Source organism: Spea bombifrons, chromosome 10 (genome assembly GCF_027358695.1).
Source record: "Spea bombifrons isolate aSpeBom1 chromosome 10, aSpeBom1.2.pri, whole genome shotgun sequence".
NCBI classification, from domain to species: domain Eukaryota; kingdom Metazoa; phylum Chordata; class Amphibia; order Anura; family Pelobatidae; genus Spea; species Spea bombifrons.
The window spans coordinates 25,754,120-25,872,415 of record NC_071096.1 but is presented as its reverse complement, the minus strand read 5'-3'; the positions used below and the strand labels follow the sequence as shown (position 1 = coordinate 25,872,415).

The window sequence follows — 118,296 nt, the reverse complement described above, 5'->3', positions numbered from 1 at the left end:
AGCTAAAGTTCTGCGTACTTCGTTCTGATCTCCTGTGTATGACCTTGGCAACGTTCACGATCCAGCTTTGTGTACCAGACTCACCTACCTGTCCAGCCATTTCCCAAGTCGTGTGCCCTGCCTGATGGCTTCCAAGCCGTGTGCCCTGCCTGATGGCTTCCAAGCCGTGTGCCCTGCCTGATGGCTTCCAAGCTGTGTGCCCTGCCTGAGGGCTTCCAAGCCGTGTGCCCTGCCTGATGGCTTCCAAGCTGTGTGCCCTGCCTGAGGGCTTCAGACATGTGATGTCTGAAGCCACAGTTTAGTGCCACTAACCCTTTTTGAATAAAATATGCAGATTGAAACAGAGTAAATAACAGAAAACCTTTACTTTTCCTCCCACTGGTTACTGGGCTTAGGAAGTTCTAGCCCCATGGTTCCTCTTAAAGCCGTTTGTATTTAGGTCGAAAGGCAAATCTGACTCATCTATTTGAATAGGAAGTACTTTGTTTTCGATTATTTGACCCATTGCTTTAACAGAGACTATACAAAACTTCCCTGTACATGTTAAAAAGTTTGTCATTGTTGCAGACTTTCCCGTAAGGTTGGTCACCACGTATGTTGGCATCACCAGGATGAAAAAATTTACTAAAATATCACATTAACTGAGGTTGCAATTACGTTGTCCTTTAAAATATGTGTAATGGAGAAACACATTATCGCTTTTCACTGAGCGTGTAGTTTGGCATCCTTTTCATGGACAGCGTAAAACGGGAAGGAATTTGTTTTGTCTCCTTTTTTTCGTGCATGGCAGCGCCACAAAGATGGCAAGGCTCCGTATCCGTCGGCTCTTCCAGGAGATTATGGTGTTGGATAAATGTAACTGCAGTCTCTTTGTTTAGTATTATCTTGCAATAGAAATCTTTGGTCAACATTGTTTTGGGGGTCACTCGCCACACAATAACTGATAGCTGCTGCCTTATATTCAGGGTCGTCTTATAATCAGACCTCAAATGAACTTCTGGTGCTCCATCATAGAAGCCCCAGCAGAATTGTTCCTTTCACATACAAGGTTCTGGTTTTAAAAAGGCAACATAACAACCATTAAACCTGACTCGCTACTTGGACATCAGGGAGGTACTAGCTTTTTTCAATTTGTAGACCCTGCCAACCATAACAGTTTACTCAGTCTAATCAGTAGTACTAATTCTTCACTAGGATGGTTAAGAGGCGGCATGATAGTATGCAATGATAAATATCAATACCACGCACACAATGGAGTAGATGGCAGGACTCCAATTGGGCTTGTTAGCTCATGTGCAGGGAAAGAAGTCCAGTGCACACAAATGCGAGCCTCATCACCCTAGATGGAAAGCCTACAGTCAGTAGAAATTAAAAAAAAACATATATATTTTTTTTAAAAATAAATAAATTTATACTGTTTAACTGCAAGACGTCACAAAAAATGGGAGAACAGAATGATTAGCTGCTGGCACATTTACCTACTAGACAGCCCAATATGCCGTGTCAGCTCCATAGAGTCAGGGCATTCTTTACAAATATAACTTTTACGAATAAGTAAGTTAATTGAACCTTGACATGACTTTTCAGTTGATATGAAATTAAAAACCCTCTCTTCACAAGATAGCACAACAGTATATACATTCCCTATTTTTTCCTTCATGCTTTGAACTCATTACAATTATTAGCGCAAGCAGCAAAGTGTCAAGTTAACCTATTAGTCATTAAAAAAATAATATATATATATATATATATATATATATACATACATACACTCCTTAAATTGTATTTCACTTTTATTACTAGTGCTAACATTACAAACTAGTTAAACAAATAACAATGTGTTGTTTTCTGTTTTAAAACCACTCTATTTCTTATTCTATCATAGTGCCTTGTTATGAACAATGTAATAGCAACATATAGCTCTGCAAATTAAATACATCTGCAATGTTAAAGTACAATATTGTATTATAGTTCCAGTTAGTCTTGTATTCTATATGGGACTTCCTCTATACATTTAGCAATGCTAAAATATTTAAAGATTCCAATTCAGCATGGGCAGTGTTTACAGAGATGTACGCTTATTTAACCATATATAGAATTTGGTTTGTAGCAGCTGCCATTTAACCGGGGATTACTTGTTTATAGGACAATTATATAAAAATAACGAGTTACGTTATCTACATAGATTAGAAATCTAGGACCCATCCTTCACGGTTCGGGTAGCTGCGCACAAAGACAACAATTTTATAGCACGTATACGCAGCAAAAACAAGACAATAACATCATTTCCGCTTTTCACCGGAAGTTGAATGGAAGGCGGTCTCGCGTGATTTACGCAATTAAGAATGCGACAGTGGCAGTGTGACGTCGGAAGTGCGACTCCTGTGGCCGACATCTTGAGTAACGAAGCTATCACGGTGATTTAAGTAAGTGATTCTTTTAGACATAAAAATGTACTTTGAGTATATTAATTTAGCGGTTCCGCTTCGTGTAGTTGGGCTTCAACGTTCGGTAATGATATGTTAGCATGATATCAATTTTCTTTCATCCAATGGTCTTCCCGAGACGCTCTACGTTACATATTATGGTTCAGGGAATGCAAACGCAGGGGTCCACACTTTAATAAACAGAGCTGCTCTGGGTCGGGGTGACTGTTTAATCCTTACCATTGTTTTACAGCTTAGCTTATCCTTATAATTGTACATCGCTACGGAATATGACGGCGCTGTGTGAAACAATAAATAAAAATGGGGGGTTCGGCATTGTTTGTGGGTGCAAGACACATGTGTAATAAATATATACACACTGTATGACAAGACACCTTTCCTCTGACTTGCATGACTTTATAATTAATCTGTAAACAGGAGGGATCTTCTACTAGCCACTGAGGTAGGACTTGTTAGCAGTGTTTATCACAGCCAGATCTGGAAAATTGCCATTGTCCCATCAGCTGGCTGCGGAAAGTGGATTTGTCTCATTTCTAAATAAATATATGCCACGAAAAGTGTCTGTTTAATGTGAGGCTGTTGATAAGGATGTAGGCATGCTAAGCACAGGTGCCTCCTTGCCATTATACCCGCTAGCTTAGCGATAATAAAGGGATGCTCCAGTCATCGTAAGCACTTTAATGCACATGATGGCTTTGTGGTTCAGTTACGTTTTTGTGTTGTCTATTTTGCTAATGAATGGGAGAATTCTGCAGTACCCCCCCATATTCCTTTGCCCCTTTCCTCACCCCTCTCTACTAAATGGTGCGCAGAGCATGCGTTCGGATGAACATATAAATAATATATAAATCTCAGTTGCAAAGTCATACCTTGTCGTTTAATGCCTGGTGCGGTATATTTCAATTCACATAAAGTGGGTTTATTAAATATATTTTAGTTTGACGTTATTTGAATATTCCCGGTGCCATCTTGCTCACAGGGCAGTGCTTGGGAACCATCACAAAAATCTTGTGAGATTGTATGTACAGTGCGCTACCAGAAAGATATGGGAATTCAATACATACAATGTTTCCAAACTCAGGGCACTTCTATTTATATTCTGGGGTGTTTTGGTCAACTTAAGTGATGACAATTCTCATAGCGTGTGGGTAGGTTTGTTTTTTTAATATAGTCTTCACTCTTCATGCTAAAGGTTGGACTGTACGCCTACACGTGGTACTAAAAGAAAGCCCTATCTGTCCTTGTGGCCACATCAGAGGGTAATGGTCAAAGGGGAAATGTATTGTGAAAGTATAGCAGTGTTGTCGGATTTTTGATTATAAAATATCCTTAGTAAAAAAAGAAGTTAAAAATGCAGATTGAAGGGACATTACACTATCCATTTAAATAACTTGATAGTTTTAATATTCATCCTTTGGTGAGGAGCCTGCCTAGGACTCTAGAGTGTCCATTTTCAAACATGCTATCAAGAGCACTCTTGGGATGAAAAATATTGAGAAATGATTTTCTAAATCAAATTATTTTGTATTTTTGTAGCTATGGGCTCTTCTAAGAAACACAAGGAGAAGGATCGTGACCGAGATGTTAAAACATCAAGTGGAGGAGATGACCGTCACCGTGAACACAAGAAGCATAAGCACAAAGAGCGTGAGAGAGAGAGGCGAAAGCGTTCTAGAGACCGAGGCAGAGACAGATCACGTGATAGAGAAGGCAAGGCTAGGTCAAGCAAAGATGGAGAATCTCGCAGGATTAAGAAGGAGAAGTTGGATCCTGCTTACGAGCAAGGTGAGTGCCTGTCGTTGACCTCCAGATCTAGAGATCTTTTAAGAAATGTAGTATGTGATTTTTAAAAAATTGTGTCCCACAAACCGACTTTGATACATTCAGATCTATCAGAATTCTTGATGGGAATGCCATTGACATTGTTGATTTTTTTGCTTAGGTGCTGCTCCCAAATCAGCTTCTGGGGATTCTTCTTTGACTATTGAAGAGACCAAGTAAGTATGGGGCCTTCATTGGCTGTTCCTTGGCCTGGGATCCATGAAATTCCTCCCATAGCATGGGCTAAGATGATCTTTTGTTTTTTTTTCTCTCCAGTAAACTTCGTGCAAAACTTGGCTTGAAACCACTGGAGATGAATGAAACTAAAACTGGTTAGTCCTATTTTTTGTATTTCCAAATTTGGTTAAATTTTAAATGTTAGTCGTCCATATGCTCTGCACTGTCTTTGCGGAGCTGCTTGGCTCATTCTGCTTCCGTGAACATACATGCTATATTATTCAGCAGGTTATTGGGGCATTTTCTGATAGCAGCAGGATTTATTCCTGTGCTCAAACTTAAACGAAGGCAAAGTCGTGATCTATATGTGAGTCGCTGGGGGTGCCCTATGGCATTTTCATGGCTTAATGTTTCTGGTATTTTATTATTCACCCTCGCTCCAATATTTCTCTTGTGGTAACAATTTGTGATGAACTACTATATAATTACTTTTATCATTTTTGTTCATTGTGCAGAATGTGGCAGTAAAGAAGATCCTGTAGCTGCTGCAGTCATTAATCCACTCGCTCTCCGACATCAGCAGGAACTTAGAGAGAAATTAGCTGCCGCAAAAGAGAAGAGGCTTCTAAACCAGAAATTGGGGTAAGACTTTTTTTTTTTTTTCCCCTCCATGTCTCATCTCAGTTGCTGGAACTTTTGGATATTATTTGGTTTAATTCATCAAAAGCATTATTTTCACCTTTACATCATTTTTCTGTGTCGTTCTTTCCAACCAACAGCAAAATCAAGTCTCTGGGAGATGACGAGCTATGGTTAGATGATACAGCCGCATGGATTGAGAAAAGTCGAAAAATTCAAATAGAAAAGGAAAAGGCTGAGAAAAGGGTGAGTGGTGCAGAGTGCAATTCTCAATGTTCTAATCTCTTGTTGGGGAAAATGTGTGTGTATATCTATATCTATATCTCTTTATCCAAAATCACAGTTTTGTACCTTTCAACATGCCTAAAATGTATTAGTAGCCAAGATTTTATTTATATTGTGAGAAGTCAACTTCTAAACATTTATACTATTTAACATGTTGCATGATTATTTCTCCCCTTTCCTAGAGTTTGGTTTCCCAAATTAACAGTCTGTTTAATCTTATGCTGAATACCTCCAGATCATTTACTCACACCTTTAATGCGTTTATGCTAAAAGAGGTGTAGCGGACAGGTTTAAAAATGTCTATAACCATATATAAATTGATACAATTATCTTTTTCCCAAAATATATTGCCTTGCCATGGTTATTAATTTTAATGTATGGTTATTAACTGTTTAAGCATGAGCTGAGGTTTTGTTGGACTGGTGCTTGTTTCGACTTTGCCGTTATTAATGGGGTGCTAATGTCAGATGAAAATGTTTTCAAAAGTATCGTGCTGTTTTTAGACAGTTGCATATTAGCCGTTTTATGTCCTAGCTGTGTTATCTTTTTCTGCTATACTAGACAGACAGTCTTAATCACTCAATCTGCCGCTTGTAGCATTGTCATAAAAATCAGCCTAGTATAATGTTGGAATATCCTTGAAAATACCCCAGCTGACAGAAAGGAAGTCTGTTGGATCAAAGTGTTATAAAGCTCAAAGAGGAGTACATATTTTTCTATTCGACTTAACTGTTTGCTGTGTGGTCTGTTGTTGGGTTTATGGTAAACAACTGTTCAATTTCTACAGGCAAAACTTCTTGCAGAAATGGATGAAGAATTTGGAGTGTCTAATCTTGTGGAGGAAGAATTTGGGCAAAATAAGGTTTGTTGGGGTTTATTAAAAAGATGCATGAATTGATCTTTCTTCCTTATTTTGACACGTCCTGTTTGTTTTTGTTGCCCGGTAATCTGTTATGCTGTCCAGTTAATGTCTCTCTCTTCTTCCCTACAGCATTACACCTCCCAGGATCTGCAGGGGCTTACTGTAGAGCATAAGATTGAGTCGTTTAAAGAGGGGCAGACTGTTATCCTTACGCTAAAAGACAAAGGTAGGATTTACTGTCACTTGGAACCTGAGAAAATATTAATTGGCTTAGGGTTGGAAAACCAACGTGGAAAATATCCCGGGTGAGCATTTTATTTATAAAGCTTGAGCCTTTTTTCTATTCCAGCTATTCTGGATGAAGATGAATCTGATGTCTTAGTAAATGTCAACATGATAGACAAAGAGAAAGCAGATAAAAATGTTGAACTCAAGAAGAAGAAACCCGATTATAAACCATATGAAGAAGAGGAAAGTGTGGAAGATATGGCTATAGTAAGTGTACCATCCTATGAGTCTGACCAGTTGCTCGCCTCGGCTAGAGGATTTGCTTAGATTTTTTGCTCTAACCTTGAAATCTGTCTGTTTAGTTAAAGAGCAAATCTGTACTGTCCAAATATGACGAGGAGATAGATGGGGAAAAAAAGAAATCCTTTCGCTTGGAATCAGGGGGAGTTGCCGATGGATCCTGGGAAAAGGAACTGCAGAATATTCGGGAGACTCTACATAACCAGGCGCAAACCCTAGACCTGCCAAGGCTCAAAATTGCATCTGAATACTACACACCCGAGGAGATGGTATGATTGTGTGCTATATATATACATCAATTGGAAAATGGATAGAAATATTAGAAAAAATTAGAATAAAATTAGAAATATGGGTTGCACAATGGATAAGTGAGGTTGATGCTATATGTAACTGAGCTCTGTTCATGTGAAATACTCCGTGTGTCTAATTTGTGGCTGGCACTTCTACATTGTTTAATGGATGATGACCTTCCTTTTCTTACCAGGTCTCCTTTAAGAAAACAAAATGCCGGGTAAAAAAGATTCGAAAAAAAGAAAAGGCGGTTCGGGCTGATGAAATTCTTGCCATAGCTCCTAGTACCAAGGAAAGTGACTTTGGGTCCAGGTAAAAATTCAGAGCTAGTTCATGTACTCACTAAAACATGAATAGGTTTTTGGCCCTCTGATAAAAGCTTTGTTTTGTTCTGCTCACTGGTGCAATGTTCGTTGTATTTCATGATGTTTCATATTGGGGAAGTTTACTTGAGCAGTTTGAATTGCTAATACTTGTGGAGGCCGTTGAAACCCTTTGAATGTATGTGCTGCAGTCTTTTTCGGTTATGGTTTCAGTTCTTGATCTCTTTTCCAAAAGGTAGCCATGCTTAAGGAGAAATGCCATGATGCCAAAGTATCAGGAAAATTCTCAATTTTAAACACAATTTTGCAATAACTGCCTTAGAAAGCAGATTTATTTTTTTATGACAGAGTTGGCTGCTTTCAGACGATGGATATCATTCATAAATGACCAGTTCTTTTCTTGGTTAGGACCCGTGGTCGTGGACGTAGGCGCGTAGAACATTCTGATGAAGAACCAGAAGTGGAGCTACCTGCACCAGTACAACAGTCTGATGACGTTCGTGTTGACAATATGGATATCAGCGATCAAGGTGAGAACGATTTAAGACCCACACAGATGGTATTGTGCTAACATCTTGCTGTGTATAGAGTAAAGGCAAGTTACAAGCAGAATGTTAAAATGTTTCCTGTCCAGATCACACCCCTAGACCTTTTTCCTCCGTAATACTTGTGTACTGTGGCTCTTGCCTCATCAACACTCACTGATGGCTCTGTTTTTTCAAATTGCAGAAGAAATAGGAGACTCTCCTGTTTTGGAAGAAGATGAATTGGAGACAGAGTTACAGAAACAGCTAGAAAAAAGCAGGCGATTAAAACAAATCCAGCAACAGAAGGCCAGCAGTGAAAAGGTTGGCTATATTATAGCAACGCACCAAAATTTGTTTTTGTTTAGTTTCTTTTCTTTATTTAATAGGGCTCTTTAGTAGTCTGTTGGTCCCTCTAAAGAAGATCTGTATAGCCATATTGGACCACAAATGTGCTTTCAGTTCAAGCCAGTACCTTTCATTGTGCCACTATAGGAAAGGATGTTGAGTCACATAAGATCCATGTTTTTGTGTTGGTCCAATAAAATGTATTGCCTTCAACTAAAGACTCTTAACATTCCACTGAAATTGTAAATATTCTATATCTTCTTAGACAGACTGAATATATTGCCTTTCTTGCTGCTTTTGATTTACAGGTTGTGTCCTTGGTGAAAAGGTTAGAGTCTCAGAGTCAAGATGAAGATGAGGATGATGACGATAAGAGAGGCTCCATTGTGTTCAATGCAACTTCAGAATTCTGTAGGACCCTTGGAGAAATACCAACATATGGCCTTGCAGGCAATAGAGAGGACCAAGAAGATTTGATGGTTGGTATTTATTGATTGAGAGGCTATTGTCTCATGCCTCAAAATACCAGTGCCGCCATGAATATGTGGTTTGGTTATTTAAAATGTGTTTTTTTTTTTTTTTTCATTCTTTCCAGGATTTTGAGAAGGAAGAGGAGGAGTCTGGTAATGAGGGTGGAGAGTCTGATGGGGATGAGAACATTGGCTGGAGCATGGTGAATCTTGATGATGAAAAGAACCAGCAAGATGTAAGCTAGATGTTTGTTTCTGTGATGTAATTTACTTTGCCATTGTGTTCCCATTTTATACTTTGTGTGTATATTTACAAATATACACAAATGATATATAAATGTGTCACTGGTGCCTTATAGAAACTGTTTTGTAGCTTTAATAGGCAAGAAAATACTATGTGGGCTCCATCCCACTCATCCATAATACGTGGCTGGGTGTGATTCAGATTAGTAGTTTGTCACAGAGAACAACAGGTTAAATACTGTGTCCTTGTCTCCAATACTGTATCAAGAGGTGATTGTTTCACAGTATCAACAATACTTTTACCTTGGTATTGGGGTAACAACATTGTTATTTTTTGAGTGAGAACTACTACTGCTTTTAATCTTGTAATCTTCTTAAATGTTTCCTTTTTGTGTGTACGATACAATTTTTATTTGCTATCATTCCCTCTTTGTAGTATGTTTGCTTTGCTTGTTTTTCCCTCTTTAACTGAAATCTCAACTCCCCTGTCTTTCTTGCAGTTTTCTACCTCTTCCACTACCATTTTAGATGAAGAACCTATTGTAAACCGAGGTTTAGCTGCTGCTCTACACTTGTGCCAGAATAAAGGTGAGTTCTCCCTCTTCAAAATAAAAACAATTGGTAAAATTAAACAGTAGCCTTTAGTGTAAAAACACTTAAAAAAAAAAAAATATGCCCAAAAACCCTTGCTTGCCCCCAAACCAAAGTTTAAAAATCAGAAAATAGTGTAACATATAATGTAGCATTCAACTCCCTTATAGAATTAAAAACCCATGAATGTGGGGTATTCTTCTCAGGGGATGTTAAACATAAAAAAGGTTCTTTTTATTTTATTTTTTTATTAGTTGGACCTAATTTGTGGAAGAAAATGTATTGTAAAAAAATCCTATGAATAATGCAGTATGATGGTTTCTCCATTAAACAGGTCTATTAGAAACAACCATGCAAAAAGTAGCCCGCGTTAAGGGTCCTGTTAAGTCTCTTCCATCTGCTGTATACTGCATAGAGGACAAAATGTAAGTAATGGATCAACTTTAACACGTCCCGAAATCCTCTTTAAATGTGATTTTGCTGTAAAAGCAGCCATACTTAAGCTGATTATTTCTGCAGGGCCATTGATGATAAGTATAGCAGGCGAGAAGAGTACAGAGGGTTCACTCAAGAATTCAAGGAGAAGGATGGATATCGTCCTGATGTGAAGATAGAATATGTGGATGAAACAGGGCGGAAACTCTGTCCTAAGGAGGTGAATGTTTACCTGCTTATCCCTGTATTCATATTTCTTGATATTTTAGCTTAACGTTTCTATTGTTTCCCTGTTCTTGCAGGCCTTTAGGCAGTTGTCTCATCGGTTCCACGGTAAGGGATCTGGTAAAATGAAAACGGAGCGGCGGATGAAGAAGCTAGATGAGGAAGCGGTAAGTCCAGTAGTCTTTGAAGTGATGGCCTAGGCAATATATAATTGGAACACAACGTGTACAGCCTGTTCATTAAACATTTTTTTAAAAGCATTTTTTTTTAGACTTCCCTTGGCAGTGTCTGTGGCCTTCTGGAGATGGTTTTGTAGGCATTAATATGAAGCTGGTCTTTTGTTCTGGTTGATATGAAATATTTGTTCATTTTTCTGATCACCTCAACAGCTCCTAAAGAAAATGAGCTCCGGAGACACACCATTGGGTACTGTGGCTTTACTTCAGGAGAAGCAGAAGGCACAGAAAACTCCATATATCGTGCTCAGCGGTAGTGGGAAGAGTATGACTGCGTAAGTACAGTGTTTTAATTATTATGGGATTGATAGACCTATGTCACGTTCTGGAATACTTTGCTGCTGAAGTTTGTGTGTGGAGGGGTGAGCATTACCAGGTCATCCAAGTTTAGCCCATTTATTGTGGCATTGCTTTAATTTTTCTGCACATGTATCCAGCGCTGGGTTTCAGGAAATCAGTATAATAGACTATAACTGAAACCCCTTTTCACAGATCTCTGCTAAAATAGCCAGGTTGTCGATATTGCCGTAGCCAAATCATCTTTGCATCCTAAAGTTAAGCTTTTCACACGACATGTGCAACATCAGGGCCAGTGTCAAGATTTAAGTGAATTATACAGCATTGTTTTAAACATTTAGTGATGCCGTTGGAAACGTTTCTGCACCCTTGCCACACAGTAATGCTGTACAAGGCTACCTTATTGTAAAAACAATTCTTGATGTAATGTCTTACTTTATTTCTCCCAGGAACACGCTCATTAAGTAAAAGAAACTGCAAGAAGTGTACGTTCTACTGAAGAAAAAAGATCAGAGTAAACATTTTTAAGCTTCTGTCTTGAGTACGGAGCGAGCCCTGTCTGCTGATTTATGTACATATTCATGTGCTGTCCCCAACACCTCTCTGGATACAAGACTTATGTTAACTTGGTTGTATTGTCCCCATAAACTTTGGGGCTACATCATGGACCGCAGAAATATGGGATGAAATGCATTGATTGGTTTTTATAATAAAGGGAGATTTATAATTTCTGTACATTTGGGGTATGCTGGGATCCAGAAATACTCCATTTTTTTTTCTTTAATTACTTTCACAATACCTTTTTTAAATGCATAATAAAGTTGTATTGTGAAATGAAATCTCTGGGTGTAATCATTTGTCTAGCATCCTATGTTGAAGGGTTTTTGTTTTTTTGGTTTTTTTTTTGCGCTTTGGCAGCAAATAAAAATCTTCCTACCGTTCTTTACCTGCATTTAGATGTAAAGGTAAACTGTTGCCAGCTTAAGTAAATTAATTTATTGAAAATTTATCTGACGTTTTGCATTTTTCTTATATACACCTCTACTCTCCCCCACCCCTGCCAAACACCAACCTTTTCAGGGCTTACCATACACGCTTACTATTCCGCAACTTGCATTGTTACATGGAGGTGGCCCAATAACTTCTTATTAGAATAAACCTTACCCAAGCAGTACCTTCTCAGTAACCTCCAACTATCGAGGTTCCTGACTGGAATATTGTACAGATTTAGATGAGAGGTGGCTGCTTATTGTAGATTTCTATATGATAAACTTTTTTTAAAAATATATATACATGATGATAGGCCAGTCATAAAGCTGATGAACCTCTATCTTTTGGGTGCCTCTCTCCCCTTTTCTCTGTTCGTTCCCTCTCGCCCTGTTTCTTTCCCCCCAATAAAGATATACAGACAACTATGTACAGCTCCTTGCGTCTATTATTTAAGTTCAATTTAGTTTGTCAGCTGTAATGAGTCTTGGTTTGCTTATGTGGTGTTTGGTGAATCAAGGCATTAAAGCTCCGTTATGCTGGAAAGGTAGCTGCTCAATAGTTCTGTGTACACAAGTTTTTTTGGGTTGTTTTGTTTGGTTTTTTTTTTGCAATAGTGGGGATTTTTTATTCATACATGAGGGTAGCTATTTTCACTTTCCCCACAGCAATAGTGGCAGCCTCTATCTGTGAATATAGGAAAGTGTCTGCTCTGTTCTATGGGCATGCTTATATTAAATTTATCAGATTTCAGAAGCTCCTGAAATTAAATATTTGCTTCTGTAGATACTGGCAATTTTTCTCTAACGTGCACTATTGAAAACTTTTAAAAGGATCCTTGCAGTCAACGTTATCAGTCTCGAGTATCCAAAAGTGAAAACTTATTTGTGATAACCCATTACTGGCAACAGAGGAACTAAAACTGCAAAAGAAATGTCCGATTACTGCTTGTGTGATGGATTATACTAATTAAGCACCCATGCTGAACCAACCTCATTCTTTTGGTTGCTGGTGGATAAGTATTATGTTAGCCTTTTTTATGTAAAATAGTCAAATTTCTGGACTCAAATTACTAAGGATCATTGATAGCATGAGTGTTTTAACCAGCAGATTTGAAATGAGAAGGAAAAGTTACTGCTAGCACAGAAACCACTCTGATCTTGGGGTGCATAACTACAGTCCTCAATGGTGATATATGTATATATTTTAATATATCCCATCTGCTCTCTGGACTCAAGATTAAAAAAAAAACTTTAAATTACTTGTTTTGAGGCAGCGATAGACAATTCCTGGTCTGTCTGCAACACATCTTATCAGATCTCTCCAAAAGGAAACACGAGAAGATGTCCACCAAACTTGTAGAAGAATATTGACTCAAACCAAATATGTAATTTATACTTTAATCAAAAGGTGAGATGCAAAATATGATAATCTTAAGTATTCCATTGAACATGTTTCTGCAGGAGAAAAAAAAAAAGCTATTCACCTACTATGCTAATAGCGGAATATAAAAGTCAAACTGACTTCTCTATATTAATAAAAGTACCAGCAATAATTTATTATACTGTTCTATGAGGACAAATGTTATTTTAGATATAGTCTCCCTTTCATACAACATGGCTCTGTCTAATAACTGACGAGATTCTCTGAGTAGAAATAAAACATCCAAAAGGAGATTCTTCAGACTTAAGTGAGATTTCCAACATAGGAGCGATAGAGTCCAGATAAAACCTCTGTGATCCTGAACTTTGTATGTTGGACTGTCCTCCAGCGATGGTCCATCTATTGGAATGTTCTTTGAGGCTTAAGACAAGTTCAGTCTTTGCGACTTTGTCTTGATGCTCATGGCTTTTATTCAGTTTTCCCCTCCCTCTTCGTCGCTTTCTGAATCCTCGTCACTCTCGTCCTCTTCGCTTTCTTCATATTGCACTCGATTTGTGTTAACGAAGAGGTCACTGTCATCCTCCGAATCTGTTTCACTCTCGTTGGTGTGGGTCTTTTCCTCAGCAGGTACCCGTGCCTCTGCCCCCTGGTTACTGTGGTGGAAAATGGGTTAAAACAGCGGTTTCAATTTATAGCTACATATTATAATTAATGTCTTCTACACAAACAAACAACCTTTTGATTTTGTATTTATAACCATATATTTTAAATGTTGAGATGTGGGTACTTCTTTTATGGCCACTAAAGTCAGTTTGATTTGGTAATGTAGTTCATTTCATACTTGTGTGGAGGTTTTGAACTTGCCCATTTTCTTATTTTCCACATAATCTAAACAAATTAAACTTTGTTCATACCTCTCTTTAGTCTTGTTTAAAAGTTCTTTGTTCGCTTCGCTGAAACCAGATGGCCTAGGACAGACATGTGAGATAGTTATGTGGACCATACACAAACCGCACATGACCATAATAAACATGGAATTTAACAGCACATAACCATTTAGCCCATCTAATCCGCCCATTTTTTTATGTAAAGACTCAAATTATAATCAGCCCTTGGTCTTGTCTTAGACTGAAGATATGCATATCCTAGGCAAGTTTAAATTACCTAACTGTATTAGCCTCTGACTGCTGCTGGGTGGCGGTTCCACATATTTACACACATATCAAGGATTGAAAGTCTGTTTCCAACCCCTGTAACTGTAGAGACATGAGAGAGGTTTCAGTGTACTATCCCCAGTACTGTGATTTAAAGAACACCTCAACCTATTCCTTTCAGTCAAAAGAGCCACGGAGAAAACCCATCGTCTCTAGCTCACTCCACAAATTCAGACATCGCAAAATTACCGTCAAAACATGACAAGCAGCTCAACCATCTCACCAGAGTCCCTCCTTCTGTAGAAGGCGTTGATGATCCTTATAGAGGATGAAAGCTATTTCTGCTTTCACTTTCTCTCCTTCAGCTATAGGGTCAACAATTAGGAAATCACCTGAAGACAGAAACATTTACGATTTCATGTTATTGCCACTTGCAGGTGCCTGATAATCTTTGAGAAAACGGAGCACTAGTCATATGTAGAATAAGCCATGGTTGGAAAGAAGAAACTCACGCTAGACGAGACATAACCATCGATCTTTAATATACAGAAATGGATTTCTAACTATTATTGAGTGCCCAAACAATGGCAGCTATTCCAAGCATCTCCTAGGGATTTAACATAAGTGGCGTAACCAATTTTTTTAGAATGAAAGCTGTCACCTCGTTTGATCCAAATGTTCTTCCTGAATTTTGTTGGCATACTTGCAAGAAATTTTTCACCTTCAGCTGTCTCGACCTCATGGAGATTATTACCAGGGCTTCCCAAAACCTATCAATACAAAAAAAAAACAGTTTCAATGGAAGTGGAGATCTCATTTTACACAACTGCTAATCATACAAAACCGTAAAACGGAACCCCCTATGGAAGAAAGGCTTGAAGTTACAATATTAAGTGTATTAAGTGTTTATTCCCTTTAAGTGCTTATTCCCTTTAAGCTTTATTTAGAATTCAGATTTAGTATCAGCTCACAATCAACATGAGATTGTGAGACGTGGTGAAGCACCACGTTAGTACAGCCCCGGTGGGTCACTTAACACTGAAATTCTGATGTTTCTTACTCGCTTCTCATGTTAATCAATTTTACAATCACAGTTAAAGCTACGTATACGACAGATGCCTCAAATCCACAGCCATCATGTCCTACTCTACATACAACATCAACATTCTACATTTTTGTAGAGGGACAGGTCCATGATGTTACCTTCACTATCGTCATTATCGACAACGCAGAAGGTTAACCGGTAAGCCTTTTTCAAGGAGCACAAGGGCATCTACATGTAGTAGCAGCATAAATAGCATACAGTTTTGCTTATGACAAATCTTTATCTATGTTTGCTATGTAATAATTGTTTTTGCATCACTTAGCCATGGCTGTTATTTGTTATATACAATAGGTAAGTAGTTTGGTTTACAGAAACAAAAAGTGATGAGTGCCCTATTGAAATGTGAGGACCACAAACAATTTGCTTACACCCCACGCACAATGGCAGGAAGCATGGCCGTGTGGGATTATTAAACAATACTGTCTTGTCTCATGTGGATACAGATGTTCATACCTGGGATCTAAATGAGCTGACCCCAAGACGCTTGATATATTAACCCTTTAATAGCCCATCGTGAAGATTATATGCAGTGACGCACAAACTTGGAAATCTTCACTTATTATTATTCAAAGATACCCTTAATTGCATAACCTGCATTCAAGCAGGGTTATCAACCATACCATACTGGTAGCAAAAGCGTCAACTGGCAGTGTAGAATAGGAAGGAGTCAGCGTCAGATCGTGTTACCCTGAGATTGGGGCAAAACCCCTAAAACTCAGGGTCAAAGTTCCCAGATAAGCCGATGTTCTAGGCTGTAGACAATGTACGAATTTACAATCTTACCCTCACTATTTGCTGATTCTCAGTAGGCTGCACATAATCACCCAGAACCTCTTTCACCACGTGCTTTCTCTTGGTGGCTTTTGACATGTTTACCGTTAATTACACTGTTACACACATGAACACGATCGGTGTAACCACAGAAAGCGTAGAAAGAGCTTCATAGAATGGCTCTGGAATCACAAACCAATTGGGTCGCTGTGGGTTCAGGTCTGGTCAGCAAGTACAAAGGTCTTTCTAATCTATGATCAAGACAAAACAAAAATGATTTGCAACATCTCCAAATTAATCCAAACCTTTTGATTAAACACAGCCTTTACTCAGCATTTTAAACAGCATGGAATACAATTACTGACCTTAGAATAAAGAACTTTAAGTTTGTGTGTATGCGTATATGTATGTGTATATGTATGTATTTATATATATATAGTGAACTTAATTGTGATATTTCAGATGACGACTATAAAGTGATTACATATGAGGCAGAGGAGATCGGGTGTGTTGCCTTGCAGCGTATTTCACATGCCTACAGCATGGACAACTCACACTTCCGGCTTCCTTCCTGGTCCGATTCTCCTTAGCGCCAGCTCACAAGCAGAACACAAATATAGGAACACGGTGGTTTACCGCGAGTTCAAACATTAAATTAAGCAAAAGCTCAATGTCCCAGAAATAAAAACGTCATAATAACTTCGACATAGTTTAGTAGGTAGGGGAGTACAAACATGGCCGCCTAATCCGGCATTGGAGTAGTGTCATGGACGACTTGAACTTCCGGTATCCTGGAGCGTCGGAGAAAGAATCACTTCCTGTGTTTAGGGTTCCGGTGTGATTTTCGAAAGTAGGTAATACTTTCTGCTTGTGAGGCTTGTTGGCGGGAAGGCGACGAACCTTAAAGGGGTGAGAAGTTATTTATTTATTAATTATTATCACTAATAATGACTTATCTGCGTTCAGATTGTATCTGTCTGCTTGAAGGTTTCTATTGGGCGTCGAAACGCTTAGAAACCAAGTAAACAAACAATGAAGTACTGAACCCTGCAAGGGAAGCGAGGCTTTGCGATGCATCAGCGCCTTTATTATACGCCCCAGCATTCACGTATGCATTGTTGGCGCCGATCTCTTTTAATGCATTGGTAATAAGTGTCATTTTAAGTCCCCTTTTAATTTTAAGATCATTAAGGTTCCTAAATTACACCGATTACTAAGTAACTCCCATCACGATGGGATATAAGCAGAGGAATACATTCTCGTATGTCCCAAGTGTCCCTTTTTAGAAGGCACAGTCCCTCCTTTTTTTTGTTCTTTTTTTTTTGGAGCCCAAAATGCTAGCTGGGTACAATCTATCCTGCACATATAAAGCAAAACATCTTTCTACCACACCCTCTTCTAAGAAGTAGTTTGCTGATATCTCAAAACATTACAGAGAGCTGTTAGTGTGACAAAAAATAAGCTGTAAAGTAGGACTCTATTAATAAAAATGTCTATTAACATTTAGCGTTAAGTATTGGGATTGGGTTTGCTAAAAATGGGTCTAAAGCCATGCACTGTATAAAGCACGGCAAGAAAAATAAAATTATATAATACTGACATAAGCAAAAAAAAAAACAAAACACTTATTAATAATCCCTAATAGTGTCCTAATAATAGGACCAGAACTATGCTAATGCCTGAATGGCAGTGAATAGGTTAAAAACGCACCTATGTTTCCTAAGGTTGTTAATCTTCTCTAGATAGCTGTTACATTCTAGTAGTAGTTACATTGACTCAACTCTAGGTTTCATTCATAAGATCTGGCCTGAGAAAAGACCTAGTAAAGGGGTCTTCCCTTTAAGCAGAGGGGAGGCTGAAAAAGGTAGATTAAACTTCCATTCAAATCCACTACAAAACAAAAAGCCCCACGTGCGTTTCGCTAACCGACCGATGGAGTCTTTTCATTCATGGACTTACTATTCCGTTCATGCATTAAACAAGCGACCGATTCATTCGTAAGTTGATGCAAAGTATCATTCATGAGCTCCGATAGATCTGTTGCTAAAGATGTTACAGGATCATTTGTCTGTTATGTTCCCACCTGAATGAATTGGCTTTGTCAACCTATAAGTGTTTTTTTATTGTTATTATAGCCTCGATCCCTGTGAATTTCAAACACTCTGGATGATTAATGTGAAAAGTCTTGCATGTCTGGTTTGTTAGCTATGGAAGTTCTATGTTCTCATAGTCTCCTCTGTAAAAGTCTTATGGATTTCAACGTGCGTAATATTGCTTTTACAAGCTTTAAAGGGTTGTAGGTGTTAACGTTGGTGGGAGATGCCTAGTCTGTGGCGTTAAATATGCCCTGGCCTTTTTTTTACCATCATTGAATGTCTAAGCACCTCTAGAAGGTTTTTTAATATTTATTTTTTAACCTGTTTTCCCTCTATTTACAATGTCATTGAATAATATCAAAGTTAACAGAACTCGCACAAAACCTAGTTTATTGAAACTTTGTCATTTGTAGGAAATTGAAACACCGCAAAGATGTCGTCCACGTCACAGAAACACAGAGATTTTGTTGCTGAGCCCATGGGAGAAAAGTCTGTGCGGTGTCTAGCCGGTATTGGTGAAGCACTTGGACAAAGGCTCGAGGATAGTGGATTTGACAAGGTATTTTCTTGATATGTACACAGAATGCACCACTAATTCTGGGATTGAGGCCACAATTAAATTAAATTCTTTTTAATCTAAAAAAAACGTTTTATTTTTGCCGATTGTATAGAGATCCACAAATGTATTTTTATTTTAAAAGAAAAAAATACCTATTAGTGCACTCATTTTGTGGATTTCTATATAATCGGCAGTAGTAGAACCTGGGCATTTATAGAATTTATTTGGCACCTGTCGGATTTTGCAGGTCTTCTAGGCCACCTTAAGCTGAGATGTTCCTCCTTTTTATTTTTCAGGCATATGTGGTCCTGGGTCAATTTCTGGTGTTAAAGAAGGATGAAGAGCTCTTCAAGGAATGGCTGAAGGACACCTGCTCTGCAAATGCGAAGCAGTCCCGCGATTGTTATGGTTGTTTAAAAGAATGGTGCGATGCCTTCTTGTAAGGCGGGAGTTTTTCCAGTTCTAATGCCTCCCAAACCCTGCCTTTAGAAAAAAAAAAACTGTTCCATTATACAGTTTCTGACCATGTGATTGGCTTAACCTTGTTTGCTCTCAATTGGAAGGCATTGGGACAAAGTCTAAAAGTGTTTTTTTTTTTCTTTGATTGAAAAAGTTTCAGTTGATCAAAAAAATAGTTATAACTAGACAAATGAATCTAAACCCCACTAGAAATGATGAATTTTGAGAAGACTGCCCAAATGAATACCTTACTCCTGTTCAACCAATGTTTATATTCCTAAACACTGACTTTATCTTCTAAGTCTCCCCACCTTGGTCAGTGATTCCAATTTGATTTGTTCACCCCATCCGATTACAGAAATTTGTATTTAACTAGTTTTCAGTTTTAACGTATTATTCTGTCATCGTTGCCATTAACCCCCATCAGGATTAATGTAAAAACACCAGCAGCAATGATTTTAATTCATTTTAACTTTTAACATTTCTGTGGCTTGCAAGTTTAGTTCTAAAGTATGTAGAGTGTATGCACTACTTGCAGCCTCATGTAAGCTTAAAGCAAACTGATTGGATCTCCCATCCATTGTAATAAATCATTTTAACCAAGTCTCCTTTCCGATCTTGTCGTGTTTAAGAACGCGTCTGACGTTTTCCACTAACTGTGTAAAAGAAAAGGTGGGACAGAAATAGTCCGAGCCTTTGTGTTTTTAGTAGCTCTAACACTATAAGCCTTTCACATTAAGTAACATTTGCATGTGTTCTGAGTGTGGGTTCTCTCCCCCTTTTGGTTTTAAAATAAAAAATGATATGTATACCTCGTGTTCACTTGTCTATACTGCTAAGCACAATGATTAAACACATCGTTATTATATGCATTATATGTAGCATATAATCTCAAGATGTCTTCCTTCCTTTGCGACAATGACTACAGTTTTGTGTAATGAACAATCAAATTATTATCAGTTATGCATTACGGAGGACCAGCTCAGCCCTTCTTGCTAGAAAAACCAACCACCGTTGGCTCTTCATCATAATTAGTGAAGGTAGAGACTAACTTTAGTGAATAGAATAAAAATATATACACGTATTTGCAACTGTATATTCAACAGGTTTACACAGAAATCAGCACTGCAAGCCCAATAGAATAATAATGTTTATGTGATGTATTATCCCCTCCCGTGGTCATTGCAGTCCAGACAAACATAAAACGTGATTGAAATGCTTCTCACTATGATGAACTCAAAGCCAAGTATACTTTTAGAAACATCGATTAGAAGGTATGCAAAATCAAAAAGACAGAATCTGAAAACGAAGTGCAATACGTGAAATTAAGCATGCAGTATGAAAAGAATGCCATGTAATGCGTAGTACTGAACAGAATATGAATCAATTCCTGGCTGAAACACACTTTTGGTACAGTACAGCTGGCTTTATCTCTTCCATTAGCTCTACGATGTAAAACAGACATTTCACCACCTGGATTAAAATGAGAAGGAAAATGTCAGAACCCAGTAGAGAAAAAAATCCAAAAATATATATCAGGCATAAAAAATGTATGTATCAGGCATTACCAGGCGTGTGTGAGAAATGGAATAGATATCTCTATACTGTATATATAGTATACCGGACTTAATTCAAAATGTAGATTAGGAACACACGTATATGCACGAGAACTGCTTTTAATAAAGTATTTATTAAAACCTTTACAGTGCCTTTAAAAGGAATTGTACCTTCTGTTTGTTTCCATCGGGGACTGTACAGTCCTCATTTTCAATGTGTTCTTCTTTCAGACATCCGGTTGGTTCCAGAATCATACTCAACTTATAATTGAACCCATTAACAACCTTTAAAGAAACCAGACAATATGTACGTTTAAATAGCATATTCAACAATCAACTAAACGGCTCCTGCTAACTACAGAGCGTATATCGCTTGGGACCAATACGGCAGTACATGGAATCCATTAATGAAATATCTTCAGTTTGAAGGTTATTTTTGTATTGTTTTAGGCTTGCAAAAAGATATAAGTAGTAGCTTCATTGTTTATTTCTATTTTATATTATATAATACTATTTTATATTTCTATGCTGTTCTTAGCAGTGATCCTCTGCTATTTGAGAAACTAGTTTCGGCAATGTGGAAGCCTCTTGGAGATCAGCACATGGCATATTGCATCACATGTAACGTTAATGGTGCCAAATATCCTTAAAAAAGCTGCGTGTTATGTGTCTGTGTGTGCGACAATATTCTGGCTTCACGTGTGCTGCTTCTGACGTCAGCTAAGGTTAGTGTCCAAAGTGTCTAGGAAAGGCGACACACAACTGTAGCGATGTACTGTCTGTAAATCACGCTGGGAAAAAGAGGAACTAAGAGACACCCGTGCAAAGATTTGCAAAGAGAAAGCTAAAAGTCAATACGGGGCTACTAAATGAGAAGAAGAGCTTAAAAATATTAATGTGAAAAGAAACAAAAGAAAGAAAGAATAAGGATACGGGGTCAGAAACAGAATAGAACACATAGGCAGAGATAAGTTTGCCTTGGACTTGGTGGGGCTTTGGTTAAAACCTCCTAAGATTTTTACTGTATGGGTCAATAATGCAATATTTTTATAAAGATTTTCTTTCATTTTGTTTAAGCAGATTGTTTAAGGTGAAATCCAATAACGTTATGAACTTTTCCAAGTGACTGCAGGAACGAAATGAGTTCTTAAAGCTTCACAGCCCTTTCGTTTCCATAAATCGAACACTGTGCAGGTTTTCAATTCTGTTGCAATGCCACTACTTTGGGGTGGATGAAGGGCATTCATTACTCTGCAGTCATCTCAGCGCAATAAACCCTGACACCATGCCCAGCCGTGAAAGGAGCAATTTTTCCTATTTGTGTTGTAACTAGGTTGGAGCCGACAGGTCACACTAACATAGCGGTGTAACCCCGCTAGACTCCACTGTTTGTTACCTGCTTTAATGCAACACCCAGCAGCCGTCTAACGGGTTCATTGGAACATAGAATTTGACAGCAGATGAAAACCTGCCCAATTTACTACAGGTCAAAACTGCTGACCCTCTTTGGACATTGGACCAGTTAGAGACTTATGCCTCTAACTATACAACTCGCCACCCTGTTTGTATTCACTGTTGCTTCATCACATTGCCTACCTACTTTTATGATGTATGAAAGGAAATACATAAACACATGAATGAGTACTCAAAGAACAAAACATAAATGAGGCATGACACAATAATAGAGAGAATTCATGTAACCAGTAGCCCACCATACCTGCCACATGCCATTTACCAGTTCCTTTGTTCTGTAGAGATATGGACTGGGACTCTTCTCGTTATACCAAAGCCTTGAAAAGTCAGCCAGCATAACTGCCTTCTTTGAGTCCAGCGGCAGTGGATTCCATCCTCCAAGTACCGGCGCTACATCGGCTTTCACTACTTCTTCTACCACCTGGGGTGTGCAAGAACTGAAGGCCAGGAACAGACATATGAGTGCAGAGCAAATCATTTTGCTACCCTGTTTCTGCGCAGGAATATGAACACTGGATCCTTGAATTCCTGAAATATAAGTACCTGCACCTCATGCATAAGCAAACACATCTAATCCCTTTCTAGCGCATGTATTAGTCTGTGGGAGATGCAAGAATATGATATTGTTCAGAGCAAATATTGTACAAGAGAGGCAAACATTTGAAGTGTGCTTTTTGCTTCTCTTCTAGAATGTAAGCTCTTAATGCTAGAACAATGTCTTATTATCTGGACAAATATGTTTGAAGACCAAAATGCTGTTCACAGGACCCTTCTTCCCATATTCCTGTTTATATTTACTCAGGTTTGATCCTTGCTTTTGATCCTTGAGAAGTTACGCCTCTGCCTTTCCAATACAGTGTCTCTTCAGTACAGGATACCTTAAGTTCATTTGTACATACTATAATACATTTATTATAACACAAGCAGTAGTAGACCACCAGCCTCCATGGCCAGTGTCCCCTTGCCAGATGTGCCCCATCAAGTAGTAGACCACATTGTGATGCACTGACACAATGGTGCATCGTCACCTGTATTTAAGAATGGATTTCAGCATTATACAAGTAAACTTTACACACGAAATTAAAGTTAAATGTGAAGGAGTTAACTTTGGACCGAGAGATTTGTGGTCAGATCCCGAGAGTCCCCAGATAAAACAATGCTATGTCCATAATCACACATGGTCAGTGTAAACATTTGGACACCCTAGGCAAACATACATTTTCAGTAACCCTACCAAGGCCCATCCTTGGCATGAAATATAACTTGCAATTAATCTTTTACACAGTATTGTATTAAGCACCTAAATCTATACTGTTTGGCCAAAAGTATGAAGACACCTGAACATCAAAGCAGTGTGAAAAATGTATTTTTGTATTGTTGTATCTTTGTCCATCCATATGTGGGTGTTAGTGTAGCAGAGCCTGTCCTGGTGTGTGTGTGTTTGGGTGTCGGTAGGGCAGAGCCTTTCCTACCGTGTCCTTTGGCATCATTGTGGCAGAGCCCGTCCTAGTGTGTGCTTGGGTCTGCCACCCCCTGTACATGACACCCTAGGCCTGGGCCTAGTCAGGACACTCCGTATGCATTTTTAGGGGTCTCCCTGGGACACTGAAGTATACTTTTAAGCAAACCAAATTAAGAAAATTGAGCAGGAACTTCTGAGGTCATCAAGCATATCAACTCCATATCTAACTCTATATCGATCCGCTATAAAGCTTGCAAATTATTAAAAATGAAATGCATTACCATTTCTGAGTTTTATATATTTCTATAAACTGGTAGATGTCATGTTTTTGTTATGTTTCTGCTATAAACATAATGTTTAAACCAATAATATTTCACAACAAACGGTTGGTAACCTAGTGACTGAAGGAGACTTCTGGTGAAACCATATAAGAAGCACGAAAGGAGTAGCGTGGCATAACAGTTACTATGGCAACACCCATCAACTAAAACGGCAGGAAGCGTAGTAGTTTCAGCCTGTGTAGTTATTTGCATAGCTGAGAAGATGGGCGGATCATCACAATTCGGAGTGAGCCTGTACTTCCTCCTCCTCCTATGGCCTCGGAGTGGGCGTGGCCACGGCGATTCTTCCTTATTGTAGGGGGTACCGGAGTGGTGTCTGTATTTCCTGCTTTATTGGTAAGCTCAGATATATATATATATATATATAAACTGGTCATGTTGATGCAAATAGGATTTAAGCCAATGAAGTTAGCGATGAAAATCACCATACAGGAACCATTTAAGGTTCGGTGGCTCCATAGTGCAGGGCTATGGTCACTGCTGGTTTCACTTTCACTTAGTAAATCTAGTTTGATGTTTTATTTTACCTCAGGGGAATTAAAAGAGCGCGCCATACAATATCAGGGGGAACACAGTAGCAGTGTATTTGTCCCAGTGCTTTGGGTTTGTACTGACCCGGCGCTGACAGGTGCATGCGGTTTTAATGGCTTTGCTATGCGGGTAACTGGGGTGAGTGCCCAGTGCTGATGTGCCTAATGATGTCTGCTTATTTGTTTGGCAGGTGTAATAACATGAATAAGAAGATGCGAGACCCCGCTGTTGTGCTTCCCTTGTGTGTAACATGCATGATCGTGTGCTCCATTACATTGGAAGTTCTTTATCTCATTGTACGGGGCCCGGGAAATGGACACTGGGCCCTTTTAATGCTGACCTCATACCTGTTATTTAATGTTGTGGGAAACATGTTGAAGTTTGTTCGGAGTAACCCCACCATTCGAGGAGTCTTCCTGGAGCGTGACAGTGTGGGGCAAGGCTGGTTGTGAGTATGGCTGTCTTACTATTTAACACTTTCCATTCTTTACATGCACTTCTTCACCCTGTCTCTGCTGGCACCTTTCAGCACACGCTATGCCAATTGCCCCATTCATGCGCTATCCATAGTAGTCTCCAGTACAAGCCTCCAATGGGGTTAGCTTCGTAATTCTTTCTGGCGTCCCCATTTGCAAATGCAAATCAAGGAATATGTAATCTAAATGTGAGCCTTACCGCCTCTATAGGTTTAAAGGAGAAAAGTTACATTGCTGGCACCTTGTTGGAAACAATCATATAACGGCAAGAATACACTGATTGTTAACTTTTTTTTATGGCCCAACACTTTGCGTGTCATAGATAATCATAACTTTCTGGATGTGGCTACTCGGAGCCCCTTCTTGCAGGGAGGTGGTCCGGCTGACGCACGCTTTTGTTGAGGAGTCCATTTTTTTTTTCTGGTGGTGACACGGAGAAGCGAAACCCAGAGACTTTCCCAGATATGTGGTTAATACAGAGAGTGTAAGGCATTCCTTTTACGCACAATCTACAAAGCTAAGCTTATCAAATGGATTTTTGTGTACAAGTAGTATGTTGATATAAATTATGAAATGTACCAATATGCCTTACATAAAAATGATCTATGTTTGGACAGTATGTTGTTTTCGTTCACAGAATATGTGGTTCTTCTTTTTCCCAGGTACTGCTACAGCTGCCAAACACACGTTCCTCCAAGGTGTCACCACTGCTACAACTGCAATGTGTGTGTTCTTCGACGTGACCACCATTGCACCTTGTTAGGACAGTGTGTAGGACATTCTAACTACCGCTATTTCATTTGTTCTTTGTTCCATGGCTGGTTAGCGCTGCTTCTTGCAACAATTCTCAATGCTGAGATCTTCATTGAACTGTTACACGAAGGTGTTAGCTTCCATAGTCTATTCCTGCTTCTCATGCCGTGGATGATGCTGGTAACAGGTAATTGCCATTCGTTCACCACCTTTCTTTGAGTGTAACCTCTTTGCTGATTTTAGCCATTTCTAGAATTTAGCAGTGTCTGGAAATATGTTATTGAGACCTCATCCCCTATAACCTAGGCTTTTCCCATTGACTATTTTAAAATCTTTTAAAATAACTCCCAGGTCCCTTTCTTCTCAAAGTTGTTGTAAGCAAAATGCCATTAAGTCATTGTACCTTTTGACTTTTGTTTCCTAAATGTGTTACTTTACATGTAAAGTATTCAACTTAAAACTCTCAAACCTTAGTCCACACTACCCTATTATAAATATACCTTGCAGACCCCCTGTAATGTCATTAATAAATATGTCTAACTGAGCAGACCCCAAGACTGACCTCTGAGGAACCCCATGGTAACCTTTCTTTTATTTTAATCAGTTCACTTTGACATTCTGTAGCCTATAATTTAGTCAACATTGAATCTCCCCAAATTACATTTAAAGCCAATTGTTTCTGTTTTCTCAAAGTCATGGAATAGCCTTTCTTTTCGGTCTAAATAATACTCCTAGAAATAGAAACCTAGTGGCCCCACTGATGGTCATGGAAAGGTCTGACAAGTAGAGGGAATGGCATGTTATTTTATCTTACTGAGCTCTAATTGAACACATTTGCTATTCATTAAGTATTTGGGGCAGTCAGTAATTCAATAAAACCATTATGCCCAATTTACCTGTAATTTTAATCTAAAAACAGTGATCTTTTGATCATTTTAGCCACTAGATTTCCCAGATAACACTGTTTTTTAGATGTCCCAAAACATTTCTCTTGCTAGAGGTGTCCTCTTTTCCTTAATTTAGATCTCTGTGTTAGTTTATTCACCCTGAGACATAATTAGAAATTAAAATCTCCCAATAAGACCGTCTGGTACAGCCTTTGCTAATTTAATGACAACATTTGGTAAGTTATTGTGGTTCTGGAGTCCAAATGCAGGAAAAGATATTCTTTAAAAACTTCTAGTCATTGGGAGGACCTGAGTGGAACTAACTACACAGGGCAGAGTGTGGATTTAACCAGAAAGGCATGATGAGAGCCATGCTGAAGGTGTCTAGGTCATAAAAGAACTAGGTAATGAGTGCCTGCTCAAGCAGGATTAAATAGTATGATTGTTAAGAACCAGAAGAGCAACAATGTTTCAGATAATAACCAACATGCTTAATTCACCATGACTACAGTCTGGAGAAACTGTAGCTTAGCAGTCCTTGAAGTAGACCACAGAGTTCCTCTAGTAAGAGGTTTATAAGGAGTCTGCCCGCAGGACAGCAATCTGAATGCACACAGATGTGGGTCTATATTCATGGACCTGATAGTTACAATAAAAAGGAGCACAAATAATAAAATGTTTTTAAAGCATGGCAGCAGCAGGAATACATAATTCACAATTAAGTTTTATACTTTTAAGCATCTTCTCCCATCCCTGCAATTTTTTATGGATCATCTATTCTATCTTCTTCGTCCTATGACCTAGGGCACCTCCAAATTAAACGTCAGCCTTTTAACTTTTCCATTGTGCCATTTATTCTTCAACCTCCCGCAAAGAGGCTTCATGGATTTATGGACTGTTATTCCTCAACCCCTTTCAAAGACCAGTTTGTGTGAAGAAAATGATAAAAAAAAAGAGAAATTTTACAAAACATGTTTACATCAGTTTCAGTTTCCCATTTGTTATGTAGTTTTCTGTAACAATTAAAAATGTATCACACATGAGGCATTTAGTGAACATTCGTGCTGTATATAAAAGATCATGTCTTAACAATGTACCTGTTATTTAATTGTTTTAACAACTTAGGTCAAGTGGCACCATCAACCTTTATATTTGCTTTTGTGGCTGACACTTGTGTAGTGGGGCTTCTCTTCTGCTTTGCCTTCCTCGCCCTGCACTGTTCTCTTCTTTATCATGGAGCTACCACTAAGGAGTGGTTTGGTGGCCATGCTTGCACTTTTGACCTTGGCTGGAAAAGGAATCTCAAGAGCTTCTTGGGGGAGAGATGGTACCTGGTCTGGATCTCTCCTTGGATAGAATCAAGATTAATTGGCGATGGACTTAACTTTGAAACTAGGGAAATCACAGAGACTATCTCATCCAAGGTGTCTGATTATTAATATCTCCTCATGGGATATTCCAATACCCCACTTAATAAGGTACGTAGCTCAATTACTGTGTCAGGTGTTTCATATAAAGGAGTAAATGTATGATTGGGACAGTAGGAAGCTCTACTCATGACACAATTTCTACACTGATATTGACGCTAGAGAATGTTCAGAGGAGGGCTACTAAAATAATGAATGATTTGCAGGATGCACATTATCAAGGAAGAGGAAATGCGATTGAAATAAACATCCCTCCTGTACTTTATCATTTCATGTGTTTGTTCCTAAGGAGGAGAAGTGATGGAACAAGAAGTCATAATCTCAAACTAGAGGGTCAGAGACTTGTATGTAAATGTATGGAAGTTTTAGTTAACTGGTAGATAAGGTAAAAATTTTCCAGCAGACATAGCATAGGCTAATACAATGAGGAAATCATTGTATTAATCAACAGGAATATGGCTATCTTGGCCAAGATGAGACCAAGGACTGATTAGAAAACAACAGACAGACTAGATGAGCCGAATGTTTGTTTGTTTTTTTATGTTCTTCTATAAAAGACACTCCTGCCGTTTAATGGATATGACAGCTGAGCAGTTCCTTTAAATTGTAGTGGTGCCCTCCTTGCAAATGTATAGAAGGGATTCTGCAAAATCCTCCTTTTCCAGCTATTTGCCGTGTAGATGTGTTCAGCCAAACATATCTAATGCATCAGCTGCATCTCTGAAGACCCCCCCAACATACATGCTCAGAAAGCGATCCCGTTGATTTCAAGCCGCCAATCAGTGGTGGGAAATGTCACTGCTTCTTCCCATTCATAGCATAGTTATTTAGTCAGTAGAGTACTTGGTAATGTATGCTTTGTAGATATTGGATGACACTTGCAGCAATTCTATTTTCACCGTATCAAAAGCTATCCTGCGTTCAATGTAATTGCTGCAAGTGCTCCAATCTTCAGAAGGCTTCCAGAAAGCAAGGGCAAGCTTGGGTAGCATGCCAGTGGATTACAGGTAGGTGATAACTTGTGTAAAATTCACAAATATGATGTTTTAAGCTAATGGATTACATATGAATTACTTAATGCTTTACTAAAAATATTTGTCAGGATAGTCGCTCTTTAAGCACCATGCCAGTGTATAAGAGTATCATATTAAAAGCTAGCGAGATTCAAGGCATCTTCTTCTGACTCCTCCACTATCTTACACAACAAACTTTCTTTTTCAGGTACTGCTTCCAATTCCATGGGAGATTACTATGGGAGATCACTATGGCTGTGTCAATCTAACTATGGGTTTGTGCATGTGTAAAGGAAGCTGTGATATATATATATATATATATAATATATATGTGTGTGATTGTATACATACACTCCTTAGATACAAATTATAATGAATAAATATGATTTTTTTAAAGAAAAACCTTGCAAAGTGAATGTTAACATATGAAGCCATTAAGGGGTATTAAGGCATCAGAGTGGCACAGTATATTTCTCAGAAACGCTGTGCTGTTTATTTTCAAAGAGTTCTAGTATATGTATAATAGGATAGAACTGCATACAACAGTAATTTGTATATCTTTTATCTTAGACCAATCTATTATACAAACACTTTCACTACATATCATACTACATTGTGGTTAACAATGGAATGAGTCAGTTTTAACCACTTAAGGTCAACGGGTTGTCCTTAAACCCATTAATGACAATGCATTGTGGGCCCATACATGTACTGGCTTTGTCGTGAAGGGGTTAATCGCGTCAGGCACATTTTGGGATGGATGCTGCATGCTGGGCTACCTGAAACAAGGAAGGAAACAGAACAGGATAATCTCCCTGAGCAAATAGATAGATGTCACATTACACGATCACAAGAAACTCATGAGAATACAAAGAGGTTTCAACCTTTTTTTTATAGTGGAACCAAGAAGGAGCACCTCTTGCTTTGGCAGGGTAAAACCTAAACATCAATATATAGCCCATAAACGATATATTCCCCAAAGGGGAATGTGTTCAGACATGGGGGACTTCAAGGCAGATAGCTGATGCTACATCTAGAGTGTGTTTTTAGAAGCCTCTACTAGAGGTACCAAATTATGCTAGATTCCAAAGAGGAATCAAATCAAAAGCAATCAATGAAGCTCAGAATGTCACTGGGTCTTTCAGCTGGCCATCCCTTCAGACTTAGATGCCCACTGAAACCCTAATATGTTTCTGCTATGGATATCAAATGCAGGTTTTTAATTTATGTTTTTGCATGTTGAGCACAGCTGCTTGCGTGGCTTTTCGTTGGCTGTTTTTTGTAGGTTTTTTTGGGTGCTTAGAAAGAAGAATTTTTAAGAGCAAAAATGGGCCTGCATTGTACTCAGTGGCCATCAGGGGGTAGTAATACATTTAAGATGTGTTGTGCATTTCCTTGCCATTTTAAAAGAAGCTTCAAACACCTGTACTATAATTTTTACAGTTAGGGATCTTGTTTTATTAAGTTCACCTCTCTTTCTCTTAGTAATGTTTGTGAAATGGAATAGGAAGGAACAGAAAGCATCAAGGTTGGGGTTGAAAAGGACATGATGAGAGAATAGAAATATTAGGCCTGAAATGAACAGAGAGAAAGTGGGCCATGGGATCACTTTCCAGATATCAACAGTGATTCCCAGAGTATCCGGGAGCCAAGGCATCCAGACCTTCCGGGTTTTTGTTCACGTACAGAGAAAAAAGATTGACCTCCGCATCACCCCATTTCTGCCACTGCACGGTAAAGACTTCACACTGCAGACTCCATCATCCTGGCTGCACTGGATGCTGACCCAAGTACTTTAAGGCAATGTTTAGAGTACTTTGAATGTTGAATGTAGTCTGCATAGAAATAACAAAACCTATCTAAAGATGGGAGTCACCACGGTGCAGAATTCTTGTACTACACACAAAAAAAAAAGTTATTTGCAATGGTGTCTTCTGGCCACCATCCTTGAAGGGAGTTGATTCCAAAATGTGCTTCACAGCCCAACAAACTGACATTGTTTATTGAGAGATTCTATGTGTTGGGTAGTTTCTGATGCTACAGAACTTGTCATATGATGCTCTTCTTGTCCTTGAAACCAACAAAAATACAACTTCCTGGGGTAAATGGTCTTAGAAATAGACTTCCTATTCGGAAGCCAGGAACTATCCTTTGTAGTTCTTTCCAGAAAGGATTCCAATTAAGGACCAACAAGCTCTTTCTGCGTGAATGACATGGCTCAAAGCTTTCCTTTTGAAGTGCTGTCTGCCACCAAGACCCTCAGCTAAAGGGGCCTGCAGGCTGCCACCGACAGTGGCCCCACAAACCCCCCTTTCTGCCCATTCATAAACAACCCTGGGACAGGTCCCCCATCAAAAGAACAATAAATATGTACTGTGCCCCATGGGTTGTAAGAAATGTAAACATTTTTATAAACATTTGATGCTAATAAAAATGGCACAAACATTCATTATATTCTTGATAATTTTATTTGGGAAATTATTTATGAAATGGTTGACCAATTAACAGCCAAGAAACCATTTTCACTAATGGACAAGCCAGTTCCCCAATCAGGTGAACCAGCAAGAGAAGCATGGGACTGGTTGCCCAATCCCTAGTTGGGTTGGTTGAGATCTTGGTATTTAAAGAATAGTGACCCACATATCTGTTGTACATTGTAATGGAATCCACCTCTGTTATTTTTACACTGAACCAATCCTACTTTTCTAGTGTAACAGGTCTGGCTACTTCCAGGTATAGATACAACCGATAGTTAGGGACTTTTTTTGTACGATATACCAACTTCAAGGTTTCCCATACAGATTTGCGAACGAAAAGGGCTGTTGTCCAAGATAGCAATTAGATCAGACATAATTCCCCGCAGTTTTACGTTACACTGTCCTTGGTGGAGCCCGGATAATAACTTATAACACTTGGATTTGTGAAAATTCTCTTAACATAAGCATGATATAGATGAACTATACACAGTTTATAATTTCCTTTCCTATCTTGTGTCAATCTGCTATTTCTCAATTGTCCATTTTGTAGAGCAACAGACACTCACTCCCTGGGAACCAAATCCGTCTGTAATTTTCCTCCCTGATTTCCCTATTTTCTGGTGTGCTTGATGGGTAATAGTGTATCACAGTGTTAGAAAACCTGAAATGTCACAATAAGGCACACGTAAAAAGTAGACAATGGGTTTATGAATTAAACTGTGTAAATAAAGCACAATATTCTTATTATAAACACTTTTGAAGTCATTCTACAAACAATACAATACGCCCCTGACCCAAATGTGTCCTTCATTTGAAATGCTTAAAGGTAAACGTATGCCATTAGATCATTGTTCACTAAAACACCAATTGTGCAGAAGATTTGCATAGATCACACGGATAATGTACGACTACCTCGGCTCATACAAAAATAACAGTGCAGATCGCTGGTCAAAGATAACTAGATTCAAAGACTGTAAAAAGGGCCAATACAGACAGCACTGGTTAGAGGTCCAGAATACCAGTCCAAAATCGCTACATAGCCGATCACAGAAAACAAAAACACATTGCTCGACACCGACACAGAGTCATCAACTACAGCCAACTGTAACATCTTGGCGTGAAACCCATTTTGCTGTTTTAGTGTATACAATGTTATATTGTACGAATATATTACAGATGAAACAGCTATCCATGAGTTCTGGAGTTTTGTTATTAAATGCTCTCATCTGACACTGAAATAGTTAAAGCATTTATTTCCCAGTTATAGACATGTTTCCCATGGTCTCTTAATATTGTGGTTACCTTATTTTGAATACAGAAGGGTGGCCTATTTCCCCGTTATCAGCATGTACGTGTGCTCTGCATGGGTCGACAGGTTATTTAGTAATGTAGGAAACATATTACCAGTGCCAAGTCATGGAAGCTGCCTTTAATGCGGTGTTTTTGTTTGTAGCATGAGCTTTGCCAAGAAACATAACCGCTTGCTGAACTCTCGTTCTTAAAGGCTGCATGCACACAGGCTTTCCAGGATAACGATTCTCAGCTCTGAGTGTCAAAATAGCGAAGTAAAGAAGAGTGAAGTGAAGAAAAAATGTGCCTTGCTATAACTATCTTTTAAGAAAATCTGATCTGGAAAAAAATCTTGCTGCCATCCCTGCAACACAAGTTACTTTTCACAAACAGTCCTGTCCTCCTTATAATAGCCGCACTACCTACATCATTAGGTGAATTTAACCAACAATGTTGTGAAGCCAGAAGAACAGAAGCAAGAAGACAAAAATTCAGGGAACTTCAGGAATTCCATGTATGTAACAAAGTCCTCAGATGCTTAGGCAGTACCACAGATGCAAATTTCCTCAAGCTAGATTATTGTTATTTATTGTTTTGTATAGCACCATCATATTCTGTAGCGCTGTACGATGGGTGAACAGGACATAACAAGTAGTATATAACAAAACAATTTGACTTGCATAAAGAACAGGTCAGGAGGGCCCTGCTCAAAACAAGATTTGTGTTCCACCCTTTTTCATCTTAGCCTTCAAACTAATTAAGATTCCCTAATAGATTCTTCTCTTCCTTGACCAGCTGTCCAAAATATGTCCCCCAACTTCAGTCCTCAAGGGTAACTACCAACATTTCCAATACTTCTCTAGTTAAGAGCTGATTAACCATGGCGCAGGATGTAGCACCACTTTGTAGGGTAGTTATTCAGTACATTGAATAATGGAAGGTTGTTTTGTTTATGAAAATGTAAAACAGGTTTGTGTTGCTACCATGAATTAAATCACTGCTATTTAATATATATGTAGAGTTGCCTGATCTGTTTTGTTGGGATGTTTAATTCGTAACAGTTACAGCATCTCCAAAAAAACTGGTACTTTTCAGAAGATACAGACAGATCTTCTTTATATGATCTTGTTTTACTATTTAAACAAAATCCTTCATTTTCAAAAGTAAAACTAGTAAATAGTATACTGTCAACAGAAAGCAGTATAGCTACTAGCAAATCCATTATTCGTCATTATGCATGGGTCATTACAAGTAACGTTTACATAAATATGCAAAATGTTATCAATTCCATAAATTAAGGGAAACAGGCAAAACCCTTTTAAAAACAAACATTAGATAGCACTTCATTAAATAGAAGATCTTGCTCAAATTTTCAGGTCTTAAAGAGGTAAAGCAATGTTTGCCTCACTGACCTGATTGTCAGGGGTTTTGCTCCAATCTCGGGGTCTTGGGGGCAAAATCTCAGGGTCTGCAGATGACTCCTTAATACTCTACAATGTTTGGTGATAGCTAAGACACGCGGTCCTTCTTTTTACTACCAGTGTGTCATGGTTGATATCCCTGCATGTATCTTTAAATAATGACAAGTAAAAGTCTCCATAAGGACAGATATTAGAGGCTTTTCGTTAGCAGATTTGAGGACCAGCTACCTAGAAAGTACACGACGGGCTATTAAAAGGGTAATATTTTAAGAGTCCCAAAAGTCCCCAAGTATGATGATATTGTGCATACATGGAAGGGAAGGGGGGTGAATCACAAATGGTGGCATTTCTTGAAAAAAAAAAAAAAAAAAGGATTTTTGCCAACAATTCTTCAAATAAAGTGGTCATTGGACATGTTGAAATGATTAAAATGTGTTAAAATATTCACTATTCATAGTATGTTATATACTATGTATATATGTTATCTGAGCACCATGAATCAATTGAAATAACCATACATTACATTCAGGTGAGTTTCTTGAGGTACAAGAACATTAAAATGTGTCGTGCTTACAAAAAGATTTTTTTTTGGCCATTGACAAGAAACAGGGTTGGTGTTCAAGTCATCCATAAACAATTTACATTGTTCATGTGTGTCTTTTTTAAAATCCCTTCCTGTTTTTGGGGGCAGTGGCTTCCTTTTCTGTGTGGGGGGTTCTATTTATAGAACAAAGAGAGACTCTTGTTACCAAACTATGTCAAATAATGAAAGAATAGGTTATTCTCGTATATACGCCCTTAAGTTGACACTGGCAACAAAACTGATGCCAGGCAATATTTCATGTGGCTTTCTCTGCTCGGACACCACACTGGCAATGCTAACAAAGTCAAGTTTGTCCAATAATAATATTTTCCTTTGTAGACTTTCATTAGCCAGATGGCCTAGGTGATTAGGACTGTGCCATTCTATTATCTATTACAAAATGTATGATAAGGGTGTTTGTCTGAATGACCAATTTGCAGCTTCCTTAACAACAATATGTTGTGTAAAACAAGAATTGTATTAAAATAGATAACAGCAACATTTGAAAACATATCTGAATCTGATACTAGTAATACAAATGGTGGTAAGAGTTCCCTTTGAATTAACAGCCTATATAACCCGATCTTCTAGAAGTGGCCAGCAGGACCATATCTTCCATGTGGCAAGAGAAGCAGCTGCCCCAAAAACCCAGTGGCTTTGTGAAGGGACAGGGCTAGTCATTCATAAGGGTGTGGTTAGCTGCTCAGGGCTAGCCATGGATGGAGGCATTGCTAGCCCCAGATAGCATTAGATGGAATGGGGCAAAAGGGGGATAGTGCAGGGAGTTGGTGTGGAGAACCACCACTCCCCTGTCTGGAGAAAGAGGAGAGTGACCCGGAGAGGCCCCACTTCACCAGGAGACTCTGGGGGAAACCCCAAGGTTCTGAGGTATGCAAATGGAAAGCCCAGAGGCCTAGTAAATAGCAGGGATACCTGACCAGAACATTTGCTAATGTCACAAACATGTCCAGGTACGGCTGCTTGGCTATCTGTGGAAGGCTTGCACCGTCATAACTTCCTTATTAACTCATGACCATTACCATTATTAACAAGGTTAAAATAACCCACCACTGACACCAACGTAATTCATGTTTCTAATTAGACTAAAAGGTCTATAATTAGATCAACATATTTTCAACAGTTAAATACATGTTAAGTACGCAAACAAGTCAGAACAGAGGGGACAATGGCACAGTTAACTAGGAACATGTTTAGGAGCCTGGCAGGCCCAGTGATGCCAACGTGTAATTTGTACATCAGGGAATACGAAATAAGTGTAGTGACATAGTTAAGGTGGGTGGTATAAATATACACACATGTATAAAATTAGATCATGGATGAAAGCTGTAAATACAGGCAGAGAAATGCTGACAAGTCAAGCAAAATGTCCCACTATTAAAGCAAAAATACCACTCTGGGGAAGGACCTGGTGCTGCATTCAAGGAGAAAATCTAGATATGACATCATATCCTGATGCACAGCTTCAGTACATCATGAGGAAGCTATGTGGCATGTGTGATTGAGTTCTGGGCTGCAAAACACAGACCTTAATCGATTTCACAACTTGCAAGTCTGTCAAGGGAGATCCTCTTATCTCCTTAACTGGCCCACAATCCCACTTCCTGATAAACAGAACATTGTCTGAAAAAAAACAAGACTATTCTGCTTAACTCGGGGAGGTTGGTAGGTATGAAACATTTCAAATGGTCAGAGAGGAACACTCATTTTAGGTGGTCTGGTTATTAAGCTTTATCAAGACTTTTTAGGTCATTGTGACCTATTAATAGCAGCTTATAAGGCGTTTCTAATAAGAATAATGTATTTTACTTAAACTATCCAATAGTCTGTAGTTAACATACATATATGAGGTTTATGGCTGTAGAATACTGAGAAGCGCAATTACCAAACCTTTTAAGATTCAAGAAAAGAGCGACATATCGTCAAGAGAAAGCTACAAAGGGATTTGAATCCAAAAAACGTAAGCTTAGGAGGTGTGATTCTTGAATAATACTAAATAAAATGGGCATACGTAGGAATTAACTATGGCCGGTCCCTCTTCTTAATGCTTGTGTGATGTAGGTGGGCTGCTGGACCAAACCATGCATGGAAAGCCATCAAAAAGGAAAGGAGTAGGCAAGACAAACACCTCCCCCTGGTTATCAAAGGCTACCACAGAGACTCAGTAATCAGCTTTGATTCCTGGAGCCTCCAGGGTAAAACCCTGAATGTTCCCAAGTATGAAAATGTACTGCTTAAAAATCTCATATAGTAAACCGAAGACGGTATGCAGCAAAGGAATCATTAATTTGTGTACCTGGTTATATATTCTACCACATGGCCTCATGCCATCGTACCAGCACTGCTCTGAATGCAGGAATTATAATTCCCAGCTAGGTGGAAAGAAATGCTGCTTGCCAAAAATAACAAGGACGCAAGGTAAGAATAAAATCCAGTTTTATTTATATGATTCCAACAAGGTTACAGGGAAAGGTGCACCCAATATACAATGTAATGGAAAATAAATGTATAAATAATAAAATAATTTTATGACATTTAATATCATGAAACTTCATTTAACTTTGGAGTCAAGTGTGGAGAATCGTGACTACAAAAGCCTCAAACAAGGGAACAGGGGAACTGTAACCTTGAAATCTGGTTACCCTATTCTACAGGGGATCTGAAATTCCACTGGTGTCATTTTTACTAAAGGGAAGCTATTATGTTATTTTTGGAATACAAATTGTAGTTACACATCCAAAAACAATTATATATCAGCTTTGCTAAGAAACATGCTGGGTTGCAGGAGTGGGGTCTCTTGACATGCCCTGCTTTCCTCTTTTAAATAGGGGTGTTTCCCGCAATGTCAATGGGAACACCCAGCGGGACCGCCCACCAATGGCACGGGACCACCCAACGACATCAGTGGGCAGTCCTGGCCGCGTCCCACAAGGGAAGGCTCCGGTAAGCCAGAGCTCAGAATTTCCCAGGTATGCTGATATTATGCAGCACAGACCTCCATTGCAGCTCCCACTTGGCCATGTTGCAACACTCTGCAGCTGAGTGTCTCAAGGTGGCTCTTGGGTGGCCACACCTCTGGCCCTGCTCACTTCTGCCTCTTAGCTCCGACCCCAACACCGGTGTCCCAATTTGGACACCTGAAATGTTGGGTGGTCTTTTAAGACTATATAACACTATGATACATCCCCACGCAAATACTGAACGCTCCTAAACACCAAGATACGCAATCTGATACTTACAAACCTACAGTGCACCGACTGTCAACCCACAATGCACTACAGTGGGAGATGGGACAAGCAGTCAGGTGTATTCACTGATTTTACTATGCATCTCAGTGAGATTAAACATTAACTGGAAGGGCTCCATGACTAGGCCCAGATCAAGGGGCATCTGTAGCAGAAGGTGTAAGGGGTATATTATGGGATGGCCAGTCCTACGTGACAGGCTAGTAGCTGGTTTGTCAGTTGCTTTGGTGGTGGCAGCTTTAGGGAATGTTACTTAAAGAGGGTCCCCACATGGAATGCCATCATTCTAATTTATCTTAACTTGGTTGTTTCCCCTCCCTCTCTCTTATTTGTCTAGGTGATATCTCGTTCCAGGTTGGCGTATGGCCCATTGGGAATTTTTGGTGTTAAAGAAGGAGGTAGGCCTCACAGGGGCTATAGTGCACAGTTTTTCCTCATGGGGTGTTGCCCCCGAGGAGTTATGTGTGTTAACACACCACTGTGCTAGGAGTATTGTGGCCGGTAGTTTACGTAACATCGGTAAACACTGTTACTGTATGCTTAGGCCAATTCTCCTGGGATCCTGCTGTGGGTAGGTGTTTCTTTTGTTTACATGATCACTTATGAAGTTTTTGTTAATATTACAGTGTGTTTTAAAAATAAAAGCTGTGGCCTCTTCCAACTCCAAAAACGGTGTGGTGTCTTTACTGGGGTTATGGGGTTCTTGGGTTTAGGTCGACCCAGGTAGAGGGTGCCTGAGTCATGGACTGAGCTGGCCCTGAACAAGCCATAGTTAAATCAGTGAGATGACACAAGATACCTCCCTGTATTAGGTATGTATTCTATGTGGCAGAATGTCCTCCTTGTAGGAGAAGCTCAATGTCCATTGAAATGCATAGCATTGAATAAAATGCTCAACTCTAATAGAACCTTTCTGGAGAGTGATTACACCCCATGGGGCTGGAGGCAGCAGAGAACCACCTGTCTGTTTGGATCAGTTACCGCCAATGCATTCCGTTCCAGCAGTGAATCATAGATGTGTTTTCACGCTTCACATTACTTTTCAGATGTTACAGATAGAGACAGAATACTGCAAGATCACCGCCATACTGTATACACTTTTTTTATTTCCAAGAGGAAAGGAAGCAACATTTAGTTTTCAGAAAAGTTTAACTAGATTCAGAACATTCCTCTGCCTGAATCCACTGAGCCACCTGAAACAAATATTTAAAGGAAAGCTGCCCAGAAATGTATTTACCAGTGGCCCTAAGCCTGATGTCATATCCAGCCCCATTTGTTTTAAAGGCACACAATAGCTTTGGAAGCAGTTTATGGAGACCTGTGAAAGCTCAGGACAGCCCTCCATAGAGTAAATGGAGAGATCAGAGTCTTCTCATGTAAGAGGCCCATTGGGCAGCATACACTGTGGAGCCTGTTTGCCCAAGAGGGTGGTCTGCTTCCCAGTTTTGTGTCAGGAGGATTCCTGCCACCAGGACCTGACACCCTAGACCCAGTCCTAGTCAACCTAGGGCAGAATACATCACTGCATAATAGAACTGTTCACATTTTTGTCTATGTATGTATAGATAATCTTCTCCATGGCAGAAACAATGACCTTCACCCTTCCTTAAATGGTTGTCTGGGAAAAGTGCTCTTTTTAAATGGAATGCCACTAAAGTAGTAGAAAGACATGGCACCTGCAGAGGTAGTCTAATGGCAGAAATGCTTGCTATGCATTAACTTTACATCTTATTTATAATAGTTGCAGTAGATTGCGTGGTGTTGTTACAAAAGGGGAGAATACAAAATTACCAATAACTACCAATATACAAAAAGATAATAACATAAATAGATGTTAAGGCATACTGGTACAGAAGGAGAGAAAATCCCTGCTCCTATGAGGTTACCGTCTTTATTTGATGGATATTGTTTCTAGGGAATGGTTATTTTATAGTTATTGTGATCCTGCACCCACACAGGGTACCAAACAGCACGGTCCTCTAGGGTATTAACGCCACATCTCAGTTAGGTAATCAACCACGATTTATTTGTAGTCCACGTATGCAGATATATACAGAATTACATAGCACACAAATTCCCTACAAACTAAATCCTAGCTCGTCTGAGCGCTTACTAACATATAACTCCCTCACCACTCAGGGTCTAAAACCAAACAAAACGTAATCCTAACTTTTTGATGGTCTCTTTTGTGCATAGCAAGCCCTGCTGCTTCCAAACAAACCCTCTCTCTGTCCAACAGGTCAGGTTATATTGCAGTCAGTGCAGCTAATTACCTGCAGCTGACCAGTCCATTGGAGTCATCTTAAACTCCTGGCCTGGATCCTGGGTCAGTCCAGGTGCATGTAAACTGCGGGGTGGAGCAGCAGCCTGCCCTATATGTCATATAAAACCCTGCAAAATCGAGGGGGAATGTATACCCCTTCCACAACAACACCCCACACCTTGTTACATTATGTATAGAAATATATTATGGCATAAAACTGAAAATGATGCATAATCTAGATTAGACAGAGTATGGGTAGTATTTGGTACATTCTTCCTTTTTCTTTCTAAAAGTTCTCCTTAAAAGTGCCTTTCTAGGCATATCCATAGACTTCGCTATGTAATATATCACTATAAGGTCAGCACTGGACAACGGGGTGCACAGTGCATATGGCTTATAGGCAGGTAAGCCAATGTTTATTTTTCATTTGAATATCATCCTCCATCACATGACCTGTGCGTTGGTGCATATCTGCCTCCGCTATTATTATGCTGGCATGAGAGAGAAAACTCAATTCGATTATGGCAAGGGGCAGGTCAAAACATGGGGATTTGTTTTGTCTAAATCATATAGAAGTATATATTTTTTTAAAACTCCTCTCAATGGTATTTAACGTCATGGTAAAATATTTGCAGATTGTATTCTGCCATTACTTAGTTCCTTGTGTTCTTAACACCGTGTATCAAGATAGCAAAACCTTACTTATAAACTTTTAGTTTTACCCAGAGTCTACAAGTGAAGTACTAATTCCATGAGATGCCAAGTCACTTTGGGTGCAACCAAATGCATGAATAGTTTACGTGATTATGATGACGGAACGAAGGCAAGAGACTGTACGAGATACTGCATGCCTGAAACATCCTTAAGGAAATTGTAAGCAGTTGTGTATAGCATGTAAAAGAAAAACAGAATGTTTGCTAAAAAGTCCATTTTAATTTTTGTTTTAATTAGCCTAGACAAATTTTAGATGTGTGTTATTGTTTAATAATTTACAGTAGGTCTAATGTAGCCTGTGGAGCAGTGCATCTAAGTGGCCTTGTCTGAGCGAGCAGGTAGGATTAGGATAATGGGGTTAAGGGGGTATTGGTCAGTTGGACTTAGGGAGGTCCTATATACTGTATATTTTGGGTGCTCCATTTTATCATTTCACAATTCATTTGCTCTCTTATTTGGAAGCTTTAGAACTTTAGTTAGTCGGAATGTGTGAAAGGTTTCAATCTACTATACTATACTTTGTACTATTATCTGGATCTTAACCAACCAGCCTCCCTATGTTGGTAGTTTAGTTCTTACCATCAGTGTCACAATGGTGGGGCAGGTAGAGTAAGGTGGAGGGTGGAATCATGGTTTCTAAGTTTAAGTTGGAGGTTGGTTTGCTTATGTTTTGGTGTTGGTAGTTTGGAGCTGGTTGGTGTCTCAGAACCTGGTATGGGACAGGGGCATCTCAGTGTGGTCCTGTCTTGGTGGTTACGTTATAGTTGATATTGGGTTGCTATGTATGGGAAAGGGTGTCTGTGGGTAACATGTTTAAATTCTTTATCATATTAAACTGTAGCCAAGTTTTATCCATCAGCCTGGTGTCAGTGTGTTTTATTTCGGTTGGGGTTGGGGGGCGACGGGTAGATCATTAGACCTGGGTCCATGAATTGCTGATACCCCAGTCATGTGCCTGCTTGTTTTAGGAAACACTGGATCCTGTGCTCTTTTTTTTCTTTAACAAAAACACAAGTGAATAGAAGAACAGATGGCATTAGTTTGTAGAAGATAAAACCGAAAACATACACTTGGTATATTCTGATTAAATGTATTTTAATATTGTTAAAAAGTAATTATTAACAGAGCATGACAAACAGTATTAATGATTAATAACATGCATGCTAAACAGCACAGTAGGGGTTTGAACAACCATTAGGTTTTACAATTACAATCCCCTATAACTCACCGAGCATGTCCCTATTGAATAATATTCTGACTGTTGAGCTATCACATTAGAAAAGAAAAATACTTCTAATCTAAAATTAAAGATCACATTTCTATTTTTTTAAATCCCAACCATGTGGTCTCAATGGTCTTCATTCAATAACCTGCCTAAAACAGAACTCCACTCTTCGAGGACCCCGGAAACAGGCCACAATTTGTGGATATGCCAGCTTGAGCACAGGCATCTCATTTAAATATTCATCAAACTACCTGTTTTCAATCAAGCACTGAATCAAGGACTGACGAATGGGCATTCTGCGTTAATTGGTTTTTCAAAGTGTTTGAAAATGCATGGTTTGAGGTTCAGCACTCTAATACACAAGAGCAATAGGCAGGTCCGAAATGGCCATCTGGTATTTGCCCGGTTTGCCAGATGGCCATTGTGGCCTAACTTACTGCTCTTTGGGTATTAGACTGGTGAACCACAAACCATGCATTTTTAAACCCTTTTAAAACCAATTAAGGCCATTACTTCGTAGGACGTCAGTTCCAACTATTTGTAACAAGGAGTCAGGAAAAGTACAGACTACTTTCCCATGTAAGACATTTTAAAGACAACAAAAATAATTTTAAAAGAGGACACTTATTTTTTTTACAAAAGGAGGTTTACCCGAAAAAATTAATATATGTTGAACATAAACATGAAATAAATATCGAATATAGAATTACTATGATACCTCATGTTTAACCATTGTCACAATCACTTAAACTATGCATTTATAGCATTTAACAAATATTTATATACGTAGTAAGACTAAGGTACTTTGAATAGTGCAAGTCAATTAAAATGGTAAGTAAATGTTCAGAGTAAATGAATTATAAAGAATAATGTCTGTAGTTCTGTGCCTAAAACTCTCTCTTGTTTATTTGGAGAAGTCGAAGGAAATGCGTAGGAAGGAAAAGAGAGAAAGGTTACAGGAAAATCCAATTATCACTCATCTAGAAATCCCCCTGTCTGAGGAAAAATACCTCTTGTTTGGATAAAAAGTGTTTTATTATTTTGCTAATAATGTGCATAACTGGTGTTTTAGTTTATATTACTGGTATTTTTTGTGGTTTTTAAATTGCAATTCAAGGGTGGATAGTGTCCTAGGTTAGCAATTTGACACTGAAGATCCCTGTCGTTGGTCCACAGGATGGTTACAATAGACAGTAGAGGAAATTGCTTAAAAGTTATGACCACACCTTTGCCTGTGGGGTTGTTTAGGATCTTTCTGAAGCTATACAGTCAAGTCTTAGGTTTTAAAGTACTTTCACTTATTGACTTAACAGATTTTTCTGCCTAATCAAGTATTTTGAGGTATGCATGCCCACTCTGAAGTTTGTAATCCAGAAAATAAAATGGCAAAATTGCTCTGGGACGTGAGGTACCAAAAACCCGTGGGATTGAAGGGGTTAGAGGTCGATGGACACCAATAATACCTGCATACCTGGTTAATTTGGCCTGTGTTCACACACATAAAACATCCATACTATATGACCAACCTAAACGAGCAAGAACACCAAGTGGCAGAACTCACTAGACAAGTATTTGTGTTCTTAATGGAGATGATGGGCTGCTCTTGCAGTTTTGTTTTCATACCAGAAGAAGATAGTTCCTAAACTTTGTTGAACTCACCCAAGAAGATTTGTTGACGTGACAGTCGAGCTCCTTACTATTGTTCTCTCTTTTTGTAACATGTTGTTCAACAGCAACATAACTTGACCCATGTCTCCAACATATCAGGATAATTTGCTTTGTTTTACTCACAAAAAAAACTAAAATTGCAAACAGAATGGGCTGTAAGGAATAAGTATGCCCAACTATATAGGGCAGATATAACCAAACTTGGAACTAGACCTACAAAAGCTGGGCTTGCATCAAGGAATTAAATGTATTGGGGATTATAAAGGGTTAGGCAATAGATTTTAGTCTTTCAATAAGAGGTATTGAAAAATAAAAGTTTGCGTAAATGTTCTATGTTGTGGCCGGGCATTCCACTGATGTCGTGGGACCCCCCCATTTAAAGGGAAAATTGGCAAGTATTAGGGAGTATGAGCCAGAGGAGTCAGGTGTCGACAGAGAGAACTGGAGAAGCGGTGCTTCCTACAGGACTGGTAACAATCAGCATAGGGGAAAAGCCCAGCCAAACAGCCCATGGGAATCCCCAGCGGAGGGAAGAATTCTTATAATACGAGCCATGGGCTTGGACACTTTGCTCACACATTTACAGGGACATTTTTTGTTGTTTTAGTGCATGTGTGTTTTTGATATGGTATTCGTGTGTTTTCTTTTCCACTGAAAATGTCACAGTGGAGCCAGGTCCATGTGAACCCTCTGGCTGCGACTCCTCTTCAAAGATTTTAGTGGGCCCCTGGCCTTCCATTGGTTTGGATGGGAAATTTGGGATCCACTGTGGCCTTTCACATTTGGAGCACATATTCACCTTTCTTCACACGACAGGCGGATATAAAAGTTACCTTTTATCTAAGAAGTTAGCTTCTAGGGTTAAAAAAAATCAGTGGTGAGAAAAGTTAGCCTAGGAAGGAGGAGGGGAGCCGCAGCACCTCCCTAAGGTAAGAAGGACCTTATTTTAAAGAATTTAGTGTGGCTTGGTGAGGCTTTCCCTTTAACTACATCGGGCAAACTGTAGATCGGACTTTCCATCTGTGTTATATACAAGGAATAGATACTGCATATAATGATTTAAGAATAAAAAAACGTGTTAAATTAAATAAAACAAAACAAACAAATATGTTAAGTACAGGAAACAACGTATCTGTTCGATATAGACACATTTATATACACACACCTATATCTTTCCTTGAATGAGCTAAGCTATGTATCTACTATTGGCAAGACAAGCGTTGTTGCAAATGAGGCTTAAAGAAAAATGCAGAAATAGGGGAGGGACAGAGGAGTTTGTGAATTTCCTGTCTCACTGAAAACAGACGAGCTCTGCTGAAAGAGGAAACGGGGAGAGATTTGAGCTGAGACGCTCGCAGGAGTCGGAGGATTTTCACTTGTATAGATGTTTCACATTTGGTAAAAGGTGAGGTGGTTTTCATTTGTGAATTGACTTCTTGCTGTCTCAGATCTATCATTTTCATGATGCTGTTAGTTTCTTTAGACTTTTGCACGCTACACATCATTCTTTTCTTCACTCTCTTTATCTATCTCCTTTATCTCACTCGCCCCAACCGTCTGAAAATACCTTAAAGTCTTCTCTGGATCTACTCTCCCACTCATCCCTAGGTGTCTTCGTCTCTTCCCCAAAGCCGCACCGATCCCAAGCTGTCTCAGATTATTGCGTGAATCACTTTCTCATTCGTAGTATGCTTTTGCTTCTTCCAAATCTCCCATTTCCAAGGTGTCTCAAACTTGCGCCATACCATCTTAAATCGTTCCCTATGCCTGGTTTACATTTGTATCAAACATCTGTATAGCTATGGTGGGTCGAAATGACAAAAACTTTCCACTGTGCAGAGCACAGCAAGCAAAATAACATAGACTTACGCCAATACGGACATGTCTAAGACTCCGAGACACACAAAGAAACCAGATATGCTGTTTTTTCATTGCTTACATGGGCCCCTTCATTTGTATATGCCTGCTATTTAACACAGAGCCAACTGTAACAAACCGTGTCCATCTTTACAAACCAGTTCAAAATGTCCCATTACGCAGCGTCCCCTTCCCACAACCTTCTTTCCATTGAGTTTCTACTTTTTGTAGTAACAATTTTCAAAGTAATTTGCCAGTTTTAATACTATTTACTTTTTCATTTCACTATCTATGCCTAAATAGTTTCTCCTACATTAATCCTCAATATAGTTTCCTTTGATAAATACTTTCTCCTTCATTTTGTCCTTTCTCCTGTATGATTTCTCTTTTTCTAGCGCCTTCTTTTCCTCTATCTCCAACACTTCCAAACACACTCAATAACTGTATTTCATGATCATAAGCGCCTTCTGTGCAATGATTGACACGTTATAACAAGATGAAAGTTACATTTCCCTTATTCACTATTTTGAACATATTGACCCATTTCATTCATTTGTGTTCTATGTTTTATCTTCTTTGTTCCTATCCTATTTCGGCCATTCATAAACAATATTTTTTTTTGGTATAAAATGTAAGCTTCTGAAATAGTGAATCCATTTACTAGGTTAAAATAAGGGATACAACTAATTTGGTGTTAATCTTCAGTATAGATTAAAGGTCTAAAATACTCTTGATGTGCAACATTAAAATGTCACCATCATTGTTTTGTTGGCCATTTTTAATTCTAACATTTTGGGTTTTTTTCCAGATTGAAAAATATAACGGAGCAAATGATTCTTGATCATAACCAATACAAAGTGGAGACCCCGTTCATATACCGCCGCCTACTGGAACAGTCACAGTTTTACAATGTTATGGACCTTAGCTGCGTTTTGGTTTCGAAACACATTTTTCACAGAAATTTAGTTGAATCATCACAGTTTTAAAAGGCCAGTTTGATGGTTAACAAATCCTTCCTAGGATCAACACAAGTTAACTGACCGGTTAAATATTGCATTGTTACCAGTTAGGGATTTTTTTCATTGTTTTAACAACCAAGAAGTTTTTGAAAATCATTATATTAAGGACTTTCATTCTGTTTAATGACCAGCAACAAGAAATAATGTCAATTTATTGATCTTTTTTTGTCGACGTGGACCGTCATGAAAATTAGAAACTAGGAAATTTGACAATTTTATGTTTAGCCAAGTCAAGATTACATTTGTTTACAATTCAGAATTTTGGATGCAAATGTAATGATTTATGGGAGGAATTCACGCATCAAAGTCCACTGAGCACTGACTACAGGTTATACAGTATACAGTACCGTAAAGACGCTTTACTCTTCCCTGTCCACCGTGAAGCTTTGTAGACCGCTGATGCTACCATAAATTGGATCATTGTTTTTAACAATGACTTTGGGAAAGGAAACCCAGGCCAAGATGGTGACCATCAGACTTCAGATAGGCCTTTCCCGTGAGGTCTACAATATCAACCCAAGTGATGCCATTTATGGGACTGTGAAGAAGCTGGCTGTAGACCTTGTAGAGAAGAAGGTGAGTCGTGTTTATACTAAATGCTGTGTATAACATGTAGTGTATAAAATGAATACAGAATGGTGTAATAAATTAGTAAATAGGGGGCCTACGCACCTAACCAGTCTGTAAATGATTCTGCTATGCTCACGCTGGCTACAGTGTAGTTTTCATTTGGGATGCCATGGGGACAAGGGCTGTTGATGGTTCTCAATAATGAATATATCTTAATTCGAACAAAAATAGCTTCATAAGGAGTCAGTTGCCAACAAACAATATAACCCAATACAATTTAATAATAATGTTTTTAAAAATGCAGAACGTTTTGTCCTTTTCTGGGACATTTAGTTATAATGCTAGGTTTTCTAGGTTTGCTCTGTGTCTATGTTTTCCTTTCTCCTTAAGTATTCAATTGGGAAAGTATAATGCTACAAGTTATACCCAGTTTATGAAAGTGGCAGCGTTCTGTTCCGGTATCTCCAACTAACATACTGTCAAAACTCCATAGCCCTCACAGATGACGATAACTTGCTTTGTGAAATAGTGTGAAAAGTTTCAGTTTCTATGTTAAGAAATAATGACATATAGCAGCTCTTTCAATATGTTTCTTCAATATACATAACACGCATGGGTCAATACTCCTCAAGTTGAAATCTTGACAACCAGTCAAGTGGCACCAATCCAGAGGGTAATTAATCCTCGTGATTAAAAATAGAAGTCGGCATAATTCTGAGCCTTCCCTACGTGTCGTTGGGTGAATACAATATGTAATACAAGGATCAACACGCTGAAATGTTGTATCATCACAAAAAGCTTATGTTTTGAAATACTTATACAGAACTCATTCTAAAAACTCAGGCTAGTCCCTAAATAGGTCTGTCTAGCTTCTCAACAAATATTCACCAAGTCACCTTCAATCATTTGAAAAAGCGTGTTAATATCGACACAAATAACCCAAGCTTGCACCGGCTACATTTGAAAATAGTTCTAATAAGCTGCTTAATGATACATACAGGCAACTTCGGTCCACTTTCGACTGAAAGGAACACTCCAGCCATCATAACTACATCAATGCACATATCATCTAAGAGGTTCCTTTCCAAATACAATGGGGATGCATCACTGAGTAAATGAATAATAATAAAAATAATAATAAAGTTCTTACTTTAGGTAGAAGCTGCAGCCCCCTCCTCCTTTTTGTGATTTATTTAAATGGCTCTCGTATTTTAATTACCTGTCAGGAACTCTTTTAACTCAAGGAAACGGAGATCTGTGTCAAAAACGATCTATTTCCTATTCCTGTCCTTGTTAACCTTGTTTACGCTCTCTTACAAAAGCTATCGATGTGTACACTAAAGGTTTTTACCTATAACTAAGCATTAAATATCATGTTTGCAACGGTGTTGGAGGTCTGGTCAGTAGAGGAACATACTGTATGACACTAGCAGCAGGTATCATGCGCCATTTAAGATTAAGTTGTCTTGTAGCGTACATTTTTCAAAAGGTCATTTAAAAATGCACATTGAAATATTGTCACGAAAAGGAGTTTTGTACATACAATTGTACATATTCTTGTTCACTTCCTTTACGCTTTTCCTTTTTATTGCTCTCTTCTAATTCGAAACCACAGAGAATCATTGTGGTTTTTTTCACCTTAGTCAAAAGTTGAACGACTAACCTCTACATCTAAAGAAAGTACATTGCTGCTATGTTCTCAGGAAATCCCTTTTATTTGCAAAACAATAAGAAGGAAGCTCCGATTTCCAAAGGAACTTAGTAAAAGAAGAGGCAACATTTTCATAATAACCCAATTTTATGTTCAAATGATGTGCTGTATTGATCTCACTAATGCTCTCCAGATAAATCCCCGCATCCTTCAAATGGATGCATTTTAAAGCAAATATATTGGATTTCGAAGTTCCATTCCTATCATCCTTAAGGATGATGGTGTAGGACTGTTGTAATGGTGGCAACTGGAATGGATGCGTCAATGAGTTGAGCTTGTTGTACACCTGGGTTGACATGCAGTGTATAGGACTAGGACCAAACTACAGAATATTCTCTTGAATGTTGAATTAACTTGATGGATATCTTGTGTGTATGAGGGGGTTAATATAATTATTAATATAGATCTGTGAAAAACTGGATATAAATCTATTCACATATCTACAGAAGAATGTAAAATTATATCTATAATATATATTTTCAGTTTAAACCCCCTTGTATATAGTGTCACATTAATAACATATCATTTTTGGCACCTATATGTAGTACAGAATTCAGCATTCTTTGTAACATAATTAATTCTATCTTATGATGTAATGAACTGATGGGTTTTATTTTTAGAAGTAAGGGAAATAAATCATAATTTACATATTGAGGAAGAATTTTATTAGAAATAAAGCTAAATCACTTGCTTTGTGGCTTTAGTGAAATTGCTTGGTTAGTGGGGAGAACTTGGTATGCAAAATAATGGGGATACTAAATTGGCCAAACGGTTCCGATCTTCCGTCAAATTCTATGTTTTAATGTTGGTCTAAAACAGCAATGGAGGAAATATACTGATATCCTGTTGATTTGATATGTTTTTAGGCCTATCAGGCACCCTTTACCACAACCACAACCTTAGGTAACCTTCTTCCTCTTCATTTTGAGCCATAGACGTTCTCCATGGATCGTACTCTTTTTATTTGAGACATTTTTATTTAAACTAGTTGATGCTGTATTATCCTGGTCAGGGTTTACTTATTGATATTTGTGGGTTTTGCAAGAAAATTGGCTTATTTCTATTTAAGTCAAACTTTAGGGATATGTGTGGTCATTTGGCATTTTCTGATATTTTTAGGCTTCCGATTTGTTTACCTATTCAAAACAAAATGTATAAATTAAAAGAAAAAATAAGATTTGTATAATAAACACCCTTTTTTATGCTGTTATTCCTACCCCTGTCCCCTTCTCCTTCCTGTTTCCTGTTTCCTGTTCAGTTAAACATCATCTTGGTGTACTCATGTTCAGCTACCCTTGCCACTAATCTAAAAATGTTTGGCCTTGAAATGCAGACACTGGCAATTTAATATGCAAGCTAATATATTAGAGACAATATAAAGGTATCTATTGTACATTGTATCTATCAAAAATAAATGTACAGAATAACATTAAACTATGGCTGGTTAATACTATACAAATGATGTGGAATGGAGGGTCTCGATTCAGGCGGTCATCGAAAATCCAGACTTCTCCAGAAAAAGCAGTTTTAAGTTCTGAAAGCTGTGCTCTATGGCAGAAACTGGCAAAACTCCCATATAAATTGACTAATTTCCTGATTGTATTTCCCCTTCTCCTATGCCCAACCATTACAGTACTGCCACCAAAGAAGCGCATCTTGGAGAGAACAACAACACCCAAGTCGTGTGAACAGAAAGCTAAGATGGCAGCTTTATATGTTTTAGGAAAATAGAATTTATCGTTCACTACCTGTGGAATGCAAATACGGCATTCCAGAAAACAGGTCACAGTCGTTTTAGCTTTAAGGAGATAGAAAATAGCTAATCTCCGTTCCACTAGTGCATGCTTTACATGCCTGAGTATAAAATTTAAATATAAATAAAATATATAATAAAATGTAATAAAAAAGATCATTAATTTTATTGACACAGTGGTGGGTTAAAACTTCTTTACATCCAGTATTTTAATAATAATTGAATTATTCAAGGGAGTGCAAGAAGGGCTGTCAGAGACAGGGTTTACCCCAGGGCAGAATCAATCATCACATGGGCAAGCCTTCTACATCAACCGAGTTGTCATTCTTAACGTATGCAAGAAAAGTATTAACCCCTAATACTACTAGTTCAGATCACCAAGATCCATTTATTTGTTCACGACAAAGAAGAAACACTGTGCTCAGATAAGGAACTCATGTATATTGGTGCACCTGTCTGGCCGGACTATTATGATATTTGAAGTGACATTCATTTATTTGCGGTTGGTATGAAGCCGGTGATGTGTGAAAGCAAACCCAGGAGGAATAGCTGGCATATTCTATGTATAAATCACCTTACTCCCTCCCTTCTATTGGTGTGCATCAGAGCGCAGTGGCTAGACTGTACCTGCAGAACCAGCTGTACTGCATAAGAGTGTGTTTTTAATATAATGAGTAGCAATGATATATATAGTACTGGTTGGGCACGCTGTAATGAAGAAAGCTGCCAGAGTAGATCAGCATGCTTAAGATTGTGTTTAACCTTTTGAGTTGCCATCAATGTATTGCACTTCGACATGCTGCATGCCAATTGCCGATTTTCAGTAAGTTCATGACGAACAAGTAACAGGTTTCAAGGGGTTAACATTGTAAGACAACTTTCTTTCTATAAATGCTCTGTGTATCCACAGGCTTATGGCAATAATGATGTCATACATGGGGTTTTCTTTAGCATCTCTGTGATACAAAAAACACACGACACCCTAGTTTGAGCTTGTGTGCCATACTACCATATAACTCTTTTTCTAGCCATCTGAGTGAGGAGAACCTTCTAATGCTGTCCTGAAGAAATGACTGCAATGAAAAGAAAGACAGCACTTAAACAGTTAACTTTTTGAGTGCAAAACATGCCCAATACAACACATACTTTCGCCACTCAAAAAGTAGTAATTGCTAGGGCAATTTCATGTAAATAACTCCCTATAATTGCGATCATGTTTCCAAATACAGCTGCGTCTTGTAACACTTATAAGAGCAACTTTCAAATTAAAGTCATTAAGAGGTATGGGTTTTAAGATTTCTGCATTTACTAGGTTGGTGGGAGAAGGGAAATGACTAGAATTAGTTTTATGCTTGTACGTGGGTGTGTGGTGTATAGAGGAGAAGGACGTAGAGCGTAGACATGATAAGGCGGTTGTCATTGTGCTAGATCTATTACATTTTGACCTCATAACTATTCTCTAATAGTGCATCCATCCCAATAATTTCATTTGTCACATAGCTTTGTATGCGTCGTCTATTGCAGTTTGGCTTCTAATTACTTAAACAAATGTTTAAATAGATCCTAAATGTAAGAACTTCTCCACTTTGTTTATAGTACCCAGAATACGGATTCCTTGGTGTTTCTGAAAAAATCCAGCTCTTTCGTCACAATTTACACTCAGAAAATATCCTAGAGCTCCTTGCTGCAAACAATGTTGTCTTTGAAGGAGACCTCATTGAAGTGGTATTGCCAGGTAAAACATGGATTTATAGTGTAACAATGTTATAATTACTGATAATATATAACTATGAAAATAGCAAAATGACAAAAAGCATCTTCACGTGATCTGAATTATTGGTACATAAAAATTCCAGAATATGTTATGTATCTAGTAGTCTCATCACATATCTTTATTTTTGCATGATTGTAATGTCATCTTGCCCATGGAAAAACATGGGAAAAAAACAATAACAGCCTTAATTAAATAATCTGAAATAATCTTATTAATCGTAATGGAAATTCATCTTGGTACTTCTTGAAATTGTAATCCCAGATTTGTTTTCTAGTCACTATATGAATAACTTATTTGTTTATTGGAAGCAAAGGTAAGCAGGATACTTCATATAATAATTTATGGACACAAACTTTGTCATATTCCCAATTTGAAACAATTTCTATGCTTGCTTTCAACAGCGTCTGTCTCCCTTGACTTCTCAATTCGTCCTCACATTTTACTGGTTCATTCCTACAAGTCCCCAGCTTTTTGTGACTACTGTGGAGAAATGTTGTGGGGCATTGTGAGGCAAGGGCTGAAATGCCAAGGTAGGTGATACGACACAGCAATGATTATTTAATAAAATGATACTGCTAAAATTCCCATACGAAGACAGAATTCCCAAATCACAATATCGTAGATACAGAGAGGTAGGTGAACTTTGGAAGGTTTCTGAGAAATGTAGATGGTGCTCAAATATAGGCAAATTAAGAAATCCAAGAGGCAACAGAGGAGACCTATCCAAGGGTGATATACATTGAATAAGATATAATGTGTGTGTGTTTTTAATATTGGATCATTTTTAATTGTGTTTACCTCAAGAAATTCAAGAAATCCTGAGAATCTTTTGAGGTCATCATTACACAAAATATGATTAAAGATATTAGTAGCCTTGGCCTAAAATAAAAGAAAGCATGAAGGTAGAATGGATAGGCCACATTATACCTGTTACCGGTAATTAATACAATTAAATATTTTACTTTTTCTTTTCCAGGTTGTGGTCTTAATTACCATAAGCGGTGTGCATTTAATATACCCAATAACTGCAGGGGTGTAAAGAGGGGGCACCTTTCCAGTCGTTCTTTCACAGGACAAAGCTCTATAACTAGACCAAGTTCATCATCGCAACAAGGCGGGGGCAGCTTAGAAGACCTGGGAGCAAAAAGCTCAGATTGGAGAGAACCTCTGGTGAGCTTTTTGGAATAATTTTATTATATTTAATGTCTTCTTCCTAAATTAGTTTTTAACTTATCTATAACACTGTTTTCTCTTGACATAGATCACAAAAAAGCCTCGCGTTCCCTCCTTTAGTGGACGTCCTCTATGGAAGGACTGGCAGGAAATGAACAGAGTCAAAGTTCCCCACACCTTCCAGGTCCATTCGTACACGCGCCCAACCATCTGCCAGCACTGCAGACGCCTATTGAAGGGGCTTTTTAGACAGGGCATGCAATGTAAAGGTATGTGGGAGTCACGCAACACCACATGTAGAAGTGACGAAGAATGCCAACATCTCTTATCACACCCTTTTATCCGGATTTAATTGCTATTTCTGCCCATTTTATAGAGGAAACACTTTTATATTTTCATGGTTAATTAGGTTAAAAGCATTGGGTTCAGTTCAGTAAGTATGCAAATTCACCATTTGTCCGGCAACTCTCGGCTTCTAAAAGCCCCCGTTGTTTTTTAGTGTGGACGGATCTGAGGACCAAAACCTGGAGTACTGGTTTCCATGACATCGCTAGGGTTTCATAGAACATAGAAAAGCAAAACATTTTTTTCAGCTCTTCAAGAGCTCTTCTTTTAAACGTAGGACTCTACTGTGATGTTAAATATTTTGGTCATTTAAAAAAATAATGAAAAGTAAATTAGTAGCAATGATATATTTTGTTAATTTAAAATAATAATAAAATAGTAAAAATAGTAAAAGGTTATCCTTGTCCACTCGTTAAATGTACTTCTTTTTTACTGTAATACGTAGATCCAAGTATACCACAAAACGTGTTTTTCAGTGCAAATATAAATGGAGAATTTTTTTCTTGTTGTTCCGACTGCTCCCTTTTCCTTCTGAGATGTTACTTCCTCTCTTTCTATTTTGTTAATTTCTTAGGAGCATTTAGAGCATTTCCTTCCTGGAAACTTCCTTCAAAACAAAGTGAGGGAATCTACCAGACCCACCCTCAAGGATATTCATTTAAAGGAGTTAGAGTCATATAGGATTATAACAGCCTCACTGTATTAATTTGATGGGACACATGGGCTACAAATACATCTAGAAGGGCAAATTACACATACTTACTCATACTCACTAACACACACTCCATCTCACCCCACTTGCACATCCTTGCTCACATACACAATTACACATCCGTGCTCACACATGCACAATTACACATCCATGCTCACACACGCACAGTTACACATCCGTGCTCACACACGCACAATTACACATATCATGGAAACCAATAGAATGTTCTTGCTGCTACACATCTACCACTTTCCCCGAAACCTGTTTTTTTCTAAATATAGCCCAGAGTGCCTAAGGCATTTGATTTACTTATTGGAAGCCAATCAAAGAATCATGTCTTTGACAATTGTGTCTATCCAGATTGCCGGTTCAACTGTCACAGACGATGTATGTCAGATGTACCAGACGAGTGCCGGGGCGAGGTAGCCAATAGCATTGATGGAGAAGGTAAACGTCCAGGCGGCATTTCATAAAGTGACACATTTTTTGTTCAGACATAGAAATAGTTTTGTTTGAGTGGGGGTAGGTAAAATAAGAGAGATAGAGAAATGAACAATTGCACATTGATAAAAGGTCTGCAGCCTTGAAATGGCTGCACATTTGTTATATTCCTTCTGCATTGAAGGACATTGTACCATTTGTTTTGCTTTACGGTACCGGACAATGAACTAGCAGCATTGTTTTACAGCCCAAAGAAGGTGCTTGCAGAGTGTAAGTCTTCCATTCTTCTTACTATTGAAAAAGGCAAGGGTAGGGGGAGACAAGAAATCAAGAAAGAGAAGCAGACAGAGAAGAAAGAAAGAGAAGGGGAGAGAGAAGAAAGAAAATGAGACAAGAAAGAGTAGAATGCCTAAGAGGCAAGAGAGATGGGCACATGTGATATTGTGTGTGTGTGTGCGTGTGTGTGCATCTGACATTAAGAACCAAACACAGTGTCATTTTTCAAAAGTGTCATGGTTATTCTTTGCGTGCTTATGCTGCCTGCTTTTGTCTCTTTATTCCAGTGCAGAAATCGTACATCGACCAACCGGTTTTGAAAAAGGCAGATAATGTTTCATTAATTTTCACATATTGTTACCGCAGATGGAGAAAACTTTGTTCAGGAAGGGGATGACGATGCAGACAGTGAAAGAAGAATTAGCATCGGTGGAAGTGCCCAGGAGGAAGAGGAAAACTTATCTAAAGAGACCGAAACCACACTTTGTCCCACTGAGAATCCAATGTTTGACAGGTAATTGTGTAAACCCCAACCCCCATTTATCCTACTCTAATGGGATTCATTAATACTTCGGTAACTTTTATTGCTAGTAAAATTGGTTTCTGTCCTGTATCAAAATTGATATCCAGTAGGTGTTGATTATATCAACTAATTCTTATGAATACTAGAAAAAAACAAAACAGATGCTAACATACCTATAAATATTCTTAAAAAGATTTGAGGGCATCCTAGTATATGAACTTGACTTAAATCACTTTTTTCTTCTCTCTGCTCAGTAACTTCATCCCTCTTATGAGAGTGGTACAATCTGTTCGCTATAACAAGAAGAAGAACAGTTGTGTCTTACTGGAAGGATGGCTGGTTCACTTTACCAGTAAAGACACCATGGTAAGTTAGCAGCCTGTGGGAACGACTTGTGCTAATTATACCCATTACATACCCAGGAAAAGAACACCCCAGTTTAAACTCCTGTGCTATTCTATGAAGCATCATTCTGAAACTGGAGAATGTAACATATCAATGTATAACTTCCCCCCCACTCTTCCGCTTTCATTAAAGTTGTTCTGTAGAGTACAATGGGCCTCCTGAGACTTTCCCATTACTTCTCTTCCAACTCTGTACTTTCTACCCGCCCTGTAACTCCACCTTTAACTCTATATTAAAACTGTTAATTATCTGCTATAACCATATCTTATAACCTCTTTTTAACAAGTATAATAATAATTTCCTGTAAGTCTTCCTGTACCTACAGTACACGTACCTTCAACTTTCATGATCATATATCAACTTCTGGTAAATCCTAAAAAAACTCATTGCATGTCACTATTAAAGTGAATATATTAACTTTTTATTAATTGAACTTGAAGCACAGTTTAAATTCTGACACAAATGTTATATTTCAGTTCCATTGACCACAGTTTAAGTTCTGTGTGAACAAATCCATTGATAACAACCTGGATTTTCTTTAAAGATTATTTTAACCACAGAAGTATAGTTTCAACGCATTACATACAAAACTTCAAAGTGCACTATATGACCAGAAGCATGTGGGCATCTGATTGTCACACCAATATAAACTTGTTGTGCATCCCATTCCAAAACCATGGGCTTCAAAATGTTTTCCCCCCATCCCTTTTGTGGCTATAAAAGCCTCCACTCTTCTAAGAAACCTTTCCACAAGATTTAGGAGTATCTGTGGAAATTTGTGTCCATTCACTCAAAAGAGCATTTATGAGGTCAGGCACTGAGGTTGAGCGGGCCTGGCTCACAACTGATGTTCCAGTCAGGGGTAGACACCGACATTTCTCATGGTGGACATTTACTGGGGTCTGTGGTGGACAATTTAATGATGTTCTATTGACCTTCACAGACCTGGTGTCCTTGTTAAGACACTTTTAAATGCTGTTACCTTACTGTAACTAAGTAGCCTAGACCAAACAGCCACATACCATTATGCTTCCTCCACCAAACTTGACAGTAGGTACTATGCATTCCGGTAGACATCATTCCCCTGGTATCTGCCAAACTCAAATTCATCCAACAGACTTGTAGAAAGTGAAGCGTGATCAATCACTCCGGAGAAGATGTTTCCACTGTTCCAGAGTGCAGTAGCTTTACACCACTTTAGCTATGTTTTATATTGCTCATAGTAATCTTGGACTTATGTGCAGTTGCTCGGCCATGGAAACCCAACTCTTGATGATATTGAAACTCCTTAGTGAGTGATGCTCCAGAGGATAGGTGATTTGTACATGCTATATGCTTCAGGAGTTGGTGGCCCCGCTCTGTGAGTGTGTGTGGTCTACTGAGCTGTTATTACCCCTAGACTTTTCCATGTCACAATAATAACGTACAGTGGACCAGGCCAGATATAGCAAGGCAGAAACTTCACAAACTGATTTGTGGCAATGGTGCCACATTTAAAGTCACTCAGCTCTTCAGTACGACTCATTCTACTGCTAAGGTTTGTTGGCAATGGATGTGGCTGAAACGCCTAAAGTTGATAATTAAGAGGGGTGTCCAATACTTTTGGTCATATTGTGTATTTGCTGTTAGGATATTTTTTAAGAAAACAGTGAGACATCGTTATAAAATCTGTTGGTAACTATTATACAAGTTTAAAATGTTGCCCTCTCATGGCCCACGAAACATCCTTGTTGTGTCACAAGCGCTACTAGTAGATTTCATGTTTTACTGTAGTATTAAATATTTGTAATGTTAAATTTGTATAAATGCAGATTGTCTTTCTGTTTATATTATGTTTTTGTTTTCACAGCGAAAAAGGCATTATTGGCAGCTCGACAGTAAATGCATCACTTTATTCCATAATGAGACCGGTGGCAAGTTTTATAAGGTTAGACTTTTTATAATAATCTGTACTTCATTTGTCTTTTCCTTTTTTAAACTCTTACTTATAGTTATCACTGAATAAATACATTATAATCTTGTTTATATTAAGCATCCTGTTTATTGCCTTCTGTAGAGCATAGAGGGCCTGTGTACATTAATGCAAAATGGCCCTTTTTATTTTACTAAGAATTGAAAAAGACTCCAAGGCTCATCCCTCTTCATTAGATATCTTCTAATCTTTTTAGATCAGATTTTTTAGGATCATTATCTATGGCACATCTTTGGCAGATGCACATTTTGTTAAAAAGTTGGCTCTGCTTTTCTAAAGAGTTAAACCCTTCTCGCAAATTATGCACCACATCCCTGTGTATTCTAATTTTTTTTAATCTAACTTTTAAATGTCCCATTATAAAAAAAGTAGTTTTATCTGTTGTGTAAAATGGCAAGTTGTTGACCTTTAACCAATATATAGCCTGGGGCTTATAATTAATTAAGACGGGAACTACAGTCAACACAAAGTTATAAAATAGACAACTATTGGCCAAGATACTTGGAAATCAGTGATGTTAATGTCTACTTCTCAATGGTGGAAATAACAATCTCCAAATATTAAGAACTTCACATGTTTTCTATTTTTCATGGAAAATAGTCAAACATTAAAATTAAATTGAAGGGCATACTGATGGTTATTTTCTTAAAGCATCCATATTAGCTCTCTATTTACACCTGCTTTATTTAAGGCCTCAAATCTCAACATCCAATATCCATCCAATCACCATATTTGGTGATCTGGTTTAGAAGTCTAGTTGTTGTTTTTTTACCTTCCTCATGATAGCTAAAACAAGGGTCAAATGTTAAATTGGTTGTTCGATTTACTGGATGTGGATGCACATAGGTAAGTGGGGAGGCAAGGTCAATGTTAGACCTAAGAATTGATGGTCACATTTTGAACTATACAGATGCTATTGAATGGTGTGAATACGATTTTAATGGATGGTTCTTACTATTTATGTGTACAAAGAAGTTAATACACGCTCATGGAGGGTACCGATGTTCTTTTATCATGCATGGATGCAGCTTGGAGATTATGTTTGCTGTGTATAACGGGAGACACTGACTACATTAACAACCAAGTATCCTAAACCAAATGGTTGTTTATTGCTGGGGATTAAATGATATATTATGTTCAGTGTTTGTTTTTGGCCTCTGTTAGTTAAAGGGTTATGGAAGCCCAAATGCTTGTTCTTGGCACACTGCATTATGCTTTTTGGTTACTGACTTTTATGTTTTTCGTAGTTATCCTGTGTTTGTCCAAATGTTTCATAATGCTCAACCATCAAGGCCTTTTGTGGTCGTGCTCATACAGTAAGCAAAATGACAGCAGGTCTCACTGCTGGGCAGCAGGGCAAAGGTCATGCTGGTGGGACAGTTGGCAGCTATGTCTTTCATCACCACATTGATGACTGCTTCGGCCAGTAAAAATTGTTCTACGCGAAAAAAGGTTGACAGCTGCACATTACTGTGTCTCTGCTATTCAAGCTTTTGCATTATAAAATCAACACTCCTTATATTTACTAAATATTATTACAGGAGTTACCTCTTTCAGACATTCTCCATATCGAAGCATTTGACCTGAAAGCCAGTGGAGTCCGAACAAGTAATGAGACCCCTCATTGCTTTGAGCTGCTGACTGACACACTAGTGTATTATGTGGGAGAGAGGCGTTCTACTCCAGAGGCCGGACAAAATGGTGATATGTGGTACAAAATGATCCGTCAAGCACTGTGGCTCGGAATGAATGAGAACCCAACAACCAAGGCGTCTACACAGTCAAGCATTCCAGGTTAGACAAATTCAATTTTCTGCGTTTTCTTTGCAGGATAGATGCTAATATAGCATAGTCTCATATGATATATATCCCATCACATTTAAAGTGTTCATTTGTTACATCCTCCATCCCAGAAGATGCATTCCAAGAATAATTTTCCAAAAACAGAACTTAGGACTCCCTGTGGCCAAACACAACTTTAAAACAACTCCATATATAAGTATACTTAAAGAGAAATCAAAAGACATCAAAGTATCAATCCTACAAAATAGTAAATGAACCAAATATAATGGTGTGAGTACAACAAATTACAGATCAGTGTCCCCAAGCAGGCCAACGAGAAAGATGCCCACAGCTACCACATTTTGAAAAGAACATGATCCTGTGAGACAAAAATACACAAGGCTCCTGTGCATATATAGACATATTTCTCATGGGACACATGGGATGGAACACACATGAACAGATATATGGAGCATATACACATAAAAGCATTTTACCCTGCATTTGCTAAAATGTTGGAAGGTTCTTCAGATAGTACTTTAAGGATAAGAATACATTTGTATCTTTTCTGTGTTCTGATGGGCCAAATTGGTACTTCTGCAAGAAAAGCTGAGCATTGAGAGTCTTTCCAACTCATACTTTAGTGCGTATATAGATGGCCAGACATAGCCAGATGAATTACACCAAGCCTGTTACCGCCATTAATTGCCTTTCACTGGGCCTGGAAAATCCAGTGATATACCCTGTAAATACCCTGTAAATACACGTTTTCAGAATATTTATTGATGTCACGGCATCAGTTAAACCTGTTGCATTATTTTCTTTCTCTTTAGGAGTAAGTCTTGAACCACAGCGGAATTTGGTATGTTTTGCATGTCGTCTATCGCTCAATATTAAAAATAAAATATTTAGTCATGTTTTAACTTTTTTTTATTTATTAAATCATATTTTTTTCACTTGACTTTCATAACAACATATTTGGGGACCTCCATTAGCTCATCCCCTGGAGCTTCCACTTTTTGTTTTTTCAACTGTTTGTCCTCCTGATGTCTAAAATAATTGACATTATTGGTGCATTTTTAAATGTAAACAACTTAAAAACATAATATTAATGAAATGCTTTTGAGTGGTTATTATTACTAGCAGTTTTTTCATTGGATGGGTCAGGAATAATGGGAGGATGCTACTCCTGTGCCTCTTAAAGCGACACACTGAGAGTGTTTCTGAGCCTGATAGTAGGGTTCTCTTCATTGCCTGGTCCCAGTTAGCTCTGAGCCTGAATCATCAATGGGCTGAGATTTCAAAACTGGTACCCAATGCCCGATGTCACAAAAGAACATGTATGGAGATCTGTCCCGACTGATACTTCCCTTGCAGCTGGCAGTTGATAGAATATGTGGTGGAGCAGATGGTTCTTTTGATCCTTTGTGCTCGTGGTAGCCTATGGCCCCCTATAGTGTATGATATTACTTGCAGGACTCCGTCATCACTCCAGAGCTCCGTCATCTATCTAATGTGCCTAGTGAGCTGGTACCATATCAGATACCATTCCAGACATTCCATATTGATGTAGCAATCATCAGACCTTCTTGCACTGACACAGACAGGATATAAATATACAGTATTGAACAGAAATACAATACTGTAAGATAATATTGAGACAGAAAACTATCTTTTTGCATAAATCTTAACTCTAACATTGCGTTGTATTGTTGCAGGACATCAGTCACATGTATCAGATTTTCCCAGATGATGTATTAGGATCAGGACAATTTGGAACTGTTTATGGAGGTATGCCATTTCCTGTTATCCAATTGGTAATAGATGTATAGTATAGTGGTTTTGATGCTAATCAGAAAGACTACAAAGACTACCATCAGGCTTGATCATCTATAGAAACACATTGTAACGCCGTGGATTGGTGCATATAGATATGAAAATAAACATTTGTCTATTGTAGGAAAACACAGAAAAACTGGGAGAGATGTTGCCATAAAAGTTATCGACAAACTCAGATTTCAATCAATTCAAGAAAGTCAACTAAGGAATGAAGTGGCCATTCTACAGGTAATAACAAAATAAAACTGAGAACGTGTAAAACAGCTGCATGGACAGGTAACAGACAGCCAACATCACTGCTGGTTGCGTGTTTTTTTACAACAGGGTAACAAACTACTCAGTTAATACAATTTGGCTATGCTGTGTTGTTTATTGAGCAGTAGACCTCTTCTGGATCTGGGAGTGCTAAAACCTTTAAAACTACCCTATGAAAGGCATGGACCCCATCCCATTCCTGGTGTGAGTGGGGGTTACAATTGAAAACATTGGGTATCTATGCCCCCATTCCCATTGGGATAAGGGGTTTTAAAAAGCCGTTAAAGAGGCACAGACCACATCCTATGCCTTTCCTAATTCCTAAATCCTGCACAGTGGGATGGAGGTGATAGGGTCAATTTAAACAAATAACACCGTGAGGAAAAACCCAAAAATACGTGCTACTTAGGTGAAGTGTAATAAATAGTAAATAAATTATATGTAATAATACTTCCCTAGTATGGACCGCAGCTGCCCAAACGACACTCTTCCTCAAAGTTTCAATTTAAACAAATAAATAATAAAAGTCCCTACCCACCCCTTCAACTTTGGCTACCAGAAGGGTGGACAGTGAAAAAAAGTAATCTGATCTAAGTTCAGGTCCATTGACCCCTTATAAGTCAATTAAGCCTACTCGATGATGATTGCAAGGAGGCAATTCTTGTGAAATTAAATGGTCCCCTTTTCCATCAGAATCTGCGCTTCCCTTGTGTGGTTGTCCTTGAAGCCATGTGTGAAACTCCCGAACGTATCTTTGTGGTAATGGAGAAGTTACATGGCGATATGCTAGAGATGATCCTTTCTAGTGAAAAGGGAAGACTTCCAGAAAGGATCACCAGATTTCTCGTCACCCAGGTAGGCATTATTGTATGATCAGGCTCATGCGGGGCTCTTGTCAGCATAGCAACCAATGGGATTCTTCTGTTGATTAGACCGTTCATTTGGTTGTTATGGTGATAATACCACTTTTCACTTACTAAAAACTCCCCGTAATCATTTGATATACATGACACCACGTCATCAAGGCAATCTTTTTCTGTTTTCAAGGACCATGTTCCTAGGCATTGTTTGTAGATAGTATGTAATAAAAATGATCTGCCTAATGACTGCCCTTAGGAGTCAGGCTGGGGTATGCATGTAAATGTAAAGTATTTTTGCAGTAACGATCTACTGGCAATTGCTAGCACAACTGAGTCTATTCACAAAAGGAAGAGCAGGTAGAAGAGTTATGGAGTTCTCCATTCCAGTATGAAGGTCCATCCCCAGGTCTACTGCAGAAAGAACGCATTGTATAATCCTGTATAATGCATAGTTTAATCACTTAGATTCCTTTAAAGCTTCTTCCCCCAATGGATTATGTACTATACAGGGCTACTTCAGCCCTTCTTGTTGTAGAAATTAACCAGTATTGTTGTTCATAATGAATTGTGAAGTGAGGCAGTTAAAACCAATATGTCCAGTTTTATGAGAGTAAGTGTACTTTGTTCAACAGATACTAATTGCCCTGCGGCATCTCCACTCGAAAAATATTGTTCACTGTGACCTCAAACCAGAAAATGTCCTTTTGGCCAGTGAGGATCCATTCCCACAAGTGAGAACAAAAAAATGATCGTATGTTCGTGACCTTTACTGCTCCTAGTTACATTTGTGTTTTTCTTCTTAAGCTAACTTTTCTTTCTGTTTATCCTTGTTATAATGTTTGTTTACTCAGTTATTTATCAAAATGTAGCCGCACCTGGTTTGTATATTACTAAAAGGCTAGCCATTCCCAATTTTTATTTCGGGGATCAGTGGAACAAATATTGTTTGTGCTATTGTTTCTCAGAGACAAGAGCCAGGAATTTTACTTAATTACAGTACTTGCTTTGAAATTTCTCCTGTGCAGAAGAAATATAGACACTCTGTCCATAATGGATGGATCTAGTAGTCCTGTGTAGTAACGTTGTACGTGGCACAAAGAAGTTGTTTACCCTTGAAGGCCTAAACATTTCTTTCCTATTACCCATATTTTTTACAATTTAGCTATTCCTGTGGGTTATTTTATGATAATCTCTGTTATTTTCTTCAGTCTATATTAGTCAACACTTTTATACAAACTTTCTTTCATTTAATTATATTTATTGCTCTTCGTTATTCTTTTAAATTTTGGTTCCTCATTTTCTCTGTCTTTATACATCATGTTCCTTTGGTTCCTCAATATTTTTTATACCCTCATTAGCAAACTGTTTCCTTACTAAAATTTTTGCTTTATCTTAATCTTTTTCAAGATTAAGCTCTGTGACTTTGGCTTTGCTCGTATTATTGGTGAGAAGTCTTTCCGACGGTCAGTTGTTGGAACCCCTGCTTACTTGGCCCCTGAAGTTCTGAGGCACAGTGGCTACAACCGTTCTCTTGATATGTGGTCTGTTGGAGTAATCATCTATGTGAGCCTCAGTGGTACATTTCCATTTAACGAGGATGAAGATATCAATGATCAGATCCAGAATGCATCTTTCATGTATCCAAAAAACCCATGGAATGAGATTTCAGATGATGGTGAGTAAATGTGGGAGATAATAAGGAAAGCTTTGCCTTCTTTGTAAATCGTATGGGAGCAGTGACTAGTGCAAAATCATGGGATGTCACAGCACACACAATGTTTTCGCAAATGTCTCATGTATAAATGATGGTGGTGCTTTACCCTCGTAAACATGCTCATTTCACCTTTAATGGTGGAGGAACGCATACAGCACTTTTATCTGCGTCATTGTATGAAGAAATGCACAAAAAGAAATGGGCAAAACTATTTGACATTAAAGGTGTCCTCATATGGGAAGCATCAACATTCAATTGGTTTATATGTGGTAGTTTATATAACTTTCAGTAAATCTCACTGATCTATATAATATGCATTATATTGTACCAATTAAGTCCTTTTACAGGAGACACATAATTCTTAGTTAGGTCAATAAGTTTGAATATCAACTTTTCCACAAACTCCTGCAAACTCCCACAATTAAATGAATAAACTCGATTTTAGTTTCCTAGAGGAGCAGAGATGTAGCTAGCTCTTTTTGTACTCGAGGCAAGAATGAAAAATTGTGCCCCCCCAGCTATTTTTACAGAGGCTATTTTATTTATACTGCCCTTACGCACACCTGCCCATAAACACACACACACGCTGCCCTTACACACGACTGCCCATAAACACACATATACACATACACTGCCCTTATACACAACTGCCCACACAAACTGCCTTTACACACACCTGCCTATAAACACACAAATACACTTACATTGCCCTTACACATGACTGCCCACACACACCTGCCCATAAACACACACTGCCCTTACACACACCTGCCCATAAACACACACACACGCTGCCCTTACACACGACTGCCCATAAACACACATATACACATACACTGCCCTTATACACAACTGCCCACACAAACTGCCTTTACACACACCTGCCTATAAACACACAAATACACTTACATTGCCCTTACACATGACTGCCCACACACACCTGCCCATAAACACACACTGCCCTTACACACACCTGCCCATAAACACACATATACACATACACTGCCCTTACACACGACTGCCCATAAACACACATATACACATACACTGCGTGTGGCAATTTAAACATACATAGCATAGGCATAAGGCTATCCCGAATCAAGGATCAATAAAAATGAGCAGACTTAGACAGGCCTAAATCTGCTCATTTTTATTGTGTTTCTATGTTTCTATCTATATTTGTCTTTGTACGGAAGTATTCAGACTCCCCCTCATTACATCCAGTGTGATTCACCAATGTCAACAAGGTTTTGAAATGTTATATTTAGATGTCACTCTGTCAATATTTGTGTTTTTTGCCACCTTAAGATAATATCAGCATCTGGGAGCTTTCTGCAGCAAAATAATGCATCATGAATTATTAGAAACGCTGCTCACTGAAACTGTTTTCGAGCAATGTAGCAGTCCATAAAAGGTTTGCCAAAGCAATGAAAGAGGGCTAACTACGGTGCAACATAGTGGTGGATTTAATTATGCCAGTAATCTTGATTTTGTTTTGCTTTTTTTACGTTCTTTTCAGCAATTGCACTTATTAACAGTTTGCTGCAAGTGAAAATCAGAAAACGGTTCAGTGTCAGCAAAGCTCTCAGTCATCCCTGGATGCAGGCATGTATTTTACATTTGTTCTTTCTCAGTATTTGATAGATCTGTCAGATGGCCAGGGTTCCCCTTCATAATTCAAGTGTTTTTTGGGAACATTAAAAATGTTTACACTTACAAAGTGATAGTGTAGGCTTAATACATATACTCTAAGAGCTTGGATCTAAAAGTTACTTTCCAGGGATTTAATCTTCTGTAATTCAATAATAAACTCTACCTATGGTAATTTCTGGTTAATAGTAACATCACTCCCTACATACAGGTAGTATGGATTGTATACATTAGATGTGCTTATAACTGGTTCCATAGAATCTTCACCTCCAAAGACTAGTTACTCCATACAATACCGTTACATGAATGTGGGCACACAAATATTATTATTAAACCTCCAGGGCTAAATGAACCTCCAGATTCTACACAATGCATAGTGGTATCAAGAGGTTAATAATGCAAATATCCTGCAAACTCGCAATAAGTCACAATACACGTAATGATGTTAAGTTAATACTAGTCATTTTCAGTTTTTTACTTACTAAACTGGTATGTTTCTCTTACTTAAGGACTTCCAGACCTGGCTGGATCTTCGTGAGTTAGAGACAAGGGTAGGCCACAGATACATCACCCATGAGAGTGACGATGCCCGTTGGCAGAAGTTTGCGGAAGAATGTGGTTTTGTATACCCACAGCACTTTGTCGTGGGCCCACAATTTGATGAAACCGAAGAGGAAGACGAAGGTCAGGGGTGAATTATTCAATTCCCCTTCTCTTTTTTTGTTGAAGAATTATTCACAGCAAAGACAATCTACTCAAGGACCCAAATTTTTGGGAACGTCTCAAAACACAAAGTGACTAGAAAATACTGATACACTATTTAAATCTGAGTCGTTTTATCTTGTTGGCTAATAATATTAATTACAATTAATTGTTTATATTAAAATAAGAGAGGTAGCCTCCCATACAATGCAAAGAACTTTGGTCTCTGATGGCATTGCGTTTGTTTATATGCAGTCATATACATTTACAGTGTAAAAAAGTTTTTCTTTCTCCTCTCCCAGTTGTTGTTCTTTCCTTTCATAATTATTGAATTTATTATCATACTACTTATTTTATAATGTAATAATAGAACGTCATCGTGTATAATAGACTGTCTTCATATACATATATTGTGAAGTATGATCATGAAAGATAATGATTTTGGTCCATGTACAAATATGGTTAGTTCTATCTAGCTTTCACACTTTATCTTCTTAAGAAATATATATTTTGTGGTTATATTGATGAAATAAAATTATTTATCTCAGCCATGGAATGTTTCATATTAAATAGAGTGATACATTATTGTGATATATTACAATTACCTATTATGGTTTATAATGAAATAAACACCTAGAAAAGAATGCAGCAGTTATTAAGGTGGAAAACTGCATCGGTACTATTAGAATACTGCTTCATACAGCACACAGATCGGCACATACTGGCGCCAGAAAGAAAATGCATGAACAAGCAATTTGGTGCCCCTGTAAGGGCCGGCTCTGCTCCATATTAACATAAAGTGTAATGTTGTTTAACAAGATGCCCCAAAGTTGGAATAAATATGCTCCCGGCAGTGCATGCGACGTATGGAAGATCAAGATGGGCTAGTCTATATTGTAGTCATTTAATGACCATTAGTGGTCACAAAAGTTTTACAGAAATATATGTAATTTTATTTTTCTACTGCCGAATTAAATACTTGCCTAATCCTTCTTTTGTAACGTTACCTTTATATTGAGTGTGGGCCATAATGACAGTTGCCTTGGTTAATTGTCTTATTTATTTATTGTAAATAAAAGTTTATTGAGAATGTTTGCTGAGAATTATTATAAAGTTTAACAAGATAAGGGGGGGAGCACAGAGGGGAAAACAAAATAAATGCGTATACACAAAGAGTATCAGAACAATCAAAGCAGGATCTAGATGACAATCCATGTAGCAAAGGACTTGAGCCGTGAACCTCAATATGCCTATGCATATGCCAACCCTTAGGTATGGACAAGAGAAATAAAAAAAGAAGGGTGGGAAGAAGCATGACACCGCTTAAGGAAACCGTGAGGATTTTGAATGCTTTGAAGCATGTAAACTCTAGCCACCCAAGCCAAGTTGCCATGTAAGCTATATACTGGTCCAAGGCTTCCTTAACTGGTTTGTCAACCTTTGTGGTCTCTTCCGCCCTATGCACCCAATCCCTAAATAAGGGAGTCTTATCTGTTTTCCAGAACTGGGATATCATGCATTTTTCTGCATTAAGGAGAAATATGGTAAAGGAACGTACACCGACACAGCCAACAGAATATGGTGAAGGAGTGTTGCATTTCGTATGGAATCTAAAAAATATCTGGGCAATGTCTAAAGTGAGAACATTTGGACTATATATAATACACTGCAGAATGACCACCTTTAGGTTGGGCAAAAATGTGTGACCGGGCACAACGCTAGCCTTAGTTATATATATAGGTACTGTATAACTTTAGCTTCCTGTCATCCCTGGATTAGATTTTTGGTTTCTTTGGTTATAATCCTCTATTAAAACATATTAAGAGGCTATAATAATTTATTATTTAATTGACAAATAGAAAATCCTCTATAAAAAATATTAAGAGGCTATAATAATTTATTATTTAATTCACAAATAGAAATGAATCATACTTGTCAGCTATACATAATATATGTCATAATATGTCAGCTATACATTATTTACAGAAGAGGTTAAACTTGTCATAGATACCTACTTTAAGGTAGACCGCGCATCTCATTATATTAATATGGACACGATGGCATCACGCAGTTTAAGGTTCGACGTGTTGTGCGTTCAGAGATGGTAATCTGCATACCTTGGTTATTTGAGTTGCTGTTGCCTTTCTGTCATCTTGAACCAGTCTGCCCGTTCTCCTCTGACCCCTTAAATCCCCCTTCTTCCCCATTCTGATGCTCGGTTTGAACTTCAGCTAGTTGTCTTGACCACGCCCACTGTAACATTCCACCCTTCGCAGCCTGGAATACACACATCCACTAGTGGCTGCCCTTGTCACTATGAATCACTCAGAGTGATCATCATGTACAGCTGCACCTTGTTGCCTGATCAAGCCTGACTGTTTAAACCTGCCCAGCCCTTCAGTCAGGGCCTTTGCATTGTAGTTAGTGGACCGTTTGCATTGGCCTTGTACCTGTTCCTGACTTACTATTTGATCCTGAGAGTGTCACCAGAATGAGGAATCTGCACACACTCCCACAGGAACTCAGGTGCTTAGCTGTGCCAGGAAGGGCCAGCTCCCCAGTAAATCAAAATAGAAAAAGGCTCCAGGCACTCATGGGTTCCATCAGGCAGATTTATTGGAAGAGATGAACAACAACGTTTCGACCTCACGATGAGGTCTTTATCAAGTTGACCACACAAGTAAAAAGTAAAAGTTTAAATAGCACATATCAATAAATGAATAGCCAATCAAAAGACCGATCTAATCTAGCACCATGTGTAGTATAATTGATAATCATGTATTAACATAAGTAAATATTCAAAAGTATACATCGCATAATAAATAAATGATACTTGCAGATGTTAAAAGAAACCAGTGACAAATAAAGAAATATATTAAGATCCATATGTATTAAATAACCAAAGGGAATATATTAAGAAGATACCCATAAAGTATGTGCAATCAGTCTCATATAACTATTTATTCCTTCACAATAGATCGTTTTTACTATTTGTTTGGTCTTTATGATAACAGATGGCGATCTGATGATACATACACTTGGTAATGCTATTGCACTTTAGGAATACACCTGCACTATTTTATCAGAGATAATGCTCTTGCGCATGCATGGAATAAGCTTGCGCATGCGCAGAACGTCACCACGCTTTAGTGCTGACAAATGTTTGCCTTTTTTTCTTATTTTAATCAGCATATTGGCTTTTGCCGATTTGGTTGTTTGGTTTGATTTAATTCACACTTCTTTTGGAGTATTAACACTGATTGTGTTTACATGGAACTGCACTAGTTAAATCTCTGTAAGTGTCTATTACAGACACTGATTACACATACTTTATGGGTATCTTCTTAATATATTCCCTTTGGTTATTTAATACATATGGATCTTAATATATTTCTTTATTTGTCACTGGTTTCTTTTAACATCTGCAAGTATCATTTATTTATTATGCGATGTATACTTTTGAATATTTACTTATGTTAATACATGATTATCAATTATACTACACATGGTGTTAGATTAGATTGGTCTTTTGATTGGCTATCCATTTATTGATATGTGCTATTTAAACTTTTACTTTTTACTTGTGTGGTCAACTTGATAAAGACCTCATCGTGAGGTCGAAACGTTGTTGTTCATCTCTTCCAATAAATCTGCCTGATGGAACCCATGAGTGCCTTTTTCTATTTTGATTTACTATTTGATCCTGACTTGTTCCTGCTTTGCGTCCCATCCAGAGGGCTACCTGTCGTGTGTGCCCCATCCAGAGGGCTACCTGTCGTGTGCACCCTATCCAGAGGGCTTCCGGCTAAGAGACTTACCTATCTATATATGTTGTTTTTAACATCATCTGCAATACAGATCTTATCTGCATATTCTGTCTGTGGTTTATTTCCTGCACCTGTCTGTAACAACCCCCAGGCATCATGCATTGCGGGGTACAGATGGAGCCCCTTGTATCCCCTACACCTGGGCTCCTACCAGACCTGTTCACCCGGTTCGTGACACCCACGTGCCTAAATGCATTGAGTTGCTGCCATGTGATTGGCTATTTGTTAACGAGCAATTGAACAGGTGTACCTAATAAAGTGACCAGTTAGTGTATACATATATATCAAAACCAAACCAATCCAATGGTTTTTTGTTTTTAAAAAGGTCATTGTGATTGGAGTAGGAGTACATCCACTTTAGTTGGGGCTAAATGTGTTCTTTAAGCCACATAAAATAAGGATATCTTAACTAAACATCCATTACATATGTGCATAATGTACATTCTATAAACTACTGTTGTAGTTGTATAGTATTTCCAAAATTATAATCATTATCATTATTGGTTTGTATAGCATCATAATATTCCATGGTGCAGTACAATGGGAAAACAAGACATAACCGTACCTGGGAACTCTCCGGGGGTCACTACTATGAACCCAAGAAGTAGAAAATCATGTAACTTAGACCTAAGAAAGGTTGTAGGTTTCCAGCAGCCTCCTTGCGGAGCGAGAAACTTGCCAGAAACAGCTGAAGAACAAAGACTTTCTGCAGATTCTATGTGGTGGCCATTGCCCAATGCTAACTTACCACAATTATTAATGTCCTCTTGGTGATGCCCTCACTTGGTGGTACAAGTGTTGTGCATTTGAATGGAGAACGTCCATGTGCTGTAGTGTTTTTTCTGCTAAAATACACTTTTCATATATACTGTACTGTGGATAATTATACACGGTCCTTTGAATAAGTGTTGTGGCTGTTTTATCCACATTTTAATGTATAGGAATGCATAAGGTGGCTACATATGCCACTGTAGATAGAGTTTTGTGCAACAGTGCCACCTAGAGGCAATTATGGTAAATCACATCACAGAAAACAGCTGAAAATATACTGTACATAGTTCTCGTAGCCAATGTTTTTTTAAAATTATTATTAGTCAATTTTATTTTTAGGCAAAACGATTTGGCCGGTTAAATGTATTTACTAATGGACTTTCTACTACAACCATTAGTATTGTTTGTTTAAATCCATTTTTTTGGGTCGCATGTGGATAAAAATGTTAAAAAGTGTGTCAGGTAGATGCATAGATTTTTTTACACAAGATGCTCTCAGAAGTCTGAGGGAGAAAACCTGACTCTAAACTAGGTAAAGAAAGTTTGGTTTAATAGATTAGGTGGGTTGGGTTTTTTTTTAGGTAAATTAAAGTTATTTTCACTGAAAAAAGGCATCAATCAGGAAGGCAGGGACTGTGTGGTTCAAAGACAGCTAGAAAAACAAAACCAATGTGTCTTTAACTGTCCCACTCATACCTGCAAAAATTATAATTATTAATATTTCCATATCCTCTCTCTGTTATATTATTATGACAACAATTTCCTCCATTAAAATTACAATATCGAAAAGTGTCATATGCAGTCACGGGTAAAAAAATAAAACACTGGCCCGTACGGGGATCGAACCCGCGACCTTGGCGTTATTAGCACCACGCTCTAACCAACTGAGCTAACCGGCCGATGAGGAAACTTTGGCCGAAACTGCTTAGAACGCTCATATTTACTACATTGGAATTAAATTCTCCACAAGTTACTTTATGACGCAACCGAATAGTGGAGCTGCTGATGTTTATTTCGTTTTAAAACTAAACATTCGGAAGTTGCATAGAGGGCATAAAGTTAGTGTTTGCGCCCGACTACAGCTCTATGAATAGTCGGGGTGTTTCTCAGTTGTCCCTAAAATGAATACTTGGAACCTATTGGCTGCGAGCAGAATGTACCCGCCCCCCCGTGCCGCCCCTCTGCACGGTTACCTGCTGTACCTGCTGTCAATCCGGCAGTTCCTGCTGCACTATGCTGGCCCGCGGTGTGTGTTTCCTGCTCGTCTGCTGCCTGTGCTGGGACGGGGCGCTCTGCTTGCCCGGGGGGATGGTTGGCGGGTGGTCGCCGGCGGACTTGAAAAGTCCTTCGGTGCAACAGATGGCGGCTTTCAGCGTGGGGACGTACAACAAAGAAAGCTCCGGCAATACCTTGTACAGGATGGTGCAGCTTCTAGGGGCCGAACAACAGGTACCCGGACAACCAGCCTAACGTGTGACAACCACCCTAACGTGTGACAGCTCGACTGTCATTATTATCTTTATTTGTTTATTACCCTTTCTTAGAGTCTGTATATAAAATATGACAGAAACAATAATGTTTAATTTAACAACAAATGCTTTAACCCCTTCAGTCCCAGGGGTTTTTGGTCGCTCAAGTCCCTTAACAATTTTGCGGTATGTCGGTTCAGAGATTATTCTCTTTTCCTGCGATATATATTGTTTTTTCAAGGAGAGATAGAGCTTTCTTTTGATGCCATTATTAGCTGAAAATTTAGGATGAGAAATTTAGTAAAAACTAGAGAAAATTAGGAAAAAAACCCACCTAATTTTGGTTAATTAATAACCTAATAAAGGGTTTGGGGGTTGTGAATGGGGGCATGGGGGTTATACATTTTAGATGTCAGGATAATGGGATGTAAGGGGTTTTTCTTTTTCTAATAAAAAAAATAATTTTATTATTGTTGGACCAATGAGAAAGCAGGGAGCTGCAGCTTCTCCATAACCTATGAAACTTTTATTCTAAAGTATGCATAAAATACTTCAATATTCTTTAGTGAGGCCGTTTTATAGCATTTAAATTATAAATGACTGTACTCATGTTGCGCTGTAACATGCATTTGTTCTATATACGTGTGGCTATTATCTTTACAAGAAGGATCGCACATACCTTTTTAAATGCACAAGTCTTATTCATCATCATTAATTGTGTCTTAAAGTCTCTTCCGGGATCAGAATCGGCAAAACACCTTGATATGTTTTTCCTGAGTTAGCATACTCCAACCAGAACAATTTAAATCTCTGAGTATTCCTGGTTGGTGTGGCCCTTGAGTAATATAGTGTGAAGAAAACCCCACTTTTTTAAGGGCGTATGGAGTAAATTCACCTGTTATGTATGATCTTGTATTCATAAAGGTGGTGGCTGGAATGAATTACAAGCTTAATATGATCCTTGGAAGCACCGAATGCCGCAAGAGTGACAACAAGCCTATTGAGAAGTGTCCCTTGCAAAGCAACATGCAGCTGAAGGTGAGGTGACTTTATGTTGTTGGGTAGGCATGTAAAAACTAGCTTAAAGTATCATATGATGTCATTATCATACTAATTATCTCACATATGACTGATATGCACGGTATCTGCTGCTGCATGTTTGATGACTTGGTCTTGTCAGTGGACACCTCCTTTTATTTACATCGGTTGTATTCTATACACGAATCAGACTCCTATGGCCGCATTATTGCCCGCTCAGTGGTGGGCATGATTTTCTAGTAGTAATCATGGGTGCTGCCCGTGGCCTGACCTAGAGCAGCAATCCATCATCAGTGCCGCCCGCGACATATTAAATCATGGAACTTCGACTCCCAATGGGAGTTCCTGTCCTCGAGGTAAGGAGCTCAACCTCTAACACTACAGACATTTTACAGGGTGGGGTATTTCCACTCAAGACTCTTCCCAAAGTGGGTTTATTATGATACATGCTGGATATAGACCTGAGTAACAGGTTGATTTTGTTTTTAGGGGTATGTTATTATAAGATTGTTATTTTTCCTCGATGCAAATCAAAGCTCTTGTATAAAGCACTAGTTTCCCTTTAATGGGACAATTGGATTCTTTACTCAAAGTTCACTCCTAACTTGCCCATTTCTCTTATTTTGCAGAAAATACAATGTAGGTTTCAGATCTACCACGTCCCATGGGTACCATCCACCACCATGTCAAAGAAAGAATGCGTCTCCGTTTAATGACATTTTTGATGCTATGACTTCAAATTTTGTCTAATTCTGCTTAACATTTGCAAGGGTTCATGTTGAGTAAATTATTATTAATCGGCTGTTCTTCTGGAGTTCTGTTAAACCTGATTGTCGATTAATTTCGAGCAGAGATTACTTTTTGCTTTTCTTTGGTCTTTAATGCTCGTGGAATGAATTCCTTTCCAATAACTTGCACCTCCATTCTGGTTTACTTTTTCGCACGGGTGATACAGGTCTTGATCAACTCTTTCAATATATTAAATGATCATTTTAAAAGCTCCATTTTGTTTACTCGCATTGTCTTTCTCTTATACTAACAGCAGTTGAATGATCTGAAACATTCAAATAAGGAAAAACAAACGAGGAAAAACAGAAGAAAATCGGGAAAGGGGCAAATACTTTTTCACGTGTGTGCATAAATATTCTGTTTTCAGCAAGGAATAATCTTTTTATTACAATAATGCCTCCCTAGACGAAATAATTTTGTCAATATAAGATGAACCCTGCCTGTATAACACACAAACAGAAAACTGGGTGCGAATCGGTTAAAAGATTGTCAGCTGAGCAGAAGAAAGACTCTCAGTACCTTTCCAGTCGAGCGCTAGGTTTCCTAGGCAGACATTTTTACAGCCATATATTCCAGCACACAGAGACAGTCATTTATTTTAAGATTTCCATATATAAAAAATATTTACAGATCAAAGAAGTTAAAATACACAAATATACATCCATAATACACACAAAGACAACTCCACCTCCAAATGGCTATAAAAATAAACATACGCATGGCACTGATCTTACAAACTTCCACGTGCCCTGCAGTAAGGAGACTTTTTTCAAAGGCAAATAGACTTTTTTTTATATTACCGGTACTTTTAGATGTGTATATAAAAATGTATTTAGTTCCCGAGCGCAGGTTGGGCATTGTTTAGCAGCTTACCCGTCCAAAATACAGCCACAAAAAAGGAAAGTATTAACAGACAAACCGTGGCGTTTCACTAGGAGCATCAGGACACTTGTCGTGCAGCCGCTTGGCCACCAATCTCTGCCCAAGTGAGCCACGGTATTTTATGTATTTTGTTCACCACACATTTTGCATCGGTTAATATTTTCTTTTGCGCAGATTTTTTTATTCTCTTCTTCAAACTATATTTCTGGAACACACTACGTAACACTCAAACCGTATGCAGGGTGCGCACATATAATAGAAATCTTTCCTAAAGAAACAGTGCTAAGGGAAAAAATAATAAAATGTACCCTTTTGCCCCGCTGCTGCTGCACCCGCTTTTGAGAAGTGCCGCTATCATCCACATTAGCAGTCTGGCTGGTGGTGGATAGAAATCTACACAAAAGCCCATCCGGCCAAACATATTTATAGTGAGGATCAGACAAGGTTTTCTTGCCAACCAGCCACATGATCTCAGTATAGATCAGCTAGGACCATATAGGTACACAGTTTTTAAATGGCATGGTAGAATGCCATACAAGGCTCATTTTTACCGATCATTACTTGACGTTGAGCATCAAATTGAGGCTCCTATACTTCTAGATGTCTCGTGTTTACACAGGACTTCCCGGGGTTAGGGGGCAATGCCAACGGTGTGCAGCAGTCCCGAGCGGTGCGAGTGGATAGGCACACCTATTCACGATGGCGCAGTGTGCTGTGAAGGATTTAAAATACATAGGCATCACACACACAGCAAATTATGCACACACCACCATCTTGAATAAGGGGACCCCTCGGCACATGCAGCTCATGTTGGAGAGTGATGCAGAATGTTGGTTCTTAATAAAATAATAATGGCGACTGAAACCCGATTGTGTTGTGCCAAGATTTACTAAAGATGGTGGGTCTTGTGAAAGAATTTCTGAAGTTTCTTAATTGCATCATCACAGTGCAAGCACACCTTGGGGCTGTTCCCCATCTCAACCTAATTTCCTGAAACAGGCCAACAATTACTACAGGGGAGAAGGAGTAGACTCGTCACGCAATACAAAAGATGGCATTATTATTATAATTTGACACATGTACAGACAGGACTCTTCTCATCAAAATATCAAGGAAACAAAAATATAATGTGTATTGACATTTATATATATGTCAATACATAGATTTTCTGCAGATATCTCTCAGTAGTATCAACAGATGCAGTCGTGTATTTTAATTTTAAATTCTTTAGCCAAATATTTCTAGGAAGAATGTAGTTGAACAGCACATACAATCATAAAACCCAAAACCAGTTTCTATAGCAGTAACCTGTCAGTGTCTAAGTTTCCATAACTCCATGATCAGAAAACGTATACATGTTGTATAAAAACAAGTACCAGCACATATTTAGCCCTTTGCACGCATAATCGCATTCTATGCAATCACGCCATGTTCGGCATGTTAAGAAACCCAAGTGGTGGCTAGTTAATGGGACTACATGGAATACAAAATAGAATTATATATATATATATATATATATATATATATATATATATATATATATATATATATATATATGAGATATGAGTGTATGTATAATATATATACACTCATTTATTTCTATATTTTTTCATATTAAATAATGGGTCATATTTATCAATGTTTTCAGAAAATCCTTGTCATCCTCTGTATATTAATCATGCGCGTGCAATAAGAAATAATGAGGGGATTAACTGAACATTGCATTGATTTTTTTTGGGGGGGAGGCATCTAAAACCCTTGTGGATATTAAGCAGGAGCTTTGGCGATTGAGAGTATTATCAAAATTATCAATAAGAAAGCAGGGGCTGTTACCCAAAGCCCCGGACCCCCGAAACTTGAAAAAAGTATTGCTTGCACTTTAGTTATTTGACAAATCAATCAAAAAGCTGTGATTATGGGGAAAAAAAATGTAAACCGCCTTCCTCTAGTTATGTTAATAGAGGACCTGCAGCTATAGTACATGAATATTGTCAGCTTCGTGGAAAGTATACCCCGAAGGTCCTCGTACTTACAAAGCCACTGAAGCGTCTCAATTCAAAACAATATGGAGCATAAACACAGAAAGCACAATAACCATCGCTATTTAGTATATTACTCCTAACATGTTCTAAGCCGCCTATATCTAAAACAAAGAAAAACCCATATACAAATAGATCCCGAAACAAACCGTTTTAACCAAAAAAATTTAAATAAAAAAAACCATGAAGTATTCTATGACCACAGAAAGTTACACACAGATGTCAACGGCGTGAGCAAAGCCTGACAACAGGTTATACTTATTGAACCGCACACAAGGCAAGCAACAATGTTCCTTCCGACTATAAAAAAAAGAAAAGGAAGAGCGCCTCTTGATTCCAAAACAGACCCACCCAAAGTAGAACAAATTATCTGTACCAAAACCCTACATTAGATCACAATTTATACTTTAAACAAATTCTTGTTCTTTACAAGTTTATATTCCTGTACGGCAGGCGCTCACGTCTTCAAGTACACGGCTTTCTGCCCCATGAAAATAGCGACCAAGCTGCCTTGTTGTTTGTGCCGTCGCAAACAACCACATATTTGAACGCGGATAAAAGTATTGCTTATTACATGTCAGCTTTTCCAAGATCATTACAAGATTCTCGCTTAAAAATGAAAGAAATCTTTAATTCTCAATACACGTTTTGTGTATTATATATTACAAGGAATTTTTGTGTAATGTGTTACCAAAAAATATTTACCCATTTTTTATTTTTATCAAAAAAAAAAAATCTAACTCTTACAGCACCGGTGCTTGGCCGATTTGCATACAGTAATCAGTTTTCAGCTTCCCTGAAGCAACTGTTTTCTACGCAGAGTCCTAAAGAGTGTTGCAAAGGTCTTGGGTGAAGATAATTGGGGGGACTCATTTGTGCTGCAAGAAAATACTTACTGTCCCCAACAAATCTAAAAATATTTCTGGTTAACACTGTGTATACAAAAATAGACTATGGAATAAAATTTCTTCCAAAAATATACAAGAAATGGCTGTGAGGAAAACCTCCGGATTAGTGTTGGATTTGAGAACATCCAATATTCTCAGTACCCGGAATATATATTCTTCCTCCGTTACTAGCAGACCGTCCAAAGAGGAAAAAAAATCCATGCTACCCACAAAAAGAATGTTGGCTTTCTCAGAGCACTCATCTTCATCAGGTCATGACACTCATGTGATATAAAGTAAGACTGTACTTCCATTGGATCGAAAAATATTCCGTATAGGATTGGTTACAGTAATGAAGCCCGGGCGACCAGATGGTTCAACTCGCTGTTTTCTTTGTAAATACATGGAATTTGGGTTCCCGGTGCAATCAAGAACATAGGGAGCCATAGCCTGTGGATCCTTTCTCCAATAAATGACAGATTGGTATGTCCCCATACAATGTGGGATCAGTCATGGGGTAGAGCAGCAGAAAGAAAAGCGTAACGCCAAGAATATAAAAAAGAAGAACGATTGCTCTGTGGGGATGGTCCAGTGCTGTGAAAATGGCAGGAAAGCCAATGTAGTTGCAAAACGAATGGCAAAGGACCGGGCCTACGAGGTGTCCTACACAAACAAACCACCATCAGAAACAGCATGTTAAACACATAAGCAATCCCCAATTATGTAAACTATTAAGTGTGAGCAACGTCTCTTGTACCGCCCAGGGGAAGCAGGAACCCAGCAGAGTCATGTGAATTTACGCCACGTGACTCTGCTGTGTTCCTGCTTCCCCTGGGCGGGTCAAGAGAAGTTGTTCGCACAGAGGGCGAGCAACGCAGAGGGAAGCAGCGGTCCCTGTGGAAGTCTGCGAGCGGCACCGGGAAATCTGCAGTTCAGGTAAGGGAGTGGGGAAGCGTGAATGAACAAGTATGCGTGATTGAGGGAATGAGTATATGAATGAGTAAATGAATATGTGCGTGATAGCATGGATGTGTAAGGGGGGGGCATGGCACAGGGAGGCTGTAAGCGATGTGCACACCCCATCCTGCAGGGCAGCATTTTATCTGTGCTGGTAGCACAGCGGGCAGCTAGCCAGGGTTTAGCATGTATTGGCTGCTGGTGCATGATAGGAGTGTGATAGCTATATTAAATATATATGATTGCTAACACATTTCATATACATGGTGTCTTCCACAGTTACCCAGGCAACCAAGAAGCAGTATATAAAACTAAGCAAGTGGCCTGTACCCGTGTTTTGTTTTTGCAAGTTTCAGCGTATAAAGTATTTACGGAACATGAATGAATGCAAGAAAATATGCATAAACAAAGCCAGCATGTTGGTATGATATGTAGCAAATTTTACAACTATTAGCCATAAGTATGAAACATACTAACCTGTTCTTATAAAGATAAAAGCTGTATATGCGCCAAACACTGCAGTGTATGAAAACTGGAAAGCTACAATGAAATGGAAAAAAAAATAAACACATGAAGCTTTATTATACAAAAAAAAAAAAAATTAGGGAGGACAAAATACTTATATCATTCCAACGCACCAGCTGAAAGGAAGATGCTGATAACTGTTGCCTGGCGAAACCTCAGCTGTTCAATGACATGATGGAAATGAGCTGGATAAAGAAACAAAAGAAAATAAAATATGTTGCGTAATATCACCATATGATCTTGAGAAAAATGCTGCTTTAATGTACCTGTCTTGCTATCTAAACACAAGAGCTGACATTGGCACTGGCTTTTGCCCAATATACACAGATGCAGGCCAAATCTCTCCCACGGAGAGCACAGTAGAGTAAAGAAGCCAACGAAACAAGGCCCATGTAGAATGCGTGTAAACGTTCAACCAGTCACCTACAAACCCCAAAGCACTTGCAACCCATGCTGATGTTGGATCAGATCTCCAAATGTAAGGAAAGGGGTGGAGGAGCATAATTTACATTATTTTCCCCGATATATGCACGATTCTGGTTAATGCCGGGTTACACGTGAAGCTAACATATTTATCTGTTGATTCTGCATAATATCAGAAATTCATAAAATCTTCTATTTGTGAAAAAAAAAGCAACCTGCTCCAAAAAAAAAAAAAATTAAGTTTTCAGCATACTCACCAACGCCAAAGAACAAGGGACAGGTAAAAATGGCGGTCCCCGGACCAGTACATGGAACTAGCATCGGCAGCATGCAGGCTCTAAACACCAACTCCTCAGTGAGAGGAGCGATTACCTGGTTGCGAAGCCAACGCATGTCAGTCACACAGAGCAACCAGAAACGGGGATCTGTGGTTTTAAAGCGACAAAAATATAAAGTGACACATTTTTATACACTTAGAACACAATGCAACTGAACAGCATGCAAATAATACCTTTTGTTTTAAGAGTAAAAATATATGCATGAGTACTTACCCAAAGCCACTTTTAGACCATCAAGAAAGTCCCACGGGCAGTCCAAAGATAATTGGACTAGAGGGCCAAGAAATAATATCTGTAAATACAGATGACAATTGGCTTTGACAGGTCTAGTTTGTCATAAAGTCTCAGGTTTCGTTCAAAGAGAATTGTGGGGTTACCATTGTTAGGAGCAGAGGTAGTATTGTTGCAGAGATGATTCCCTCAAAGCGGAAACCCATGAGATAGAGTAGAGATGCATCAGTCTAAAGATGAGAAAAGAAATGCGACAATAACTGGCATATCGCTCCATCAACCTTGCACGCTGCAGCATGATTTGGAAGGCCTTGGTGATTTTACACACATTGAATGATACACGGAGTGAAGCGCAATCTTCCTTTAAGCCTGCTATATCTTCATTCAGTATTGGAATACAGAAATTATAACTAAAAAATAAGAAATAAATTATAGCCGGTAGCCAACATAGCTATGTAACCATTATAACGCCCAACATACTGAGAGAACGTCTTATAATGAGGACATGTGTGGTCCAAAATCAGTTGAACTAAATGCCACCTATACCAGTTTACCAGTTTAGAATGACCCTTCCAACAAAAGGAAACACTTGCTGGGCGCCGGTCTAAGGTTACTTTATTGGTGGATATACGCTATAATATTTCCCTTACGTATCAATCTGCAAAGGGTGTGTTACAAATGTACCCATTTTTAGCATGACGCGCAGGCGCTAACAATTACTTGCCTTGATGCCGGTCAGTTGTTTCCAAACACAAATAAATAGAGGAGACAAGGAGGACACAATCAGTACACTGGTGAATCGCCTCTTGATCACAGTTGGGTGGTCCCTAAAATGGGAAATTAAAATAGACTCAACTAAAATAATAATAATAACAACAACAACAAAAAAAATCTATTTATTAAAGCTCGGAAATATGCATAATATTGGGTGCTTTTAAAGTTTTATGTGCTGCAAACAAATTATTCCTCTCTTCTTACCCATCGCTGGGCATTCCAGTGCTGGCACCAGAAGAGGGGAGACGAGCAAGCCAAAGCCAGTCTGGTTCAAACCCCTCCGCTCGTTTATGATTTTCATCCTTGCAAGACCAATGGGAACTTTTCTTATATCGCAGGATAGTTTGGCTTGACTCAACAAGACAACGTCAGGTTCTGACTCGGCCCTGTCTTGGCTTGTGGCGCACCATAGATCATCTTACCCACCCCAATTATTAGGAGCAGCATGTTAACCCTACAGAGGGTAATCCCTGATAGAAACTGAACACCCGACGTCATCCATCAGAGCATAAAACTCCATGTATCGGGTTAACTTTGTTATCACACCATACAAAGCTGTTGAGATGTTTGTAATAGCGTACATAACAAGCACGGTGACATTGTTGGATAACTCATAGTCCTGTGGTTCAGAATGGGATCCAGAACCGTTATAACAGTAACATACAGTAATAACAAACAGCCCACCTACCCAATCATCACTGCCCACTCTATCTATGCCAATTCATTTTATTTGCCAGCACTCCATAACACCACTCACAGGCTAAACAGTGGACTTCTAACCCCTTTACTCTACAGCACCCATCTCCCACAGTGATGTCTGACAGCAGCCCACCGCCTTCTGCTTATATTTATCACCTGGGGAGCTCGCTCTTCCACACGTACAAACTACCCACGTAGGAGCAGGCTAGCGTCAGGCAGCAGAGCACGGAGAACCCGCAGAGCCAGCCTGCCTGCTCCCCTCCATGAGCCTCGGACATGGCTGCCACACCGACCGGCTCTCTCTTCCTGGGAGAACCCGCCGAGTTCCAGGTAACATAATCATTGGCTGCACAACAACGCTCCGCACACTTTCATTTGCCGGCCTAGAAACCTCTACACGCTCATTGGATATACGCTTCTACTCCTTTATTCGCTGCAGCATCCGCTTCCCTCATTGGTCATTTTAATGACAGTTCGGAAAATCGTTCTAAACACTAGAGAAGGCGCAGACGGATGGTGGAAGTTGATAAAGTCATTCGCTTATTTTTCGGGTCGTACCATCGTGAACCTCTCCGCAATGGATATGGGAACTGAAACAGTTTGCAATGCGTCGTGACAGATGTGCATGTAGGCTATGGATATTCCAAACTTTAGACTGCCACAGCGAGTGTCATGGCAACGAATTTATAATAAATGCCATAGGCAGAGTCTCCATTTTTACTTCGGGCAAAATGCATCTTAAATAGCAGGTTCTTATAACCGAACTATGAGCAATAGAAAAACCATAGCAACACGTTACTAGGGCCATCATAAACTTAAATAGTTACCTCTATGTATTTTTAATTAGTGATTTGCTTGGTGACAATATTTTAAAGTTGTGAATAATCAGTAAAATTTGTATTGTATATTAGTAATAATACAATTTAATTGAAGAATTTTTTTTTTTTTTTTTACCTAATCAGATTTTGCCATTGAAATACCCTGTTCAGTGCTGGCCAAAGCACATTTACAGTAGGGGAATACACACACAGACGGGATCCAGTCATGTACATGCAGCCTTAATTCATCATTACTTTAGACACCCTGGTGGCTGTATGAGAAATTTAAAGCTTGACGTGGTGGTCCACATTTGTTGAATTAGACTAGATTGTAGGCTCGGAACAGCAGGACCCTCTTCTCCTTATGTATCAGTTTCTCGTTGTGTGTGAGTCTAAATTACTCCACTTATTGTAAAGCGCTACGGCATCTGCTGGCGCTATATAAATAAATGCAATGTAATGAAATGAGAGACTAGCCCACCTCTGTAAACCGGCATGCTATGCTGGTCAAAATTGGTTCTGTAGCATTATGGATTTCATTTCATGGAAATCATCAAGTGCTTCACTTTTAGTCCTATTAGTCTTGACTAGGATGAGCAAAATCAATTTGGACTATATTTCCTTGAATTGTTTTTGGATTTTGTTTCCTAATGTTTGACATTTGGACAAAATTAGTTTTTTTTTTTTTTTTTTTTTTTAGTTTGTTTGTTTTGAAATTAATTTCGGTGCAATATGCAGCCACATGGTGTAGGGCTAAATATCCCCAAAAATTGGGAAAAGGATATTTGGGCTTATCCAGAAGGCAGGGCAGTAAACAATGCTTTGGATAAGGAGGAGTGTTATGGTAAATATGAATCATACACTATATGACTCAAAGTTTGCCAACACCCCAACTAATTATTGAGTTTAGGTGTTTTTACCTGGGTGACTTCCTTCTAAATGGCCTTAAGCATTACCTAGGTTATAGTCACCTGCCTGTAAAGACAGTATTCTTCTCCCAGAAGTTGTCTCTTTTGGGTAGAGAAATATGGTTAACAAGACTTCCAGACAAAAAAGTTGTGAGAGATATGGCTTTGGTTAAACAACCTACGGCAAAGAGTGCCACTCAGCGATATATAGTCCTTGCGCTGAGTTTTGCATGCCGGGGTTATCCTCATAGATTGGAAAAAGCAATGCCAGGGGTGTCAAAAGATTACGACTGTGACAGGCAGTGGAGGCTCCTCCATAGGAGCACATGGGCACGTGAACCCCCAAGCGCAAAAGGAAAACAACATTTGCAAAATTCATCAAAAATCTATTTTAATTTAGTTAAAATGGATTTTTGATGAGTTTTGCAATTTTCATCTGATCAGACATTTGTCGGGCCAGAGTGGATCTGTCAGGGACAGTAGACAATACCTTTGGGTGAAATAAAATACATTGTGTAAAATAAAACCATTAACCCTTTTCACAACAGAATGAACACTGAGGAATGGCAAAATGAGAGGAAGAAGAAGAATCTATCATATGCATTGTGTTAACTCGTTTATACTCAGTTTGTGAAAGCAGTAACAAAAGAAGTCAATTGTACTTTATTTGTACAGTGATTTACAGTTTCCCATTGGCTGTACCAGCTTATAGTTTTTTTGTGAAAGGAAGGGTTACAATATGAAAGGAAATAACAATTTAGCCTTAAAGAGTATTATAAATAATGATAACAAAACATATCAGGTGGAACACTTCCATATAAGAAACAAAACACATGAACAATCTTTTCATTGAAGGAACGACGGTTGATACAATACATTACTCGAGGACTCTTCCTTTGCGTGTCACAAGGCGTGTGAACTTTGCGATTGCTGGAACAGCTTATAATGATAGAGGATGAAACTGGCAAAACAAAGAAAGCTACAACACGGATACAAGATACAAGGGGCCTGACACCTGAACAGCAGAGATTACCGTGATGATGATGCATAAATATTCGCTTAGTACTTTGACATCAGACTCTTCTAGAAAGATGTGATTCTTGTTTTACCAGTTGGACAGGTTATACACTTCTTTGAGCCAGTCATCATCTCCCTATGGCAAAAGATGAAAATATTGGATTGAGCTTCCCCTTCTCATAAAATGTTTTTGTCAGTATATTAGTGAGCTTAGCATTTCATCTATACCCAACCCATGTATTTGTATTGTGTAACTAGACATGAAATCATACATTTATGAATTCAATTTGTTCAATGTTCTTAATATTTAACTATAAACAAAAGATTTTTTATATATCAGAGAAAGACACATATATTCCACAATTATCCTAGGATCTCGGTGGGTATAATATGCACCTGTGTGTAATACACTGTACATGTGTATAATCTGCACCCATAACTCTATCTTCACAGGTAGCTTCACATACACGCTTTTACATATACTCAAACTCATATATGTTCACACTTATAAATAAAGGGGTAGTAGAAGCATTATTAAACACTCATCTACAGACACCAGACAAGCCAGAAACCTTGTTTTTCCCTCAGAAATCTCATGGGGCACATGCAAGTAATAATAATTGACACTTATATATAAAAACTAACAATATGTATTAGACATGCATCTGCATTTAAACTCCGCTCCCAGCTTGCACAGCTTTGTAGGCTCAAGGGGAGGCTCTTTCCTTGTGGTCCAGCAGCTGGTCTTCTCACTTGCAGTCTTTGCATGCTGGGATATGAGGAAGAGTGCTAGGACTGTGAAGGGGCAGGAGACCAGACCCAAGCAATGTTTAAGCCCTTTAATCCCCTTAGGACGTACCTGTACGTCCTCAAAACGCATGGCAAGAAGCCAATTAGGACCTACTGGTATGACCTGAATTGTTGCAGTGGCGCCAATTCCTTGCCCCTGTCTATAGACAGCCCTGACTCTCCCCTGTCAGCAGAAGCATTGTTGACTTAGTTACCGACTAGTTGACTTAGTTACTGACCAGTTGCCACTATTGTTTTTGATATTATGTATGGAAGCCAACAGTAACCTGGGGTGCCCCATATAACAATCTCCAAATAGAGGCTGAAGTTCCACAAACAAGGCCAAGCGTGTCTTAAAAATTACCGGTGCATTCAAACAAATCATCCACATTCACCTTATCAACTTGCCAGGATTCTTCTCCTGATGTTTCTTTAACGCGTCTTCTTTTTTTTAAATGATGATTTGAGCAACCTAAGAATAATTTATGATTCAGAAAACATACAAGGAAGCTGTTTGATCAACAATATGACAAACAGAAAGTTAATAAATACAGAAAAAATATCACGGCTGCTTGTTTAGGATATTATTTTTATTATTATTTCAATGCCCCTATTGCACTAGTTTAATGGCACTAGTTGTTCTAACCCTTGAGAAATGATTAAGAAAACCTTAACCTAAATTATTCTCTGAAGGTTTTCAAAGGCATGCTGGCTGTGGGAATGAGGAGGGTGGTCTGAGGATCAGCAAAGGGTGGGTGCATACAATAAAGGTTGAATTGGGCTGCCTGGGCCAATGCATACTGAATAACATGGAGAGAGTATATGCTTCTCCAATTGGTCACCCATCCCTATAGGATAACTTTAGACAAGGCAGGCACTTTTGCTATTGGTCGCTCCCCCCAAGAGAGGGGGCAATCCATTCATAAGCCACCTTATCTCCATGCCAAAGGTGTACTTTCCTAATTGGTTATTATGTGTATGTCCCTCTCTTTATTGGTTTATTTGTTCTAATAACTAATTTACATTGTTATTTATTGTTTATTACCTTTCCCATTGTTCTGGTGTGTAGAAAAGATACAGTTTCCCCCTAATGCTTGTTTAGCTACACTCTGTTCTTGTAGTGCATAGGTTTGGAAAAGCTGATGGAAAGTCCTTGCAAAGAGCTATATTGTTTTCTACACAGAAGACTGAGTGCTGCTGGATGGGAGTTTTGTAGGACCATTCCTGGAGTACCTGAGAAGGACACCAGCACTGACTGGAGACACCACAAAAAGAAACAAGGGAAGGCTGACACCAATCAGCCCCAGTCCACACTAAAGATATAAGCCCAATAATATAATCTCTCTTAACATTTGCCTAACAATGGCAAAGGCAGCAATGCTCAGCGTGCACAATCCTGCCCTGACCAATGCATGTTTGCCAAAATAGAATGCAGAAAAGGGACACAGAAAGTATACAGCCAGCTTGGAAATGCTGCACCCATCCCCTGGAAAGAAAAATACAGTATCTGTGAATCATTGTTTGCATCACTGATCCGTTATTGCCTCTGGTTTGGATTTGTCTTTTAAACCAACCAAACAAGCTCCTGGTTATATATCATAAATACTACTATATATATATATATTTATATATAATAAGTGCTTCTTTAGTCATAATACTTTATATAACATGATATTTAATGCAAGCATGCATAAAATGTAGTCTCGTGACTACCTGGATTACAACCATGCTTTTCAGATGAGTTGGTAGACTTTGCGTTTATGGTGAATTTTCCACATTGGGCTGCTTGCTTATCTTCTGCCAATTCCTGATATACAACAAACACAACAAAGAATACATATTTTAATACATATTATATATTTATGGAAAAGTAGATGTTACAAATGAATGGAGTGCACAATAATTGTCCCATAAGCCACAGATTGTCCTCCATTATATATTTTAACCACATTATATTACCCCTAGGTTAACACTGAGCTGAACCTAATATTTTTAATGAAACAATCAAGTGTAGCAGGCAGTCTCTTCAAAAACCTCATTGTTCAAATTGTAGGAAAAAACTACAACTTACCTAGAGGTTTCATTTTTGCACCACTGATTGGATGCTTAAAGTAGCCAATCAGTAGCAGGTAAGCACTTCCACTCAACTCATTAGCAGCACTTTCTGTGTACGCACACGGGGGTCTCATTAGAACCCCCTCTCAGAAGGCCCTCGCTACACCAGCTTACTGTGAGTGGTGAGTATAACCAGTGAGAGCAGGCAGTAGGAGATGCGTTTAGCTGAACACATTTTCTGAAAGCTGGAGGATGGGAAAAGAGGCAAATGATTGTAGGAGGATTCTGCAGAATTCCTCCATGGATCTCCCAGGAGAACCACACAAACATTCAAAGGGACCACTCAGTTATGGCTGGAGTGACCTTTAATCATTATTCTGGTAGAATCACTGTGCTATTGAATGTTTACCCCATTTTGCTTTATGCACTACTTTTTAGTAATATAAATTAAAAAAATGTTAGTTACATTATTATGCATTTTGAAGTATATAAAAGAATACATTTTAACTCATGCTTTGCCTAAAGCTAGATTTATTAATATACTATATCCAATGCAAGAACTTTTTACAAATATTTTTAGAGTCTGTTCAATAATTCTGAATCCTCTCAGTTTTGGCGCTCACACACCTTTCCAAATAAACAAATAAATGCCTGGCACTATTTCACGTGACCACTTCGTATGCAGCCTATGCCGATCGAACAAATTAATGAGCTTAGCCACAAAGCTTCATATAGCACTAATTGTCTAGCACAGCCCAGGGCATGGCATGGCCCAGGCTCACCCACACTATACATACTATGTCACGGCTGTTGTTTTAAAACAGTGTAAAGAAAGATGGCTTATCTTCTGCACTCTCAGAGACAAACCAACAATAATGACTTACTTTGCCACTGTCACAGTCTTTAGTTTTCAAAACTCTGTTACGAGCAGCTTTTAAGAACATGTGCTGTATGGTTTTTATAGCTGAGTGTTTCTCGCAGTCCTACGATGTAAAGCAAAGTGTTAGAAAACTATGAGTCTTTATACCGAATACCACAAAATAACCTATAGATTACGTCCCACCTACAGCATTGCGTGACAGGCACTTGCAACAGAACAGAACCCATGGCACTCATAGGATAAATAATTATGCACACAGACATTCAGCATAAAATAGGTTAAATAGACACTCAGCGCTGAGGAGCATTTTTCATAGCATTTGTGGCTTTTTACTAAATACTTGTTACGAAATGATGTTCTGAATGGGGGTTCAGTGTAGATGGGTTCAGTTAAGGGTTTTTTGCGGACAGTAGTGATACTACAGTATGTTTCCTTTCTTTTTTTATAGTTACATGTAAACAACATATCATACCGCCTGCATCACATAGCTATAAACATTACAGATGTGTTACTTATTTTCTCATTTAAAAAAAAAAATATATATATATAATTTATTGGTTCAGATTGAACACGTGTACACATTTACTTTGCAGATTAACTATTGTGCAGTCAGCATGCCCCAGGTCATGTGACCCCACAATGGCACACTGACATCCTGCTTGTGGCCACTTCTTGGCAGAGGGTGCCAGTTATGCTCCTAAGATTTTTGATCCCAACATTCAACATGAGAAATTGTTTAAATCTGTTTGGTCTGTTAAATCACAATTTTTATTTGCTCCAAACAAGTAACTACCTGCAAATAATCAGAACACGATTTTCGGAAGACGTGGTTGGTGCTGTTCGACATTATATTGCTTATTGCCTCAGCAGTTACAAAACCAGCACGTTCCAGGGTTCTGTGGTTCTGTTTTACAAATAAACGTCATTTTTCAGTTACGATATGACAGTAGTATGTTGAATAATACTTTACAACATATAGTAATGTGCAGGGCCCTCCTCACCTGTTCTGCCTGTAAGTCAAATTGTTCTGTTATATACTACTTGTTATGTCCTGTCTATCCATTGTACAACTATGGAATATGATGGCGCTATATAAAACAATAAATAATAAAGCACATGGATTTTAATTAATGTGAGTGAGATATTTAACTGTGATGAGCAAGGTAGTGATCTTTGTCATAAGACAAGTATTTACCTATGCTTGATTGATTCATTGTAACCAAGATATGTTAAGTGAGGAAGATGTGTTTTGTAATAGTTACAATGTTTGGCATATGTGTTATTATTATTCATTTATTATGATAGGATATTTAATATTTTAAATGCTTAACTTAGACTATTATTGTTTTCCAACTTCAAAGAAACATGACATATTATGTTTAATGAGTGAAAGGGTACATTTCAAAGAAGCAAAGTGGCCAGATGATACTTAGCAAGCTTAAGGAGCAGAGCTTATTTAAAAGTTGAATGATTGGTAATACTGTAGCTAAGGTCATATACAATTTCAAGACCTATGGAGTACTCTATGAAGATAAAATTACCATTTTATATAGGGGCCTCTTGAGTCTAGATGGGCTATACACTTTGGAATAAAATGAACAAAAACAATAGTTCTGCATCTTACTCTGTGAAATTGTCGGCCCACTAAATGATATCACTAACATACTTTTGGTGCTCATGTTTTTGTTTCGGAAAAGAGTGAAGGAAACGCATAGCAACTAAAGTCCAAAAGTTCTACGTACTAAGTCTGCCTTCGAGAAATCTTGAAGAGCTTCATCTATCACAGACTGAACAGATTCTCTCACCATGGACTGGTTTAGAAATAAAATTTGATCAATTTCACGCATTATGGTTTGGTGCATTCCTGTCCATAACAAAAAGTATATTCAGCTTCGTAAAATCAAAGAGATGAGTAGTTCAAGTGAAAGTAACAAGAGAGGCAGAGACTGGTACAAAAACAAATTAAGTGAGACAGATTGTGGTGAACCAGAAGATGGGGAAAACATAGCCTGGACAAAACATGATCTTGAAGACAGTTGATAGTTTCTATCTTAATGATTAAATTCACCTCATTCCGTAGGAAAATCAATGTATCTGTGAGGAAACATGGCAAGCAGAGGCGATACCAACCAGGAAAATTCAAATTAAAAGAGACAGTGGTAGTATGTAGACACATGTAGATAAGTTACATAGTAAAGCTATAATGTAGGAAGAGCTTATCTGATTTTCATGGTACTTGCAAGAACTAAACTTGTACATATTTCTTTTATATTGTTATTATTATACTCTTAAAGAACTGTCTTAACTGATTGGATGAAAACTGGCCATCTTTAAAATTTAGTTTCACTTATACAAAATATATTTTTTTAAACAGTGCCCCTAGAGTGAGTTCATCAACATTCTAGTGCAGACAGCTCTATTAAACGGACAGGTTAGTCTCCCGCTATTAAAAAAAATTGCTCAGGTTCTCTGCAAGTACTTTAGTATACAATCTTCCAAAATGAAAATGAAAGCTCTTACCCGACACAGAAGGCCCCCTCCTTCATGGTCCCACGTTTCTTGGCACTGATTGGCTGCATGAATCAGCCAATCAGTGGCAGGAAAGCGTTCTCAATTCCCCCATGCATTTGCAAAACAGACAACATGAAAATGTAAAGGGACCACACATCTATCATATGCATTAAAGTGCAAGTTATGTCTGCAGTGTCCCTTTAACAGGTACATTTTATGCAGTAGTATGTGAAAGCCCAAATGACTGTTCAGTGTACAAGGTAGCATAAGAATGTAACCGTAACTTATTTGATAAGTCTTCATTTGAGAGATGTAAGATGTTCACGACCTAGTTGCCTAGCTGTAAAACACGTACCATGTATTTCGGGGAGCTCAGAGCAAAATACGTCGGTATAATCTAAGAAGAAGAATAGCAGCAGATTCTGCTTCTCCTGGTCAAAAGAATTGTGCGTGGTGTGCAAGACAGCATCATACCAAATGTCTGGCCAAATGAAATCTAAAAAGGAAACAAGAAGCAACAGAAGATGTATGAGATTTATTTACATGGTAGGTCATTTAGGCAATTTAACTTCATTCTATATGATCTGTCAGGATGCTGTAGGTATATCACACACTGTTTGTTTGTGTGAAATGTAATGTCTGCTTAGTAATGACCTATGTTTCCTTAATGATAAAGATTATAAAGACTGTGCCTTCTCTACAATTTGTACCTGATTAAATGTATAAACCAATGTTTTTAAAATGATTCCCAGTTTTGAAAGGTCTACGTGAAATATAGTATTTTCAAAGGGTGATTTTGTTTTATTATTTATTGTAATAATAAAATGTGATTATTTCAGGAAGACATCCTGACATAATCTAACAAAGACCTTTGCACAACTTTACGTGTATGATAATCTCATTGCTCACGAACTAAAATAAGCCAAAGTCATTTAATTGTGAAATCATTTTACCTTTATCCACTGTTTTGTTCGTGCGCAACGCAAGATGAAGGCTGTGTTTTTCCCAGTCAGCAACATGTTTCGGATCATTAAAAAATGAAATCTTACTGTCTCCAACATTTATAGGCAATGATGAAATGTACAGATAAATGTATTAACAGGTAAAGAAAATCATGTCACCATATTACATGAAAATAATGGCAGTAATTCACTGAACATGTAACTTTAATGGAAAAATGAACTGAACAAACCTCTGTAGGTAGTATATGGTTCGGTCCCATATAACACGTTTTAAAAGCAAAAAATAATTAAAAGAATATAGGTTAACCCATATTATATACATATTACAATAAGCTTTTCTGTCCTAGGCTTAAAGTTTATTTTATGCAGTGGGCTTTTTTGGGGGGCTGACAAAGCAAAAACCTTGCTTACGGCCATTTGTACCGATGATACATGGTGCTGGATCGGTGTATAAACAAGTGATTCAGTTTGCTTCCCTAATTCCTGATATGTCACAAAGGCCTATACAACAACTCTACCAACTGGATAGAAGCAATAGATTATGCTGGGGTTCCAACCTTACCGTAAATATTGTTTTAGTTTATTTTGTTACCTTGCTAAATAGGCTGATTATAAAGTTTCTACCACTATTAGCAATCTAAGTTCACAGCGCCGCCTTCTATATGGGACAAACCGTATGTTAGTGCCCTAAGATGACATCTAGGTCTAGTTTTACTGCATATTGTGCATATCAGTATAACTGTTATGCTCAACATGCAAAGAGCAACCCTTGTGCAGCGGTATAGGAGTGTCAGGTTAGGACATCAAAAGCAGCTTAGTCAAAACTCAGCTGTATCTGCTAATTGGTGGTAATGCAACATCTTACGTGATGACTTTGAATGCATGCAACAACGTCATGCTGTCATGACCTCACTGATGTGAGTGTGTCACAACATGACGTATTCCACCGGGGAGAAAAGTCCCCTGCAAGAGAAAAATGGCACTGCTGAAGAAAACAGGACAGGAGCATCAACACGCAGTAAAGCCCGTGAGCTTGCAGCAGCTACAATAAATATACAATCTGTTGTTCATCGGTTTTAGAAAATTCTAACATGTTTGTGTTGCATAGTGTTGCAGAAATCAACAAATGAGTTGTACATTCAAACACACTGTCTCGTACTGTAACGTTTGTCACATTTGTATGCTGCGTTCTTGAAAAGGATATCAACACTGAGCATATTGTTGAAGGTTTGTTAGGCAGCATCTTCAGACAGGGATTCAGAGCTGCAGCGATTCTTAGTGTAAGGTCTCCAGTAAAATGCATTTCTCTCAGGTGCTTTGGAATTAAAAGCTTATCAGTTGAGACAGTTGTTGGGTGGAGTTTCAGGCAATCCAGTAAAGATCTGTTCTTATGGGATCTGGAATTGGACATCACAAAACGGAACTGTGGCTTAGGTTTATCACTGATCCTTATTTATAACTCTTTAATGAGATACTAAATTACAATGCCCAGTGGTACAAATTGGATGGCTTACCTTAACATATCTTTCGTTGTTTCTAGATGTTCCAACCAGCTTAGACAGACCAAGTGATCTTTTGCATTTACCACTATATTAACTTTTCATTTATGCCAGGTAAATTATAAAACAGATTGTATGAAAGAAATCTGAACAACCATGAAGCGTACATGGGCCACTAAAATCCTCAGCTATGTTTAGACCTCTTTGTTTACGATAACCTCCCATGAAGCTTCACTATCCTGCTAAGCAACTAAAACAGAAATTAACATTTGTTACAATCTGTCCAAAATCTTGCAATAAATTAAAATCCATTCTGGGCTGGTCATTTTACCCAAAGAAATAACTAAAGTCTCTATATAATACCACTTGTTATACAGCATTTCCAAGTTAAATTAACCAAAAGGATAAACATTTTGTGCACAAAATATTATCTAACATACCCAGGATATTTGCCTGTAAAAGCAAGCTGGTTGATATTCTTTTGAGAGAGGATCCTCTTTGTTGTGCTAATAACAAAAAAATAAATGAATACAAATGAACATGTACAAATTAGAGTTTATTAAAGGGAAACCCAACCAGTTTGCTATGAGTAGTACCAGATTAAAATGATTTTTCTGGAATATTCTGCTTTTTCACATTGTTTTTGTTAAATATGTCTTCAGATAGATGCATTTTACCCATTTTTATGTGTTCTAAAACAAAACCCTGGCTCCTGATCATACTGCCTGTGGTAAGCTGTGGTAACCCAGTAACTCTGACTAACAAAAGTCTAAGAAAGTAGGGATTTCAATGGACATGCAGGGCTTTACTGGTATTGCCAGTGTGGTGTTTGAGCATGAAAAGTCACTCAAGATATAATTTAATTTAATTTCAGCTATTCAATTGTTTCTACCAGCAGACTGAGCTAACTCTTTTTGCGATATATTGTGTATATTGTTAGTACAAATGATAATGATATGGTGTTGATTTACCATATTTTGTAAAGCCTAGTAATATATTTTTACTTTAACAAAAGGGGAAATATACTCTAATGTGGAGGAATAATCCTAAAAACAAAGTGGAATACGGATTAGAAACATTATATATATATATATATATATATATATATATATATATATATATATATATATATATATATATATACACACACACACACACATTTGTAGACACAATTATAAATATGTATTAAATGTATTCTGCAAAATGTAATATTTAGGTAAGATGATGAATCTGTTTAACAAAAACTTTATAAACTCCACACAGCCACACGGCAGGGGTTGTGATTAAAAATTCACAAGGCTACCCAAAGCGGGGACCTCCAGCTAAGCACATCACTTAATGTTTTTGTAAGGAAAACATACATACTTACACTTGTTACTACACTCAACTCTTGTATGCTATTTTGCAATTTAATGCCCAAATGAAAATGTCTTTTTTCCATGGGACTTTTCAAGTATGAATATCTATACTTGTAGGATCCTGTATTTTCAAGTGTATGTTACTTGGAAATGTTCTCATTAGATTAATATATTAGAAAAGGTTTCAAGTTTGTACATACCCAAATGTTTGGCAGGATTTTGTTGCATCAACAATTACACAATAATGCATGGCCATCTTTTAAATAAATAATAAAAAAACAATTATACATATATACATAACTTTAATTGGTTCATTTCTGTTTTCATTATGCTTTATTGTAGTTATCTATTAACATATACATTCATTAATATAAATATTATTTTTATTAATGCTGATATTGTGTATATTACATAAACAGATGTAATTTGGCTTATCTGTAAGTCAAAAGAAAATTCTCCTTGAAGCTGTTCTGTTTTAGTTTACAAAGAACTCCCCTCAATAACTAATTACAAGGCTTCAGAGGTTTCATAGTGGTTTATGTGCAAAAGTTGGAACATGAACAAAGAAATGAATTGTTCAGGTTGTTGGAAGGAATACAAGTGGCTTTCGTACCTGAGGGTTTACACAGCTAACTCTTTTAATAAATTCCAGTACTCCTAAACAATGTTTTTCCAGTCTGCCTCTTTCCTCAATGACCTGGAACATAAAAATAGGTACATACATTGTATAGAAGTACCATGAAAAATGTGAATATAATAACACACAGTGACTTGAAAGTACAAGCAATTTATTATGGTTAATATCATGGTCATTTTGCTCCAGTAACTAAAAACAGACTGTTTTTGTTGATTTGGTTTTAAATTATTAGTGAACATGAGGCAATACCTTTAGTTCTAAAACTATAATAATGTTAAAGCAATATAAATCTCAATATGCAATATTATAACTTGAAATCAAGACTAAAATTTGGATTTGTGATGAATCTCTATAAGATGCAGCACATAGACTACCTCTAGTAATTGTACCATAGACTACTATAGAAAATGGTCTAACCATCAAGGGTTTACCGACCATTTATTTGTTTTATGCTTGTTTGTCAGCTGAATTAAAAAAAATGTACTCCACAGTTCTTGATCATTTCCTTTTTCACTTTGAATTAATTCCCAAATATAAAAACATTGCAAGTGTTTTCAGGCTAAGAACAAATAAAACATAATTAAACCTGGAAATGGATTTGAAAAATGATATCTTCCATCAAACAATTTGGACAATTATATCCGTTGAGATGATTTATTAGTCGAACTGGAATGTTGGTAAGTAATAAAAGTATCTCTGCAGAAAATATAATCACACAAATATTGCGGACATGTATTAGTATGTTACATTTGACTACATACAAAACAGCCAGGGAGTAATTATTGTCTAACCTAGAAACACCAGACTTTTAGAGTAGTCGAAATGTTCTACAGATGGAACAGCGCTGCACAACTCCAATTCTAAACTCTTGCAACTAGGCCACAATTTTAGGATGTCCCAGGTACAGCACAGGCATAGTCAGTTACAAATTAACTAAAAATGCTTGTTTTCGGTCCTGCTTACATCTCTCAAGGACTGGAATTGTGCATTCCCCAATTAATGTCACCAAACATCACCAATCCTATGTTGTGCTTCAATTCAATAAACTAAATTATCCTGACAAAACATGAAGGAAAAAGAATAAAAATAATTTCAACCATGGCACATGTCCCTTGCTCTTCTTCTTGTCACCAGGAACAACAGAAAAGGTACATGGGACTCACAACAGTGGGAATCCCATCAAACTGTGATGTTTTCTGTCAGCACATTAAGAATTTTATAGAATTTAATTAAAAATAGTTATTAACCGGTAATTTACAAAGACTGGCAAGAGGTAGAGAAATAAAATAGGTAAATAACATGGATACTTATTAAGAATGGAGAGAAAATATAACATAACTCCCTGTAAACTTCAAAATAACAGCAGACATGTCTATGTATCCGCAATGTTTCTGAGGATTATTATTGGCAAACCTACAAGCTATATTCTGTATTTATATCACCAAATGCAAAAAATATTACCCGTCTGCAGGCCTTTAAATGCATCCGTATTCAAAGATTTGCCACCGACTAAAACTGCAAAACAATTTTAAATACTTTTCAGTTCCATGCAGGGAAGAGTATTAAATTCAGAGATTCTCTCTCCAAATGTACAGGTTTTTCATATGAACACTTAATATTGTTAATCAACTTGACAATTTTTATCGTTTCCTGGTATTTTACAGACCCTCGTGGACCACAAACTCTTAGAGATCTCACTAATTAATTTAAAGGGACACAAACATAAGCATTTTATATATGTTCTCTTGCAAGGTATGGGCCAAGTTTCTGAAAAAGGCTGGTTTGGACGGATTTGAAACCCTCAATGTAATGAGCTATTAATTCATAGAATAAAAAAATAGAATTTATTATATATACACACTTGTTATCGTACAAGGAACGCGGTCCATTTCCCTGTTGAATATTTCTGCTTTTACAGATATTGATAACACACCCACAACCTTCTCAACAGCTGCAGATTGTCGTGCCATTGTATTGAGGTGAAGGAAAAGGTAACCCACTATCTAAAAAAGAAAAAAAAACATAAAAATAAATATTTTTCATCTGCTGATTTTTTAAATGAATGTTACACTATATTTAGTATCATAAAATAGCTATATTTTGTACATTTTGATCTTAAACAGAGCCAAAGAAATAATTCTTTAAATATTATGGATAGGTGAAATAATGTTTCCTTCTGAAATATAAATAACATGTCTGTGTATATTGGTTAATTGGCAAACAGTTCACAAGTATATTTAACATCCTAAACCGTAAAATCTAGAATTTCTGTGAAGTGGTTGTGCTGAGATTGAATGAGTAATTGAACGATTTAGTCAGACTATTCTCTTTCTGTCATCACGTCAGCCACTTTGAATGGAAATAGCAATGTCTGGCAAGTCTTACCTGTAACTCAGCTGAGATGCATGCAATGTGTGTAAGCTTATTTCATTAAACAATGATATGAAAAGAAAGTATGCAATGCCTGTCGTGAATAGTAATTCGATTAAAGCCAATAGCAGCAATTTAATGTTGCAAACCAAAATCCATGTGTGAAAGACCCAAGTAAAGCAGGATTGCACCCGCGCCGCACCCCTCAGACTCTCTACCACGTACTCAACTTTCAAAACCTCTCCGAAAACCCAGGGAACTCCTAACCATCATCATAATCAGACAATCTGAACAATCAACAGCTTCAACACATCATCGGAACCAGATCAACTCATCCCCATCCAAGAAGTCCTCTCCTATTGTCTCACCTACCCCACTGACTAGATTGTAAGCTCCCAAGAGCAGGGCCCTCCTCTCCTTTGCACCAGTTTGTTACTGTATGTGTTTTGTATGTGAAATTGTTCTACTGACTGTAACAGCGCTGCAGAATCTCTCGGTGCTTTATAAATAAATGTAATGTAAGTACAATGCACTACATCAAGCTACTTCTCAAGCTACCATAATGCTCCCACAGAAGAAACACCGCATACTTTAAAATAAAAGGATTATACTGTATGTGCCAACAAAAAAGCATAATTAAATATTTATCTATGTGGATGGAGTGTATACAGTATGTGCAAAAGTGAATGTGTATTAAATGTAATTTAAAAGAATCCATACAACTCCTTAACTACCTTTCTCAATAATAACCCTATGTCGGGTCTTGGCTGGGATTTACTGGAGATCAATAGCAGGGTTGATAGACAAAAGGGTTCAGGCAACAAAAGCGTAGTGGAGGGGCATTCCAGAAGGTCGGGACAGGCAGCAAAGAAGCAAAACGAGAAATCAAGCCGATGTAGCTTGATGAACAACCATGAACAGGTTGTCATGATCATGGTTGTTCATCAAGCTACATCACAGGGATTGTGCACAGAGGTCAGAAAGAACAAGCAAGATAGGGTGTAAGGCTCCCGGCCTGTGGTGCCCTTGTATTGAGATGCTAAGGTCTCCCCTTTCCTTAGTGTATATCCTCCTCTAGTGTCCATTTTTGTTAATGCTTGCTCTCCTGGTTTTTGATCTCGGCTTGCCTTCTGGATTCCCCTACTCTCTCCTGAACCGACCTCGGCTTGATTTCTCGTTTTGCTTCTTTGCTGCCTGTCCTGACCTTCTGGAAAGCCCCTCCACTACGCTTTTGTTGCCTGAACCCTTTTGTCTATCAACCCTGCTATTGATCTCCAGTAAATCCCAGCCAAGACCCGACATAGGGTTATTATTGAGAAAGGTAGTTAAGGAGTTGTATGGATTCTTTTAAATTACATTTAATACACATTCACTTTTGCACATACTGCATACACTCCATCCACATAGATAAATATTTAATTACGCTTTTTTGTTGGCACATACAGTATAATCCTTTTATTTTAAAGTATGTGGTGTTTCTTCTGTGGGAGCATTATGGTAGCTTGAGAAGTAGCTTGATGTAGTGCATTGTACTTATATTACATTTATTTATTTATAAAGCACCGGCAGATTCTGCAGCGCTGTTACAGTCAGTAGAACAATTTCACATACAAAACACATACAGTAACAAACTGGTGCAAAGGAGAGGAGGGCCCTGCTCTTGCGAGCCTACAATCTAGTCAGTGGGGGAGGTGAGACAATAGGAGAGGACTTCTTGGATGGGGATGAGTTGATCTGGTTCCGATGATGTGTTGAAGCTGTTGATTGTTCAGATGGTCTGATTATGATGATGGTTGGGAGTTCCCTGGGTTTTCAGAGAGGTTTTGAAAGTTGAGTACGTGGTAGAGAGTCTGAGGGGTGCGGCGCGGGTGCAATCCTGCTTTCTGCAGTGATACTTGGTATGTCGTTTCCTCCAGTTTAACGCCAGTGTAACTCTTAACTGCCCACTTATGAAGAGTCTGCTTGGGGTAAGGCCACAGCAGGTACATTTCCAAGCAAGCTTGGGATCACAAGGGTTAATTTAGCAGTTGACACTTATTTTGGCATTACAATGTTTCATTTGCCTGTGTTGACATTTGTGTAGTGTTGTTGGAATAGCATTGGAATGTGCTTTGTGGTCACACTGATTTCCATGGCTATATACCAACTAGGGGAAGTTGTGATACTTTGGTGATTGGTGAGCTGGTGATTTATCTTCACCAGTGCAACAAGGAACTCACCCGTGTCTACTAGTGTAACAGTTAGCCCTAAATCTTGCCATGCAAATGAGTGCACAAGGTCTTTATTTGATCATGGCACTACATATTAATGGAAAGTGCTTATTTGCATTACTTTTTAACTTTACTGAAAAGGTCATGGATAAATGGAATGGCCTCCGATCAGAAGTGGTATAGGCTAATATAGTGGGGGAATTTAAACATGCATGGACAGGGCCGGCCCTGCCATGGAGCAGAGTGCGGCAATTGCCCCTGGCGGCACTTTGCCGCCCCAAGCGCCTATTTTTATGAAGTGGAGGAGAGAGAGGGCGCCGAGTGGTTTTCGCTTATCAAGTTTTCAGTCCCCGCTCGGCGCCCCTCTCTCTCCTCTGCGAGCCTTTTGGTTGGTCTCGATGCCGACGGCTTGTAATGCTGAGCGCCGGAATAGGACGTCATTTCCGGCGCTCAGCAGTGAAGCAGCGGGCACCGCCGCAGAGCAGGGAGACTCGCCGCAGGACTGCTGGAAGGTAAGTGAAGTACAAAGGGGGGAGAGATAGGGTTGATAATAGTGAGGGAGGGAGGTAGATAATGAGAAGGTAGGGAGAGGAAGGGTAGTTAATGAGCAATGGCGGCGGCGGGGGGGTGGCGGCATTTCAAACTTCACCCCAGGCGGCACTATGTCTTGGGTCGGCCCTGTGCATAGGATAGGGATAAAACTATCTGTAATCTAAAACAAGTCCAAGGGCCGATTAAGGCCTTTACATCAGGAAAAACAGACAGACTAAATGAGTTAAATGTTTTTTATCCCCATCAAAATACGAAATATGTTTCTATGCTTCAAATTCCATGTTTGCACTTTAATATAGAGAAATTAAAGAGAAAGTGTTAAAGGAGACAGACAAAGGATACAAAAAGGGATGATATTATAAAAAAATATTTTTTTTTATATAATACTATTTTTTTTATATCATACTGTTATCGCTGTACTGCTTATTAATATAATCGGGACAGACACAAATCTATAATACATAAATTAGTCTATCATGCAGGCAGTTTAATTAACTTTAAATAGGGTATACAGTACACAGGCAGGAAAGGTGTGCATCATGGCTGCTTATTTAGCACTGGTTTATATATACATATTAAGAAACCTTTAAATTACCTGTTGCAGAGCTTTTTCCATCACATATACACGTGTATGATCAATTCGGAATCCTAAACAAAGACAAAACACATCAGTACCAGTCACCATTCAATTACCTGTTAAATTAAACAATATATATATATATATATATATATATATATATATATATATATATATATATATATATATATATATATATATATATATATATATAGTGACAGTGTGAACCCCAGGGAGATGATTAGCATGGCATCTGAGTACAGCTGCTATGCAGATTATACATATGGGTCCCTGGGGTGGAGCAATTGGAGAGCAGGGTGGGCCAATGCTCCATTCCCCCATTCTGTGGAAATTCCATGCCGGGTTTTCCAGGAGGCAAGAAATCTGCAGGATCCGGTCCGGGATTTCTATGAGGCTGCGTCAGGCCCAGGTGCTGGGCATTAAAAACCCCTGGAGCCTGATACTCAGAGAGACTGTTGGGGGAAGAGGAAGTTCCCTGTGCTCCCAGGGCAAGGAGAGGCCCTGAAGAAGACCATCCCTGAGCCAAGTGAGGCAATACCTGCCTGGACATTTTGTGTGCTGTCTGGGGGAGGTTTTCCAGAGCCTGGCGTAGCTGGGTCTGGCTGGGAGGTTGAGTTAGTGGGTGATTAGGCTGGTCAGTTTAGACCAGCATAGTTAAGTTAGAGAGGGCTCCAATTGGGAGCTAGGTTTTCGTTTTATGATTTGGTTTTGGGGTTTGAGCGATTAAAAATAAAGCGCTATTTTGTTCAAAGCTGCTGTTCCTGACTCTGATTGCCCTAGAGGACTGTGCTTAGGACCCCTAAAAAGTGACATGTGTGGCCCTCATGCTACAGGGTTTGTCACAATATATATATATATATATATATATATATATATATATATATATATATATATATATTACTATCAGGACTGACAAGGGATCAGGTAGCAAGGACCATGAGGTGGCACAGGGCCAACAGGTTTATCCCTATGTCAGGCACAGGCAACCAGCGCAGCCTGTAGGACAGACTAGGCCATACGTGGTGTATCAAAGATCTTGCCTGATTTGGGTGGTGGAGTTCTGTAGCAGGATGTGTAAGGAGACCGGTGGTAACTAAAGCATATACCTTGTACACGACTAAAGAACACATGTAGACTACATAAACGCAAACTGACAGTGACCCTAACATGAGAAGACAGTCCTTGAGTCATGAGGAATTCAGAGAGCTACAGCAATGGGGTACCTACACATAAAAGACACATAGGAACAGGTATAGGGCTGCAAGAAACACTGGACGCTCCAGAATATGGGCCCTCAATTACAAAATGTACACAGCTTCTTACAATCCATATATAATGCACAATATTTATGTGAAACCCCTCAGGTAACTCTAAGGAAGGATAGCCTCTGATAATTCATGGCACTGACCAGGCCCGTTCCCTCTCACAGCACCTGCATTCCCTCACTGACACAGTCCGCTCTTTTGCAGCTGCAGAGAGTGAACTGCACATTGATTGGCTGAATGTGTTCCTTCTCTAGATTGGAGGAGAATCGAGGGACGTCAGAGCAGCTTGTTGTTATGGATTTTGTGTATTAAGTATATATGTTTTAAATAGTCTCTCTCAGTGCAAAAGCACATCTGGCTCTATATTTAATAGTTACAAAATAATTTAGGAAACATTGACCATGGAGGTATAATAATTTCCCTTCATAACTATCCGGGTGATGTGCATACTGCACGTACATGGAGGGGCATGCGTGTTGACGCGGCACACTCACGGCGGCCGCATTACTCTATGCGCCCACAACACTGCAACAATCCTCCGTGAGCTGCCGCGCTGTGCCGGCAGCACTCGCAGAGTTACAAGCGAGGTGCTGCGGCACGTCCGCAACACTTGCGGGTTTAGCACACGGTTACTCTTTTGTTTATCGCACCGACGTCACGTCTGCTCCCATTGGCCGACAGTCCGTTTTCCCACCCTTGTCCATTATTTAAACTCACTCCTATGTACACACAGTGCCCGTTCAAAGAGTCACTGTATGTTGCTCTGGGTGTTCGTTCTCTGCGCTATTTAGCTTGTTTGCCTTCGTTGTGTACCAGACCTTGGATTGTTTATTGACCTCGCTCCCGTGCTGCCTGCCCAGACCTCGGAATCTCCTGACCACGGTTAACTGCCTCTGGCCCTGTATTGTTCATCTGCCTTGGACTTTCTGCCTGTACGCTCCCTGCTGTGAACACGTCTCTGCATAGTGGGTGCATTACCTGTGTTGTCCAAGTCCCACCATAACAACCTAGCTGCTATCATGGAGGATCGACAGGGCCTCTGGCAAAAGCCCCATTCAGCCCTGAGAAACAAGCCTGACCACAAAGTCTTTGCTTGCCATTGACCGATGCTGTCAGCGGAGGGGTAATGCCTGCACCCAGCCATCTGCCATTGCCAGGCCTAACCACAAAGTCAGTGCCCAGTGCTGGCCCGAATCGAAAAGAGAGGACTAACTATTTACCCCTCTTGCCACCATCAATATTGACTTCTGCCACAAAATTCTGCAAGTCGTTTAATACATCTAGCCCTATGTTGGATAAGTACACCTCATCCTGCCTGTAAAGGCCATGACAACTAGGGTGAATGTCAGGGTGAGGCAAATGTGAACCGCCACAATTTCAGCACTCTGTTAAGCCTCTTTCTCACCTTTTGTATGGGGTGGGATTATCGCCACACCTTTCTAGGGATAATGTCTGACCAGACCAGTGTAACCCTTGGCCACCTCACCAGTAGCTTCTCTGCCTCGTGTTGTAAGCGGATGATTAAGTCATCTGACTAGTTGGATGTCAAATCATTACCCGTGTGTATAATAACGAGGTCCTGCTTACCCCAGTTCCTTTCAGCATTGTCTAGCATGCGAGGAAGGTCCTTTAATGTCATTCCTCTCTTCCTAAGCTAGTGAATGTTGATGTGTTCCCGTGGCATACCCAGTTGGCACATGTAAGGTCTGGCTGCTGCCCTTCACTGCCTTCTTGGTCAGGTCATAAACATTAATGTATTAACGGTCCTGATCTTTCTTCTCATACTCTCCTTTATATATCTGTTGGAGAAGAGGAACACCATTAATTGTGACCTGGAAGTTGTTAACGGGGAGGCATCTGAGTGGCAGGCTGTTGAGGGGTAGATTGGCACTCACAAGCTGTTTGAGGCAAAGGTGGCACTGTGGGACATGTTGCATTTTCTCCCGAACTAATATAGCGCCTTAAAATAACTCTTGTTTGTGAAAGTTATCTCAATCAATAGTAGGCATGTATGGAAGACATAGTGACATAATTTAGGCTGAAAAAGTCCATCAAGTTCAACCTCACTGTTGATCCTGTACCAAGACCGTGGCTTCTAGTTACGCCCCTAGGTTCGTATTTGATGGCAAACAGAGCTGACCCAAGACTTTGTGTTGCCTGGGTCCAAGGATCGAACGCTACACGCCCCTCCACACACACTAAAATCATGTCCACCAAAACCACACCCACATTCATTATGTTATATCATTATTAATAAAGCTAAAATGAATCATGGAGTGACATGCACAAACAAATTTACATACACAGACAGTCACATACACATATCCATATCCACACACAGCATATCTAGAAACACACTGATATACTGAGACATGCTAACACCTACTCACCCAGACACTCACCCTAACACAACCAGACAAATTAACACAACTGGACACACAGTCAGAGACTTACACACACGGTAACATAGCCAAACACACACACTAAAATACAGACTGAGATTATAACTGAGCTATTTTTATGTAGCTGTTGCCATTCCCCTGCACTGCATTTAGCAGCAAGCAAACCCGTTTTGGATATTGGCAGAAGACCTCTATCAAAGCCTGGTCACTGGGTGCATCTGCTAGTTTAAAGCATGAGCTCGACAGGATATTGGTCAGTGGATTATGAGATTCACGGAGATGTGCAAGGTAGGAATTCACTTTTCTTCTTTTAAAAGCCCATTTTTTGTATTGAAATATACAAATTCTGGCATTGCTTCACTGAAACTGCCATTTCATTTACCAGCAGCTGTCATACATTGGGAGTGTGCATGTGCGCCTTGCTCATTGTACCACAGTTGCTGGACTCAGTACAGGCTAATATGCCGTATCAATAGAAGGGCAGCTTGCCTTGTAGAGTGTTTCAGAGACGGCTAAGAGGACTTCAGTTTTCCAGTATTAAGAACAGGTATGTCCAGAATCAGGAGCAGAGGTAAGCGCCCAAGGACAAATTCTTGCTACAGGGCCAGCCTGATCTGGACTGAACTACTCCCAAAGGCAGGAGTGCAGTGGGGTCATGTACAATGAGGTTACGTAACCCCACGTTGATTTTGTTGCTGCTTGCATAGTATGCGAACAGCCATAAGGAAGAACTTCGGTCCACACAAGGAAAGGGTGTCATGTGTGTTGGATAATGCAGAAGGTGTGAATCAAATGTGTCTAATTCATAAAGTGAGGCCAGAAGGTGCCAGAGTTTCCCTGCTGTTAATGTAACCTGTTTAGAAGAATGCATTTGGAGCTGGGCAATGAATTCCACAAGGTGGCGTTATAACATTGCATGTGTTCCATAAAGTAGCTTTATATTGCTTTTTTGTCAATTAGCTTTTTTATTGATTTTAACAAATATAAATCAGAATAAAATCAAACTATAACCCAATCTCCTAATCCCTCAGGAACCTACCACTGGATAGAATTGTGATCTCCCATGGAAACCTCTCTGTCTGTAACAAACATTGACAAAAGCGACAAAATTTTTATACTTTTTATACTTGCCAACTCATTTTGATGTCAAGAAGAGGATGACTTCTGAGTGGAATCTCTTGAGTCACCTTTGCCACAGAAGTCCCAAAGTGTTGAAGTGTGGAGCAGGGCCACCATATAGGAATGTGGTCTCCCTTATCTTCCTTGTACCTCCAGCACCCATCTGTGTGCAAATGAAAATATTTTCAAATATGTTATAGAGCCTTTACAATGTTTTAAGTCATTAAAAAAACAACACCCAAAACTAACTTTAAAGCAACATCTAGCAAGAATGAATTCCTTTTGAGGAAACATTGGAAATCGCTTCAATGTGGCCTTTTTTGTCTTCTTCTGGATCAACAGTGAGGTTGAACTTGATGGACTTGTGTCTTTTTCAGCCTTAATTATGTCACTATGCCTTCCATACATGCCTACTATTGATTGAGATAACTTTCACAAACAAGAGTTATTTTAAGGCACTATATTAGTTAGGGAGAAAATGCAAGTCTTCAATACAAGCCTACATATAGATACATTAAATAATGATGAGCCTTTAAAACTGTACCTTGGTCAGAGCACTAAAGCTCATATGCTGTTGCAAGATACTTCACATTGAATGCTTTTGCAAAATAAAACATTTTAACAATAAAAAAAAGTATGGATATATATCCTGTAAATCTAAGAAATTAAAAATCTAATATGTGTAATGTCTCACTTTTTATATTTTTATTTTTCACAGGTGTGTTTTTCAGAAAGGTATGGTGTATATTATACTTTATCAATGTTACATTATTTGATGGCTCAAATAACAATCCTTGTGGCATTGATGCAAGTTGCAGTTTCTCCTAAGAATGTCATAGCAACAGTAACATTTACTGTAACGATACTGATATATACTGTAGATACACTATAACATAATAACATTTAAAATTGCATGGGCTTAACATTACACTTCTGTCTTCTCTCTGATTCTCGAAGGAAATTTACTGTATTTGTTACCCTATAACTATATATATATATACTTACATATACTGTATTATTATTATTATTATTATTATTATTAGTAGTAGTAGTAGTAGTATATAAGATGTGTATATATCTTGTTTGCTCTTTCTTCTTTGTTTCTTACTAAAGTACACAGAAGATCAGGCAAAACATGTTTCTGCAGTTGGTTGGGTTAAGAATACTCCTCATGGAACAGTTATAGGTCAAGTTCAAGGGACAAAAGAGATAGTAGAAATCATGTAAGTATACATTACTTTACCACTAATATTACAAGTAGTAAGCACTAATTTTTGAATGCTTTGAGATGGTTTTGTTGTAAAAACGCAGGGTGGCTTTGTGGCTTAGTATTGTCAATTTCCCTCTTGGTCATGGAAACATTTTAAGGCATATCATTACAAATGATCGAACCCAAGGTTCTGGTCAAGGTTTCATGGAAAGTAGTAATGATTTGCTCTAGATAGGAAATAAAGTTTGTGTTCTGCAATTTGTTAACAAAATAAGACGTACAGTCACACATTTGTTCCATCATAACAGAGATGCATAAAAACAAAAGAACAATACAGTAACTATACAAAAATAATAATAATGCAAATAAAAAAAAATGTGGAGGATGAAGGAGTGACCTAAACAGGTGTGACACAGACCTCATCATGAAGTTTTAGCACCGACCAGGGTAGACTTGGTAAGGGGGCAATAGCCCACTCTGTTGCTGTGATTTGAAGAATTTGGGCTATTGCCAGAACTTAGCATTGTTACACGTTTACACTCTGATTTGATTTTTACTAGCTCATTTATGGATCATGTTTTTTTTCTATGAAGTTCTTCTTAAAGACTGTGTGTTGGACATGTCTATATACTCCAGTAAGTGGCTTGTCTAAAATGTGTTAGTATGTTTAGTGGGACTTTATCCACAGTGCTGAATGTTGCCACCTGTCCCCTGATGATGATTATTATTATTAACATTGTGAAAAAAATATGGCCTTCATTAGCATATGACTAGGTTTTTTTTTAGTTTTTTTTTCTTACTTGGAGTAAACATCAAGTCATGATAAATTACTTAGGGCCCCTAAAACCTAGTTCTGCCCCGATAAACTCCAAACTCATAATTATTTGTATTGTTTTTAAAATATATCAATGCTGTATCTTAAATTATGTGTCTTAATTTACATATTGGGGTATTATCCTGATATTAAAAATAAAATAGAAGCAAGGATATTTATGATTTGGGAATGCTAGGAAGTATCCTCAAGATTGTAAGCTTGCGAGCCGGGCTCTCTCCATCTAATGTATCGGTTTGTCTTAGTCTGTCAATTCTCATCTTGTCATACCCCTTGAATATATGTATTGTATTAAGCGCTGCGTAGATTGTTGGCGCTATATAAATAAAAGATAATAATAATAATAATCCCCAAGATTACTACATGGCTAAATCATAAATATTACAGAAACAATACACTTCAATGCATATAATAGCTGAGTGGTACCATTACATTTACAAGATGTCCCCCTTGTGAGTGCATTTCCAAGCAGATAATCCAGATAGAATTTATTAATAAATGAAACCACCATCAGTGAAGTGTTCCCAGCTAGTAGGAGCTCAAGAAGTTGTGTGGATGGAAACAGCTGCAGACTTGTCACTCAAAAGACATCACATAATATTATAGTAATAAAATCAAACCTTTGACACCCTATTAAATAAAAAAACAAAAGCACATAATAGTGGGCACATGGAAAATACCACTTAAAGGCCACACCAGGACCTTTAAGCTCAAACGTGGATATTTATTATTCTCCAAAAGAAAATGTTATTGTGTAATACTTTGTAAAATAAAAGGGATTTGGCATCACTACAGGTAGCTTACCCTGGGATGTTCCCAAGTACGACTATGGTGCTTTCATCTGTCATCTAGTAATCACTTTAACACGAAGTAAATGTTTCTGTTATTTTTGTGATTAAATCTTCATAGCAAAGAATAAAATGACAAATCTCCTAAGGTGTATTTGCTAGTAGAGTGGGATGGCGGTTTTAATAAATGGGTAGTAATAACTTAACGGGGAGATATAATCATGTAGATCGTGATAAAATAAATTGCTGATACCTTCCCCATGGTTTACAGATTAGTTGTGTTTATTAATCTGTAATAAAAGGCAAGACGAATGATGCGGAGACAGGAAGCACACAATCATACTGTAGCATGGGTGCCAGGATCCTAAGAGAAGCACATATCGGATAGCTCTTGGTCAAACAGTGCAGAGGACAGCTTTGTAGCCAGCAGTAGTCAACACAATTGGCAGATGTATAGTTAGGAACTGGGCCAGTGGCTTGTGGCAGATGGTCAGTAGAAATGTACTTAGGAAACAGAACAGCAGCAAAGCGGATCTGTCACTTTCCTTAAATACCAAAAGAGACAATCTTTCTTTGGAACCCAAATACATTTGTTCCTCTTGTCCCTATTGATACCACATTTATTAAATATGTACCTTTACATGCATATGTAAAGGGACATGGATTATGGAAAAGGCATGGCGCAGAGCTTTACTCGAGATCTTTTTATAACCTAGAAACCTCCCCGGTTGCTTGGTAGTCTTCTTGGGAAAACACGAATCACTCTCGTTGTCAGTGTTCTCATGGCAGTTACATGATATTGTTGCCAATGGGAGCCCCCACAAGAGTCAAGTCACCCTGGATGCCGCACCCCACTAGGGTCACCCATGTCTTTACAATAAGCATCTACCACAAAGTTTAACATGGTTATTAAACTTTACTCTCCCTGACCGTGACTTATCTGTGTCACGGACTGGGTCCAAACAGATGACTGAAAGGACCCAGCGCACCCAAAGATTGTGTGCAGGAGTCACAGTGCAGTAGTGGAGTTGGACAGGGCCTGGTTGCAGGGCGACCACACTCACCCAGGTGTTGAGCACCTAGGGTTGTGCAGCCAAACACCAGTGCCCTGATATAGCAGCGAATGAAGTCCAGAATGAAACAAAGTGATATCCTGCAGGCACCCTGGAGCAGGCATGAAACATATCACTAGAATCCCGTGCAGGATGCTGCAGGCAGGGAGTATGGAAGCGAAGCAAAGGATATAGCAGAAACATAACAAGCAAGGGACAGGGAGACCAAGCACAAAACATAACCAGACAAGACATACATGTTACAGGTCACTACAGTGAACCAGACAAGGAATAAACATTACTAGACAAGATATACATGATACAGGGCACAACAAAGGACAGGGAACAAGGCAAGGAACACAGGGGAAGGAGTGAGGAGCTGGAATCCTCGGACGCTTCTCCTTTAAGCAAGGATAGGCCATATTGACTAGGACATGGGGAGAGGAGAGAGGAACCAGAATCCTCAGATGATACAAGGAAGAAGGGCAAAGGTACATAAGAGACAGACAAACATGAATACAGGAACTAGCCTAGAACTGTGTGATAACAATTGGAGATTCCGTCACATCATATGGCCATAGTATGCTTAGTCCACCACTGCGCCAAAGTACTCCAATGACGGTGGGTCCTAACGCTAATCCCTGCTGACAGTGGTACGAAGTAAACCAAACATGTAAACCAAACATGTAGCACAGAGACATACCTGTAGACTGCAGACTGAGACAAACAGAACACACGGGTGGGGCGCACCTTATAAAGGAAACAGAGCTGAAGCAGAAGCAAGGAATGGAAGATCAGAACAGAGCAAAAGGAAATCCAGGAATGGATCGAAGCAAAACAGAGAAACTGAAGCAAGACAGATATGCAGCTCCGCAGCCTGGGCAGAACGTGACAATCTGCTCCAGTTTGTATAAACCTTCAGCAATTTCCACACATGCAAAACTTACAAGGTGTTTGTAGACTGCATCTGACATTATATATATACCCATGGGAAAGTGCACATTCTGTTTTTATTGTTGATTATAAATAAAAATATAATGGTAATAGTAAGAAGCACTTGAGCTCCCGTACCATTAGTCATCTTATAGGTCTTTTTTCTGTACACATCTGTCCCACAGATGTTTTTAAGGGCTGGTTCTCTTAAAAAAAAAAAATAAACATTTTTCAACCTCCAAGTTACGATGAGATATTATTAGTTTTTAGGACAACTATATTTAGGAAAAGTATATCTGTAATTTGCATTCGGAAAAAAAATGTACAAACCATCGCTCAGACACATGCAGCAGTTCCCGGTATTGCAGCCGCAGGAAAACCTATATGCGGACCAATAATATAAATGAATGAAAGCACCATGTATGAACTTAAAAGAGCAGTTCCACCTAGTTCTATGTTCCGTTCAGTGTCGGATCTTTTAATCAAGTCAAATGTTTCAGGGAATGCTTAATTGTCCTGTGATACAAACGCATGCATTACTAGGTAGTTGCCATAAGAACCTGAAAAGGCTTCTTAAAATGTCTCCATTGATGTTATGTGGTAGAACTTTAAATGAAAAGTGCCTGATCAGCTAATTTTTATTTGCATAATACGGTATATTAGAGAGCATTAAATGGTCTATTTAGGCATGTTTAGAATTACCCTCTTCATGAGCTGGGCTATTTAATGCCACTTGTCAAGATAATTATTCAGTTTTGTTTGTTATGTGTTTATTGAACTTTTCCCTCATTCTTAATAATTATAGCGCCATAAATTTAATGATGATTTAAGGTCAAGAACAGCTTCATTTGATTGCTTAAGTAGAGCAATGCTCCCAAGTTTATCTTGTCTCTGTGAAGTCAGATGACACGCATGACAGTCAAGTTCTGTGAAATTGGAAAAAAAATCATGTATTGGGTAATGAGTGGGTTCCAACTCATATAATTTACCTATTTTACCAAGTCACGGTTCAATTCAACTGCTCCCCCCTCCCCCACAGAATAAAACTATCCCAAGCTGGAGTTTTCATCAGGAAAAATGGTTCTTCTTATCTTAGCTAGTTAATAGCACTCCGTGGACCATATATTTCGTCTATCTTACAGCAGTGTGTTTGGTTAAGGACTAAGGTAACTTGGCAGTCCCCTTACCAGTAGAACATTTACTCAAACCAAATACTCTGTAGGCAGTTAGTATTGAGCGTTTCATTTACATTCCTAGTACACCTGCAGTGGGAGAATAGGTAAGAGGCATCTCTTTTGTTGGATTCACATTGTCTCATCACACACAGTATAAGGAAAGAGGCATCTGTATGCCCTTCAGCAGCTATTGGTAATAAGTATTATTCTCCAGTATGGTGACCACATTGGATATGTTTTCAAGGTCATGTTTCACATGTTACCTACCAGCCCGTGTAATGTATTACCCTGCAGTATAATGGCGAAACGGATTTTCTTCTGTGAATGTATACATCTTTCATGATACTGTACTGGAAAAATGTCTGAGAAAAGAGAGAGGTTCTGGTCATCTCCTGCCCATTTGTAGAATATGAGCTAGTGCGCTTGACAACCCCATGCTCAGTTTATTACTGCCACAAATGAGGTGGAGGAAGACTTCTCTTGGCTATTAAACTCTCCCTCCATTTATGAGTGAGATTGTGATATGAACCTCGGGTCATGTGCAATGTTTGTGCAAAACAAAATGTCTTCTTTTTTGATACAATATGGTCTTTAATTAGAACTTTAAAAAACATACTGGAACACATTCTTATTTAAAAATACATCAATCGAAGGATAGGTTAGAGTGGGTTAGAGCTTGTGGCAAGATGGTGGCTTGCAGAGACCTTGTAGTGTAATATTAAAGCTTTCTATCTTGCAGCTAGCTTGTGGCAAGATGGTGGCTTGCAGAGACCTTGTAGTGTAATATTAAAGCTTTCTATCTTGCAGCTAGCTTGTGGCAAGGTGGTGGCTTGAAGAGACTTTGAGATGTTACAGGAAAGTGTTCAATCTTGAAAAGTAGCCTTGGGCTTGCAGAAACCTTGTGGTGTTATACGAAAGCCTTATTTCCACTTGTGGCGAGATGGTGGCTGTTGTGGTGTTACAGGGGGGCTTTCTATCAAATTGGGACAAAGTATAAAGGGACTTTAAAACTCATCGTGTTTTTTGCGGAGGATCATTTAAAGTTAATAGCTGCACTTTGTACCAAAGAGTGGGGCGCTGCCATTCATCCCAAAAGTAACACAATCTGCTAAGAAATTATATTCACAAATTGCAAAAGAGCAATACTTGGATATCAATTTTCATGTTTAAACCTGAACCCTTCTTTGTTTTGGAATCCACATAAATAGCAGAAATGATCAAACCCCTCACTGTCCTCCTGCAGTGGCCCCATGTTTTTAAAATATAATAGTTGTTGTGCATCACTGTTTTATTTGCCATCTGGGTTCTGAGGAGTCATTATTATACTTTATATATTTATGATACCAATTGTGTCTTCCTAAGTGTACAATGGAAGCAGTTTTCTGTGTAAACGCTAGTTGGTGTCCTTGCTTTGCTAATGCGATTGGTAGATGTGGTAGAACATGACCCTCCTATGTGTCTTCTACACAAGAAATTACATACATTAATAGAAACCTTGCACAGTTGAAAGAGGCTGCCTTGTATCAAGCCTGAAACTCCCTCTGCGCCTCATCAATTCATGAATGGTCTTAGGCTTAGCTGTATACAATTAGTATAGTAATGTAGTATAGTGTACTACAATGCAGTAGGTTGAAAAATGACTTCAGTGCATCAAGTTCAACCTTTCACACAAACTTACTTCTTGAGTTCTAAGGTTCATCCAAAAGAAGGCAAAAAAACTCTACTTGAGGCAATTTACAATTGTGCCACAACAGGGGGAAAAAATATTTCTTGATTCCATATTGGCAATCCGATTACTCCCAACTTGCCTATACTACTTTCTTTTCAACAGTTGTAGACCTTTATGTTATGCTTAACCAGAAAAAACATCCAGACCCTTCTTAAAAATATCCACGGAGTTGGATAAACAACATCCTTAGGGAGAGAGTTCCATATTCTTACTATGAAGGACCCTTTCCTATGCTGATGCTAAAATCTCCTTTCCTCAGGTTTCAACTGATGACCCCGTGCCTTTTGTAGAGACCTCTAGGTGAACAGATCACTAGAGAGAGATGTTTATACTGACCTTGTATGTATTTGTACAATGTGATCAGATCACCTCTCAAGTTTAGTTTTTATAGTCTTTCTTCATAACTAAAATTCTACATTCCTTTAAAGTTCCAAGTTAATACTTTGTAGCCCGCCGATTAATTTTGTAGCCCAAACAAAGTGGCAAATAGTGTGGTTTGGCACTTTACTAGTGCACCACACTTAAAAGGTTATGTGTTTGCTAGGCTTCATTATGGTCATGTATAGATCTCATTTTAGTTGTTCACCTACTTTCATCGGTCCTATCGATAGTCCCCACTGGTATTTGCTGCTACTCCAAACACGCCTGTGTTCCAATCACACATTTCACTGTGTTCACTAATCCAAGTTTACATTTAAACGGCTAATTGATCGTTAGAAAACACTTTTGCAATTATGTTACAGCTAGAAATATCCTTGTTTTTCATGAAAACAGCTAAGCGACCCCACACTTTTGAACTACTACTTTTTTAAATGAATTTTGAGGTATAATACAAAATAGAACAGTCTCCAGGTTTCAAATCTATTTGGATTTTCCCTGATGACCATTTCATAGCTACATAAATTCATTATAATTATTAGGCCATTTTAAATAGAAAGGGAGGATTACTCTTGGAACTGACAAAAAGGCCATCATACACGAGTCAATTTAGGCTACTTCATAAAGCCATATGCAATGTGCAGGCCCAGTCAGAGGTCAGACCCACTATTGATTTTGACATCTACAGTGATGTTCTTGCAAGAATGAGACTTATTAATTCACCTGGTATCTAGGGTAGGTTTGATGGTAAGATAGGGCTGTCTTCTTAGTTCCTTACCCTCATTTTATTTTGCATACAAATAATTTCCATTGCAGTTGTTTCTTGTCTCTATTTTGTTTAAAAAAACATGTGAATGTCATCCACTAGATGAATGGAACACATGTTTGTTATTTCATTGAAGGTAACCATAAGGAGACCATGCCCATGTCACCATGGGCTCCTGCTTTGAATCCCTTGCAATATGAGGCACAACAAACCACATAACAACCATGCCTATTTTCCAGGTTGTAATATTAATTATCTCTGATTGAGCACCATCATTTCTTGGATGACCTAGGAAGGGGTGCACAATCCACGAGGATCTCAGACAGGATGGGAATTCTGTTCATCCTTACCTTAAAACAAGTACTTCAGTCATTTGTATTGAGACCTCTTTGGTCAACCTGAGATAGCTAAGAAAGTGGCCTATTTGCAGCCCTCAAATAGTGTACCCTCATCTATGCCTAATAGATTAAGTGATGCATAAAATACTTTATCTTATACAGTAAATACTATCCATGGCTATTATTATTTTAACTTTTTCAGCAATTTGAGCTACAGTTGCTCATCTGTTGGATTTGATCACACGTGCATGACCCTTCCTTGCACCACTTTTGATGGGTAGTGACCACTGCAGACTGGGAACACCCCACAAAAGCTGAGGTTTTGGAGATGATGTGACCCATTTGTTAAGCCATCACAATTTGGCCCTTGTCAAAGTCACTCAGATCCTTACGCTTGCCCATTTTCCCTGCTTCTAACACATCAACTTTGAGGACGAAATATTTATATATATATATCCCACACGCTGATAGGTGCCATGATAACAAGACTATCAGTGTTATTCACTTCACCTGTCAGTGATCATAATGTTATGGCGGATCGTTGTATGTAAAAAAAGATTGCCAAACCTCTCCCCTGTAGAAAACAAGGTCAACAGGGAAAAATTCACTTTGTCTGAAAGTGCAGATTGAGCCAGCGCTGTTAATTACAACATGCCAGTAGGCATCCACCAGGTAGGAGAACAACCAGCTTTTGTCAGTGAAACAGAGATCAGTAAGGTACTCTATTGAACCCCGGAATAAAGTTTGGCAGCCCCTTTAAATGGAAAGGTTTTGCCTAAATAGGGTGTTCCTATGTTACAACTGATTTGTAGAAGAGTTGTCAAGTATCATAGGTCACTCTAACCCTTTAAATAAAGGAATCAACCAAAGTGGGCTACAAAATGATTTGTTATAAGAGGCAATGAAGGAAAAATAATTAAGCATAGTGGAGGGGAAAAAAATGGAAGAAATGAAAATTCTGAGCTCTTAGAAATTATGGGCATCAGGGGAAGAAAGAGGAAAACAGGCAATTCTGTCCCAGTAGAGCTCAGGGACTGACCTTATTTCGGACCTGCCTCCCTAGAAAGAATAAGCAGCCTGGGATACCTGGAGCGAAAAAAGGCTCTAATGCTCCATACAAAAATACAGAATTTATTTCTATTTATCTCAGTATATTTTAAGGGCCATCATAAGGAAGCTCTAGCAACACTGAAACCTTGTAAATTGAATGCTAAATGCTTCACTGATAATTTTATGTGAATATAGATTCTATTCTTTTTTTATAGGAAGAATTGGTTAAAGAACGTTGGAAGCCCCATGTCTCGGATCGATAAGGCAGTTTTCTCAAATGAGAAGCAAATATCAACTCTGGAACATTCAAGTTTTAAAACTAAGTATTAAGTTGGTGTAATTGTTTAATTCCTTTCATTCTTAACTTGACCTACTCCTTATTTGTGCTACCATTAGGAATGCAACATTATTTCATTAATACTTCAAGCTTATAAGTAAGTAACATGTGGATGTGTTCTTTAAACTAAGCTAAAGCTTAACTGTACACAAAAATAAAGTTTTTTTATCATACAAGTCCTACAAGGTATTTGTGTTAATTGTGATCAAGACTATTTCAGCAGTCATAAGTCGTCCTGTACGACAGCCCCTTCTGTAGATAATAGAGATCTGATCTGTTGTAGTGCCTGTTTTCTTTGATCATGAAATACGGTTGCTTGATCATTTTTTAAAAGGTCAAGCCGTTGTTAGTTAGATACCTTGATTAGCTCCGTAGAGAGTTTTTTTTGTAGACGGAAGGCTGTGTTCTAACAACCTGACAGTGGGCCTAATTGCTTACAAAAAAACCCTACTTTAACAGTAATGCAATGAGCAGGCAGCCTATCAGCGGTGGCACACTGGATGTGGCAAAACAGTTACTAAGACCTGCAGCCCAGGTAACTAAGTACTAACTGCTGTGTTTTCAGTCTGTTCCTGTGTGTGGTTAACCTAGATAGCCTTAAACATTTTCCCAATGCTTTATATGTATATGGGTAAGTTATGCTATAATCTAGGCAGTTGGTGCTGGAGGACTTACTATTACGCCCAAGGATATACTA

At 38.5% G+C, this 118,296-nt stretch overlaps 9 protein-coding genes across 11 annotated transcripts; 6 read left to right on the top strand and 3 right to left on the bottom strand.

The window, feature by feature from the left end:
• Nucleotides 1–2,326: 2,326 nt before the first annotated feature.
• On the top strand, nucleotides 2,327–11,581 carry SART1 (spliceosome associated factor 1, recruiter of U4/U6.U5 tri-snRNP). Its single transcript, XM_053448379.1, has 21 exons — nucleotides 2,327–2,426; nucleotides 3,984–4,232; nucleotides 4,390–4,444; nucleotides 4,545–4,600; nucleotides 4,961–5,087; nucleotides 5,225–5,330; nucleotides 6,157–6,231; nucleotides 6,361–6,457; nucleotides 6,581–6,726; nucleotides 6,822–7,028; nucleotides 7,244–7,362; nucleotides 7,782–7,903; nucleotides 8,103–8,221; nucleotides 8,554–8,724; nucleotides 8,841–8,951; nucleotides 9,459–9,546; nucleotides 9,884–9,974; nucleotides 10,069–10,204; nucleotides 10,287–10,376; nucleotides 10,599–10,720; nucleotides 11,192–11,581. The coding sequence occupies exons 2-21, from the start codon at nucleotides 3,986–3,988 to the stop codon at nucleotides 11,208–11,210; spliced, it is 2,304 nt and encodes a 767-aa protein (XP_053304354.1). The 5' UTR covers nucleotides 2,327–2,426; nucleotides 3,984–3,985; the 3' UTR covers nucleotides 11,211–11,581.
• A 1,534-nt stretch (nucleotides 11,582–13,115) lies between these two features.
• On the bottom strand, nucleotides 13,116–16,395 carry EIF1AD (eukaryotic translation initiation factor 1A domain containing). Its single transcript, XM_053448399.1, has 5 exons — nucleotides 16,155–16,395; nucleotides 14,928–15,036; nucleotides 14,550–14,658; nucleotides 14,027–14,080; nucleotides 13,116–13,765 (listed from the first exon to the last, which is right to left on the bottom strand). Exons 1-5 carry the CDS (start codon nucleotides 16,239–16,241, stop codon nucleotides 13,585–13,587), a joined length of 540 nt encoding a protein of 179 aa, XP_053304374.1. The 5' UTR covers nucleotides 16,242–16,395; the 3' UTR covers nucleotides 13,116–13,584.
• Nucleotides 16,396–16,931: 536 nt separating this feature from the next.
• Nucleotides 16,932–19,417, top strand: BANF1 (BAF nuclear assembly factor 1). The gene is made up of 3 exons (XM_053448406.1): nucleotides 16,932–17,051; nucleotides 18,652–18,797; nucleotides 19,094–19,417. The coding sequence occupies exons 2-3, from the start codon at nucleotides 18,672–18,674 to the stop codon at nucleotides 19,238–19,240; spliced, it is 273 nt and encodes a 90-aa protein (XP_053304381.1). The 5' UTR covers nucleotides 16,932–17,051; nucleotides 18,652–18,671; the 3' UTR covers nucleotides 19,241–19,417.
• Nucleotides 19,418–24,347: 4,930 nt separating this feature from the next.
• ZDHHC24 (zinc finger DHHC-type containing 24) lies at nucleotides 24,348–29,560 on the top strand. Of its 2 annotated transcripts, none has more exons than XM_053448968.1 (5): nucleotides 24,348–24,424; nucleotides 24,810–25,067; nucleotides 25,758–26,035; nucleotides 27,861–28,213; nucleotides 29,384–29,560. In XM_053448968.1, the coding sequence occupies exons 2-4, from the start codon at nucleotides 24,820–24,822 to the stop codon at nucleotides 28,172–28,174; spliced, it is 840 nt and encodes a 279-aa protein (XP_053304943.1). In that variant the 5' UTR covers nucleotides 24,348–24,424; nucleotides 24,810–24,819; the 3' UTR covers nucleotides 28,175–28,213; nucleotides 29,384–29,560. The 2 variants fall into 2 exon arrangements, with proteins under 2 accessions (XP_053304943.1, XP_053304944.1); XM_053448969.1 differs by lacking the exon at nucleotides 29,384–29,560 and adding an exon at nucleotides 28,369–28,490.
• Nucleotides 29,561–47,185: 17,625 nt separating this feature from the next.
• On the top strand, nucleotides 47,186–67,959 carry LOC128467503 (serine/threonine-protein kinase D1-like). Its single transcript, XM_053449160.1, has 19 exons — nucleotides 47,186–47,531; nucleotides 52,586–52,724; nucleotides 53,165–53,293; nucleotides 53,740–53,933; nucleotides 54,025–54,205; nucleotides 55,354–55,440; nucleotides 56,077–56,224; nucleotides 56,488–56,599; nucleotides 58,488–58,565; nucleotides 60,152–60,404; nucleotides 61,226–61,254; nucleotides 62,111–62,183; nucleotides 62,353–62,459; nucleotides 63,180–63,341; nucleotides 63,979–64,077; nucleotides 64,754–65,021; nucleotides 66,580–66,665; nucleotides 67,220–67,406; nucleotides 67,439–67,959. Exons 1-18 carry the CDS (start codon nucleotides 47,388–47,390, stop codon nucleotides 67,403–67,405), a joined length of 2,475 nt encoding a protein of 824 aa, XP_053305135.1. The 5' UTR covers nucleotides 47,186–47,387; the 3' UTR covers nucleotide 67,406; nucleotides 67,439–67,959.
• Nucleotides 67,960–73,227: 5,268 nt separating this feature from the next.
• CST6 (cystatin E/M) lies at nucleotides 73,228–75,515 on the top strand. Its single transcript, XM_053449329.1, has 3 exons — nucleotides 73,228–73,459; nucleotides 74,404–74,517; nucleotides 75,147–75,515. The coding sequence occupies exons 1-3, from the start codon at nucleotides 73,244–73,246 to the stop codon at nucleotides 75,228–75,230; spliced, it is 414 nt and encodes a 137-aa protein (XP_053305304.1). The 5' UTR covers nucleotides 73,228–73,243; the 3' UTR covers nucleotides 75,231–75,515.
• Nucleotides 75,516–78,836: 3,321 nt separating this feature from the next.
• Nucleotides 78,837–83,384, bottom strand: RCE1 (Ras converting CAAX endopeptidase 1). Its single transcript, XM_053448998.1, has 8 exons — nucleotides 83,218–83,384; nucleotides 82,313–82,415; nucleotides 81,735–81,818; nucleotides 81,571–81,649; nucleotides 81,277–81,444; nucleotides 80,710–80,781; nucleotides 80,549–80,611; nucleotides 78,837–79,777 (listed from the first exon to the last, which is right to left on the bottom strand). Exons 1-8 carry the CDS (start codon nucleotides 83,337–83,339, stop codon nucleotides 79,542–79,544), a joined length of 927 nt encoding a protein of 308 aa, XP_053304973.1. The 5' UTR covers nucleotides 83,340–83,384; the 3' UTR covers nucleotides 78,837–79,541.
• A 2,425-nt stretch (nucleotides 83,385–85,809) lies between these two features.
• On the bottom strand, nucleotides 85,810–105,129 carry LOC128468001 (uncharacterized). Its single transcript, XM_053449778.1, has 10 exons — nucleotides 105,078–105,129; nucleotides 102,223–102,275; nucleotides 98,357–98,498; nucleotides 92,395–92,535; nucleotides 91,271–91,392; nucleotides 90,322–90,432; nucleotides 89,533–89,631; nucleotides 88,307–88,400; nucleotides 86,989–87,065; nucleotides 85,810–85,940 (listed from the first exon to the last, which is right to left on the bottom strand). The coding sequence occupies exons 1-10, from the start codon at nucleotides 105,127–105,129 to the stop codon at nucleotides 85,893–85,895; spliced, it is 939 nt and encodes a 312-aa protein (XP_053305753.1). The 3' UTR covers nucleotides 85,810–85,892.
• A 946-nt stretch (nucleotides 105,130–106,075) lies between these two features.
• Nucleotides 106,076–117,734, top strand: LOC128467438 (acylphosphatase-2-like). 2 transcript variants are annotated; one of them, XM_053449082.1, is made up of 4 exons: nucleotides 106,076–106,180; nucleotides 107,730–107,746; nucleotides 108,125–108,234; nucleotides 117,478–117,734. In XM_053449082.1, exons 1-4 carry the CDS (start codon nucleotides 106,126–106,128, stop codon nucleotides 117,590–117,592), a joined length of 297 nt encoding a protein of 98 aa, XP_053305057.1. In that variant the 5' UTR covers nucleotides 106,076–106,125; the 3' UTR covers nucleotides 117,593–117,734. The 2 variants fall into 2 exon arrangements, with proteins under 2 accessions (XP_053305057.1, XP_053305058.1); XM_053449083.1 differs by lacking the exon at nucleotides 107,730–107,746 and having other exon boundaries at nucleotides 106,113–106,180.
• The last annotated feature ends 562 nt before the right edge of the window (nucleotides 117,735–118,296 follow it).

Coding starts and splice junctions, on each gene's coding strand:
- SART1 (XM_053448379.1), top strand. CDS start 3,986: ATGGGCTCTTCTAAGAAACACAAGGAGAAGGATCGTGACCGAGATGTT. Junction 6,458..6,580: donor CCTTACGCTAAAAGACAAAG/GTAGGATTTACT, acceptor TTTCTATTCCAG/CTATTCTGGATGAAGATGAA. Junction 9,975..10,068: donor TACTGCATAGAGGACAAAAT/GTAAGTAATGGA, acceptor TTATTTCTGCAG/GGCCATTGATGATAAGTATA.
- EIF1AD (XM_053448399.1), bottom strand. CDS start 16,241: ATGTCAAAAGCCACCAAGAGAAAGCACGTGGTGAAAGAGGTTCTGGGT. Junction 14,659..14,927: donor GAACATTTGGATCAAACGAG/GTGACAGCTTTC, acceptor TTCTGTCTTCAG/GTGATTTCCTAATTGTTGAC. Junction 13,766..14,026: donor TTAAACAAGACTAAAGAGAG/GTATGAACAAAG, acceptor TTTCCACCACAG/TAACCAGGGGGCAGAGGCAC.
- BANF1 (XM_053448406.1), top strand. CDS start 18,672: ATGTCGTCCACGTCACAGAAACACAGAGATTTTGTTGCTGAGCCCATG. Junction 18,798..19,093: donor AGGATAGTGGATTTGACAAG/GTATTTTCTTGA, acceptor TTTATTTTTCAG/GCATATGTGGTCCTGGGTCA.
- ZDHHC24 (XM_053448968.1), top strand. CDS start 24,820: ATGAATAAGAAGATGCGAGACCCCGCTGTTGTGCTTCCCTTGTGTGTA. Junction 25,068..25,757: donor AGTGTGGGGCAAGGCTGGTT/GTGAGTATGGCT, acceptor TCTTTTTCCCAG/GTACTGCTACAGCTGCCAAA. Junction 26,036..27,860: donor GTGGATGATGCTGGTAACAG/GTAATTGCCATT, acceptor TTAACAACTTAG/GTCAAGTGGCACCATCAACC.
- LOC128467503 (XM_053449160.1), top strand. CDS start 47,388: ATGACTTTGGGAAAGGAAACCCAGGCCAAGATGGTGACCATCAGACTT. Junction 52,725..53,164: donor CATTGAAGTGGTATTGCCAG/GTAAAACATGGA, acceptor TGCTTTCAACAG/CGTCTGTCTCCCTTGACTTC. Junction 66,666..67,219: donor TCAGTCATCCCTGGATGCAG/GCATGTATTTTA, acceptor CTCTTACTTAAG/GACTTCCAGACCTGGCTGGA.
- CST6 (XM_053449329.1), top strand. CDS start 73,244: ATGCTGGCCCGCGGTGTGTGTTTCCTGCTCGTCTGCTGCCTGTGCTGG. Junction 73,460..74,403: donor TTCTAGGGGCCGAACAACAG/GTACCCGGACAA, acceptor GTATTCATAAAG/GTGGTGGCTGGAATGAATTA. Junction 74,518..75,146: donor AAAGCAACATGCAGCTGAAG/GTGAGGTGACTT, acceptor CTTATTTTGCAG/AAAATACAATGTAGGTTTCA.
- RCE1 (XM_053448998.1), bottom strand. CDS start 83,339: ATGTCCGAGGCTCATGGAGGGGAGCAGGCAGGCTGGCTCTGCGGGTTC. Junction 80,782..81,276: donor TCCCTTGTTCTTTGGCGTTG/GTGAGTATGCTG, acceptor TTCTTTATCCAG/CTCATTTCCATCATGTCATT. Junction 80,612..80,709: donor CAGCATCTTCCTTTCAGCTG/GTGCGTTGGAAT, acceptor ATTTCATTGTAG/CTTTCCAGTTTTCATACACT.
- LOC128468001 (XM_053449778.1), bottom strand. CDS start 105,129: ATGACATTAAAGGACCTTCCTCGCATGCTAGACAATGCTGAAAGGAAC. Junction 91,393..92,394: donor TGAGCTCCCCGAAATACATG/GTACGTGTTTTA, acceptor TGTTATGGACAG/GAATGCACCAAACCATAATG. Junction 85,941..86,988: donor AATCCTGGCAAGTTGATAAG/GTGAATGTGGAT, acceptor CTTTTGCCATAG/GGAGATGATGACTGGCTCAA.
- LOC128467438 (XM_053449082.1), top strand. CDS start 106,126: ATGAGCTCGACAGGATATTGGTCAGTGGATTATGAGATTCACGGAGAT. Junction 108,235..117,477: donor AAAGAGATAGTAGAAATCAT/GTAAGTATACAT, acceptor CTTTTTTTATAG/GAAGAATTGGTTAAAGAACG.